The sequence below is a fragment of the Euleptes europaea genome, chromosome 2, assembly GCF_029931775.1.
Source record: "Euleptes europaea isolate rEulEur1 chromosome 2, rEulEur1.hap1, whole genome shotgun sequence".
Taxonomy (NCBI): Eukaryota; Metazoa; Chordata; class Lepidosauria; order Squamata; family Sphaerodactylidae; genus Euleptes; species Euleptes europaea.
In genome coordinates this window covers 63,419,958-63,532,235 of record NC_079313.1, presented here as the reverse complement: position 1 = coordinate 63,532,235, position 112,278 = coordinate 63,419,958, and the positions used below count along the sequence as shown (strand labels likewise).

Below are 112,278 nucleotides of genomic sequence, written 5' to 3'. Positions count from 1 at the left end.
TATCAAGGTAAACATAACAATGAAAACATTGTTTAAAAATTGTCAGACACATTATAGTATATTAATTACTGCCAGAATTATTTGTATTTAAACAACATTCTTAAAATATGTTATATGTTAACATTATACATAGTAATTATCATTCTCTGATACTGTATATTGTCTTTCATTTAAAAAATTATGTACATTTTAGTGATTAAAACCTTGCCTTGAATCCAGGCTTTCCACAGGTGAGTGCTCTTGGCTGACAGCACCAGACATTAAGTTAGTAAGTGCATATGCTGTCTGCTGTTGCATGTGAGGATCTTTGGGCTATAGCAGACATTCTGAATTGCAGTATCTTACAAGTAGGGACCAAACTGGAGTGACATGCGTTTCTGTTTTTAAATAGAATTGCATCAAAAGGCAGATTGAAATACATAGTCGTTGCAGGTTTCATGGCTGCCTTATGCTGGGTATTTATTTAGCTCATTTTGCTAAAGTGCTGATATAACTGTTCTGTAATAAGCTTTCATTCATGGCAGTAGTGCAGAATCATTTTAACGACACAATTTGTAAAGTATTCAGAGTGTTAACATTTTAAATCACTTGGGGCTTACAGCTATGCAAAGTATGGACAGACTTTTTTTTAAAAGGCAGCGTTACCCAGATTTATTAGTAATAATCTTCTAGTTGCTATTCTTGATCCTTGGGTGCAAATTCCCATTTTCTCCCTTGCACCCAAGGTTCAAGAATAGCAACTAGAAGATTATTACTTATCAATCTGACCTAATCATACCTTTAAAAAAATGATTTTATCCTACCCTTTTGGGTTGAGTACATGGTTCTCTCCCCCTCTCATTTTACCCTTGGAATGGTCCTGTCAAGTATGTTAGACTGAAACATTGTGACTGGCCCAAAGTCACCCACTAAGTTCATCGTTAAGGGAGAACTGGCACCTTGGTCCCTGTAGTCCTAGTCTGACCTACTAACATCCCCAGTGTACTAGATCCAAATGCCTTTCACAAACTCTTGGGTTCACTCATCTTTCAAACTTGAACACTATACTTAAAATTGGTTCTAATTATGACAGGTGAAAAGTTAACTTGCTTTGAAAATATTGCTACGCTTGGAAGGAACAGAACAGAAACTTGGCTTTGCTGTTAGTTTCAGTGTTGTGAGAACCAATTTTTTTCCCTCACATGCTACACACTACAGCATTGGATCGTTTCAAGTTGGTTGATAATGCTAGGGTTATTAGGATTATTTTTTCTAGCAAATACCAAACCACTGTTTCACTCTTTAAAGTGGAAGTATGTTTCACATCAACCTGAATGGCATGTGGTATGTTTTAATAAACAGATATATTATTAATTTTGTAAAATTTGAAAGAGTCAGATGTTGTTCAACTCACAACTAGTCATTCTGCCACCAGCTATGAGCAGCCATGTACATGCAGTGGTTTTCATAATAAGGCTATAAACTTACTTGGAAGTGCCTTTACCTTAAAGTTGTTGTGGTTTGGAGAAAGCTTGTGCATATACTTCTACAATCTGGTTTTTAAAGGCTTTGTATCCTCTTTGTTTACTAGCTTTTTATATGTTCCAGAGTGTATATAGCAACTTGTAATAACTTTTGTAAACAATATTCATTGAAGTGTTTACTGAAATCACTTAATTTTACAGTTTGTAAATGAAAACATGGTTTTGTTTTTTTTCAAGTTCTCTATTAAAATTATACTTTGAAGTTTTTCTATTGCATATTATAAATTAGTCCTTTACCATTTTATCACAAATGAAATAAAGGATATGGATTACACTGACCTTATACACAGTCCTCAACAGTTAAAAAACCATTGTGTTACAGATATAGACAGTAATTGTTGCTTACTAAAACTCCTAAATTCTGTTTAAGGGAGTTGTGTTTTCCTTATAAGCTGGACCCTTTCAGTTCTGGCAAGAGAAATGTTTTTAAAATATTTAAAATTGTGTTTAAACTGATTTTAATATATTTTTAGTGGAGTGCTTATTGGCAGGAGCTCAGCTGTTTGCCTAGGAAAGTTTATTCCTGGGGTCAAAGGATCTGTGTGGTCTAACAGCCATACTGGGGGGGTAGGGGCTGCCATGAGGAGCCCTCCCCTTCCACAAGCACAACTTTGCTGTTGGAAAAGGGAATGGGGTGATTTTACCTCTTTGCCTCCTCTCAAGACAGTCCCCAGTTTATATGGGACTGCAGCTCCAGAAATCTTTCCGAAGACCAGAAGGGATTGCTGAGTGAGTGAGGTGAATGCAGCAAAGATCTCTTTATCTGCCAGCACCTTCTGCTGACAGATAAATGGATCGAACCCAAGCAAACTTCATAGTCATGGGATAAGAGGACAAGTCCTCTTATTGATTGAGAGCTGGCTGAAAAATGGGAAGAAGAGAGTAGGGATCAGTGGTTAGTTCTCACAATGGAGAGATGTGAGCAGTGGGGTCCCTCGGATCTGTGTTGGGACTGGTGTTTTTCAACCTGTTCATCAATGACCTGGAGTTGGGGGTGAACTACGAGGTGGCCGAGTTTGCAAATGAGATTCAATGTGAGCAAGTGTAAAGTGATGCATATTGGGGCAAAAAATCCCAACTTCACATATGCACTGATGGGATCTGTGCTGGCAGCGTCAGACCAAGAAAGGGATTTTGGGGTGGTAGTGGATAGCTCAATGAAGATGTCAACCCAGTGTGCGGCTGCTGTGAAAAAGGCAAATTCCATGCTGGCCACAATTAGACAAGGAATAGAGAATAAAACTGCTATAATACTGTCCTTGTACAAATCTATGGTGAGACCACACTTGGAATACTGTGTACAATTCTGGTCACCACACCCAAAAAGGATATTTCAGAGCTTGAGAAGGTGCAGAAAATAGCAACCAAAATGATTAGGGGACTAGAGCAACTGCCCTATGAGGAACAGTTAAATAGAAATGCATGTTACTGCATCTGTGAATATGAGACAACGGTGTGTGTATGTGAGAATAAGTGTAGAGAATAAGTGAACTCTTGTGTATGTGTGTGGTACATGTGGGCAGGATAGGGGGACAAGAAATATTTCTCTATTCTTACCTTCTACCCCTCAGGTACGTGGACAGTAGTCCTTCCCTCAAGATGGATGGAATGTTAGGGCACAGGAAGGGATATAAAGTTTCCCTCCATCTGAGTCATCCTATCCAATGTGAATGATCACAGATTATTGATAAATCTATGAGCAAAGATTTGATTTGATTGATCACCATTTGGCATCACTATGTTTCACTTAAGATCTTCTGTGCCTCTGCACAACCATATAGTAAGAAAAAAAGAGGGAAATGCAAAGTACTGCTCAGACTTCTTTGGAGTGTCTAATACCATTTATTCTCTGTTATTGAGTTACATTCTGTACTCTCTTAAATTGTCCAGCATCTAGTTCATCTCAGGATCTACAGTTTTTTTTTTACCAGCAAAGCTAAAGCATGAGTAATTTTTCTTATTATGCATGAAAAACTGCATCCTTATTTGTTCCATAGCCCTCTTCCATTTTTCTTTGCAAGCATATCTTTCTATTCAGCACGTAATACATCGTATTAAGTGTCAAGCATGTTTTGTGAACAAAATGGACATCCTGAAGTGGCTTTTAAAAATCAAAGTAACATGAGCTTTAATGTTGTGGCGTATGACCTGCAATTCTGGGACCACAAGAAATAATACCTCTTCATAACAGCACAGAAGTTTCTTTGTTATAGCTTCAGCACAAGTTGGGGAAATAGTTGAAGGCCAGACTAAGTGTGTCATGAATGATGATCAGCAAGTAGGGTTGCCAACCTCCAGGTACTGCAACGGAGTCTTCAGTACAAAAGTAGCAAGAAATCTTATTGGTGCTTACACATATGACATCAACAATACAAGAGTGAAAGATACATATAAGAACAGTCAAAGTTATATACAGTATGTACAATCTAAATAGGGTGCAGTCTCAGTGCACCAATTGCCATGTTCTTTCAAGTAAATGTATTTTCTTCAAAAAGTCCAATAGTAGGTACTATCCCAAAAGCACACTTTTTGGGAAAAGGTGGGGGACGGCCTTTTCAAATCTTTTCTTCAGCCCCAAACCTAAATTAAATAAAGCATACAGTGTTGCATCTAGTATACATCTCAAAAGTAAGCTGTTTATATATCAATACACTATGCAATACTTACAGTAAACATATCCAAATCGTACCCAATAGTCAAATCTTTCACTCTGTTCTCAGTTCCCTGAGGGATACTCTAAAGTGAAGCCAAGTACAAGGTTTTGCCACTAAGCATGCAGTTTAAAACAGGTGTTGAAAAGTCAGCTCGCCTCCGTGGAGGTTACCGTATAACATGTAGTATTGGAGCCCCACTGGTGTTTGCCTTTTCAAATATAACATGAGAAATCATTATCCACATTCATCCCTTTTGGTTTCATCGTATCAAAGAGATGTATGAAATAAGTCTCTTTTTGCCTTAGAATTCTTTCTGTATCCCTCCTATCAAACTTTTTACCCTTCAAGTTCCATATGACAAAAAAACGAAGATCATTCTCAGAGTGCCGGGCTTCAAGGAAATGATCTACGACCGGCGCACTGGAAATCCTTGCACGTATATGAGTTCTGTGTTCTAATATCCTGGCTTTCACTGGTCTAGTACTGGAACCAATGTACAAAAGCCAATAGAGATCCATTCATCTGGAGAAAATGGCTGTTTTGGCAATAGGACTCTATGGTATTGAAGTCCTTCCCCAAACCCTGCCCTCCTCAGGCTCCGCCCCAAAAACCTCCTGCCGGTGGTGAAGAGGGACCTGGCAACCCTATTAGCAAAGGAGGGTTTTTTTTGCTCATTATGATGAACAGCTTGGACAGAACCTGACTCCCAGAAAAAAAATTGTGGAGAGCTCAGTGGGCTGCAGCAGCAAGTGGGAAAGTATAAGCTTTACCACATGCACAGCGATTTAGATCCAACCTCTGATGTTTTAGTTGTCCTTCAATAACTCAGGTAATATGCTAATATACCCATAATCCCCTTAATGGCACTGTGAAATGGACACATAAATAAATCTGCACCAATCTGCATGGTGTAGTGGTTAAGGTGTTGGACTAGGACCTGGGAAATCCAAGTTTGAATCCCTACTTGCGCCTTGGAAGCTTAAGCCAGTTACATACTCTAAGCCCTGACACTGGATGGGAGACCTCCTAGGAATACCAGGGCGTCATGTGGAGGTAGGCAATGGCAAACTACCTCAATGTCTCTTGCCTTGAAAACCCTATGGGGTCACCATGAGTCAGCTGTGACTTTTCGACAAAAAATAGGCTTGGATCCTAAATACCCTTTTAGCCTGCAGTAGGCACTTCCATCTATGGAAGATGGGGAGGGAGATTTTTTGCAGAGGTCCCTATCTCACTACTAGGGTTGCCAACCTCCAGGTACTAGCTGGAGATCTCCTGCTATTACAACTGATCTCCAGCCTATAGAGATCATTTCACCTGGAGAAAATGGCAGCTTTAGGAATTTGACTCTATGGGATTGAAGTCCCTCCCCAAACCCCAACCTCCTCAGGCTCCACCCCCAAGACTTCCCACCACTGGCAAAGAGGGACCTGGCAACCTTACTCACTACAGTCCCCACTTTGACCCCTATGATGTTCTTGGGGGTACAGCGACCAAAAGGGGACACAGTTTCAAGGGTCAAAGAAGACAGCAGCAGGGGTGGTGGGGAAACAAGAAAATTATTATGCAGCACAGCTCCATTTGTGCTTTTTATGATTCAAACCATAGCCCTTCTGGTTATGAGAAATGAAGGTTAAGAGTTAACTCTGACAAAGTGGAATAGAAAACCCAGCAGGCAATAGGTGGACAGTCTACACATCTTCCAGCAAATCCCTCCAGATATACAGTTTGACCCTCCTGGGGCAAAAGAAGGAATGGTACTCAAATTTCAGTTTGTGGTAAAGAACAGTAGAAATGATATTCATATTAATTTCTATCCAGAAAAAATATCAAAACTCCATCATTGCGAAGCCATATGGGTGAGAGACTGAGTGGGAGTAAGTGCCTGTATTTACTAGGTTGTGATTTCCATTCCTGCAACTGCAGAAGTTCTGATATAAAGGGCTTGAAGTAATGGTGGGTTCATTTAATTGAGCAACTAGTAGTCAACACTGCGGTGTTGATATAAACAAAGCCAGAAAAATGAATCTTTCATTCTGTCATTTTGAAACTATTGTTATTTCTTTTCCTAGAAATAATAACCTGTCCCTTTTCCCCACCCTCAAAACAATTATTTATTTAACATTATTAGCATGATACCAAATGTACATTAACTGATAATCTGATAAACCATGGGGGGATGTCTATTTATTGGGAAGCTGAGTTCTTTATAACACTGAAAAAATACAAAGGTTCACATGTCAGACTGGCTTTCTGTATTAGTGGCAACATGAGTGCAAGCTGTGATGCAAATGTTACTATAGAAACTGTTCTTACTTCCAACTCAGTAAACAAGCCTGTCCAATACACATATGTTGCAGATTCTTAAGGTGCTCTTGCCTCGCTTAACATTTTTATGCATAGTATGGATGTCTTCTTTCAGTGTACTTGCCACCTACAGCTTTTCTTGGTTATTATTTTCAGTGTTATATTGCAACTAATTAGGCAAGATTCTTCTGAAAGGACAGTGGAGAAAACAGCAATATTTGAGTTGGTTTATTATTACCCTTTAGCTCAAGAATGTGCCCTCAATTTATCTCCCAGGTGTGAACATAAATAGTTTTCTTCTCTTTTTAATTTGGCAGATGTTCAAATATAGAAATGTAAAGGAAAGCATATTCACTGTTAGAAATGCTTCCCTATGCGACCACCTCGCTGGATCTTTAGGGAAGCAGACTGTTACTTCTAGGAAAGAAGTTTATTTTTGCCTTTCTACAGAATGACTGCAAAGTACTCTATACTTGAAAAGCTGGAGAAGTGGGATTTATTTGTTTCAGGCAAGAAAGTAACTTTTAAAATTTCATATATTTAGTGCTGGGAATTGTATTCTCAGGCACACAGTGAGCTGATTAGGAGAGGGATCGCGGTGTGCAGGCACAGGGCGCTTAGGCCTTCTCCCCTTGCCATTTTCCTGATCTGAAATGTCCACACTATTTGATCAATTGGGGAAACTTTTCTGTAACACATCAGTATACATGGAAAACCCAAAGGGGCAAATAACACCCTTCCGGGCCATTTCAGGTATTTTTCCAGTTCACCCAACGTGTTGAGTTGCTCTTCAAGGCATACCTCTGTTTGAACCCCTGCTGCAGCCACTGTGATGTGTGTGTGTTAAGTGCCATCAAGTCGCTTCTGACTCATGGCGACCCTATGAATGAAAGTCCTCCAAAATGTCCTATCTTTGACAGCCTTGCTCAGATCTTTCAAATTGAGGGCTGTGGCTTCCTTTATTGAGTCAGTCCATCTCTTGTTGGGTCTTCCTCTTTTCCTGCCCTCAACTTTTCCTAGCATGACTGTCTTTTCCAGTGACTCTTGTCATCTCATGATGTGACCAAAATACGATAGTCTTGGTTTAGTAATTTTAGTTCAGGCGTGATTTGATCTATAACCCACTGATTTTTTTTTTTTTGGCAGTCCACGGTATCCGTAACACTCCTCTAACACCCCATTTCAAAGGAATCTATGTTCTTCCTGTCAGCTTTCTTCACTGTCCAGCTTTCACACCCATACATTGTAATAGGGAATACGATGGCATGAATTAATCTAGTCTGCAGCCACTATCTATATAAAATTAAATCATGCCCCCTCCCAAGCCAGTGAGACAGCACTGTTATTGGTATAAACAATACTGGCTAGGGACAGCACCATTCTCTTTGGTGTGTAAGTCTGCTGGCTGGTAAATGTCCTGTCAATAGTATATCTTCTGAGTCAAATTCTCCCAGTGCCCTCTGACTAGAACAGTGGCCAGAGTTTAATGGTTTCAATATTGCAGGCTCCTGTTAATTTTTCAGTTTGGATTCATTATAATGGAAGCTATGGATGGAAGTTGGCACAAGGGAACTGAAAACAGAAATAGGCATGCCTTCAGGGAACAGGACAATGCATGTGGTTTCAAAAAGGGGCACTTGAAGTTGCCTTAACAGAAGGTACGAGGTTGTAAGGGATTTAATGAAGATCCAAATAATTAAATGAACAGATTTCAGGGATCACTCAGGCTCCATTCCAAGGCCTTGAGGAGTATGCCTTCCTATGCAGTAAATTTCAGAGTCTCTAAATTTATATCTATTACCATATCTAAAGTAACAAAAATATGGTTTTGTTTTTGTCACGGGTTTTAAAGATTATTTTGTTCATATAGAAAACAAAAACATCTACACGTATTGATTTATACTTAAAGAATGAACTACATCTGATTATAAACATCAAAGCACTCAAAATTTATGTGTGGCTTGACCAGGTTTATACACACTATTACAACAACAGCGGGTACTGCTGGTATTCCTGTTCAGATTGCGGTCAGGAATTTGTTCTTTGTGTATGGACACACCTCCTTTTCCAGAGGAACTGGGATCCGTTATATACTTCCTATATTCAGAAAAGGAAGACTGGGTGTCTTCCACATTTTAACCACTCACCATGTAAAGAATTATTTCCTTCTGTCTATCCTGAAGCTATTGCCCATCACCTTAATTGGATGCCCTCAAGTTCTGGTATAATGGAAGAGGGAAAAAAATCTGTTTGTCAACTCTCTATCCCATGCATAATTTTATAAGCCTCTATCGTGTCCCTCCTTAGTCATTTCTTTTTGAGCCTTTCCTCAAAAAGAAGGTGTTCCAACCCCATAATCATCTTGGTTGCCATCTTCTGTACTTTTTACAGCTCTGCAGTATCCTTTTGGAGATACGATGATCGGAACTGCGCACAGTATTCCAAATTGGGCTGCACCATATAGCTATACAGGGACATTTTAACAGTGGCTGTTTTATTTTCAATCCTTTTCCTAATAATGCCCAACATAGGGTTTGCCTTTTTCACTGCTGCAGCACACTTGCTTCATGCTTTCATTGAGCTATCTATTATGACCCCAAGATCTTCTTCCCTCAGTGGTCATTTATGCATGGGTACTTGGACTCACGTTCGCCCCCTGTCTGACTCGGTTGTTCCTTGGAGTTCTGCATGAGTTTTCTGTCCATTAAAAATGACCTCCCTGCCAGCCCTTGCAATGTCCAGGTCTTCCCATTCCTCTGTTAACTTGACTCTTCCCTCTCCCCTGAGCTCAGACCGGCTGAAATCTCCGTGCAGAAGGCAAAGCACGAGCCACAGGAACCTGGCTTTCTCTCACAGCCAACCATAAATCAGCGTGTAAAAAGTCGGGGATTCAAATGCTTCCTGCTTCCTTGGAGCTCTTTCTGAGCACAAGAAAGGCTTTTTAAAACCGAGGCTTGGATTCCTCCCCCCCCTTCTTTCCAGTTGCTCCATTTTTTGGTTTTTGTTCTTTAAATGCTTTTTTATGCGGCAAATGGGTTCTTTGGGGGGGATTTTCTCTCACACTAAGACTACGAGTAAGCCAATTACAAAGCAGCATTTTAAAAGGCAGGACTTGATTTGAGCTTGGAGGCTGCTGATGCAGAGATTGACCACCAGAAAGTGTGGGTCCAGCAAGCAACGAACCTCAGGTAAAACTCCCATACATAAATGACCTCAGTCTCAGCACGGTCAGACCCCATTACCTGAAGGTGAAATTATTCCCCCCAATACGCTTAACCTTACACTAATCAACACTGAACATTACTTTTCTCTACAGAGTTGCTTATTAGAATCCTAGTTTCCTAAAGTACAAAATGTTACTTGAAGAAATCACAAACCAGGTCAATGCTCACTGATTTAAACAAAAAGCATAATGCTCACATTGGAAGATACTGTGATTAATGAATCAACTTCTTTGTGCTTGAGTCACATATGATTGTCTCATTCTCTGTTAGCCTTGGAAATTCCTAAATGCTTTTATATCCCTTCTGTGTGACTCTTTGAGTGAACTCATTTTGTAAATGCATTTTACAGTATTTTCATACTGTTCAGCAACCATGGCTTGTATTATATTTTGTATTTTGTGTACACACCCAGACCTCTGGACTATTTTTGGTTACTGCCCTATTGAGAGCAATGTGTTTGGTTGTTCACAATCCTGCCCAGTAACATCAAGTTCACTGTTGGTCCTGATGGTTCATAAGTGTCCTGGGGTCATTTCTTATCCACCATGCCAGACGTTATATATCCCTTGTTGTTTTCCATCTGGTTTCCATTAGCACGTTGCCAGATAAATCTATTGAAACATCACCTCTCACTGTGTTAGTGGTCAGATCCAATACTGAATGATAATTCAGACTTAGGACTTTCGATGGAGCTAAGAATATGGATGCCAGTTTCTAAAACAGTAATGAGAAGTTGCCCAAAGAAAAAGGTGCCGATTAAAGTTCAAAGCAGAAGCTCAACAGAGACCAGAGTAGGCCTAAAGGTGACATTTTTAAAGAGTTCTTTTATAGTGTTAAGAAGGGGTGGTGGTCTGTGAACTCATTTTTGACAGCTTTTGCTTCCTTGTTTTTCTAGCTATATTCACATGTATGTTCTAGTGTTGAGTAGGCCCACGGAACTTGTAACCTGCTAAGAGAACCATCCTGTGGACTCAGAATCCCACTCAGGTCTATTCAATGGGGCATACTCCCAGGTCAATGCACACTGTAAGACACAACTTACTTGTGTGCGGTGGCTTACTAGGTGCTTGATAAACTTGCCTGTTTTTCCTATTACAGGCAGTCCTCAATATTTATCAGAAAGGCTATAACTTTGCTTGGAGGCTTCATAGGCAGTGCAGACCTTCATTAGGTATTGTCATTAGAGCTGCCACCCTCCAGGTGGTGGCTGGAGAGCTCCCGCTATTGCAACTGATCTCCAGGCGACAGAGATTAGTTCCCCTGGAGAAAATGGCCGCTTTGGCAATTGGTTTCTATGGAATTGAAGTCCCTCCCCTCTCCAAATCCTGCCCTCCTCAGGCTCCACCCCCAAAACCTCCAGGTATTTCCCAACCTGGAGCTGGCAACCCTAATTGTCATAATCTTCTGAAAATCAAAGTGATGATGCTGTAGTGCTAAATGAGGACTGGCTACTCCTAAAGAACAGGCTAAACTAGAATTTTACATGTCCAAATAGCTCTAACTGGTTAGTTCATATAAAATACACAACAATGCTATGAAAATTCAATGTATATGAAGGAAAGATAATATTTAGCAGAATCAATCCAAAGGCAAAAGGGCCAGCTAGCATAGGAGGATTAATCTGAAGGGAGAAAACGTCTAGTGCCATCAGTCAAAGGGTGAAAACGCATGGTCGCTTTAGCCTCCTTTATTGCCTGTTTCAGCCAGGATTCAGCCAGGATCGAACACACATTCGGCGAAACGCATGCGTTCGATCATGGCTGAATCCTGGCTGAAACAGGCAATAAGGGAGGCTAAAGCGACCATGCTTTTTCACCCAATGTAACTTAGAAGAAAGTTTATTTTATTTTATTTTAAATATAATTATTCTGTTTTCCATATAAAATCTCCAAAGGTCTTCTGAGTAAAAATATAACACCCAAAAGAAATCTATACAGATAATAACTCAAATTTACAAAAGAAAGTATACAAAATAACAGTAAATGGAGCAGTAAATCAGTCAACAATCAGTCAAATAACAGCAGAAGTGAACATCAATTGACAAAAGCCTTGGAAAATAGGAAAATTCCTTTTGCCCTCACGCCCTGGAATGAAGACATGAGACATAAGCACTTAGGTTAGTCTTAATGCAGGTTAAGAACTGATCTGCACCATAACTTAACTTGGTAACCTAAAATGGTCCAGAAACGGTATATCATAAAAATATGTGATCACTCACATCACCCTGAGAAAAAAGCAATGTCTGTCTGTCTACGGAACCTTTAAACAGTTGAAATTTAGCATATGTTAATTTAATTCTTGGCTTCAATGTCTCATATGAAGCTTAGATACTTTCCAGACCTGTCACTGTTGTGATTCTGTGTTATATTATCAACACTTTGTTTTTTTGTTTTTGCTTATTATATGTATACTGTAATCCATGTCTTACAATTTCTTTGAACCTTTGTTACTACTATTTTGTATAATTTTGGAGTAACCACAAGGTGCTAGATAACCTCTGTTGCTTTGCACATTTTTTCTGACTTCTATCAGAGGTTTCTCCTTTTTTTAAAAATTTAGCATAAGCCTACTCCATTTGATATCCTACTTTTCTTTTCTTTTTCTGTTTTAAAAATACAATAAAAGTCAACATTTTTAAATTTAAGGTTGCTAACCTCCAGGTGGGGCATGGAGATTTACTGGTATCACAAATTATTACCAGATGATAGAGACCAGTTCCCCCTGGAGAAAATGGCTTCTTTGGAGCGTGGACTCTATGGTATCATACCCCTCTGAGGTCCCAGCTTGAGTTCTAACCCAGGAGCAAACATCAAGAAGTAAAAATATTCTATGAAAATATCTGAAATCACTGCAATGATAGTGGCCTGTTTCTTGCAACTAGTTGAAAAGCAAATTTATTTGCAGTGGCTTAAAAATTACCCATTCTGGTGATCATAACTGCTTATCAATGTTTCTATGTCTGAATGTGATTAACTTTTGAAGAACTTCAGTCTGCTTCCACTATTGCTGTTAACTGTGATTCATTTCCCTCTAACTCAGAGTGAATCACTGTCAACAAAGGCTACTTGGTTGACAGTGGGTGATTCTGTCCTAGACAGCAAACAACTGTGCACTTAGATACCAGAAATTATGTAGAGATTTCAAAGTGACCTTTTTGAAATCCTTCCCTGATTATGACTCAGTATGGAGTTCTTGAGATTTGGTAGAGAACATTCATGCTCTGATTCAAAAGGTAAATGTACTGATTAAACGCACTGTTGACGTTGGAACTATTAAAATGATTAACTTGGGTTCACTGGTGGCATTCCAAAGAGCCAGATAGTGACTTCAGATTTAGTCGGGGAGTTTTGGAGTCCCTCCTCTCCAAAAAACATTCTCAAGCACCTTCTGGAAAGCAACCTTGAAACTTGTAGTTTCAAAATGAGTTTAAGAGTAACTGCATTGAATATGTGTGTGTTTGTGGTGATGATGGGAAATGTACATTTGCAGTGGTAGAAGTACACTCTGGTTCATAGCTAGTAAAAAAGAAACTAAAGATCAAAACTATTGTCTAAAATAAGCTAAACTAATGGTTTTAAAAGTTGGTTTCCTACCAAAAAAGACAAGGCCAGCTTTGAAAAATACATTACTGCGTTCTGACCAAAATATGAGAAATGTCACAGGGAAAAGACACTCCTGAATGACCCGAAGAAAAGCATGGGGAGAAACTAGGAGAATCAGATGATCTCCTGCTATGGATGCAGCCCTGTGAAACTATTTTTAAAATGTGAATGTACTAAGAAAGGAAGGGCTTTGGTTAGGTTTGACAAGATCCAGTAATTAAAAATATATCTCATGAAGATTTCTTTTAGAGAGGTAATCTTACTTATTACTTAGAGAATGATGGCTGTTGTACAAAACATTTTAAATGTAGTGTAGTTTAGTTACAACTAGCTAGTAATAATAATAAAATTCCAATCTCTAAGTTTTGAGGAGAAAGCACCTTCTTCACTTAGCCTTTGGGAGGGTAGAAGTTCTGTGGCAGGTTAGATAAATTTGGATTAATATTTTTTTTCCCAAATTTGTAAAACTGTGTGAAGAGATGTTTTCCATTAGGAAAGCCAAAATCTTTTGCCACACTTTTAATCATATTTCTGGGACTCAGTGCCCCATGTGAAGTTTATTGAAAATCCATTGAATAACAGCAATATTTAGAAATGTGTTTTGAAGGAATCATTTCATCTCCCTCAAAAGTAACAAAATATTAATTTAGACTTCCAGGTTTGTTTGTTTTTCAATATGAGTTGTAAACACCCCCCCAATAATTTTGCCCTTCCAACTTGTCTGGAAAATTATCATAATTTAGATACCTTATTTTTCTCTTTAAGAAGCAGATCTTTATAGACTGTGCCAATATTCTTGCTTCTTTCAGTTGCTGAGATTTGTTTTGTTAGGGTCAGATGTTTTCAGTATATTTTAGCATTTTTGTATTCAGTCGCAAAGAGGCCGGTGACATTTTAACAAGTCGGCTGTCCCAAGTTTTAGGAAATCAAGCATACCCACAATTTTCAGCTTATAATATATTAATTTAATAAGGTTATTTGGTATCCCACCTTCCTATTATTTTTACATTTATAAAGTGGGCTGGATCAACCTGGGGTTGTAAAGAGTTTTTAGACTATAATAACCGTGAAGTCTATTGAAGCCTTGTAAAATGCTTCGCACCAGTACTTAGAATCTGTTAATATCTCATGATCCTGCTAGTTATGACTGGTCACAGCAGTGCTTGAGCTGAACAACCTTGAGTTCTTACAAGAGAACAAGATCATGACTTAATGTTGAGGAAACGATCACAATGAAGATCTCAGAAAGGAATTGTTTAACTTCCTGAGGACTATTCTGCTATAGAACTATACAGAAAACTATTCTGCAATGTATCAAGTCCTTTTTAAGGTGATATTTAAAGCCATATTATATATTTAGGTTTGGTGGAAACAGTATATCTTTCACCCCTTTGTCTTTGCCACTCCTTTCTCACAGCCATTGTAAAAAAAGTTGCAGGGCCAGCACAAGGGCTTTTGACGCCCTAGTAGAGTTGACAACCTCCAGGTGGTCACAACCCACAATAATTACTTAGCTGTACTAGAATATGTTATTCAAAAAAACACAGCTGTATGGCTTATATTTTCTTTCTCAAACTTACTACTATTAAAGAGCTTCTTGTTATGTTACTCAAAATAAGGTGTTGGCTATAATTTAATTTTCTTATGCAAACACCTTATTTTGGGAAACATAACAAGTAACTCTTTAATAGTAGTAAGTTTGAGAAAGCTGTGTTTTTTTGAATAACAACCTCCAGGTGGTGGCTGGAGATCTCCCGCTAGTACAACTGATCTCCAGGCGACAGGGATCAGTTTCCCTGGAGAAAATGGCCACTTTGGCAATTGGACGCTATGGCATTGAAGTCCCTCCCCTGTCCAAACCCCGCCCTCCTCAGGCTCCACCCGAAAAACCTCCCACTGGTGGTGAAGAGGGACCTGGCAACCCTATGCCCTAAGCAAATGGCTTTGCTGTTCCTTGTGCTACAGGGAAGCTGCTGCCACCCTCCCACACAGACTACAGGGAAACTACCACCACCCTCCTCTTCCCTCTCTGCACTGCAAGGAAGTCATTCCCACTCATGCAACCCTCACTGAGGTTGGTGCTGTGTCTTGTCGCAGTGTCACACCTCTCAACAGGGGTGGATTGGTAGGCAAACCGCACTGGAAAATGACCTCCCTAGTCCATGCACCGCCATGACACTTGATAGAGGGGGAGGAAGGGGGAGGGAGGGAGGAAGAGGGCCCACCTCAACAAGAGGGAGGGAAGGGAGGAAGAGACTCACAGCAGGCCACTGGGAGCACTGCCCAGGGCTGCTGCTTGCTGTGGAAGATCCTGATGCTGCAAATAGGCAGGGACAGTACTTGGCTTGGGTATCCTTCCGCCTGTAGTGCCCTAGGTGCACCTAATGAACAGGACATCTCTGCTTAGTTGTATTTTTACAGCCATTGCATCACTGATAAAATGAAAATATGCTAGTGAGGAACTGGATGATGGAAATACTGGTAAGGAAATTAAGGATGTTTCCTATTTTCAAAGATAATGGGAAAGATTATTAGACATGGAATTCCTAATACGAACCTGCATGTCCAAAAGAGCTATCAAATTTGTTATTTATTTTAAAATATTTATTTAAAATATTCATATGCCTGCCTTTTTCCTGAGCATCTCAGGACCCAAGGCAGCTTAGATATTTCATTTTCTCTATGACAAAGTATGAATAACGCAGCAGCACAGAGACAAAAGGACATGGAATGTTGCACTTTGTGATAAAAGGGTGAAAAGTGCTTTGATCAAAGGCTATCCTGTGAGCCTCAGCTTGAGATAGGGAGGCATTTCCAGTATCCTCAGAATGGCAGAATTTTGTAACTGGTTGGGGAATAGTTGGGGAGTTTGGTATCCATGTTCGTTATACCAAGGTAAAGAGCAGTGTATGCAATAAGATTCGATTAAAGTAAAGGAAGTAATTTATCTCCAATTATTAATTAGATATCTGCAATGAGATGCTTGAACATCCACCAGTTTGGCTTACACTCTACTTGCCAGCTGTGAGTAGGGAGCTAGTTGTTTAGTAGGCAGTTTGGGTTGCTTGCAAGCAGCTCAAGCCTGTTTGCCGGGTTACTTTGAACATACATAAACAGTCACACACAGTGCACATTAACTATGCCACCTTTAAATGAAGAAAAACAGTCATGTCTAAACATTGTATAATTAAAAAACAAGTCTTACCATTTGGCTTTGTCTGATAAGACCAGCATTAATTGATTAGTGTAGATCTGTAGCAGTCTGTGCATGCACAGTATCCCTGTTCAAAAGTTGCAGTGTACACTTGATTGTTCTTTGTATGGGCACTGATTAACTCTCATGATGTATATATTCAATGCCTGTTCTGATGAACATGTGACACAAACCCCATATTTATCCACATACTGCTCCCCCGTTTCATAAAGTGAATGTGTGTTGGTTCTTTCATGCAAGTATATATGTGCATGTATTTACTGTGCATGTATTTACTGTAACAAGGCTATTTGAACAAGGCTATTGTCACCGAATCCCTTGGAAGCTGTAATTTTCCATCCCTCAGGCATCATTTAATTACATAACCCAACACTGACTCTGGGTAAGGGTCTTGGAGAACTCCAGGCCCCACTTGGAGGATGGCAATCTTACTTTGCGGGGGGGGGGGAGGATTTAACCTACTATGCAGGTGCAAAAGTGGCCACAAAATTCTGGAGGTTTGAGAATGGTGCCTGGGGAGGACAGAGTTTGGGGAAGGAAGGGAGGTCAGCAGGGATGTGATGCCACAGAGCCTGCTCTCCGAAGTTGCCATTTCCTCCAGTATAGAGATTGGTTGTAATTCCAGGAGAACGGCAGACCCCACCCTCTTGGGGATGGTAACCCATTCATGCTTTCATAACTTCAACGCTCTGAGACTGGAATTTGCAGAATGTGGAGCTGCCCTCAAGAACAGTTTGCAATCATCAGGAGATGCAGAATACAAGGTGGGTTTATGTAGAAACATCAGGCCTGAATGTAACACCCCATCATATCTGTCAAATCAACATACTTACCTCTGACTAATGCTAATAATGGGATTGCGCTTATCTTCAGCCCTGTTGCTTAGTTCCTCATATGTGGATATGATTGTGGTTACTTAAACCCAGTTGACATACTACTATAGTGCCAGGGGGTACTGTGGCTTCTTTCCACACTATCCCTATAAAAACCACCACGAGCATGGGACAAATAACATACTTTCTTCCCATATGAACATTGCCTAGAAGTCACAGAGAATCAGGTCCTGCTGATGCAGTAATATGTGAACTATGTTTAGGCAACTGCAGTCTATGCCCACAGATTTGAAATTAAGGGCAGCTGGTATAAATTCTAAATTCTAGGCATCACTTTTTAGAAGTAGACATCCAGTGATGCAGGGTGACTTTTACCATACACCTTCAACGTGATAAAAACCTACTTTGCAGTAAGAACACTTTCCTAGTATTAAAATCCACTGTATAGTCTTGAATAGCATTCTGAGAAGACCTGTTTAGGATTGTTCTCTTGCTTATTTGAAGGGGCTCACCTCTAGGTCCATATCCTTTAGTATCAGCAGAGGTAACAAACTGCACTTTCCTCCCATTACATTTTAAAGATACTTCTCTAACAGAGCAATCCAAAGGACCCCTCCTCTGGAGGCGGTATGACCCCTGTGCCAGCGTAGATGCCACTTACGCCATCTAAAGTGGCACCTAACCCAGCACTGGGCCACTTACGACAGCAGCAGGGAGTGGCATGGCAGTGCCTTGCCTGAGCACCACCGTAGCCACCACAGGAGCGTAGCTCCGGTACTGGGGCTTGCGCCAAAGGGGGCATTGCCAGGGGTGCACCTGACTTTAGTCAGCTTCCTAAGCCATTTTGCTCCGGGAATGTCCCCCGTTGCAGGTGCCAACTTGCGCCTGGAAAGTTGGTGCTTCAGCCTCGTTAAACCCTATGGGGCGGTTTCACAATTTTAAAAAAATATATATATATAGTTTTTTTGGCTTGCTGTGCCCAGCAGCAAGCTGTTCAGGAGGCGGCATGGCTGCACTGTCCCTAAGCCCGCTGCAACTACCCCCACACACACACTCACTCAGGCTTGCGCTGTAAATGCTTTTCCAGTAAGTGTCCTGTTGAAACAAATGAAACTTGCACCGGAACAGTTCCTGTGGACTGCTCTTTTTCACAAGTGTAATAAATATGTCTTTACTAGTTGGATATAAAAATCCATATAATTTCTATTTGCCTCCTTTTCATAATATAAAAGCATAAAATATATCAGTGTGTTGCCAGAGAAGTATAGATAGTAATCAAATCATGACCATAAGTAGTTTTGAATGTGACAGAGGTGATTTCTTAATTCTTTAGATTTAGGAATGTTAGGTATTCAGGAATGTTACACTGTAAGCTGTAACCTAAAATACTCGAACAAAATACCATCTTAATTCTTAACAAGCATTGCTATGGATTTAAACTATGTTTATTGTTCCACTAGACGGATTTCTTCTGAAAATGAAAAAAAAATCCAAAATGTATTCACAAGAGAGAAAAAAAGTGTAGTTACATTTTCTGCCATGTTGCTCTGCAAAATCCACATAGATTTTAGAAAAGATAGTATTTTGACTGCTGATGAGTTCTGCAGGAATTCTTCAAATAAAAAATGTAAATAAAAACAAGTTCATTAATTTTCTTGTTTGAATATTCTTTTAAAAAATTATGTAGTGAGTTTTTTGAAATAAAAATAATTTCAAAACAGAGTATCTAAGTGTTGTGAAATCTAATTTCCCATTACTAAGCATTTAAGCTTCCCATTGTTCAAATAAATTCAGAACAGAAATACCATGTGACTTAACAGAGTTGCCACATTTATAATATTGAATAATTTCTAATATTTTCTGTGAACAGTTAAGTTTGCCCCTGAAGGAAGAGGCAAATAAAATTACTTTATTTTATTGTAATATGAGTGTAGACTAATTTACTCAGGGCTCTTAAGTCTCTGATAAATTAATCATCTTAAATAATAACCTTCACTAATAATAGTTATTGGTATTAAAAAGCTGAGGCAAAGTACTCTCCACCATTACCGATAAATATATAATTATTATGTACATCATCTTCTTTCTCTTACCAGAACTGATAATATGCATCGTCTGGAATTATTTTTATAGGATTGAGGTTAGAGTTGCTGTTTGGGGAGAAATAAGACTGAATCTGTGTTGGGTGTGCACAAATATTTTCCAGATACCTGAACTGCTAAGCCTGTAGTTACTGCTTCTGGTCCTATCTTTGGTCAATATGATGAACTCTTATTCTCCTTTTTTTAAGCAAGTGAAACTTGTCAATATATATATCGTCTTAATTCTTGCTTTCAGCTGAGTTTATAGTTTTTCCAGCCTTCACCTCATGTGATTTGCATTTATTCTTTATACAGCCTCAGATGTTAGATGTCTTCTGTTAACATACTTATTGAACTATGGTGCACAGAAAAAAATGAATAATTTAAGTTACAGAAAACTAGCAGCTTTAAAAATGGCAATTAAGAAATAAAGGAAACCAGAAGCTTCTGAAACTGTTAGTTCTGTAAAATTAGACAGTGATCTGCCTGAGAGAGTTGTGGAATGCACGACTGTGTTAAGCTAAAAGTACTACTGAATAAATATGTGTTTCTCATGAGCTGTTTCAGTCACACAGGGTTTTTTTCCCCAGCCCTAACAAATCTTTAATGCATCAGGGACTCCTATCAGAGTCACAATATTGGATAGCATGTGGATTTGCTTCTTTTGGGATAACTCATGTCAGGTACTATTGGTCACCAAATTAGGACCATAAAAACAACGTTCTTCCAGATCAGATTGTATATGGTATGATTAGCTGTACCTGTAGCACGTAGCTTGGTTTGCTCATTTTATTTATGTGGGCATTTCTTTCAAACTTTGCACCTGATTTCTCTCCATATAGTCCACCTTTCTCACAGGGTCTCAAGATGGATTACACATAGTAAGTCAGTACAATCAACACAATGGGACAGTCAGTAACCAATGCATTAGGATTTTAGAAGTCTGGAACCATCATAAAAACTGAAGCACAGCATAAGTATTAACATGACACATAAAGTAGTACATAAATTACATAATAGGATCCTACTTACAATAAGCTATCTGCAGAAGCATAGACAATCATTTATCCAAGTAAGTTTGTGAACCATTTTGTACAGTGAAACCTTATTAAAGGTAAAGGTAGTCCCCTGTGCAAGCACAGGGTCATTATTGACCCATGGGGTGACGTCACATCCCGACGTTTACTAGGCAGACTATGTTTATGGGGTGGCTTGCCATTGCCTTTCCCAGTCATCTACACTTTACCCCCAGCAAGCTGCGTACTCATTTTACCGACCTCGGAAGGATGGAAGGCTGAATCAACCTTGAGCCGGCTACCTGAAACCGACTTCCGTTGGGCTTGAACTCAGGTTGTGAGCAGAGCTTTTGAGAGCAGTACTGCAGTTTACCACTCTGTGCCATGGGGCGAGCAGAAAAGCCATCTTGAATAGTTCAGTATTGCATAGTTTGTAGAAGGCCAGGAGAATGGAAATCAATATTTTTTGTTGTTGACAATGTACCTGCGGTTCAGATCGAATAGGCTCTATTGACCATATAATTTTAGATTGTCCTGTATCATCAGATTTAAGATCAAAGCTAATTCTCCAATTAACTTGGAGCTGTTTCTGATTTGGAGGATGAGAAAAGTTTTTGGTTATTAAGAGATGTAGAAAACTGTTACTGTACATGTGGCCCAATATTCGGTGGTGGTTATAACACAGCTTTTTAAAAGAGCCACCTGCCTGGTTTCCTTTACTTGACTGTGTGCTCCTGTTCATGACAATGGTCAAAGGAACAGTACTTGGATTGGACTGGAAGCAGCATCTAGATACAAAAATAAAACCAGAATTTTCTTGCATCAGAATTTAGATCAACTGAGCTTGGTAGCAAATGGGCAGCTGATGGAGCATCTGCAGAATGGGAGTGATATGCATGCTCTGTCTCGCTCCTACTAATACTTAGCCATGGCATTCTGGATCAGAACTATAGTCTAGTCTAGATGTTACTGTGGTGTGGATTCAGGTGGCCAGGTCAGGCATATGAAGGTACAGGGCCATCTTATGGGCTAGGCTGAATTGGTAGAAAGTTTTTTTTTACAGCTGCATTAACTTGTTTCTCAAGTAATAAAGCTGGATCCAGTATAACCCCAAGGCTTTTAACTCTGTCAGCAAGGATCAGTTGAACATCAAAAGTGGGGAGAACAACGCCCTTCAAGACCTCCTGTTTCCCAACCAGAATTACCTCTGTCTTTTTAGGGATTCGTTTCAGTTTGTTCACGCTTAGCCAGTTAACCACCTCTACAGCATCACCAGATTTTGATAAAAATATAGAGAGCTGAGTATTGTCAGTATATTGATGACAACCAATCCCAAAACTATTATTTGTCCTAAGGGCTTTACAGAGAGATTTAAAAGCATGGAGGATAGACTTATGCCCTGTGGAATGCCACAAGATAGGTCCCACACTGATGACAACTGGTTTCCAAAGCAACCCTCCAAGTCCAATCCATGAGTAATGATTTGAACTAGTGCAACAGTCATCCCCTGCTACCGACTTCTGCCTCCAACAAGATAGCATGATCTACTGCATCAAAGGCATCCAATAAGAGCAACAGAGAGGCTTGACTTGTATACATGTAGATAGAGGTCATCAACTAAAGCTAGAAGAGCCATCTCTGTCCCATAGCGTGGCCTGAAACTACACTGAAAAGAGTCTAGAGCAGATGAGTTATCCAAGAAGACTTGGTGTTGGAGTTGCTTTTATTAGATTTATCTGCAGCCTTTGATACAGTAGATCATGCCATCTTGCTGAGGCACCATTCAGAAAAATACAATTTAACAATCAATGTCAAAAATCACATCCTGGGCTGATCCTGACTAATGCAAGCCCAAGTCTGTGAGCCATTTGCTCTTGCCCTTTGGCTCATACCTGTGGCCCCACCCAGTCTAAGTATCTGCAAACAGAAAAGAAACCTCAGCCCAGATCCGAGGCTAACAAGCTAGCAAGATCATCCCCTTTCTCCCCTCCTGCTTGAATTATTTGCTATACACGAATCTTTCTGTGGTGCACCAAACTCTCTGCAGAATACGGTGGTCTAGGTTTTCTGGGTTGGTCTACAGCGAGTTGGTGTGAGCGGTTCAGCCTTTTGACGGATTGTAAATGGAGACCTTTTTAGTTCTTTCCAATTCTTTTAATTTATATGGCCATTTCACTCACTGAGTTGGAGTTCAAGATGCTCTTGTGTGCAAACGGAACACGCTGCAACTCATGCAAGAGAGATGTGAATTTTTTTATAGATATTCCACTCAAGTGCTGCCCCCACAGTACTGTAACACTGTTTCCAAGGATCCCCAGACTCTCAACAGCAGTTTTTCTTTTGACAGTACATGAGGCTGCAGAAGATAAGGAGAGGCACGATCTATGTTTTAATGGTGTAACCACACAGATCCCACCCTGACCTGGACAGCTCAAACTAGCCTGATCTCGTCAGATCTTGGAAGCTTAGCAGGGTCAGCCATCAAGGAATACCAGGGTTGCTATGCAGAGGAAGGCGATGGCAAAACCACCTCTGAACATCTCTTGCCTTGAAAACCCTACAGGGTCGGCATAAGTCAACTGTGACTTGATGGCAAAAAAGGGGGGGATCCCACAGACAAGCCTTTGCTATCGTTACCAGGGTAGCTGTACAGTTTTGAAACACCACCCACATTACATTCTTATTCTTTGTGCTCTGGCTCCATCATTCCAGCAGCTGCTGGCAGAAGGAGATATGGGGATGATGGGGCACGAAATATCATATTGATGTCAGTATAAAAGAGAATAGCTTGAAATTATAGAAATTATAAATGGTATTACATTCCAGATAGGGGGTCAAATCCAGTGGAAGGAACTTCCATCTCACTGTAGCACAAAGAGCTCCCCATTATGCTGCCCTTGGGGGACAAGGAATATCCAGGCATAAGGTGAAGCTGCAGTAGAAGGACAGAATCAGAACAAACATATTATTGAAAATCTACCACTGGATCTGACCCAGAATCTTTAAAATGACGGGCAGCCCATTCCTGAAGGGTGTGTGTGGTTGCATGACGGCCAGGAATGGTGCAGCCATGGTGCCTCCTCAGAGGCTTCCCGGCCACTGTGTGGAAAATAAAAACAATTTAAATTGAAAAATGGGGGCAATGCCCCCATAGAAAACAACAAGGCTACGCCACCAAAATAAGGTGGCATAGCAATGCTGCAACTCAAGGGAGTGTTCCCGAGGCGAAAGGGGTTAGGATGATGCCTACAGGCAGCTCCCCCCTCCCCCGCAACGCCCTGGGAATGCCTCCCAGGATGCCAGCGTGGGGACTTGTGCGCTGGAATGTTGCTAGGAGGCAGCACTGATGGCAGAGCCCCACATAGCGGTATGGCATCCTGGGGCCGAAGTGAATGCCCCTCGTGCCACTGTTAGTGTCCCTTATCCAGGGATAAATGGGCACTTACATTGGCACGGGGACATGCTGGATCCTATGCCAATTCAGCCCCACCTTCAGAATTGCGCTCAAAAAGTGTTACCAGTTGATATTGGCACTACTTGCAAGCAAAAGGGACATGTTCACTGGGATTGCCTGGATGTGAGAAAATACTGGTGATATATGTAGAATAACTAGTGAAACTGTGGAATGTAAGATGCCATGCAGTCTGATGCTGATTCTTTTAGAACAGATGGGGGAAAAAAAGAATAAGGGTATAGTATAATGGAATGATTCATGAAGATGCTTTTTATAAAGGGAACGGGATTGTAGTCTGTTCCACTGTTTATTATATATTATTATCATGCTCTTACTGCATTGACATCTGGATTGTTTAAGATATGTCTGATTTTTTGCTTTGTTTTTAATTTTTGTAATCCTAGTCCTATTGTTTATTGACTGTCTCATGCTATTTCATTGATATTTATTTATTTAACTTCATTTATACCTCCAACTTTCTCATTGGGGACCCAAGATGGCTTATATAACTCTCCTACATTTTATCCTCACAACAACAACCCTGTGATGTAGGTTAGGCTAAGAGTGTGTGAAAAGCCTAAAGTCACTGTTATGTATGTATGGATGTATGGATGTGAATCAGTGTGGGTAAGCAGGGGAAACCCGGCTGAGCTTGGGATTCTCCAAGGCTCCTAAACCTGTGTGTACCCATTGGTTACTGGGGTTTGTTCCCCCCCAATCACGGTCCGGGGGGGAGTGGCCGCAGGTGGCCAGGGGGGCATATAAGCAGGTCTGCCCACTGTAGTTCAGTTCTGTTCTCGTTCTCAATAAAGCTGGAATTGTTGGAACTCTGTCTCTGACCTCGTGTGTCCTCCCCCACGTGGACTTAACAGTCACCCAACAAGCTTCCATGGCAGAGAGGAGGGATTCGAACCTGGTTCTCCCAGATCCTAGTCTGACACTCTAACCACTACACCACACTGATTGTCAATATTCTCTCTATCTCTTCAATCTATATGCAGAATACATCATAAAGAAAGCTGTATTTAGATGAAGGTGGAGTGAAAATTGGGGGAACATTAACAGTTTGAGATATGCCGATGATACCACCTTACTGGCAGAAAACAGCAAAGACTTGAAATTATTGCTGATGAAAGGTGAAGAAGGAAGTGCCAAAGCTGAAAAAGTGCTACAGCTGAAATCAAGAAGACAGAAATAATGAGTACTGGGGAATTATTCAACTTTATGGTTTGACAATGAGGAAATAGAAATTGTTCAAGACTTTCTATTCCTTGGCTCCATCATAAACCAAAAGGGAGACTGCAATCAAGAAATCAGATTGAGACTGAGACAGCCATTCTTAACTGTAAGGATGTGTCACTGGCAACCACGATCAAGTTAATCCATGTTACAGTATTCCCTATTACTATATATGGGTGTGAAAGTTGGACAATGAAGAAAGGAGGAAAAGATTCCTTTGAAATGTGGTGTTGGAGGCGAGTTTTACGGATACTGTGGACTGCCAGAAAGACAAATAAGTGGCTTCTAGATCAAATCAAGCCTGAACTGTCCCTAGAAGCTAAAATGACTTAACTGAGGCTATCGTACTTTGGTCACATTATGAGAAGACTAGAGCTACTGGAAAAGATAATAATGCTAGGAAAAGTTGAACGCAGCAGGAAAAGGGGAAGACCCAACATGAGATGGATTGACTCTATAAAGGAAGCCATGGCTCTCAGTTTGGAGGCTGTTAATGATAGGATGTTTTGGAGGACATTGATTCATAGGGTTGCCATGAGTCAGAAGTGACTTGATTGCTCTTCCCACACACACACACAAGTTTTCTAATTCCTGTTGTTTTGTTACTGGCCAAGTTTATTTTCTGAAACTCTTTCCATTTTCCCCAGAGACAAATGTGAAGATGTGATCTAGTTGCCAAATCTGAAGATGTGATCTAGTTGCCCGGAGGAGAGCAACCAATCACAAAAGATAAATGCCTCATGTGGATTATAACATCCAACAGGGGGATTGCCCAGACAGATTAAGGAAGCAGTGAACGCTTCCCTACATGTGTTAGTGCATTGAAGGACTTTGTTGTGAACATCCTATTGAAGAAGGCTTCCATGGATCTAAGTTATTGGAACAAGTGTTGCCCAATAGAAAATATCTCTGTTGGGGCAACGTGCTATGTAATTCCTGGCTTCCTTGGGTGATATAGATTGCCTGGACCTATTCCAGTCCAGCTCTCACCTTTGTTTCAGGGCTGGAACTGTCTTTGTTTCCTTAACCGATGTATTCCCAGGAGATATAGATAAATGCAACCTTGTTGATATTCCTGGACCTCTCAGCAGTTTTTGGTATCATTGTTCATAACATCCTTCTTCAGTATATTGAGGACTACGATCTGATGATTCCCTCTCTTATTTTGCTGACCTATACCAGAAGGTAGTGCTGGGGCAGTTGCTCAATTCTGTGGCATTTGGTCTTGCAAGATTCTATCTAGTACTCATGCTATTTAACACCTACACAAAACCACTGGGAGAGGTTGTCCTAAGAGTTCAAGTGAAGTCTTATCAGTATTGGTTCTTGTAGGTTATCCGGGCTGTGTAACCGTGGTCTTGGAATTTTCTTTCCTGACGTTTCGCCAGCAACTGTGGCAGGCATCTTCAGAGTAGTAATACTGAAGGACAGTGTCTCTCAGTGTCAAGGGTGTAGGAAGAGTAATATATAGTCAGAAAGGGGTTGGGTTTGAGCTGAGTATTGTCCTGCAAAAGTATTGTCCTGTAAGTATCAAGATAATGTGCTAATGAGGGTATGGTATGTTAATATGGAACCATTGTATCCTGAAGTGATCTGTTAATGTGTGTAATCCAAAGCTAATCTGTATGGCTATTGTTGAATGTTGTCTTTGTCTGGAGGTTTTTCAGGGCAGGAAGCCAAGCCTTATTCATTCTTAAACTCTCCTCTTTTCTGTTAAAGTTGTGCTGATGTTTATGAATTTCAATGGCTTCTCTGTGCAATCTGACAAAATAGTTGGTAGAATTGTCCAGTCTTTCAGTGTCTTGGAATAAGACCCTGTGTCCTGTTTGTGTCAGTCCATGTTCAGCCACTGCTGATTTCTCAGGTTGGCCAAGTCTGCAGTATCTTTCATGTTCTTTTATCCTTGTTTGTATGCTGCGTTTTGTGGTCCCGATGTAAACTTCTCCACAGCTGCAAGGTATACGATATACTCCTGCAGAGGTGAGGGGGTCTCTTTTGTCTTTTGCTGATCGTAGCATTTGTTGTATTTTCTTGGTGGGTTTAAACACTGTTTGTAGGTTATGTTTTTTCAAAAGTTTCTCCATCCTATCAGTGACTCCTTTAATAAATGGCAAGAATACCTTTCCTATGGGAGACTGTTTTTCTTGAGTTTTCTGATTTTTGTTTGGTTTAATGGCCCTTCTGATTTCATTCTTGGAGTAGCCGTTTGCTAGCAGTGCGTGATTTAGATGATTAGTTTCTTCCTTGAGAAACTGTGGTTCACAGATCCGTCTTGCACGGTCCATTAATGTTTTGATTATTCCTCTTTTCTGTCGGGGGTGGTGGTTGGAGTTTTTGTGTAAGTAGCGATCTGTGTGAGTTGGTTTACGGTAGACCTTGTGACCTAACTGAAGGTTTGATTTACGGATGACAAGGGTATCAAGAAATGGGAGTTTACCCTCAATTTCCTTTTCCATGGTAAACTGAATGTTTGGATGGATATTATTAAGATGGTTTAGAAAGTCCATTAATTTTTCTTCACCATGGCTCCAAATGGTAAATGTATCATCTACGAACCTGAACCAGACTGTAGGTTTGTAAGGTGCTGATTCTAATGCTGTCTTTTCAAAATATTCCATGTAAAAGTTTGCTATTACTGGACTGAGTGGACTTCCCATAGCTACTCCATCAATCTGTTCATAAAATTCTTGATCCCATAGGAAATAACTTGTTGTCAAACAATGGTGAAATAAGGCTGTTATATCTTCTGGAAAAATCTGGTTAATCAATGAGATTGTGTCTTTTACTGGAACCTTGGTAAAGAGGGATACAACATCAAAACTGATTAATATATCCTTTGGATTGAGTCTTAACGGACTGATTTTGTTGATGAAGTGAGTTGAATCTTTGATGTAAGAAGTGGTTTTTCCAATGTGGTCCTGTAGGAGGGTGGTCAAATATTTAGCTAATTCATATGTTGGGGAACCAATGGCACTCACGATGGGTCGGAGTGGAACGGAATCCTTATGAATTTTAGGTAGTCCATATAATCGTGGTGGTTGTGCTTCAGTCTTGCATAGTTTTCTGTGTGTGTCGGGATGAAGAGTGGAATTCTTGATCAGAATGCTAGTTTTCCTGGTAATTTTGCAAGTTGGATCTCGTTTTAGTTTTTTGTATGTGGCAGGGTCCAGAAGTTCCTCAATCTTCTTTTTGTATTCTTCTGTTTTCATGATCACTGTGGCATTGCCTTTGTCAGCTGGTAGAATAATGATTTCTGGATCTGCATTGAGGGTCTTGATGGCGTTTCTCTCCTTGCGTGTTATATTGCTAGCAGGGGGCTTTGCTTTTCGTAGAATTCTTGCTGTCTCTCCTCTTATTTCCTCAGCATCTTCTTCAGGTAGATTACGAATGGCAGATTCTACATTTGCAATGATGTCTTCCACTGGAATTTGGGTGGGAGTGACTGCAAAGTTTCCTCCCTTAGCTAAGATGGAAGTTTCTTCAGGTGAGAGTTGTCGGTCTGTCAGATTGAAGATAATCCGTTTGTTGTCAAGTTTTGGACTGTTCTGTCTTCTTTCCTGTAATTTGTTAAACTTTTGCTTCTGTCTGGAAGTATGGCTGGTAAACCCCTGTTCCATTTTTCTGTAGGTGAGATTATCAATCTTGTCCCAATCATGGCTTCTCATTTTGTGGCTAGTATTGATATGTAAGGAAAACAACTCCTTGTCTGTGGCAGCAAGTTCTCTGCGGGTAGTGTGAATTCTCTCTCGTAAGAGAGCCCGTTCTAGATGGTCATAAATGCGGTTAGCTCGTGAAGTTTTAAAGATTCTTTTACTTGTGAGAAAAGATGGAATGGTTCCAGTGTCTCTGCATCGCAGTAGAAAAGTTAAAGAACAAAGTAGATGTGCTTTCTTGTTCCGAAGTGTTTCCAATCTCCGGGTCTGTTGAAATATTTCCTCCCCGTAGAGGCGTTCAAAATATTGTCGAAGGCTTTCACGGTCAGAGTTCATTGGTTCTTGTAGGTTATCCGGGCTGTGTAACCGTGGTCTTGGAATTTTCTTTCCTGACGTTTCGCCAGCAACTGTGGCAGGCATCTTCAGAGTAGTAATACTGAAGGACAGTGTCTCTCAGTGACACTGAGAGACACTGTCCTTCAGTATTACTACTCTGAAGATGCCTGCCACAGTTGCTGGCGAAACGTCAGGAAAGAAAATTCCAAGACCACGGTTACACAGCCCGGATAACCTACAAGAACCAATGAACTCTGACCGTGAAAGCCTTCGACAATATTTCTTATCAGTATGTAAACAACCTAACAACTTTACTCCCATTCAGCTAAACCAGATGAGACGTTTTATGTCCTGAATGAGTCTGAAGGTAGTAGCAGGCTGGACGAGGGCTAATAAACTAGACAAGACTAGAGTGTTGTAGGATGATCATGTAGCCAATCAAGGATTAAAGAATCAACCTGTTGTTCTCCCCATGAAGGAGCAGGCTCATAGTTTGTGGAATGTTATTATATCTACAGCTGGAGGTTCAAGTCTGATCAGTAATATATAGCACCTTTAATCAGCTTTGGTTGATTAATCAGCCATGACTTTTCCTGATCTGGCCGCCATTATCCATAGTCTTAGCACATCCAGATTAGAATATTGCAATGTGCTTTGAAGACTGCTTGAAAGTTTCAGTTGATACAAAATGTGACAATGTGACAATAAGATGGCTAATTGGTATATATTATAAGGAATACATCATGTCAGTATTGAAACATGTACACTGGTTACCATTTCCCCCCAGGCACAATTCAAAATGCCGGTCATTATCTTTACGGCCACAATCAGTTAAAAGGTAAAGGTCCCCTGTGCAAGCACCGGGTCATTACTAACCCATGGGGTGACGTCACATCTCAACATTTACTAGGCAGACTTTGTTTATGGGGTGGTTTGCCAGTGCCCACAATCAGTTAGCAGGAGGCTATTTATAGGTTTTCTTGTCCCATATAACCTTGCCCAGCTATGAAGGTCTTCCTTATGTAAAAAGGTGGGGAATAATTTTGTAAAAAAAAAAAAAAAATCCCTCCAGGCTTCTCTCTGGATATTTGTACTTTCTGAGATGACAGTTAAATACCAGAAGTAGGGCCTTTTCAGTTCCTGCTTCTGGGATGTCTTCTCTACAGCTGTTCACCCAGCAAAGTCTGCTCATTTTAGGCACCAGATGAAAGCTTAATTTTCTTCCTGGCTTTCTTTTTATTTTCTTTTTCTCTTTTTTCAGCTAACATGGATTTGTATTACTTTATTGCTTTCTACTGGCTTTGAAAAAATATTTTAATGTTTGACCCCTTTTTTGTGTTTATGATTGCTGATCAATTATTTTACCACTGATTATTTTATGAGAAGTTTAGCATTTTTGTTATTAATTCTGTTAGAAATTTGGAAGCTGCCTCAGGAGCCTTTTTGTGCTGGGAGATGCTGGGTATACATGGTTGAAATAACATTCAACGACTTTTCTGAATGTGACAGTACAAAAATTAAGTGTTTTATATTTTTTCAAGGTTAACTTTATAAAAACATGTCCATGCAATGTACTTTGGGATCCTTGCAGTTGCAACTCCATCTGAAATGATATATCAATTTGTTAGCATTGAACAGGCAACTACTATTATTTCTTGTGTCTTGGAAAACACCCAAAACATCCAAGGACTTCTGTGCTCACAGCATCACATTAATTACTTTTCATCCTGTTATTAACAATTATAACTCCTGAACCATTGACTAAATTGCCACTACCTAATTAGTTATATTTTCCCCCTTATATTTGCCCATTTGGTTACTCTTTCTGATATATAAGACTTAAGTCGTTATAAGACTTTACACATCTTCTGGTTTTGTTTGATTTTTTGCCACCATTTTATTGAGTATGTTAGCGTATAATCTGGAGTGTTTGCATTTGCTTCCTTGTTTTGTGCGAATCTGTGAATTTGGTTAAGTGCTTTACATCCTCTTCCTCATTTGTACAGGGGGTTGGCCTAGATGACCCTTGAGGTCCCTTCCAGCTCTATGTTTCCATGTTTAATCCTTTATTTTTTTTGTCCATTACTAGTTTTCTCATGGTCCTAGGGTTGCCAGGTCACCCTTCACCACTAGTGGGAGATTTTTTGGGCGGAGCCTGAGGGAGGCAGGGTTCAGAGAGGGGAGGGACTTCAATGCCAGAATCCAATTGCCCAAGCGGCCATTTTCTCCAGGTGAACTGATCTCTATTGCCTGGAGTTCTCCAGCTAGTACCTGGAGGTTGGCAACCCTACATGGTGCTATCACATTGGGCAGGGGAGGGGGGGAGGCATGTTTTGTCTTGATATATCTAGGGATATGTCTTTCCCCACGAAACCACAAAACATTGTTTTAAGATTATTTCCAAAGGTATATTATCCTGATTGAAGAGTAGTACATACTTTGGGCTAGGGTCTCCCTAAGATTTTGTTCTTATGACAGCTACATCTGTGGTTTGAAAGTAGAGCAGTCACCCTCTCTTCTGACCCCATGGCTATTCTTGTTGTAAGAGCAATTTAAGAAGGAGCTGCCATCGCAGGCAAAACACATCTTCAAATTTTGCATGGTTACAAACGACTTGTGTCCTCTTCCTATATTCCTCGCAGTTACTAGGGTTGCCAGGTCCCTCTTCACCACCAGCGGGAGGTTTTTGGGGTGGAGTCTGAGGAGGGCGGGGTTTGAGGAGGGAGGGACTTCAATGCCATAGAGTCCAATTGCCATTTTCTCCAGGTGAACTGATCTCTGTCGGCCTGAGATCAGTTGTAATAGCGGGAGATCTCCAGCTAGTACCTGGAGGCTGGCAACCCTAGCAGTTACTCTTGGATAACTTTTCAGGGAGAACCTCACAAGTTCTGTAGGCAAATGGACGAATTCTAAGAACAATGATGCCAGAGCTCCAGTCGGCCCAAAGGAACTTTCCACATGCTCAGAAGCGTTACAACTTGGAGAGAGAAATTATGGATGTATATGAGGATGGCCAAATTAAAGGAATCCCTACATGGAAAAGATATGGAAGAATTAAAAAAAAACTTGGGCAAAGGCCGTCACAAATTGGGATAAACTGGCAAAAATGGATTTTACTACTTTAATTAGTGAGTTACAGAAACTAGTTTTAATTTTTTTATATTTTACTGTTAATAGATATTTTCAAAACTGTTTAGACACTTCTTCGGAAGTCGGGTGAAGAGTCACTTTTTTGTGGTGGGTCGAAGGGGCATCTTTTTGAACCTTGTAATCGTGTAACCACGAATGTACTAATAAGTATATATAGATACTCTTTTGTATTTTCTTTTTTTAATTTTTTAAATATTATTATTATTATTGTATTTGTTTGTTTTGTTTTATGTTATAACAATTAATAAAAATTTATAAAAAGAAAAAAAGAAGCGTTACCACTTGGCGCGCGGTTGCGCGAATTAAGGCTCGGTGGCGAGAAGGACCAGCGGACGTCGCTGCGCCTCCGTGTCTGGGGCTGGGGGGAGTGTAAGCGCCCGGGTTCCTGGCCTTGGCCGCCCGCTCCAGCGTCCCAATCACGGAATAGCCGGGGGAGGGTCGCCGCTAAGAGCCTCAAGCGCCACGTGATGCCCCCGCCAGTCTGTGGTCAGCTTCCCGCGCCCCCGGCCCAGCTGCAGCCCCGCAGGTAGGCAGGGCAAGAGCCGCCGCGCTCCCCGCCCGCGCGCCCTCGCCAGCGCCGCGCGCCAGCCCAGCTCAAGGCTCTCTGCAGACAGCGGCGACGCCGAGGAAGGCCGAAGAGCGCAGTGGGCGGGGGGAGCGATGGTTCCACCGCCAGCCGGGTGACCACATGGGGATTTAAGGGGAAAGGACGGGCCACACAGCGGCGGCGGCAGCAGGAGGAGGGGTCATTTCCCTCTCCGTCCCCTCGCCATCCCCGGAGCCCGAGCGATTACCACAGCCGCGGGACGTCTTCTCTCCCACTCGGCTCCCTTCGGCCTGCAGCAGTGAGTCCCGGCCGGTTGACTGGCGCAGGTCTTGTGGCAGGGGTCGGGTTGGGGAGCGGATGCATTTGAGGGTGTGTGCGCCACGCACAGGAGCGCCGGCTGGCTGGCTGGCCGGCCGGCTGGCTGACGGGCTTCTTTTGGCCGGGTGGGCGGACTACTTTTTAGCTAACTTTTGCGCTAATTCACAGTGGGTAGCCGTGTTACTCTGTCTGCAGTAGTAGCAAAGGGCAAGAGTCCAGGAGCACCTTAAAGACTAACAAAAATATTTTCTGGTAGGGTAGGAGCTTTCGAAAGCTCCTACCCTACCAGAAAATATTTTTGTTAGTCTTTAAGGTGCTCCTGGACTCTTGCCCATTTCTACTTTTGCGCCAACTTAAAGGATTATTGCGGGGGGGGGGCGCGCGACGACGACGCTTGAACCTGCTTGAAGTTCTGCGCCTGCAGAGGCGCATGAGTGGAAAGGAGTTCGAGTGGGTCGTGGCGGTTGCGGCGGGATGGGATGGGAGTCAGAGGAAATGTGTGCGTGTGCGTGTGCGTGTGCGAGAGAATGCAGGAATGATCTAATTGCCTTCACCACACAGAGAGAGAAACGTCCCCGGTCATTCTCATCCATCAAATGGAACGTGCGGCGGTTTAGGACACGCACCGAGAAGAACTTGCTCCCAGGGGCATTTGCGCTTGCAAGTATAATCGAGGTAGCGCTTCCCTAAATTATGCTTTGTACATCTCTTCAGTGTGCGTTAGATAAGTTCCTTTTGTTGTTCTGAAGAGAGTGGGGACGTTTCTTTCAGGCGCCGCATAGGGTATCTGAAATGACTACTTATTATAAAAAGTTTTGATGGTAATGACGGCAAAGTGGATAATGGAAAAAATGAATTGGAGACTCTGCGGCAACCAACGCTAGCAAGTCTCTCTCTTTTGTTAGTGTGGGGATATTATCAGGGGTGTAAAACACAACTCTCCTGACCTAGCTAGTGATGGGGAATTTATGGCATTTTAAACACATGAGGCTTGGTTTACCTTAACATTTCTTTCAGTTATAATGCTGATGGCAGACCTATTTAGGCTGTTCACTTGTCTGCCTGTCTTTTGTCTTTCTAACATGCAATCATCCTTCATCTAATAAGGATTATAAAGAAGGGGATTGAAAATGAGACAACCAATATTGTAATCTTCTTGTATAGATCTGTTGTTTGACCTCATTTGGAATACAGCATACAGTTGCCATATCTCAAAAAGTATATTGTTGAGCTGGAAAAAAATATAGAAAATGGCAGCCAAGGCAATTAAGGTGTTGGAGTGCCTTACCTATGAGGAAAGGCTAAAAAGTCGGAGACTTTCGGAGACTTTTCAGATTAGAAAAAAGGCAACTAAAGGGAAATGTAGTAAACATGATAAAGAGCCCCATAGCGCAGAATGGTAAGCTGCAGTACTGCAGTCAAAAGCTCTGCTCATGACCTGAGTTTGAGCCCGATGGAAGTCGGGTTCAGGTAGCCGACTCAAGGTTGACTTAGCCATCCATCCTTCCAAGGTCGGTAAAATGAGTACCCAGCTTGCTGGGGGTAAAGTGTAGATGACTGGGGAAGGCAATGGTAAACCACCCCAAAAACATAGTCTGCCTAGTAAACGTCGGGATGTGATGTCACCCCATGGGTCAGGAATAACACTGTGCTTGCACAGGGGACTACCTTTACCTTTAATAAAGATGTGTAAAATTATGCCTGGGATGAAAAAAGTGAATGGAGAGACCTTTTTATCTCTCTCCCATAATTACAACTCAGGGCACTCAATGAAGTTGATAGGCAATGGATTCTGGACTGTTAAAAGGAAGTTCTTCTTTATTCAATAAGTAATTGTTATTAGCGTAATGAATAGAGCATAAATGTCTTTAGACAGATTCATGGAAGATAAGACCATCTTTAGCTAACTGCCATAGTGACTAAAGAGAACCTCCCTGTTCAGAGGCAGTTCCCCTCTAGGACAGCTGGTTGGCTACTGTGTGAAACAGGATGCTGGACTAGTTGGTTGACTGGTCTGATCCAGTAGTGATCTTCTTAGGATTGCTTGGTGTACCATAGGAGAGGTTGACCCAATTTTATCATTAGGACAACCTTGTTATAGTAGGTGAGATGTAGAATGATTTGCCCATCTCTGTCTCAGCTTCATGGCTGGGTATGATTTGAACCCAAGAATATCTTGACTGAGTCCACAACTCTCTTCGCTAAATGCTACATTGGCTTTGACTGGAATGCACATACAATGTCTATCTGTCATATAACCTTAACAATATTCACGTGCAGACACAAAGTGTGTGTGAAAGATGTTGTACATAACTTTAAGTGCTTCATATGGCAGTGCTCTTAAGCTGTTTTACTCAGATTGAGCAAGTACTTGAGCTCAAATGATATATGGATTGAACATTGTGTTTTCGGTTTGTAAGTGAAGTGTGCCTCAAATAATTCTCACATACTTCAGTGGTTGAATAGTCTTTAAAGAGAGATTTTATGTCTTTGTGTATAACTTTTCATGAGATAATGTATGGGAAGCATGGGCTTTTGGGGGGGAGGGTCCTTTCCTCCTTTGCCCTTTTCTAAATAGAAAGATGTTTAAAGGCATGAGAGAGGAGTCTAAAAGCAAACCTTTCCAGGGGTGAAGGTGCCTCTAGTTTTGCATCAGAAAAGCAGGATCAGTTATCAGAAACAAATGTTCTTGTATTTCTTAGAAATATTGAATGTGGGACTTGTGCAACAATGTTATTAAGGGTACATTCTGTGCTCAATTAAAGTCTTTGACAAAATTCATATTGACTTTCAAATTAGTGTAAAGAATAGCTCTCCAGATAGTTTTTCTCTGGTTCCGGATAGCAAGAAAGAACAAATACCAGTGTTTTATCTCAAAAATGTTTTACTTTTATGTTTAAGAAATAATAAGATCAATCAAGGTAATGTGTAGCAATAAGAAAGACTGATATATCAATATTCGATTTACTGTGGTGTTTGTGTGATGGTGACAAGGTTTCTTTAGCTAAGTGGTATACAGGTCTTTCTATTCCAGCCACTAGACAGTCTCTCTAATTCATTTTTGATAGTTTTGTGAAGGAAATAGCAGCAAACCATTTTGGTGCATGAGGTGGGGTACAACAGTGCATGGAAGAAATTCACCAAGAAATAATGTATTTAAACCAATTGGAATCAGTCCCTGAAACAAGAGGAGTGTTAAACAGTGGTGAAAAAAAGGTTAAAGAAATGTATATTAATTTAGGCTGCATCTACTCTGTGAGGATTATCTGTTTTGTATACATGCAGGCGTTAGAGCTTCCACACAGGAACTTTCTGTGCACTCTCCTCTGTCAGCTGCCATTTCTCTGCTTTTCCCCCACTGTGTCACTTGAGGACTTTTTGAAGTTGGTAATTGCTATAGCAATGAAGCCTTATACTGCTATAACAAATACCAGTTTTTTTCTAAACTCTCAGAAAGCCTTCTGGTGGTGCACTGGGGAAAATGGGGGACCATGAAGGAAAGCGGTACTGATGTGTGCAGGACTGATCTGTCCAAATGGCGTGATAATGAGTTTGGGCTGCATGGGACCAAAACAAGGTTGGGAAAGAGTTAACTGAGGATGGAGAAAGGACAATTGGAACCCAATTAGACCATGAACTCATGTGGATGCTTTAGAAACACAGCGGTTTAGAAGCAAAAGCAGACAAAAACCACTATATGGAACCAGCCTGAGTCATTTAAGTGAAACATTTTCCTACCTGTATATTTTTCCTGGTTGTGATTCTGAAGATGACTAATGCTGGTCCCAACATTAACTTTTCATTGTCTTGTAAAGATGCAACAGCTTTTAATTTCAAAGTACTATGATTAAAAAAGGATTTGGAAATGGAACTAATTTGGACAAGTGTTTATTAGCATTTGTTTGTTCGCAGAGTAATAATGTTCCATTTATCTTTAAACCAGGGTAAAGAGTCACTTTATAGAGTTCTTCAGTTGTTTACATAGTAAGCAAACTACATTGCAAAGTATTCTTAAGTCTTACATCTGACTGTCAATACAATCCTAAACAGAGTTACACCTTTTTAAATCATTGCATTTAAAAGGATGTAACTGTTTAGGACTGCATTGTTTGTCAGGTAGTCACTTTGTATATGGCAATTTATGCTTGGTAATTAGCAGCGGATTCCAGGCTGAAGTGCTCCGCATATTTTTTTTGAGTTTTGCATGATAAACCATCATTCAGGAAGTGACTGCGAAGCCGGCACATACCTACTTCGCATTTCTTAAGAGCCCCTTTAACGGACCTTTTCTGTTTGCTCCACCCCCACACCAAAGAACCTCCTGAAGAAACCATGCAAAATGACAGTCGCGCGTTAGCTATGCAAACGGCGGTTGGCTAATGGAAGGAACAAAGGAGCAGGCGAGTGTGGGGGGTGGAATTTCTCCTTTTGCCTCGGGACCGTGAATAGGCATTTTCAAGGTCACATTTAAAAAAAGAGCTTTGAGCGAGCATCAGAATTGACCCTGCATAAATAGCCTATATGTTTGTATGTAATATAAGGAAGAGTTTGTTTTTGAAGTCTGCCTATTTAAAAATTATTTACAATTCATGCAGAGTGAGGTTCAAATAACTTTCTCTAGCCTACAGGATTCTTTTTACTTTTAATGAACGGATGCCCCCATGTGATACTGCATGAGTTGGATCTTAAGGTACCCTTGTGCAAAAGCAAGATACTTCAGCAAGAAGGGATCTGTAAATGTGTATTTCTCACTCAGAATGTACCCCTGCCCATACCACTGCTTGCACTGTTTCTGACCCCTCCTTCCAGTCCTTATTGACATTGGGGCCTGAGCAAGATGGGAGGAGGTGGGAAGTTTCTGTTCTGCAACTGGAATTCTGCTCATGGTTCTTTTGAAAGTTTTCTCATTTCAAAAGCAATTTGCCATGAGGATGGAGGGGAGAGGCTGCTGTTTGAGAAAGCTAGTAAAGCCCTCTTTTATTTGTAGCACAGCTCTTTGGATCTACAAGATTATACAAGGCTACAAATGATTTCTCTTGCAGATGTTTACAGTCTAGCAGGCAGAGGACACATAGAACACATAGAACACATAGAGGACACATAGAAGAGGGTTAGTGCTTCCCGAAACATGAGTTAATTTGACAACACTTGAAAAAAAAATAATTTTACTAGAAAGAGATCTAAGGCAAAAAGGGGGTATTATGAGAGAAGAACCAAGAACGTGGACCACAACCAGGAGATATGGGCAGGGATTCAAAGGCTAACATCACCAGTTCTTCACATCTAAGGAGGCTTTGAGCTTGTGTTACTTAAACAGCATCCCTCTAGCATCCCTATGGCAAATCACTTTTGAAGTTGAATGAAATTTCAGAAGTATCTTGTAATAGAGCACTGGAGTTGAGGATCTGCCTCTCAAAAGGGAAAAGTTTCATGAGGTACATATAAGCTCTTGGAGTCAGTTATATCTTTTTAGATTGTGGCTTTGAGCCAGAAGAATTAATAAAATAAAACAGAATATAAGATATAAAGAAGGGAGATAAAGTGGATAAAATACTGCACATATTTTCATATAGCTAAAAATCCATATTTCTTGAGGGTGGGGGTGTTTGCTACATTTAAGTGGTTGAAAATTGAGGATGCACTCTGAAAAATTCTTTAAATATAGTGTATCTCATATGTAAGCATTCAAATGTAAACTCTTTAAAAAGTAAATCTGTACTCTGTACTCTTTCTGATTCATTGTTTCAGAATGGTAATGTAGTCATGAGAGGAAGTATGTGTGTAGTAAAGTAGTGAAGTTTTGTTTAATCTCTGCTCAGCTAGAAAAGATGCTTCTAAAGGAGTAAATGACCTGAAGGAGTTTTTCACAGTTCTTCTTAAATCATACCAAAATGGAACCTTTGCATGTACCACTGAGTCGTTCCCCAAGAAACTCAAATACGTATGAGAATAGTCAGCCAGTCTGTTATTTTTTCAGTCTGCTGAATTTCATAAACCATTTCCCCCCCAAAGGATTTATGTTTCACAGCCATTTCAGATGACCCAGGATGTCTGTCTGGTACATTTTAATTTTACCATTCTTCCAAGGATCTCCGAGTTTATGGGTGGTTTTCCCTGTGTCACACTAAGGGTGTTTTTGTGTGTGTGTATGCTGACTACCCACTCAAAAATATTCTATTCAAAAATTTTACACAGACTGCTACTCTGTCTTTATGAAAGGGGCATTATTCTCAAGGTGATTTAAATAAGTCATTCCAAAGTTATTTGAATAACCAAGGGGAAAAAGACCTATTAAAATCACATATTTTAATCTAATTTTCCATTTTTAAATTCATAGATTTTCTGAATATTGTTTGTGTTGATGTAGCAATGAAAACACATTTGTTTGAAACTAAACAGAGTCTTTATACAACTTAGAACATAATCCAAAATCTTTAGCCATATGATCTACATTCACTGCAGAATAATATATGCTTAAATTGGTTCCTTCATGTACAAATATCCTAAACAAGATTACTTACATGAAGTATTTAGAACTTTCTGTAAGCAAAGGATGTAAGGTTCCAGGTGAAATATTGTCATCAGTAATAGTAATTTTATGTAGGTATGTTTTTGCTTCAGTGATTGCAACATCAGTGATATCATCTATTCCGTACTCTGACTTGCACACAGGCATTTTGCAGTCAACAGCCGTGAATGTGTGAACTTGCCTTCCAATAAAATCCGTATGATCCTTTCACACATCATAGTTGTTTTCATTTGTCATATGAAAACAGCTGACTGTTGTGACTATGCAAACAGATATGGGTGAAACATCCAGGAAAGCAGGTATGTTTACTCCAATACAAGTGGTGCAATCCTTCCATGTTTCATTCATCTTTCAGTGCTCTCCAACATAGGACAGATATTGTGACATGTCCCTGGTGCTGGATCAATATATCTAAGGTTTTATTTATGTAGTAAATATATACCCTGCCTGCTTGCCATCATTAGGGCCACCAAGGCGGCTAACAGATTACAAACAAACATAATAAAAATATTGTCGAAGGCTTTCACGGTCAGAGTTCATTGGTTCTTGTAGGTTATCCGGGCTGTGTAACCGTGGTCTTGGAATTTTCTTTCCTGACGTTTCGCCAGCAACTGTGGCAGGCATCTTCAGAGTAGTAACACTGAAGAGAGACACTGTCCTTCAGTGTTACTACTCTGAAGATGCCTGCCACAGTTGCTGGCGAAACGTCAGGAAAGAAAATTCCAAGACCACGGTTACACAGCCCGGATAACCTACAAGAACCAATAATAAAAATAAATCTCAAAAGCCATTAAAACCAAAGAAAAATACAGCATTAAAACTATTAAATCCAAGTTTAAATACACATACAATAAAATACACATAACATAAAAACAACATTTAAAACATACGATAGGAAGGAAAGATCACTGAGAAAACACCAGTCAAACTAAGAAGTCTTTACCCACTGGCAGAAGATGGCAATGGAAGGGGACAGGAGAGTCTCTCTGGGGAGAGTTCCAGAGTTTTGGTGGATTGACCAAGAAGGCCCTCTCCTGGGGTGCCACCCACCTAATTTCAGAAGGCAGGGGCACCCGAAGCACGGCCTTTGAAGATGATCATAGTGGTCAGGTAGGTTTGTAAGGGAGTAGACAATCCTTCAGGTATGCTGGTCCCAAGCCACAAATGGCTTTAAAGGTCGACACCAGGACCTTGACTTGTGCCTGGAAACAGATTTGGAGCCAGTGTAGATGGGCCAAGACTGGAATGATATGGTCCCTACAACCCACTCTAGTCAACAGCCTGGCTGCAGCATTCTGAACCAATTGAAGTTTCTGAGCACTTCTCGAGGGCAGCCTCATGTAGAGCATATTGCAGTAATCTAATCTAGATGTAACCAGGGCATGTACCCTAGTGACCAGAACTGTTGTGCCCAGAGAAGACTGCAGCTGACTAACCAGTTACAGCTGGTAAAAGGAACTCCTGGCCACTGCTGCCACCTGCTTATACAGCAGTAGGCCTGGGTCCAAGATCACCCCCAGACTAAGGACCTGTTCCTTCAAGGTGAGGGCAGAATGGATGACACCTTACATCTCAGGTCAGACCTTTCATCCACCAGTAACACTTCTGTTTTGTTGGGACTAAGCTTCAGTTTATTAGCCTGTATCCTCTCCAAAACTGCCTCCAGGCACTGGTTTAGGGTTTCTACAAACTCCCTGGGATCAGCTGGAAGCATGAAGTTGAATTGCTTTTCACTTCCAGAAACAGTGTTGCTTGTGATGATACTTGCTCTCTTTCATCCTAGTACTGAGGAACTGAAAATGGAGGAATTAAAAGATTTTAGTTTTAAATGGCTATGACAATAGCTGTAGCCATATTTACCTATTCGTGGGCTCCACTGAACGCTAAGGACTCGGAAATAAGAATGCATAGATTCAAGTTGCATAACTGTTAAGAGCAGAAGATTTGCTATTTTTACAAGATCTTTCATTCATTCAGAACATTTCTTGTAATGTTCTTCTGCGTATGAAAGGTTGAAAAGCAGAAAATGCTAACAGCCTAATTCATGAAAGTTTGGAGTTACTCCCAGTTCCCAAAGAAATCAACGGGAGCTGCATGTAGTTAGCAGTTATGAAAATCAGGACACATTTCTGCTTTATCCATATGCATCACTGGAAGGGTATTATGCTTCAGAGCTATCTTTTTAATATTCAAAAACAGCTGTGGCATATTTATTTTTTAAAAAACAAAGTCTGTGTGATAACTGTACTAGGTCCCTATTTCATTTTAACTAACAGCTGTTGATGTTTTTATTTCATAAGGTTTTATTTCGTAAGGCTACAATCCTAAAACCACTTTCCTGGAAGTAAATCTTATTGAATAAAATAGGACTTAGGTTTGAGTAACCTTATTTAGATTGCTATTGTAGACTACTGCCAAAGGTCCACTTCTAGTTTAATACTGCTCCCCCAGAGGTAGTTCTGAAGTACAATGTAACATTTCTATCTCCTTGGTAGAAAGAGTTGGACAGAAGGAAGTAATTATGAATGAGGGAACTGGAAATAGGAAATTGAAAGCATAAGCACTTAAATTGTTTGTATAGTCACCAACTGTGGTTTAGTATAATGTATGGTCAATCTTTCTTCCCACTTCCTTAAATTACAAATTTAATTTTATATTAAAACAAGATTGTCCTTTTTAAGGCAGTTGAAAAGGGGTAGGGAGATCTTGATGATGAAAAAATAGTATTTCTGAAAGCTACAAAATATTGTCTGTATTCTTTTTGCTGCCTGCAACTGGCAACTGGTCCAGAAAGGCGGCATACATTTTTTTTCTAAATAAAGGATCGCCTTGTGTACCCTCCCTTTTTTCACTGTAGCTGAAGAGCCTGCTATTTCATGCCTGTTGAGAGCCACTGAGCTGTGAAATAAAACCATTTAAAGTTGAGCCACAGGATCAGTTTCATTACTTTCCTTTCTTTCTTTCCTTTAAAAGTTCTTTCCTTGTTGCTATTAATCCATTTGGCTCACATAGCGAACCATTCTACCCATCTTTCACAGAACTTGTATATTGCAGAAGATTCTAGGGTGTGTTCTAGGTTGTTCTTTCTGTCTATTGTTTTTATCCAGTCCTTCCTCCAAAGAAGCTGAGGGCAGCTTTCTTATACTGGGCTATTTTAGTGTCTTTATTTGGCTCCAATTGAAAAGTGAGCCATATTGATGCAGGTGCAAGTTTACAGCACACAAGGTAATAGATGGGGTTTTCAGACAGTAATTTTCTTTAACTTAAAATTAGCAGTTGGGCTGAAAACAAGGGTGTGGTTGGTTTGAAGAAGGCTGGAGGGAGTGCTTTGGGATGCTGCTGGTGTGAGCTCTCGTTCTGCTCATTCTCAAGTGCTCTTTCTTAGGCACAGCAATGACTTAAACCATGGTTTGAGTATGCAGACATAACACTAAGCTACAGTTTAATGGCATAGTGGCTTGCAAAACTTTTTCAAACCATGGTTGGACCGTATTGTGCTTTGAAAGCTATAGGTTGTGGTTGTGCCTGAACCATGCCAACACTGTCTGCTTTTTGATGCCCCAGATATTTTATTTCTCGATATAATCTTTCACAGTGTCACAGGAAGAAACTTATGAAATCTGTTACTTTGTGTCAAACCAGAATAAATACACAATACAACATCTGCAAAGACAAACAGAACTAATTTAGTATATTCTGGTGCAGTCTCCTGTGCTCCAGACCATATACGATCATTTAAGATTTTGTGAAAAAGTTCATGGTGTATTAGTTATTCTGAGACAATCTTTAAAGCAAATAAATTGAAATTGCATGAAAACTCTTGAACTATAATATTGGAGTAAGAAGTTCTCGTTTGTTTGCACAGTACTTAAGAAATGTCCTGCTGATTAAAGATAAAAGAGAGCTGGATCCGTATACACGGCCTCAAAGAAAAAGTGGAGGGAAAGGATTAAAAAAATTATTTGAAAGGGCTGTTGGCTGTTTTTCTTTCGGAAGATGAAGCGATTGTTGAAGGAATGATTATAACAGCCTACAGAGTCAACTCTGCATACGCAACCAAATACAAAGTTCCAAGGGACTGTTTGGTGCAACTTTTTTCTAGAAGTCACTGGGACCTAATTTTGAACAAGCATTATCAGAACCCACTCACTATAGAAGGTACACCGATGAGATTGATGAAGGAGATTCCTGGAAGACTGCTGAGAAAAAGAAAAGATTTTGCAGAGATTGTAGAAAGACTCAGATTTAATGGAATTCAACATAGATGGGAGTATCCGCAGGGCATTTCGTTTCTCTTCAAAGCCAAAAGATTCAGGATTACAGATACTGTCAAAGCTGATCAATTTCTGAGAAGATACGGAGGAGATCTACGTAAGCCACCACAACAAACATCGAAAGAACTATCGGGAAAGGATCTTCTTGAGGAAGAAAAGGCAGCAGAAGCAAGTGGGGGGGCAAAACCGTCATCGTCTGAGGAGGAAGAAAATGGCTGAACTATGTAAAAGGGAAATTAACGGGGGGGAGGGGGGAAGGAGACTGGATTGGAATAAAAATAAAGTATGAGGTTTGATTGAATACTGAAATGCTACAAATATTGTCCTTTCCTTTTATCCCTTAGAAGCTCCTTGATCAATTGATCTTGAGCAGCATATATCTAGTGATGGAGGGATATAAGGACTGAAACAAATCTTGCCACTGACAATGTAGCCTTGGGGTCCCTGTCGCTTAGTAAAAAAGGCATTATGTCAGTCACAGAGGCATTGGATTTGTATATTAAAAGGGGGGAACAAATATTGTCATGGAATGTTAATGGTTTGAACTCTCCTAACAAGAGGAATTTTTTTTTATCATTTACAAAAGTCAAAAGCTAATATTTTTTGTTTACAGGAAACTCATATTTTACCAAAGGATATTGTAAGATTGGAACAAGTAAAACTGGGTAAATTATTTACATCATGTAATGAGAAGAAAAAAAATGGTATAGCTATGTATATTCCCTTAATATTGGAACCCAAGGTGTTATACTCTGATAAAGAAGGGAGGATCCTTTTGGTAAAAATTGTTTCTGGTTTCCAAAATTTTTTGTTAGTTGGTATTTATGCACCAAATATTAATCAAAAAATATTCTATAACAACTTAGCATTGATATTAGCAGAATATGTGAATGAAAAAATGGTATGGATGGGAGATTTTAACGGTGTTATGGATCCTAGGTTGGATAGATCTTCAAAGAAGAAAAAGGGTAAATGTGAGGGTAAATTACCAGGTATTTTTAACCATCTTACAGATCAATGGGAAATGTTTGATATATGGAGACTGGTAAATGGTAAGAAAAAGGGATATACTTTTTATTCATCCAGGCATTCTTCTCATTCAAGAATAGATATGTTTTGGCTTTCTAAATGTATTACAGGATTGTCGGAAACTCCTGAAATTTTACCCAAAGTATTATCTGATCATAACGCGATTTTAATTAGAATTGATTTGGGAGATAGAAGAAATAAACTGTGGTCTATAAATGAATATTTACTGAAAAATAAGAAAATAGTGGATAAACTAACAGTAGATATACAGAATTATTTTTTAGAAAATGTAGATAAAGGAGTATCAGATGAAATTGTATGGGATGCTAGTAAATCAGTAATTAGAGGACTTTTGATACAACAAAACTCAAGATGGTTTAAAGAGAAGGAGAGGCAAAAGAAAAAGATCTTAGAGGAAATTAAACGAGAGAGGCAGCTTAGAAAACTGCAAGATAAATTACTTTAAAAAGATCAGATGGAAAGGTTAAAAAAATTACAATATCAATATGAATTTTTATTAACTTCAGAAATAGAAAAAAAATAATGTTTAACAGACAGAAATTTTTTGAACACGCCAATAAACCGGGAAACTATTAGCGTGGCAAATTAAATGTAAAGAAAGGAAATTACCAATATTAAAAATAAAGAGGGATGGTAAAATAATAACAGATAAACAAAAAATTATGGAAACATTTAGAGATTATTAAAACTTATATAGACAAAATGTTGATTTAGAAAGGGAAATGGATGTTTATTTAAATAAATTTGGGATCGAATTTCACAAGAACATAAAGATTTACTGGACTACTATAACTATGGAGGAATTAAAAATGGTTATTGGAAAAAACAAATTAAATAAATTTCCAGGCAAAGATGGTTTTACAGCAATTTATTATAAAACTTTTATGGAACAATTATCTCCACACTTAGTAAAAGTGATGAATCAGTGTTTGCAGAACAAACCTGGAAACAAGCAAATATAGTGTTAATTCCAAAATCAAACTCGGATTTATTGGATGTAAAAAACTATAGGCCAATTTCATTATTGAATAATGATTATAAACTTTTTGTAGCTATTTTAGCAAATAGATTGAAAATTGTATTGAATCAGGTTATATATGAAGATCAGGCTGGCTTTCTCCCAGGTAGACAGATTAGTCATAATGTTGGATCTTATAGAATATGCAGAATCCACTACTGTACCTATTGCAATGATATTTTTGGATGCAGAAAAAGCCTTTGATAATGTAAATTGGAAATTTATGAAAAAAGTAATAGAATATATGGGTTTTGGAAAAAAATTTCAATTAGCTATTGGTAAAATTTATACTCATCAAACAGCTAGATTGTTAATCAATGGTAGTATGACATCACAATTTGAAATTCAAAAAGGTACAAGACAAGGTTGTCCTCTTTCACCCTTATTGTTTATATTAATATTAGAAGTTTTAATGAGAAAGATTAGAAATAACACAGAATTGATAGGTTGTAAAGTTGGGAGAAATCATTTTAAGGTTAAAGCATATGCTGATGATTTAGTTTGTTTTTTATCTAATCCTAATAATCAAATTGAAGAGTGGAATAAAACAATAGAGGTTTATGGAAAGCTTGCAGGTTTTAAAATAAACAAAAATAAAAGAAAAATATTGGCTAAGAAGTTGACATTATCGCAGCAGCAAGAATTATCACAACGCTCAGGCTTCTCAATTGAACAGAAAATAAAATATTTGGGTATGTGGTTAACCTCTAGTAATCTTAATTTATTTAAAAATAATTATATTAAGATATGGCAACAAATTAATATAGATTTAGAAAATTGGCAAAAAATACCCTTAACATTATTGGGTAGAATTGCTGTAGTTAAAATTATGGTTTTACCCAAAATGCTTTTTTTATTTCAAAATTTACCAATTATAAAGGGGGTTAAAATATTTAAATTTGGAGAAGAGATATTTTAAATTTTCTATGGGGGAAAGAAAAGCGTAGGATAGCATATAATAATTGAATTAAAAGAAACAGGAGGATTAGGGTTACCAGACTTAAGAATGTATTATGAGGCAGCCTGTTTTACCTGGTTAAAGACCTGGATATTGTTAGAGAATACTAAACTTTTAGAATTAGAAGGCTTTAATTTACGTTTTGGATGGCATGCATATTTATGGTACAAAAAGGAAAAGGTAAATAAAGAATTTAATATACATAGTATTAGAGTTGGATTATTTCAAATTTGGAAAAAATATAAAAGGATTTTGGAAAATAAGACTCCAGGATGGATTAATCCAGTTGAAGCATATATGAAGAGAGGAACCCATTTAAATTTAGATACGGAAAGATATAGAGAAATTATAGAATTTAAAGAGGGAGAATGGGTTTTAAAAAGTAAGAAAACTTAATATTAAAGATTGGTTTGTGTATTATAAACTAAAAGATATATTTAATAAAGATAATCAGCAGGGATTTAACAAAACTAAATCCAAATTGGAAAAATATTAATGAAGGGAAATAAAGGCTTGATTGGAAGAATATATAAATTATTAATTGAAACCAACTTAGAACAGGAAAGAATTAAACCAGTAATGGTGAAATGGATGAGAGAATTAGGATTTAATATAGATTTGGATATTTGGGAAAACTTATGGAAGAGAGAGTTTAAATTTACAATTACGAATGAAATTAGGAAAAATTTATACAGAATGTTTTATAGATGGTATATAACACCAGTGATGATATCTAAAATGAAAAAAGGGGAGACGGGTTTATGTTGGAAATGTGGAAAGGAAAATGGTACTTTTATGCATGCATGGTGGACATGTAAAAAAATTAAAAGCTTTTGGAAAAAAGTTCTCAGGGAAACTAATAATTTGATTAATACTAGAGTAAAAAGAAAGCCAGCATTTTGTTTACTGGGAATTCCACAAGGAAATCTGAATAATAATGATAGAGTTATTTGTCAATATAGTTTTGCTGCTGCAAGAATTGTAATTGCAAAAATTTGGAAGCAAGTGAATAAACCTCTAATCAATGACTGGAGAGAAATTATGGACTTATATGAGGATGGCCAAATTAACAGAATTCCTACATGGAAAAGATATGGAAGAATTTAAAAATATGTGGATAAAGGCCACCACATATTGGGATAAACTGGCAAAAATGGATTTTACTAAGTTAGTTAGTGAGTTATAGAAATTAGTTTTTTTGTTTAATATCTTTACATTTTATTAGTAACAAATATGTTCAAAACTGTCAAGACACTTCTGCAGAAGTCAGGTGAAGGGTCACATTTGGTGGTGGGTGGTGGGTAAGGGGGTATCTTATGAGATTTTATAATTGTATAATTAAGAATGTATCAATGAGTATATATAGATACTCCTGGGTATTTTTGTTTATTCTTTTTTTGTATTTTTGATTATTTTTTTATTATTATTATTACTATTGTTGTAATTGTTTTCTTTTATGTTTTTAAAAAAGAAATGTCCTGCTGCATTTTCTGGGTACTTTAAATGTCTATTTTTGCTGAAATGGTCGCCTGTTCTTTTTCTTTGATTGTAGCATGAAATTAGCAGAAATGGAGACATATCTCCTTTATCAGTTCGAAGAGAGATACTTTCTACTTGGTTGTATTACATTTAATATTGTGCAGATTTTGCAGTCTACATTTTTCTTTCCTACTGAGTACTACAACAGGAAAATATTCCAAATTTTGCACATGCCAGATATACCGACAACATGTTTGGGTATAGTTATGTGATGTGCCATCTAGGATTCCAAGGGAAACTGTACATGTTGTATTTCTAGATCAGGGTGATTAGGCCTCTACATCTCTACACCTGTTTTCTAATTGCACAACTCATCCTATAAAATGCTTTCAGTGAATCTATCTCTGTGTGTGTTAAGTGCTGTCAAGTCACTTCCGACTCATGGTGACCCTATGAATGAAAGTCCTCCAAAATGTCCTATCTTTGACTCTATCTTTGAATCTATCTACCTTAAAGCAACAAAGAACTCTGAAATTGGTTCAGTAAGCAAACAGTGTTCTTTGTATTCAGAAAACCCCCAGAACACTCACCCCTTTGGCTTATGTCTTCACTTCCTGATGGATTCCTTGATTTAAAAAAAAAAGTCTTCAATATGTCAGTGACCGCATGATTGATGAAACATTTGTGAAACTCCAGAGAGTTGAGACAAACTCGTTTGCTCTTTAAAAGTTTTATTATTTCAAGGATTCTTTCTGCAGTAGAGAGGGCATGTTATTATTTTTCAAGCTTATCTGTAGAAAATACGCATATTCATAAAGAATTTGACGCTGTTTTTCAAATTAAAGTGTTGGACAGTCATTCTGAGGCTGCATCAAATTTACCCCGATTTTCTTCATAAATTAAATTGTAGACATCTAAGCTTACTCACTTTCATCAGCTCAACCTGATTTTAGGACTGACCTCCTCTCCCCAGATTTGGAATATGAGCACATTTTACATTCACCATGGAATATGCTGCTGAAAATGGAATTAGAGTTGTGAATTCTAGACAATCCCTACTATAACAGTAGCTCTTATCTTGTGGAAGGCTGCCATCCACTGTGGGTATCCCTGTTCTCACCCCCAGTGCCGGGGATATGAAATAAGGATGAGGGTGCCTTCCAAAAGGTGAGAACCCCTAAATATTACATCGGGATGGGTGTGGAATACTGCAAATTGAGCTTTTGAAAATTACCGTCACTATAATTTGCCTGTGTAGAAACTTCATGGCTTTTGAGTATTTTGACAATTGACAGGAACAAAAATCACAAAGTGGGATGTCTGTGTACCATGTTAGACATGGTGGCGGTACACTCATCGTTCAATTGCCTGTGTTTCATTAAATAGTGTGGGATGAGGTTGAATTAGTCCCATATCCATAGCGCTATCCATAGCATAGCGGGAAAACTTTTAATTCTTACTATCTGTGTCCATTTCTCTATTTTGCCATCTACTAGTGCTGTATGATGATCTCTTGCGGGGTTGAATGAAGTTCAGAGGGGATTTTAATCCAGAAAATGACATCCGTGAAAGAATTAAAAAGTCAAATCACAGATTTCCTGCAATCACTTCAAATTTGGGCTGTGGGTTCTAATTTTAATGGCATGGACTGGAAAGCATATTGAATTATGCATGTGTACTTGAAAGTCACACTAGAATACCCAATAACCTATTAGGTGTACATAACTCAATTTCCATAAACATTTGAGAGACCAAACTGGATAGTCAGGTAGCATAAAATCAATCATACTGGGTCAGGCTGAAGATTTATCCAGTTCTGCATTCTGTTTTCAATAGTGACCAGCCAGATGCTTCTGGGAAGCCCACAAGTATGGCTTGGAGCTAATGGCCCTTCCTATAGTCTTCCCCTTTCTCCATAAATTATAGAATGTCACTGCATATCAATCTGTCATCTGGTTGATCCATTTATCATGACATATGCCCACTGAAATGCCAATCACTGTAACTTTAATCTGCTTCTAAAGCTATCCAGCTAGTGTGTCACAACCATATTTTATGAATCCCATAAAATTATGTGTTGTGTAATACTCATCCACAAAACACATAATTCATCTGTTCTGAATCTATTGCCAATCAAGTTCCTTGGGTGACCTCTAGTTCTTGCATCATAGGAGAGGTAGAAGGTAATTCTTCCTGTTTTCCCCCACCAGTTATAATTGTAAAGTTTTATGCTAAGTAAAAGAGTTCAGTAGGCCAAACTATTAAATTACTTCTCCAGGTCCTGGTGGCATGTTATGCCAAAGAAATTATGAAATATTAAATTCATAATAAATCCTTTTCACCAATCTAAGAAGCAAATGTTTACTGTTTTACTGTTATACAAAATCTGCCAAAGTAGTAAAATTTTCAGAAATGTCAGCATCCTGTCCAGTTGTGAGATAATTTGCCAAGTAATATAGTTGTGCCTGCCAGACAAATAGGTCTCTCCATTGTTTGCTGCATGTTCAGTTAATATGAATAGTGTTTTATAAAATGGTGGAATTGCCACCATCTTTTGCGGGGGAATTAAACGTTTCCTTTGAATCTTAGGTAGCCAGATTACTAACATCCTTGAAAGCATATTTTCTAGGATTGACATGTGTGACATCTTATTCCATGATCAAGGCTTAGATTGTAAGCGTTATGAGTAGAGTTATGCTTGAGCAGAAGAGGGCAGAAGATCACTTTGTGAGAGACCAATCCCTCTCCAAGCCATTAAAAGTAGCTCTCTGCCCTTCTTCCATTGCTGCTGTAATTGCTTTCTGCTGCAGCAGTTTCTCTCTTCTTTTGTGGGGAGGAGGAGATGGCACATGCATACATGCACCTTACTCTGGATGAAAAAACAACAGCACCAGCACCCTTTCCCATCTGCTTTCTCCTTCACTCACATATGCACACACACACACCCTTGCCCTGGACAGGAAAGGAGCGTTCCACTGACTTGCCCCCTGGAGTCAAAGCTGCTTTTTGCCTCTTCCAGGGAAATCATATAGGTAACTTTTCCCATATTGGGCTGTGGAGCAAATTGGGGGCAGAAAGTACTTTTAAAGGTGAGTCCTTGGTCACATGTCTGACATAAATTGGGTTGGGGTTTTCCCCAACCCTATTGGAATCCAGTGTCTTATGTAATGAGATCCTTAGTGAATTTTTGGGAACAGCATGGGGGAAGTTTGCAGTTGGAGGTGGGAAAGCACAGAAATCACTCTCTGCTCCTCCACCAATGGAAAGACTTCTTCCATTGTGGAACTGTTAAGGCAACTTAGGATACAACCCTGTGGTTTTCTAATCATGAGAGATAACCAAGAGACAGCCCATAAGTTATTCTTGCTGGCTTTGGTTGTTGGGTAGCACAGCATCAGCTGCAAACAGCAGCTGTATAATCCTGGTCTGTTTTTCTGGCCTCTTTTTTAAGCCTGTGGAAATGTTTGCATTCATTACATGATCCAGGCAATAGAAGAAAATGATACTGTGCCTTTTATAAAGAGGTTGGGAATTTATTCAGGTATAACAGGAACTACATGTTACTTGTAGTTCTATGATTTTTTAAAAATAACAACAACAACAACAACGTTGTTTTATTTTGTACCATGCAGCTACTGGAGATGAGATTTAAAGGAGCAAAATGGTATCGGGCAAGTATTTAATCCTCAGTCTGTTTACCCCTGGAAAGCACTGCTGTCTCTAGACCCCTTTGGGTGATGCTGGTGAAATGTTATATCTGTCAGTTTTTCCCAGAAGCTTGGGAAAGTGGGTTTTCTGAAGAAAAGCAGGAGGTTCAACTACTCTGTATGCAACAGGCATATCAACTCGTGAATCCTGAAATGGCGTTCCTGCGTACAATGTCACTTGCTTCAGTGGAATGAGCAGATTTATGTCAGTGAAATAATGTATGCACAGATCTACTCCGTTAAGTTAAATTGTGGGGGCAGGTATCCTTGTTTGGCACCAGAATTCTTAGTGCATTGGAGTGCCCATACCTATAAAAATTGCTTGTTACACTGATTGTATGTAAAACCTTAGACGTTCTTGTCCGTGTTGTTCTTTCATTATTGTCGGTATGTTATCACCACCACTATTTTGTACTTTGGGATTGCTTATGTACAACAGTGATTATTGCCACTACTATTAGTTGCTGCAGTGCTTGGCCATGGAAACATTTTTGAGAAGAATTAACTTATTCGAAGAAATGTTCTAGCAGTATTCTAAATATAATATATGTGTTTCAAAAACTTTGTCAAAATACCTGTAAATACAAAATGGATTTGCTTATTTTTTTCCAAAAATATGTGTGATTTTAAGAGCTGTAATTTTTATAAGGAAAATAATACATTTTGGAACTTTATTCTTCTGTACATTTCAGTACAATCTCAATCTTTATCACTGTTTTTTGTCTCAGATCTGCTGTTCAGACCAAGATGAGCTGGCATAATATTTTCATTAGATTTCTACAATTGAGTAAGTTATCTGTGATTTTTTTTTAAAGAAGTTGTAGATTAAATTTCCAGATCTGGAAACCAATGACTGTCTCCATTTTGGTGCAATTGCTTTTTGTTCAGTATTATAGAATGTCTTTATATTTAGTGCAGATATTGATAGATTTTTATTAAAATGTAGATGACAAACACCTTTCTGATAACAGAAGTGCGTTCGTAACTATGGCAGCATAGTCGCATTGATCCTTGTGCATGGGGTAGGTCAGAAGATGTAATTGACCACAAATATCAGCAGATATCCAGAAAAGGGGGGAAATTGTGGTTGGAGAATTACAAGAATCACATATGTTACAATAAATGTCAAACACAGTGACAGTTGACATTTACTTAAAATGTTGACAAATTTAGGAAGGCTGTGCAGATGTTCAAAAACTCATATCACGGACAAATATGTGGATTGCAGCTGCAATCCTTGTAAAATATTGCAAAACGTTGTAAGAACTTTAATAGACAGGGAAAATAAATTATATATTCTGTACATATAATTGAACTAAACATTCAGAAGTCTAAAATATTGATATAAAAATCAAATGATGGTAGTAAGATAAGATGTAGGTTTTGCACAACACTCCCAAGATTTTGTATAGTTTTTCGTGATAATTTGATCTCATGGTCCTAGCTTCTATATATAAAACATATTGTTTTCAAATTAGACATCCATGTGTGTATAAAACCAAGAGGAATTATCATTTAATACTATGAGACGGATACAATGTGCTTGCATATAGTCATACTGATTATTTATTTGCTTTGATTAGATGCTAACATTTTGTTTAGTCAACAGGATCCACTGCATGGAATTACTTTCGGCTAATGAATCTTAAGCATAACATGGCACTGCGTCTGCCTTGTTAAAGAACAGTGAAATGTTCAACTGGTAGACTGCAGAAGTGTTCCAGATATTTTTTGGTGGAGTCTGCATGTTGAGTTCTTTGTTAATTTCCCCTTCTTCTCAATGGATATGAGATTAAATAATGGGGGTATTCTGGAGAAGCCACATGTAGTTTTCTCCTAATTGTCCATTGTTTAGGTCTCCCCCCATCCTCATTTTGATGTTATCTTTACCAACCTCATTTGATATGACACAGTCTTTTTGGAAAGATTGCAGTCAAAGTACCTTTGCAAGCTGTGCGGATGTGAAAGTGCACATTTTGAAGTGTGGCATGCAATGACACTATTTCCCCCCTCAATCCCACAGCTGTCATTTACCCTCTGCAACCAGAAGACTTTCTTTGGACTTAAAAAAAAATGAAATGGCCAGATTTCTGTAGTATAATGTTATCATGATCTATTGCACCAATCTACTAGTGCATCTAGCCATCACAAAAAGCTAGAGACCTACTTTATTTTTTAATGAAAGCTGGGAATTTAAGAAAACCACATGGATGCTCTGTTGCCACTGCAAGTGATTTTGCATTTGCATCAATAGCAAGAGCTACACAGAGAACTGTTGCTGTGTAGAAGCAGTGGTTGTTCTCTCTTTAAGCTAATGCAGCATTGTCTGTTTAGTTTATAGTGTTAGGTGCACTGAATCAACATCCCACAATCCTCAATATGGAAGCACCCTTAGATAAGAAGCAAAATTCAAGGCTTCAAGTAGCCATTGGTGTCTAAAAATTGGGACTGCCAATAATAATAATTACAGTGACTTAGACATTCCATAATCACTGTGGAGACACAGTCTAGAAGATAGACATATAAGTCAGAGGCTGTAACATTCAGATAATATTGAACTCTGGGATCTGTCAGTTAAGTACCATGTGAAAGAAAGACAGTGTGCTCATGGGGAGCAAAGTAGAATTCTCCAAGGGAAAACTGTATTACAAGGGAATATTAATATGATAAACAGTAATACATGCTTTACATGTACTCCTTTTCAATGAAGGACAATGCTATTACATAATATTTCTGATGGAAATAGTAATTCATATCCATGGGCTGGATATAAATCCATGGTCCCAGGGAAGGTTTCTGTGGGTGGAAGGAGAGGTTCTTTTAACCAATTCTGCGCTCCTTCTGCAGACACCTAACTGTTCTTGGGGTCTCCTTTCCCTCAGGCACAGCTTTTCATAGGGACTTTCTATGTTGCAGCAGGAGGAAAGAGTTGGGGATGCTCTGTTCCATGGACAGAAATCCAAATTCTAGTTGATTCATGCAATTGTCTGAATATTTACCAGCTTTTATTTCTGTGTGAATCAAAGTCTTCAAGTTTCAGTCTCAGACCAGTAAGTGAATTACAAAACAAAACTAGAAGTGAGATAGAAGTGGAGGCCAAAGGCCTCTACAGAAGCATTTTTATGATTTTACACATATACTTGGAAATGTTTGTTCCTTGCCTGGAATTTATCTTCTGATAATAAATTTTCCCTCCAAAATGAAGTTTTCAACTTGAATCCTTTCTTTTTCTGCCTCTAGATTTTCTTCAAGTGGTAATTGCCCATTGCATGGTATATCGAATTCTTCCACACAGCATTCAGTTACCATGTGAACCAACTGGGAAGAATTCTGGCTTTCCTTTGCCTGTTGGAATTGCAGAAAATGGTCTTAGTTCAAATGAGAAACATGATCAAACTAAAGCAAATGCCACAGCATTGGTGGCTGAAGATTACTTTTTGTGTTGTGACTGGACTGACACATACGTTAATTGCTTTGTATACACAGCGCAGATGGAAACTCAACAAATAGGTATGCTTGTAGAAGGTATTTTCAAATAGTCTCTGAATCATAATACAAAGCAGCTCAACTGGAGAGGTAGGGACCATCTGAGCTAATTTGAGAAATGTAAGAGCCCCTGCTACCTATTAGGTGCTTGATGTCAAGCCTGTGTAAAGTCAAGACTGCCTCAATCAATAACAAAAAAATCTAAAAGTCTGGGCTTGGATCCAAATTAGTATGAGTAGAGCTCAGTGAGAAAACCAGGATTTTCCTTCCTTCCTTTTCACACTGCTGTCTGAAGGATCAAGGAACGATGATATTTTATGGGGGGCTGCAATGGGAGGAGGGAGTCAGTGAAAATAGCCTCTCCTTCTCCACTACTGAAAGTACCTTTCACCCAACAGAAAACATGGTTTGAGCCCAAGCCAAGGTCTTACCTTCTAGCCACAGTTGTCCTCCACAGAAGCTAGAGCTGGAGCATAGCTTGGTTAGGAAGACCACAGGAAACAGGAGCAGGACAGGAACAAAGTAAAGAAAACATGTTTTAGTACTGGATTGGGTCAATTGATAAAATTTGTGGGAACCATATAATCATTCAGAGAAGGGAACTGATCATAGCCAGCTGGAAGACAGAAAATATGGGAACAGTTTGCCAGATAAGCTTCTGTTACAAGCCAGTGTATTCATCTAAAACCATGGTAGCTATTAACAACATTAGGAATAACTTTTGAAACCCATTGGCTATTGATATTCATTTGCTATTGTAGAATTTGGGTAGTAGGAATGGAATATCAAAACCTGATCAGTGCTGAGTTCAATGTGTGGCTTCACATTAATAGCTTTCCACAAGCTAGAGATGGTATTGGTTGACTTTTTTCTATCATTTGTCTAGTGGTTGTGTGATTTAGCTCTGAGCCACCATGGGTGCTAATTCAAGACAGATGGTGTCACTGTTGCTGATTTTCTTGAATATAAAATGTGGGGCAGCTGCATAAGCTTATGTGGTCTGGTGGTAGGAAGCAGCCTATGTGTGTTTTATCAAACTTTAACAGTTTCTGGGTTGAGAAAACAGATCATCTTAAAGTTTTATCCTGCTCAGGTTGAAAGACCAGAGACAGGCAGAAGTCCACACAAGCCACAGTCAAGACAGAAAGGGATCACAAGCACTATCAGAACTATTGAGGCTATTTATAGTTCTGGCAGCTGTAACAGTGGCCCAAAGTTTGCAGGCGCTTACAGTAGGACCATGTCCAGCATCCTGCAAAGCCTCACAGTAGATCTGGGTCTTCTGATGCCTTGTGGGCAGAGAAGGTGGCCAGACTCCACTGTCTGAGCTTCTACCCATGCCTTCCATCTTTTCCACTCCTGGGTTCTGGGTTGACTTTGGGATCCCTGGCAATAGGTGGGTTCTGGGTTGACTTTGGGATCCCTGGCAATAGGTGGCCCTCATCAGTGGGTTGGATTGCAGCTCTACTCTCTGACTTTGTCTTCTGTTTATGGGCCATCTGAGCTTCTAGCCCAGCAGCCACTCATGGCTGCTTGTTTTTCGATGGATCCTGGAAGTGAGAGGACCTAGGGTCTGCCAGGAGTTGGACCTTCATGGAGTTAGGCACCATGACATCCTCATCCTCTAAGGAAGACTCATCAGACCCAAACCTGACAATTTCAGCCTAAAAATAGAAGTGGATTATTTACTGGTTGTTATGCTGCTGCTAAGATTAATATGATACATAATGTAAGAGCATGGCTATTTATTTGGATATATAAAATGTCTATTAGTTTATTTGAAAATATATTTTGCTGTATTATTATTATTATTATTGGTGTTGGTGGTATTTCAGTGGCCATAGTTTATAAGAAGATCTTGAATAATGTTTAACTTCCTATTTAGATTCAATATGGAATCTACAATTTTGGACTACAATAAACTCAGAGGAGTTGTTTTGTGTTGTGGGATTATCTAGTAAATCATCTTATCGGACTGAAGACTTTACAGTTAATCTCTTATATTCATTGTAAGTATAATGTATGCCAAGTTTGAAATTTCCAGAAACAAGTTGTTTCCATTCTGTAACTCTAAGTTTGCATTATGTTTTATAGTTTAAGGTTTTTTCTCTGTGTTTGTCAATTATGGATGGAAACGATGGAAGAATTAAGAGTTAGACCAATATTTCACACTTTAAAAGAAAATGGTTAACACAGGACATATCACCTTTGGTATATCTCTTTTTCCTTTGTGAAATTGCACATTTTATTTTAGGCAGGTCAAAGGTCTCTTCTGTCATTACGCTGCTTGTGCAACCATTCACTTTGAGGCCTTTCAATGTCAACTTAGCCTGCATCATCATATTGACATCTGGCACTTTACATTCCTTCAGTTATTATTCACGTGTTTGAACTGGTACCCTTTATGCAGCCCTGTTGGAGACATTTAAATTTTTTATTGCAGATCCATATTTTCTGAAGAATATAATGTTTGTCTTTGTTGAATGCAAAATTCTGCAGTAAAAGTATATATTTGGTTAGTTTTGATGATGACTTTGATGTCTTCCTGTTGCTTTTTATCTGAATGGTGCATATCCCTTATACACTTTTGAGGTGTTTTGTTTTGCCACCTGAAAGTGCTGAACTATTAATGCGTATAAAAAAACATGTTCTATACATCTAAAAGCATCAGAAGGTCTTTTGCTTCTTAGTCCGGCATTCTCCAGGAGGGAGGGGATACAGGAATGCTTCTCTAGTTGCCTTATGATACTAGTGAGGGTCTGCAAGGACATTTTGTAATGGCCTATGGCTAAACAAATAAACAAATACATGACATACTAGTGAGGGTCATTTTTTTGCTGTCAAGTCACTGCTGACTTATGACAACCCTGTAGGGTTTTCAAGATAGGAGTCATTCAGATGTGGTTTCCCATTACCTACTTCCATGTCATGACCCTGGTATTCCTTGGAGGTCTCCCATCCAAATACTAGCCAGGGTCAGGGCTGAGAGTGTATGACTGGCCCAAGGTCACCCAACAAGCTTCCATTGCAGGAGTGAGGATTTGAACCTGGATTTCCCAGGTCCTTGTCTGGCACCTTAACCACTGCACCACGCTGGCTCTTAGAAAGTATAGGTCCTTAGCCCTGGTTAATGTACAAATGTAAAATATTTAAGTAGAGAAAGAGAGTAAAAAGTCGACCTGGTGCATAAATCTGTTGTGTTGAAGACATGACAAAGCTATAAAAGATGATCTGGCACTTTTTAAATTCTCCCATGACCATACAAATTTGTCTGCACAAACAATGACCATATAATAAATAACTTGTACGGCCTTGTGCTTTCAATTAGATGGTGATTTAGTGATTTCATATCACTGAGGGCTGCTATCCTACATGTGTGTGTGTGTAAAGTGTCGTCAGGTTGCAGCCGACTTATGGTGACCCCTTATGGGGTTTTCAGGGCAAGAGACTAACAGAGGTGGTTTGCCAGTGCCTTCCTCTGCATAGCAACCCTGGTATTCCTTGATGGTCTCTCATCCAAATACTAACCAGGGCTAACCCTGCTTAGCTTCTGAGATCTGACGAGATCGGGCTATACCATGCTGCCTTTACACTCAATGGTACAAATATGTAGTCCTGATGCAGCATTTGTGGTGCTTACCAATGAGTGTCTAACCTTTTATTGAACAGTTGAGGTTCTGGTTAGCTGTAGACTTGCTTAGAGCAAGAGAGAAAATATTCATTTAATTATTAAAGCATAATGCTCTAAATCAGTTTTAAACCAAAGGAACACAAGGAATTTAGATTGGGATTTGAGGATGGTATGAAGCTGCACACCAGCTAAAGGGCTCTAAAACCATTTGGTACTCACAACAGTGTGAAAATATGTCCAGTGTTTGGCCCTGTGTTGGAATGTGACTTCAATTGGGCAGAGGTTTGGATTCACTGTGTTCCAGGGACTCAACAACTGTTCCTAATTTCTCCTGCCTGCCCTCAGATTATTCAGAAGAAGCTGTAAATGCCTAAGATGTGACCTAAGGTATCCACAGCAACCAAATATGTATTATTCTTTTTCTAATAATTTGTATTTTTTCCACTGATATTGGTTCATATTTTTTTATAAAACTCCAAAAGGAAAAAAAGATAGATAATAGTGAGATGGTATTCATTACTACATGGTATAATTCAAACAAACAAACAAATAATGGCCAATGAATACCACAGCTGGTTTTTCTTAGTTGGAAAAAAGGGAAAGTGGCAATTGGAGCAATGTACTATTTCTGCTTGCCAACAGAAGAGTGCAGGTTGAAGCCAAACTGCTGAGTTAGATATTTTAAAAATTCTGTTTATCCAAAATCATCCAAGGAAACATGAATTTTACAACTTTATTAAAGTTCAGCAGTTTCATGCCTATTCCAGGATCTAATATTTGTCCATGCAAAACAAAGTGAAGTGTCTGTTACTGCTATGGCAATGCCATTACTTGGGCTTAGTTCTTAATATTTTATAAGTAGGGGACCCTCAAGTAATTGTGGGGGGCATCTTATTTTCTCCGTTCCCAGTATTACCTCTTTTACCTTCCCTGAAAACCTTCTTAGCCTCATCCTCCCCCCTGCTTCCTTCTTTCCTTCACACCCACCAGCCAGCCTACCTTTGTCTGGCTCCTTGTCATCAGCTTTACTTTTTTCCCTCCTCTGGCAGCTTCCACCCAAGAAAACTGTGACCCAGTTGTGTGATGCCAGCTGGGCCCAGTTGCACAATGGAGAACCTGCAAGGACTTGAGTTGGGCACTTCACTTTCTCCTGTATCTCCCTCACCATTTCCTCTTTCCCTCTTGCTGGCAGCCCTCATATCCTCTCCCATTTCCTTCCTTCCTTCCTTCCTTCCTTCCTTCCTTCCTTCCTTCCTTCCTTCCTTCCTTCCTTCCTTCCTTCCTTCCTTCCTTCCCACCCACCTACTTTTTATCTGCCCGCCATCTTCAGCTATATTTATTAATTCTTTACTTAATTTATCCCTGCCTTTCTCCACAATGGGAACCCAAAGCAGCTTATATCACTCTCCTTTCCTCCCCTTAATCCTCACAACAACCCTATGAGGTAGATTAGGTGGAGGTAAAGTGACTGGCCCAGGGTCACCCAGTGAACTTCCATGGAAGAGTGGAGATTGGAGCCTGTGTCTCCAAGATTTTACTGTGAAAATGTAATCACCGCACCACACTAACTGCTGTTGAACATTATCAAGCAGCTGGGCCTGGATGAGTCATGCAAATTGTGTGGTAACAAGTCGCTCAGTGGTTGCTGCTGGCCATGGGCCTGATGAGTTTTCCCTCAGAAGCCAAAACAGCGCTGGAAAGAGCCCTCCCCCTTCTTCCTGCCTTTTACTGACAGAAACCAAGGCTTGAAGAGAGAAAATGGGGGTGGAGCCAAAGCAGCCCCAAATAATGCTGAAAAAAAATTGGCATTATTCAGGATCCGCTTTTTCGACTCCCTTTAATTGCCGCCATTATTTTTTTTTACTGAATGCACGCCCCTAGTTGCTAATACTTCTGGCACTCTGTGATTGTTTCAGTGCTCAAGACAAGCTGTCACATAGGCCATGCTGCCTCAATTGTACATCGTACATCTAGTGTATAACTGATCATAGCACGGCTGATGGATGTGACTGGCACATTGTGCTATTGCACAAAATCCTTATTCTTAAAAGATTTGTTTATTCAATGAAAGGTAGCTTTTCCATCATAAATTCTGCACTAAAACCAAAACAGAATGGAGAGAACCCTGGTCTTTAAATGACGCCTTTGTAGGGGTTTGTTTTTTTGTTTTTTGTAGTTAGGAGAAACTTTATACAGAAGCAAGTTTAGGGTTTCTCAAACTAGCTATACTGGCTATGCAGGTAAAACATGGCCTTGAGAACACTCATGTATCAGACCAAATGGCTTGCATATGATACTCTATTGCTGAAATACTTCAGCAATAACAAAGGTGTTTTGATTGATTCACCCACCCACATGTATTTTTCTGTTCAGGGCTGCAGCACTATAGAAAAACCAGCTTGAAAATGGCTCATGCTGTGCTTATAGACTGTTATGCATGTCCTATTTTCACTGGATTTATTACTGTATGAGATAATTACTTTTTAATTAATTTCAATCCATTGGTTCTGGTCTGGCCTTCTGGGGCAACAGAAAACAACTTGGCACCATCCTCTATATGACAGCCCTTCAAGTACTTGAAGATGGTTATCATATCCCCTCTCGGTCTTCTGCTCTTCAGGCTAAATATACCCAGCTTCTTCAACCTTTCCTCATAGGACTTGGTCTACAGACCCCTCACCATCTTTGTTGTCCTCCTCTGGACACATTCCAGCTTGTCTACATCTTTCTTAAATTGCGGTGCCCAAAACTGAACACAACTGAATACTCTAGGTGAGGTCTAACCAGAGCAGAGTAAAGTGATACCATCACTTTGCATGATCTGGATGTTATACTTCTGTTCTCTCCTCCCCACATACAAAATGCTAGCACACCAATTTTTCCCCTTATGTAGTACATTAGTATTGATATGTTGGTTTGCCATACCGAAAAATTCGGGTCCATTATAGTCTATGGGGATATTTTCGAAGCTTCTGTGGGGGGCATTTTTGGAGGTAGAGTACCCACATTTTCAGGGTAGCTTCAAGGGACTCTCCTTGCATGAACCCCGAAGTTTGGTGAAGATTGGGTCAGGGGATCCTATTTTATGTAATCTTTATGTAAGGCATTGTAAACTTTACCATACTTCTCTATGGAGGAGGAAGCGACACCTTCCAGACCCCATAAAATTGGACCCCTGACCCAATCTTCACCAAATGTTGGGGTTCATGCAAGGAGAGTCCCTTGAAGCTACCCTGACAATTTGGGAACTCTATGTCCAAAAAGGCCTTCTCAAGAGCTCATTTAAAAATTCCCAAAATGGCTAATTTCAGGTTTATTTTTGGTTCGGGTTTATCGATATGAATAACCCTAGCTGCAAGTGTTGCCTATCCTACAGTAGGGGGAGATTGTGGATTCCAAAGGGATGCTTTCATGTCCTTCTTTTCTCCTTGCTTATCCCCTTCCCTTCACAGAAGCAGTTTAAATCCCTCTCGTGAGGTGCTGTGCTTTTATCTTATTTTATTAGAACACATGTGCAAAAAATAAAAAAAGGTGGGTTGGGTTTCTGATGCCGTCCATGACTTGTGTGCTGACATACACGGCAAGGAAGATTGGCCTCCTGAATGCCAGAATCTATGCAGAACAGAGGAAAAACTGAGCCTACTTCAGGGTAAACTGAGAGGTGAGGGTGGATCACCGCAAAGCCGATCTTTAGGCTTGTGGCTCAACTCTGCACAAAATCAGGACAAGGGCAGCATGCAGAACAGACCTTAGAGAGCAAATGTGAAAAGGAAGGACCTTTAATCGACTGTGAAAGTGTATGTAGCACTAGAATCCAACACTGATAACAAGAGAAACCTGCCAAGATTAAAAACAACAATTATGTCTCCCCATGGAGGAATTTTCTTATAAGAGAAAACTATTGTGTAAAACTATTTTGTTAAAATAGTTTTGTTAGATATGGAAATCTAATGATACAAAACACAAGCCTGTGGCCAGCCTATATTGTTTTATAGCTAATGAGATCCTTTGTATTATGGAAATGTGTTAAAAGACATAAAGGCTGTACTGGATTTTACTTCTGTTTCAGGATGCCTTGTTAAGTAACAAGGATTGTGCAAGATCTTATTCATAAATTACATAAAGACATTCTGTCTTTAATGACAGGTTTATCAGGATGATTTTGCTATTCATAGATTTAGGCTGAAAGTGAGTGTGAAAAACATTTCACACCCATTTCAATATTCACCTATTCTGTTTGAATTAAGTTTGTTTGAACTAAGTCTGCTACTAATTTTGTAACTGATTTACAGCGCAATCCTAAGGGAAGGGGGTGAAGGGGCAGAGTATTTGGCAGATACACTGGCATAAGGGCCATTTACATCAGTCCAGAGCCCCAGCGCTGCTGTGCTGGTTTTGCACGCCAGCACAGCTGTGCACCAGTACATCTGCAATGCAGGGTGTTGAGCCCTCATAAAAAGGGGCAGCTCAAGGGGCGGGGACAAACTTGGTCTGCTCCCTGTGCCATTCCGGCCAAGGAACACCCCCTTTTCCCAACACAAAGTTGCACCATAAAATGGTGGTGCAAGCCATTGGTGGCCATTTTAAGATTTTTTTTTTTATATAAATTTTATTGGGTTTTATGATAGAAATTTTCCATTGCATTAAACAACATCTATAACAATATCGAATTTCAATTCTAACCTAAAGTTGTTATAATTCCATATCATATAATAAAAAAGAGAAAAGAAAAAGGAAAAAAAAGAAATGGAAAATTTTTTGACTTCCCCATCACCTCTATCTGCCTCTTAATAAAAAGTTCCTCCCGTCATAGGTAATCTAATCTTGATAAAATATCAATACCATATATAAAAAACCATAATCTGTTAGTAAATATAATTATGCTTATTCAATATAAAAAAAAATCAAAAATAATCCTCTGGATCAGATTAGAAAATATTCTTCCATTCTTCCCAATTTTAACTCATATTCACAATAATGCATCCACGCCATTTTAAGATTTTTAATGCCCCACCACCACTGTGGCCACACCCACATGTATCTCAACTGCTTAGGATGCCAACTAAGTGTGTGACCAATGGGATGCCTCCTCTGTCCAGAAACCAATAGTGGCTCCCAGCCCTTTAAACACCCCGGCCAGGACACAGCCCACCTCAGTTGGTAGGGTACGTGGCATAGGATGCTGTCAGACAGCTACCTGCAGTAAGCAAAGTGAGCAGCGCGACACTATGGAGGCAGGAAAATCACAGATAGAACACTTAGTATAACAGGGCAAACACTTTCATAAACACCCAGCCTGGAGAGTAAAGACCACACACCCTCTGGCTCACCTTTTTCAGTTCAGAACCCTTACAGGTACCCCATCTTCTCTGGCAGCACTGGACAGGGCAGACACATGCTAGCAGGTAAGCTGGGGACTGATTCCCCGATCTTCTTCCTCCCCTTCCCTTCCCGTGTGGCTGGAAGCCACCCTGGCCACGCCGCCTCTCTCACCCATGCCCGGCAGCTGGCAGGAGCCCCTGAACAACTCCCCAGACAAGGGGGTTTGCTGTATGGGGGTGGGTGCAGAACAGCTGCTGGGTGGGTGGCCTAGTAACCAGCTCTGCACTGGTCTGGTAGCTCTGACAGTTGCCGGACACCCCCTTGGCTTGGTTTGGGGGGGGGGTCTTGACAGCCACGCCATGCGCAGTGCAGTGGGTGACACAGGCACCCCTTGCCACATCCACTTGCAGGAGAAAAACTCCCCCTTGGAGCGGATGCAGAGGAGGACCCATTATTTACTGTTGGTGTGGACAAGAGCGACAGACAGGTCAGGGTGCTGTGGACTGCGCAAGCCTGTTGCTGAGGGGAGGGCTGTGGTGCTGACGCCACAGACTCTCCCAAGGAGTGGACTCTGTGGCGACCCCCCAAGGACCCCTCTGTGCCCACTAACAAGTCCTCGGCCCCTTGTTGTGGCTGTGCTTGTGTTTTTGCCTGCTGCAGGTGGAGATCCAACAAGGACAGCTCCCTCCCCAACTGCTGACCCCCCCGTGTCACCCAGAGCCTTGCCTGAAGAATAAGTCTGTCCTTGGAAGGCATCCAGGGTATGCAGATGGCTGAGCCTGTTGGTCATCCGCCTTATTGGAAAGCTGCACTGGGAGAATGAAGCCTGTTATCACAGGGGTGATGCAGAGATGGAGTCGTAGGCGTACAGCTCGTTGCCCCTACAGCCCCCCAATAAACTGTGTTCAAAGACCACACTGTGTTTTTTGACTCTGTGCCAGGGGTGTTGCTGGAGCGGAAAGATTTCTACTAAAGTTTTAAGATACAGACTTAGATCAATCAAATAATACTTTTATAGAACAGAGATTTGACTCCGTGTATTCTCATTTGGTTTGGGGGCAATGTGGCTGCAGTCCACAGTGCCCACAACGTTGAGGAAGCTGATGACTCAGTAACCCCACCCTTATGGGTTCCAGCTCTGCCTCTTCTCTGGGGAAGTGCACATGCTGTGTAGGCTGGCTAGCATGGCATCCAGAAAGCTTGCAGATGGCAGCTCGCTGAGGACTGGGACACCTCCAGGATCTCAGTCACAACCCCCTGAAAGGATCCAGTGGCCATAAACCTGAGGGATAGGAAGACCTTCTGTAGAACAGGGATGGCATGGAGGATGGGAGCTTGGCCCAGAAGAGGTGGCCTGAGCTTCTCAGACAGGCTTGGATGGCCACCCTGTCTAGGTGGAATTGATTCAGGCGAGTGCTGTCTGACAGGAGGAGGGTGCTGATTCATGACCGGTATTGGCGAGCCCAGTGTCTTCTGTGCTTCCTCAATGCCACACACACAGAGAGCTGGCAGGAGGTGCATATGTTGAATGGACAGCTGGAATGGAAGTGGCAGAAGGGGGCACCGTGACAGGGTGGGCTGCCCAGGGCTTATGGAAAGGAGAAACTTTGTTTGAAGGATGTAAAGATGCTGGGGCCCTTCTGGGCCAGGTGGATGCTGGAACCCTGACACCATACCCTGCATGGCCGTGACTGATGGCCACTGCCAGCCTAACTGGACCAACCCTGAGAAGGCACTGCTGTACAGGTTAGTGGTAGAACATGCCAGTGGTGCCCTTGCAACCGCCAGGAGCTGCTCTTCCACTGCACGCTGCCACACCTTCTGGTGCATGGTGGCAGAGCTGGTCTTTTCCCTGGGCCATGCCACTTATTCAGAGTTGTCCACCCTGAAGAGCTGGAATGACTCCCTTGGCCCTGCTCGGAAACAAGTGTCTGCCCTCGTGGGCCGGAGTGTCCCTTATGAATGGGCAGTGGAAGAAGGTTTGCCTGGCCATCATGCAGTCAGTGATATCACCCTTGGCTTTGGTTGGAAATGGCATTGAGGTGCTGAGAGGTGACGAGGGTTCTGCAGCCACCTGGCCCATGCATGGCCCCCTGCCCTCACCCTCCCTGCACTCCCTGTAATGTCAGACTCCTTCTCTTCCCCCTGCAGGCAACTCTCAGAGTGGCAATGCCATCATAGGGCCGTCTTCACAGGTGACCAAAGAGGAAGTCATGGCAACCGCAAGCCAGGGCAGCCTGGTACCAACCCCGGGGCCCAGGGAAGAGGGGTAGTCCACCAGTGTGGAGCCCCCTCCCCCCTGCCAGGCTATTCATACAAGACCCCCGGGGGTCAGTGCCCAGGCCAACATTCCCTTGTGGCGAACCAAGAGAAGATGTAGCTGAGCAATGGGGAAGAAAACCACAGTGGTGAGGCAGCAGGGGCAGGCGGAGCCAGAGGTGAGAGGACCACTAGGGTGGCTGGTGGTACAACAACAGGACTGACTGGTTGCCCATTGGGCCTGACAATTTGCTCTCTGCTCCCCAACCACCTCCCTGCCCTCACCCCTATGAGACGCACAGGCCTTCCACTGCCCCCACACCACAGTGGAGTACTGCTGTGCTGCTGCTCTACGTCGGCATGATTGTGGCCATGAAAAAAAGACTGCCAAGCCCTCCATTTTCATGCTGGCCACCGCAGAAATCTCCCCACTGGGAGTGGACCAGTGGCGCTGTTGTTGCGTCACAGCCTGTCATGGCGGCCCACCCAGGCCTCAGAATTGTGCTGCCCCAGTATTCTTTTATTGTTGAAGAGACTTTACATAAATATTGCCTTGTGCAACAGAGATTCATGTTCAAAGGATCAAATATCAAGACAGTAGTCAGTCTTCAGACTGTTCAGTCGTGAGTCAGCCTGCCAATAAATGCTGATGCTATTATTAATAGCTGTATTAATATGTAGACTTGCTAACTGTTGAAACAGGCTCAGGCAGAGAGTTGGAGTGGGTTTCTGAATAGCAGTGAGACCATGTAGGGATGCAGGAAAATCTTGCATTTTAAAAAAAGAGATCCTCAGTTGCTGAAATTTCTTTCACAGGCAGAGGAGAAGGGTTGTACCTGCATGCTACCCCAAAACATTGGCAGGAGACAGCACTACACAGGGGGAAGCCTTCAGCTTCCAGATTTATGAGTAAAGTTGTGAGCTTCGGAGACATTCTCTGAAAATACTTAATCCCTCTAATATTTATCGTAAACCTCAGCAATGCATGACTGAGGTCTGAAGGGGGAGAGCGCAAGAGTTCTACTTGGAACCGTAGTGGAGGTTTCAGGCCTGTTGCCAGAAATGTTATGGTGAAGGGCGTTAGAGTACACTGAGGATTACTAACTCTCCAGCATCCCTACCTCAAACCCTGAGAGTCATGGATGGGGCCTGATGTTGTCATAGGGGTATTCTTCACGGAGATTTGCTGCTGTTTCGACGCTGATTTGCGTCGGAGTCAAATTTTGGTTATTCACTGGAGATCCGTATTTTCCCCCACTGAGCAAAATAAGCCACATTAAAAGAGAGGCAATCCAAACCACTTTTGAGACGATCTTTCCTGTGGACGCGTGTTTTGTTGCTCGGATGCCCATGAAAAAATGTTTGCTTCACTTCCCGGGACGTCTCCTTTCTCCTCCCCCAAGAACGGTGATTGGCTGGGGGAGTTTCGCGCTCGGACAAGAATACCGCCCCTTTTGCTGCCTGCCTGCCTGCCTAGAATCCTGGCACTTCTCTCCCTCCGTCCCCGCACACCTTCCCCGCCCCTTGCCCGGGATGGGCCTTGGAGCTGGGCCCACACCTTCAAGCCCAGGGGGATGTCGGACGGATGGCTCCAGGGGGAGACCGGCGGGGCCACACCATGTGCTCCTCGCGGGCTGGGGGTGGTGGTGGTGGCAGCTCAGTCTAGGGCAGCTGGACCCGTGGGGGGATGTTCAAGGGAAGGGGCTGTTGGCCCCTCTACCCCAGCGGGGAGGGGGGATTTTTGAGAATTCGGATGGGAAAAATGTGCATCCTGAGAGCGGAAAACCCAAAGCAAAACTCCCTCCCATCACTCTTCTGAAGAGTGGCGGCCAGCCTGCTCTTATCTCTCAATGCACTGTGGCCGGATCATGGCCGGCGCGCAATCCAGGGGCCTTCTTTCCTCCCCCCCCCGCCATGCACACTGGCTGGATCGGGGCTGGTGCGCAAGCTAGGAGCCCTCCTGTCTCTCACGATGCATTGTGGCCGGATCATGGCCGGTGCGCAATCCAGGGGCCTTCTTTCCTCCCCCCCCCCCGCCATTCCCACTTTCAGCTAAACACTTCTCTGGGAACATGGATTCCCTGCCCCCCCCCAATCCTGTCTATCATTAAAGGGCAATGGGTTCCACACCTATAGAAAATAGAGGGAAGCTTTGAGGAAAGTGCTGCCTTGCCCCCACCCCCAATTTGGAATCTGGCTGTTCCAAAAGCAGAACAGAGCGAGGGTGGAAGAAAAATGGAGGAGACCAGAGGGACTGGTGCTTGTTTTTTGCGCTGGGACTGGTGAACCGCCCGAGGTAATCTGCTGGGCGGAGTTGGGGCGGAGCTGGGGGCAGGCATAAACAATGAGCCTGTTGGAAGGGGAGGCCTCCTGCAAAAGGGACAGACCAAACCGTTGTCAAATACAGCGTACTTTGTTCCCATGAAAAACCAAAACTACAGATAATTGACAGGGATAAATCGCGGCCATGAAAAAAACATTTAAATCGTGTTTTTTTTTTAGTCCGTGGCAAAACAGAAGCAAAATCTACCGTAAAAAATGCCCCATAGCGTGGGACTTGGTGTTGTCACACTAGACAGCAGTGCACTTTCAAAACCACTAAGTGTACCTAGAAATGTAAAAATGCAGGAAATTTTGAAGCCACAGGGAAAAACATTTTTTTCCATTTTGTTCTCTAGAAAAACATTGAAATTTGGGGGGAAATTGAAATATATGCAATTCTTACTGTCCTCTCAAGCTTAAACTAAGTTTACTGCTTTAACAACATAAAAATGCATCATTTATAACTTCCTTAGCATATAAAATTGCAATGTTTGATGCATTCATGGGATTCAAAAGTTATAAATGCCTTAGTTTTGTACAAGCAAAATTGCAAATATATCAAATATATCAATACTTTAGAGAAAACTGCAAGGTAATGCACCCTATGCTATCTTAGCATATGTTCCTTAATTTTCCTATCTGGTTAGAGAGAGCTCAATTCTCAATAAAACTCAATTCTCAATAAATTCTCAGAGTTGTCCTCTGAGGCTTTGGTGCAGTTTCTGCCCCGCCTTCTTCTGATCTTTCCCCCCCTCCAGCATGTAGTTAGGGAAATATGCTAATTTTTACCCGTTCTGCGGGTATATGTGGTTTGAGAGAGAGGTAAAAAGGTCAACCACAAGGTCAACCACAAGGTGGATCAAAAAGACACAGATGGTATGCAGCAGTGGAAAGCAATGAAAGCCCTGCATGCTCCCCTCATGAAGGTTAGGTATCCTAGGTGCAGAAATGCATTTTGAATTTAAGAGCTGCATGTGTTTACAGCATGCCCAGCTTATCTTTAACAGCATTCCATTCAGTCTAAAACAGGAAATATTTCATGGGAGTTTTTTTCAGTACTCCCCTAAATTTCAAATTTTTCCAAAAAGGTCTTTGGGAAAAAAAAGTGTTTCTCCGTAAAAAATCTTTAGTTGTATTACATGGTATCTGAGATTGAGTAAAAAAAAGGTGGCTGGATTATAGGGTTGCCAACCTCCAGGTAGTAGCAGGAGATCTCCTGCTATTACAACTGATCTCCAGCCAATAGAGATCAGTTCCCCTGGAGAAAGTGGCCACTTTGCCAATTGGACTCTATGGCATTGAAGTCCCTCCCCTCCCCAAACCCTGCCCTCATCAAGCTCCACCCCAAAAACCTCCCACCGGATTCAAAGAGGGACCTGGCAACCCTAATTATCATGTTTGGTAAAGAGTTAGATAAAAGTGTAGTAGCAACTTAGAGACCAACAACATTTTTGGGATATAAACTTTCAAGAGTCCAAACTCTCTTTGTCGGAAACATGTTTTGCTAAAGATTTCTTATTTGTTTGTAAATTCTTTAAAAAGATAGTATTTGTACAGGACTATGGAGCAGTGAAGTCACAGAGAATGCAAACTTTTAAAGCCTTCAATATAAAAACATGCTTTTTGGATTTGTGAAGTCATCTGTGGTATGGCATCAACAATCCACGGAGAAGTGGTTGGTATTTAATTGTATTATGAGTTTTTTGTTGATGTAATTTATGCACCTATGTTGTTTTCGGAAGAGATGGAGCAGGCATAAATCTTTGGGTTAAGATTCAGAACTACGTTGCACAAATCTGGAGCGGGGGAATGGTCATTAATCAGAGTTTTACAGTGGAATCCTAAGCAAAGTCATACCCTGTTAAATCCATAGAAGTCAATTTGTAGTCTTGGCATTCAATACAGGGATTATTTTTGGATCAAATTTATTTTAAAGCCCCCCCTTTACCTTAGTTTTCTGTAGTAAAAGATGGTGAGGCTCAAGACAGCCTGGATGTTTTGCCCTTTCGTTCTTTGATGTTCTGTAGAAAAGTACTTTTTTAAAAAATAAAGTGAATGGTGCTGGAATTTAAACATGCCTGAGCATTACATCTCTTCAGTTCTTTAGCCCCTCTCCTAGCTTTTGGGTGAGGTGAGTACTGCAAGGGCCCCAGGCAGAAAAAAGGTGACAGAACAGTAAAGATGAGAGTGAATTTGATCAGTAAGGGGTTAACCGATTCAGTTCTGGCTGATGTGTGTGGAAACTTTAAAAAATAGGTTGCCTCCAGAAGCAAAGAAGGTTTAAAGAGCTAGTATGAAAAGGATCTTGGATGCACATTTGTATTGACAGCAATGCATTGCAGAGATACCTGCAGGTGGAGGCACATTTAATGTACATTTAATGAAAGAATGAATGTATTCTAAAAGAACATCTAGTAGAGTGCTCTGGATATGATACTTAAAAAAAACCCTGATGGATTTCATTTTCTTTTCCAATTTAGAACAGATGTATCATTGGAAAGCAACTCTACAAATTCACTAAAGAACAATTTCACAGTTACTCATTGTATTGCCATAAAACACGAAAAATATGAATGTCAGATTCCTTCAGTGAAACTCAACCACACTTACATTATGTGGCTCAAGATCACACATGGAATGGCATTGTTCCGGTCACCATTAATGTTGGTCATGCCATTAGATATCGGTAAGTTTCATTCCATTGGTTACAGCATAGAATCACAGTACAGACTGAAGGAGGCACCCAGCTTTGTGAGTCCAGTTGTTTGTAATGTAGCAATACTAAACTTTAGGCAACAGCAAAAGGAAGTTCTTAGTGTGTGTCTGACAGCATTTCTGCACTTGCAGCATTGTGTAACACGGTGGTCATCCAGAAGAGACAGACTGGTTTCCATTTCAGGTAGTTTTTGCAGCACTCCAGAGTGTGCTAAACATCAAATGTATTTGTTGTGATGTTCTCACAATAGTAGTGGATTCTTATGATGAAACCTAGGGCCAAATTAGATGTTCTGTTTTTTAATGATTTCCCTCCCCTAAAACAATCCCGAGGGTGTTATTTCCCCCTAAAGGGGGCCATGTTCCCTTTAACATAGAAAATACTGTTCCTGGGTAGGGTTGCCAACTCTGGTTTGGGAAATTTTGGGTGTGGAGGGGAGGGATTTCAATGGGGTATAATGCCATAGAGTCCACCTTCCAAAGTGACCTTTTTCTCCAGGAGAACTGATCTCGGTCACCTGAAGATCAGTTGTAATAATGGGAAATCTCCAGCCACCACCTGGAGGTTGGCAACCCTGCCCCTGGGAGCTGGTTTGGTTCACAGTGCAGTGGTAAGGCTGATATCCTTTCTCCCTCCACATTATAGTCCCAGTCTGAATCAGGGCTCTGCAGTGCTTGGGAAATTAGTTCCCAGCAGCTGCCTGAGTGGAATAAGAATTGAGTTGGTAGAACCCAACTCAACATTAAATATATAGGTTGACCTTATATGAATAGGGGGTATCTTTATCCCATAGCCTCCTTTAGGGATGTGTATTGGGAGCAGGGGTATGCAGGAAAGGTCTTCAGCCTTTGCATCCATGGAGAGACTACTATAGCTAACATAGAAGCTGATGATTTAAGACCTTGCCTTGCGAAATGGAGGTGATTAAAGCCTTTTCATAGGAATCTGGGTACTTTTGAAGGGAATGCTAATCATCCCTTTTTGTCTATATCCTTGACATCTAGAATCCATTCCATGTTGAGGAAGGCATGATCCAGCAGAGTTAAGAATTTTTAAGACTCATTGATTTAAAGGGATATGTAAACAACATATGTAAACAAACATGAGAGCCAGCATGGTGTAGTGGTTAAGAGTGGTGGACTCTACTCTGGAGAGCTGGGTTCAATTCCCCACGCCTCCACATGAAGCCCGCTGGGTGACCTTGGGCCAGTTACAGTTCTCTCAGAACTCTCTCAGCCCATGCAGAGGCCAGCAATGCCAAACCTCCTCTGAACATCGCTTGCCTTGAAAACTCCAAGAGGTCACCATAAGTCAGCTGTGACTTGATGGCACACACACAAACATCTGACCTGGATAGCCCCAGGCTAGCCTGATCTCGTCAGATGTCAGAAGCTAAGTAGGGTCGGCCCTGGTTAGTATTTCGATGGGCAACCTCCAAGGAATACCAGGGTCATGACGCGGAGGCAGGCAATGGCAAACCACCTCTGAATGTCTCTTGCCTTGAAAAACCCTACATGGTCACCATAAGTCAGCTGTGACTTGATGGCACCAAAAACCCCACATTTCCAAAGAGAATAATATAGGGGAAATACCTTCACCTTAGTCATTACAGACTGATGATACTCATTTTGCATATTAATCTTATCAGTTATACATAAACGTGGACAAACACACAGGGGACAATCTGGCCAAAGGTAACCAATTTTTTTTTTTTTTTTTAGAAAGCCCACTTAGGTAACATCTCTCCCTTTAAAGTCAATGGGCCTTCAGATGTTTAACTGTTCTGGGTAATACAGTGTGTTAAGCATTTGTGTACAGTATTTGGATTTTTCAGCTGTTATATCCAAACATTTGTGTGTGAAAAGCCAAAAATGTGAAGTCAATATAATCAACTGTCTTAATTTACAGAAAAATCCCTTTCAAAAAGTACTTCTTTTGAAAGGTACTTCCCACTCCCAGCACCAGCACGATTCTAGTCTCCAACACTCAACATAAACAAAAATGTTTGGCAATGTGTCCAAATACTGAGTATCTTTGGACAGTTCTAAAAATCACTTATAATCTCCTTTGTTCGTATGACAATTGTTCCATTAAAGTTAGTATTTTAGCATTTAAAAAGGTGAACGTTTTACTCCCGCTATTTAATCAATCAGATGACAAATTCATTTTGGTACTTTCAAGATGCATAAGTAACTGTATATAAACATTTGGCCGATTTATTGGCTATTTAGTATTTTAAAATCCTTGCCATAATAAAAAGAGCATCTCAGTTATCTCTCAGTTATTTTTCTTAATTTATTTTTTTTTATAAATAAATTGAAACTTTTTAGAGTGAATCTTTCATGTTAGTTGTAGATTAAGTTAATGCTTTTGAAAGATTATGGGATTGTAGCAATACTGGCATCCTGATTCTAAATTACATCTCCAAGCAGTCTTCTCTTTTAAACCTGGAACATCTAGCTAGTAGAATTGAAAATGGCATTGAGTCATATATTCTAAGTACACTGCAAAGTTTAGAAGCTTTTTTTCAGAAATGTTGGGTAGGATTCAGACAGTCCCATTCACAAACATAGAGTACTTCCACTCACAAGGGAGGAGTTGCTAATTGTCCTTTCTGATTGTAATCCTTGCATCATTTCGAATCATTCTTATGAAAGTCCCTGACTTTTAGTAGTATATTTTCAGGAACATGCAGTGAAGAGCTACAGGGGCAAAAGGGGACTGGGGCTATGCGCAGAATACCTCAGGCAACTATTTGAATCTCACCTCACTGCATAGGGTACATGTGCAGAGCACCTCATGCCACTATTTGAATCTTGTTCGTGGTTTAAATAATGTGCCCTTTAATTAGTAACCTACATAAAAAGAGCCATTTGATGCCGAGTGTTATGTAAAAGATTAGTGTTAACTGGAGCGGAACTGTTGTATTTGAACTAAATCATAGCAACGGTACACATGGCAACAGAAGAAGACATTGTCAGACCCTGTAGGCCACAATTAAAACTAAGATGTTCTCTCTTGCTTTTTTTAAAGTGGCAAGCAGAACTGTAATAAGCAGAACTTCTGTGCTAACACAAATATTGTATCTAAAAATGTGTCATGTCATGAAGGTTCTAGGATAGTTTCTGATTTCCTTGTCTTGGACTTTAAGAAGCTGTGTGACAAACCACTGCTTGTGCATCTCTGTATACAGCAGTACAGACCGTTGCCCACACAGTTTTGCAGCATCATGCATGTAGAGTAGGGTTGCCAGGTCCCTCTTCACCACCGGTGGGAGGTTTTTGGGGTGGAGCCTGAGGAGGGTGGGGTTTGGGGAGGGGAGGGACGTCAATGCCATAGAGCCCAATGGCCAAAGTGGCCATTTTCTCCAGGTGAACTGACCTCTATCTGCTGGAGATCAGTTGTAATAGCAGGAGATCTCCAGCTAGTACCTGGAGGTTAGGAAGCAGTACAGGTTAATATATATAAACAAAGTGCAGGTTTTATGAGCTACTGTGGTGAAACGAGGACCAAATACATGACACATACAAAGCACAAATATATACAATATATACATTCCGCACAAAGCAGAAATGATTCCAAAGGTCTCAACCGAGTACCAGGTAAGTAACAGTATTGTAATCTTTGTGTATAGAGTCCATATAGAGCCACAATCATGATTGTGGCTCTATATGGACTCTATACACAAAGATTATAGATCTCCGATAGATTATAGATCTCCGATAGAGATCAGTTCACCTGGAGAAAATGGCCACTTTGGAAGGTGAGTTCAGTGGCATTATATCTCACTGAAGTCCCTCCCCTCGCCAACCCTCTCCCTCCTTAGGCTCCACAACCCAAATCTCCAGATAGTTCCCAACCTGGAGCTGACAACCTTATGTGAAACTGTGTTGGGATACAGTTCATTTTTGCTCAGTTTTTTGGTTCTGTCTTGTTTTTGTTCTTCTGACAGATATCTGGCTTGCCTGAGGGTTTCTCAGGATTATGGCCATTAACTATATACATCAAGTTGATCAAAGGTAGACTTGGGTTAAGACTTTAGGTGCTCATACCTTAGAAAACCCTGCTTTTTTAATCAAGGCCCGTGGGGAATTTTGCTTTTTAGGTAAGACTGACCAAGAAATCAGTATGTGTTGAGCTTCAAGATATAGATAAGCTTTTCACTAAATAGAAAATGGCAAGTTCTAAATAGAACTGGTAAATATTGCCTATAAGAGTGGCCAAAACAATTATTTTTAATCTACATTTTGTGTGTTGTCGTTTTTTTTCGGGGGAGGGGGGGCGGACGGACTAATATTATGTGCAGAATTTAGAATATAGGGCATCTCAAAATAATTGAAATTGCAAAAAGATATACACTCCAACAACTAGTGTTTCCATACCAGCACCCTTACGAGCCAGTTAATCAGCATTGAAACCTGACATGCTTGGTAGCCAGGGAGGACAAAGAAATAAGGTCGTAGCAAGTGCACATGGCATTCCTCAGAGGAGTCCGATCAGTTACATTACTTCTTTGACTTGGTCTATCCCTGTTTTAAAACTAATGACAAAGAAGTCCTTGTAATTAGTAAAGCAGATGGTAGCTCCACTTAGCATTACCCCATTGGCTCCATTTTTGTAAACTATCCGAATTAATAAATTTAATTAGTCTAGCAGTATGTAATCTGTTCCTGGTAGGTCAGTTATCATTCTCCTTAACCCCAACTTGTTGATAACATTGAGTTAACTGAACATGGATCCATAGGTCTGAGTATATATGCTTTGTGTACAGAAAAAACATTGAATCATTTTAATTGTGTTTAAACTAAGATAATTCAGTAATGTTTGATGATTAATTATGGCTCAGTGGGTAGTATATTAAACTGGGATATTTGTAGGGTTGCCAGCTCTGGGTTGGGAAATACCTGGAGATTTTGGGGGCGGAACCTGAGCAGGGCGGAGTTGGGGGAGGGGAGGGACTTTAATAGGGGTATAATGCCATAGAGCCCCGGGGTGCAGAGTGGTAAGCTGCAGTACTGAAGTTAAAGTTCTGCTCATAACCTGAGTTCAGTCCTGATGGAAATCAGTTTCAGGTAGCTAGCTCCAGGTTGACTCAGCCTTCCATCCTTCTTAGGGTTGCCAGGTCGCTTGGATTGGCAGGCATCCATCTGCCGGCTCAGGAGCGGGGATTGCTAGCATTTGGGGGGGGGGTTGAGTGGTAGCGGCCAGTCATGATTTTGGCCTTCCAGGTGTGAACCGGAAATGATGTAATTGCATTGCATGCAACCCCCACCTCAGCTCTGCCCCAAAAACCACTCACCAGAGGAGAGGGGGCACCTGGCAACCCCAATCCTTCTGAGGTTGGTAAAATGAGTACCCAGTTTTCTGGGGGTAAAGGGTAGATGACTGGGGAAGGCAATGACAAACCACCTAGTAAATATCATGATGTGGCGTCACCCCATGGGTCAGTAATGGCCCGTGGTTTGCACAGGGGACTACCTTTACCTAATGCCAAAGGCCATTTATGCCTGGGAGGTTTTGCGATTTTGGACCTGGTGTGATCTCATACTATGATTTCCCCTGTTTACAGTTAGAATTAGTAGAGAATTGTACAGCAAGTGAAAATAAGGAAATACTGTTGTTATCCCCTGAGATTTAGAGTTGGGAGGTATTATATAGAGCTATAGCTATACATTCTGTTCAATCATCCATTTTCTGTGTAATTTTCATCTCTAAAAAACTGCCTTAATAATACAGCCCTGATCTGAGGCCCCATTTCATTACTACATTTCAACTGTGGATCACATTCTCATCCAAGCCTTCAAGTATTGAATTATGGTCTTTTGTCCACCTTTGGAAACAGAGCAAGCTGCCTCTACAACTGTTCCAGACCACAGCCACACTTCAGCAAAGCATTTAAGAATATGTTGAAATTCTTCTGCTGTATTGGGACATGAAGAAGTAGGGAAACTCTTTGTAGTTCAAGGCCAAATAGGATGACAGGGGTGATCTAGTCACTGTCATTTTCAGTGTTTTTTTGTCTCTCTGTGTTGTTGTGTATAAAATAAACAATGTATAAAATCAAGATAATATAATTATGTATTAATTATGGTTACTAGCAAGTACAATTTTGTTTTTGCAGTAAAGCCAGAACCTCCATTACATATGAAAATAGAAATGACAGATAAAGGACAGTTAAAGATCTCTTGGTCTAACCCATCACCAAAATCGTATTCACTTCAGTATGAAGTAAAATATTTTGCAAATGCAACTAGATATGTTTATCAGGTGAATGTTTTCTTTCTCTTACGGTATTTTAATTAAATGGAGTAATTCTAAGACGTGTCTTATGTTCTAACTGATACTCATTTAACATCAAATGATCTTCAACATTTTATTTATTAGAAATTCTGAAAAAATCTATAATGCAATACAATAGTGATGGACTTAACAGAATAACATTATTATGGTTGCTGATGTTTTTATTTTGTATCTTACAGTCTGTTTCTGGCAACCAAAATTTACTTCCATTGACTGGGGAGGGGAGAGGGATTTCTGCTGATTCCCCTTCCTACTTTGCCCCTGTGCTGTTCATAAGAACCTCTTGGCCCCCAAGAACAGGATTTCAGATGGCCAAGTAGACTACTGTAATATGGGGTAGGGGGAAGAGATGGGAAAATCCTGTTTTGCCAGTTCCACTCTGCCAGCAGATCTCAGATATAAGTCACTGTTATTATTTATTTTCTTCATCATCCCATCCTTCTGAGGAGCTCAGAGCTGCATGGAAAATTCCTTTTCATCTCTTACATAAACCTTCTAAAGTAGGTTAGATTAAGAGATAACAGCTGGCCCAGAGTCATCAGTGAGCGTCCTAGCCAGTTCAGGTTCAGTAATCACCCACTGCACAGCAATGTCTCTCCATATTTTCACATAGCCATAGTTCCTTGGCACAATCTATTGAAAGTTTGTGTTGAAACCAATGGGATTGAGCTGCCATTTCAGCAGGACTAATTCATTGCTGTTCCACTGGTTCACACTATAGTAACGTTTAACCAAAAGAATATTTTTGAAAAGGTGAGATTCTGGAATAAAAGGTGATGGCTTACTTTACGTGCGGCCATATATCATTGGCCTAAACTGCCTAGAGAAATCCATTCTCTAAATACATTTTCCAACCATGCACTAATCAAGCCTGACTATGGCCAGAATCCAGACAGGCCTTTTGGTGAGCAGAAACTATTAATAGGATTTCTTTTGTCTCTAATCCTCAGTCATTTGGGGAAGGTGCAAGAGGTTTACAGAGGACCCAGAAAAGACTTTATATGCATATTTGGATCCAGGCCATACTTTATACCATTTCTAAACCAGGTGTTTAAAAAACAGAAGGAAGTTCTGACTAGTGTTAATGTAAAACAATTGTTAATGTTAATTGGCCACTCTTCTTGCTTTTTCCACTAAATGGTAGAAGACAAGGATTAACATGTTCGTTTTTTTAAAAAAATAATGTAAATAGGCAGTTGAAATTACCACGGAAACCTCATTGATCCTAAGCAATACCCTACTTGATTCTTCATATGTAGTTCAAGTTCGATGCAAGAGACTTTCTGGATCTGGTCTCTGGAGTGATTGGAGCTCACCTTTTAACTTGAATCTACAAGGTATGTCTTAACAAAATTCTCATTAGTCAGTGCTACAATGTCACAGAATTTTATTTATTTGCTGAGAAAAAGATATATTTATAATGTGTGACAGAATTCATATGTGATCAAATATAAATCTATACATAATACTGTAACATGATAGATGTTGTTCTGAATAATTCCAAATGGTATTGCAATACATTAAATTATCTGTCTAAAACTTTATGGTTTCATGATTTTGCTTAGCCTTCCCCTTCCAGACAGGTAGATTCTGGGATGTGGAGCAAACTGCAGAGCCCTCTCAGGAGTCCAGGCTTTATCCCAGAAGCCCCGGGGAAAGATGATGATGCAAGTCTGCCTGTGCTGGAAACTGATGACTCAGTTTTCTATAAGAATACTATAAATATGATAATTAACTTTTAATGGTGATATTTTTTTCTAGAAAGGGGAAAGTTTTGTGCTGATCCCAAAAAGAAGCAATTCTAAAATTTTATGTTGAGCTTGTACATGGGTAACAAAAAGCTGGCTGGAAAATTCCGTGTGTCATCTGTGGAAATGTCTATGGCGAATGTGATCACACATTGTCTCCCAGGAATCTAGAGCCCAGTATCCACTTCTGGAAGAGTTGTTCCTCTGGGTTGAGAGACAGGGACATCTTCTGATTTCACCAAGGTGAGGGACTAGCTACATCCAGGATACTAAGAAGTGGAGAAAGTTGGCCTGTAAGAGAAAGAGGTACCACAAATTCAAGTCATGATATTGCAGCGGCTCCTGAGACTGCTCCGGGTGCAGGGAAACTCAGGCATGTTTTTCCCCTCTAGCGTTTAGTTCTTCCTCCAGTTGTCCAAAGATAGGCAGGGGGCTGTAGGTTGGAAGAAAAATAGAGTCCTCCAAGAAATTTATTTTGGAAAGACAGGAATTGTTCATCTCTCCAGACAGCTGTCCCACATTTTTAGATTTTTCTGGGGAGATCTTCTTAGAGGAAGAGGACAAAGTTTTGTAGATGAAGTAATCCCAGGTTGGTTTAGTCCAGCAGAATCTGTTGCCTTCGGAGTACTTTCTAAGGCTCTTATCCAAAGTTATTCACACTTTAGAACGTACTCCAAAGGTACAGCTTAGTAAAAGCACTACAGTGACCAGTACAATTTCTCCACAGGCACAACTCATTCTCTTTGCCTAGATTTCTTTGCCAAAATGCCAAAATGAATGTTACTTCCCCTCCCCCAACCCAACAGGCACACAGCATTTGTGAGGAACTAATTGTCCAAGCACCATGGGGGTCCAATTGGAATAGGCTTAAGCCTTTCCCCCCACATCATTTTCCTAACCTGGAATAATACTGCGGGGGGGGGGGGCATTATTTCCCCACGGGGGGGCTGTATGTGGACAGGAATGTGGTGACTCACTAAGAAAAGTAACTTCACATTTTAAATGTGACAGCTGTGTCAGGGTGAAGGTTAGCCATCAAATGCTATAGTATACACAGCTGTAGTATCACAGGCAGAAACTCCCATTCATCAGTTGTCATTCCAGCAGAAGGCGAGAACTCTTTTAAAGATGCACATGACAAGAGATAAAAGTTGCCCTGAGACAGTTTTGATGCTCCATGGCCATAGTAAGAACCTCCACTAGTAATTCTCTGTTTGCAAGGCCAATGGAGCTAAAGCCAGAGGACTTAGCCTCTGCAGATCCTAATGTATCTAAGTCCCTAAAGGAGAGGCTGAAATTTTCCATTTTTGTGGCCTTGACAACAGACTCATCTGTGGATGTTGTTCAGCTGTTTATTGGTGATTTGCTCTCCAGCATAGTGAGGATAGCTGTTGATCCTGGATCCCAGCTTCAGCAAATTCACCCTTTTCAGATTGCAGATGCTTTGGAGCATCATGTGATGTGGAGATGATGGCGAGCAAGAGAAATACCTTCTCTGCTATCAAGAAGATAGAAAAGTAAGCCAAACAATTCTTGTGTTTCTCAAACTCTGAACCCGTGGAAGATTCAAAAGTAGGTGGAATATAGCTACGCTTACTAGGCAGGGATTTTCTGTAGCTACTTTTGCAGGCCACAACCATCCCATCCCAGGGAAGACAAAGTCATGAAACCATTCTCTGCTTTAAGCCAGAAAGGTGATATTAGTCAGCACTTTTTAAATATGTGATGAATGTCCACAGTAGATTCTTGGGTGCTTTAGGCAGTGCTTGAGCAATCGTTCCTGGAACTATACCAGTTGCCCCTGACAATTATCCTTCATCTCTGCCTTAATAAGGTCACTATCCAAACATCAGGAAGAGACAGATGTACAAAAGAAGATCAACTATCCGGAAGATTCACAGCACCATCCCTAATATGGTCAAGAATCTGACCCATCTAGCACAGCTCTGATCTTTGCACAGCTAAACATTATGTTGGGGAACCAAAGTTTCTAAGAACAATGGGACCCACGTTGGCTTGTGATTGTGGCACAGGGGAAGGTGAGACTTCAGCCTTCCTCCTTGCACCAGCCTGAGGGACCCTATCTGGCCTGCTCTAGGCTCCATAAGCAGTATTCCATGAGCATGATGGATTCCTGCAACAAGGAAAATAGGGCCCCTCAAGGATGTTTTGGCTCAGGAAAACCGTGTGTGGAAAGGAGGCAGAAGTCCTTCTCCCTGCACCGTGGTCCTGAACATTATTGGGCCTCTGCACGTTTGGGAACTTTGCTTCCTTGACATTATGTTTAGCTATGCAAAGATCAGAGTAGAATTGGGGAACCCTGATTCAACTCATGCTAGAGGTAATGTCTACTTGGACTTCATTACATCTGCAGCATTCTCTTGAGAGTATTTACATTGTGCAGTGGTCTCACTCACATATATGTAGTTCCTTGAAAGTGTAGTATTAAAGAAACCTCCTCAAGTATTATTTATTTATCAAAACATTTATATCCCACCTTTCCTCTTGGTTCAAATATACAGCTTTGTTACATGGAACTGAATTTGAGTTTCTCCAAGATTTTAATTGGGACTTCTTCTGAGCCAATGTTGAAGGTTTCACTAAAGCAAATTGTGCTCAAAAATGAATTTATGTATCATTTTACAACGGAAAAGATTTTTTCAGTTCACAAAAACCTATACATTTTCCACAGATATTAGATAGTCTTAAGAGCAAATGCCTAGAGTCTTTTTATTGTTTATACATTACGGCAATTAGTTCTCCCCTTGTTTTCTCCTAGTCCACCTAAAGGAAAAGGATTGGCACAAGCTGGATATCAGGTGGGTGTTGAGATTTTACCTGGATAGCATTCAGGATCAGAAGCAGCCAAAAATGCTTTTGGTTTAAACTGGGCTCACTAGAAAGGACTGTTTCTAAGGCAACCATATCCAGAATGCTCAGACACAGAATTATTTCAGCAAGCAAACGTTCCCTTCAAGTTATATCACACAGTTAGGGTAAGCAGCCTCAATGGCTTTTGCGACAGGTCTTTCTTGGAAGAGAGTTGTTTGGCCACCACCTAGGCATCAGTTCACTCATTCACTAAATATTGCTTAACAGATTTCCTGTTATCAACAGATTTGGCTTTGGATACAGAATATCATGCTGGCTGCTAGCTCCCTTATGCGTGGCCTATATTAGTCTCACTTGATATTAAAGTGGAGATTGCACTCTGTTTACCTTGGAGCAAAAAGGATTTTTTTTTTTTTACTGTAAACTGCCATTTTTCAATATCCCTGCAGGCAGTTTACCAGAATCCTGATCAAGGTCCCCTTGGTCACCTGTAGTGTATCCCTTAGGCTCAGAGTCTCAAGAAGAGAAGGACACCCCCCTTCATTTCAATTGTTTCTTGTGAGTGCCATCTGCTTGTTACAGGATGTTAGGTTTACAGTGGGCCAAGTCATATTTTTACTAACCTTAGATAGCGATGACTGATGGGCTTCTGTTTTTCTTTGTTCTTGTTTGTGGAAGCAAGAGAGCCCTTCTTCCTGGTAGTCAGAAGATGACTGTGTCTTTTGGCCAGGATGAGGTGCTCTTCCAGTAGTGAACTTTGTCCCCTAGGTGCCTGATAAAGTTAGAAATAGTCCCTTTATGACCTGAATAGTTTGTCCAAAATAGCATCTGGATTGCAAAGCAGAGTACAGTTTTCCTTCTTTAAGTAATAAGCGTATAACTTTCCCCCCTCCTATCAGTTCTATACTTGAATTTGCTTTCTTTTAGTAGTAATAGTTTAAAAGGAAAATGATTCCAGAATAATTCCAGAAAACTTTGCATGCAAAAATGGAGTTCTAAATTTTTTAAAGTTAGTAGTTAATTAGATAATTACATCAGTAATTTCAGATCTGCAGATTGCATATTTTGGTTAATTTTCAAATAATTGAATTATGCTCAGGGGAAAAATCTGGGAGGGGAAGAAGAATTTAATTACTTCTTTAGAAATACCAGTGTACAGTCTACCAGAGGTTAACAGAGGCATTTGGTTAGATATTTTTTGTTGACTTGAAGTGACGGGTTGCCTGCTCTGGTTGTCATTTTCCTACTAAAATTAAATTATTTTCTTGTAAGCCTATTTGCAGTTAATAATATATTACTGGAATTGTGTCCTGGCAGCAAACAACTTGCATATAGTACTGTAGGGAGGTGTGTTGTTGTTTTTGGTGAGGCAAGTTGGTAGGTCTGTTGTTTGTGAAGAAGTGTCCCAGTGTACACCTATAGACCTAGTTCCAGTATTCATTTCTGCTCTACCTAGGGTCTATCACATGACCAAGAAACAGAACCTGTGTATGGCTTATTTTTTGCTATTAATTCCTATAGGGAAAGTAGATCTTTGGTATCACATTGCAGAGGGGCAGAACCTAACTGTAACGACAGGGATTAGTCAGGCTTCCAGTAATAAGGACAACAGTGGTTGAGAGTAATGTTATTTCCTTCCCTTCTGCAAGCAACTTCAGATGTTGTGTAAGACTGGAAAATAGCTTTTGAATTCTTATGTCTCCTCCAGTCAGGAGGCAGGAGGAGAAAATGTACCTCCTGTATTGAGAGTAGACCATGTTTAGTTTGAGAAACAGGGGTCTGGACCAGGTTTTGAAACTCAGGCTCTACCCATAGCAATTGCTTTTTTCTCCCCCCATATCTTTCAGGCTCAGTGAGTCTTTTGCCTAGTAGAATAACTTAACAGTTTCTGGCTGCACAAGTAGGGTCAGACCCTGTCATCTCTCAACAGAAGGGCGCTGATGGTCACAGATGGTTACAGTTCCAACCCACATTCCCTCCCTCCCTCCAGTCCTTTCTGACCCCAGGAATTATGGAGTAATTGTCATGGGTTGGGACAGCTGCAGTGAGGTGAGGAAGGGGGCGACACAAAATCACTCTTTGGGTGTCTTTAGGTGTCATTAGAGCTGGAATTTTGGAAGAGGGGAGATGGAGGGAGTATTTTTGCCCATTTCCCCTCTCCTCAGTGCAGCCTATGTGGCTATTAGGAATCAACTTTCCTGTGGTCAGAAAGGAGTGCTTGGGGAAGAGGAATGTGAGAAGGATCATTGTGCTCACAAACCTTGGGTTCTAATCCAGACAATCCATTGGAAAGTGTGTATGCAGTTCCTGATAGCTGTTTCTCTGATGAATGATATGAAATATTAGTAGTCAGTAAACATATGTTTTACTAGTCAAATACCATGTTGTGATGAGCATGACAACAGCTTTAGGGAAGATAATTTTCTCCCTGCAGGGGACTCAAATTCACTTATTCTCTCAATGGCTCATGTTTAATGTTACACCAATAGAAGAACAGTAAAAACAAAGAGACTGGGTTGCATTCACCTAAGTACATTAACACCAGAAGTACAAAATGCTTAAACCAAACCATTATATTTTATGCATTTAATTAGTATTATGTTCAGACCAGTGTTTAACCAGGAAGTTCATACTTAGAGAACATTAATAGATCTGTATTCTCATTTAGAAGAGAACCTGTTTTGTGGGAAATCCCTTAGCTATACAGGAAGTCTGTTTTATTTGTTAAAGATTTGCCGCATACTATACAGCATATTAGCTCTTTATAGTAAAATTCTTCATTGCAGGTTTGAGGCCTTTAATGTGTTCAATTAGGGATCAAACTAGGGATCAAACTGATGACTGGGCTTTCACAGCCACTTATGATTTAATGTAAATGAGTTCTATGTGGCATTATAATTATTTAAGTACTTTCTTAGAATGTCATACTCACATTACCATTTTACCAGTTTATTCCAAAGATTGCAATGTGTCACTGGAATATTCTGTAGCTGTTCTGATTCTTGCTCCTTCCTCCTGTCTCTACAGGATAAGATAAAGTAGACCTTGAGTTTATGTGTTCACTCCACTCAATAACAGACAGTCCAGGGAACTCTCATTTTTTCTAGGGTTTATGCAGTGGGAGGGAATGGGCAGCTGGTGTTGGGAACAGGTAGGAAGGAACATTAACACTGCAATCCTAAACTGAATTATACCCTTCTGAGCCTTCTAATATGTGTAACTATGGATAGGACTTCACTGCTTCTCATCTCACCATATATAGGGCGGGGGATAAGATCTAAACTTTGAGCAATGGCTGTTCCACTGGAGGACAAGCTACTTAAGTTGGAAGAAGGCTTCAAATTTTTCTGAACAGTAAATGGGCTGATCCTTCTATTATGCTTTGGTATGATGTAAATATGATGGCTAAAAGAGGCTTCACTTCTTAGATTTCTGTTGTGCTAAATTATGGGTTTGGTGGATTTTTTATGGTGCATTTAGTGGCATCAAGTCGCTTCTTATGGCGACCCTATGAATTAATGACCTCCAAGACATCCTATCGTTAACAGCCTTACTTAGGTCTTGCAAACTGAGGGCTGTAGCTTTCTTTATTGAGTCATTGTCATTGTCTTTCTTTCTTTGGCTGGGGGGATTTGCTTTAATCACTTCATATTAAGCGGACACATCTCGCAAAGTTTGAAAAATTACTGACTTAACAAAGCATTGATTAGTGGATGCACACAGCGTATCTTGGCTAGAACCATTTTCTTCTGGAATAAAATTCTACCAGCTTCAGGCATTCCAAATTCAGATTTAAAAGCTGTCCACATTGCTTCATTTGGGCAAGTTTGTAACATATAATTTAATCAGCAGGTAAACTGGAACAGCTGTACTGGACCCGACTCTGAGTCCTGGTAGTAGTGTCTGGTACTTCAGATTTAGAAACCTAAGAATGATAATGATCCTTACCTAATTTTCATGGATCTGAGTGGGGCACTTAATTCAAGAGATCTGTAAAAGCTACAGGAGATACTATATCGTTTCATGCCTTAAATACAAAGCTAGTGTTCAGTTTCCTCTTGCAGTGTTTAACTCTTGGCACATGAATACCAGTGCTCATTTGCTCATTATTGGCAATGCTCATTTGCTCATTCTTGGCACATGAATGCCAACACTCATTTGCTATTCTCTGTATTTTTCCTCATTGATCGTACCACAATGTAATCTGTAATCATTTTATTTAATTTAATTTAAAATGTGACTTGGGGGACCCAAACAACACAACTCTCTCCTACAGTTATCTATTTATTTATTAGATATTTATTCACCCTCTTTATTGTGTGTAAATATTGTTCTTCTAAAGTATAATTATTATTCTTGCCTTCTTATTCACTAAATACATTTACAGAATGGACACCTGTTGATGCATTTTTTTTGTTTGTGTTCAAGATATAGTTGCACACTGAGAATTCATACGATATTCATAGTCATACAATCCAGATATGACACTGGGTTGAATCCAGCAATCCATGAGTGGAAGATACTGATGGATTCAGATCTTTCCTTTTTTCCGCTCCCCCCAGCAGTTCTGTCCAACGATGAGGAAAATTGATTCTTGGGCTGCAAGGCCCATGTGGACTAAGCACTCTGAGTTGGTAGTGTGGAGGGGAAAAGGGATTAAATTGTCCAGCAAAGCTGCACTGATAAAAGAGGGCGTAGAGGGCGATTATACTGTCTTCCCTCTCTTTAGCACAGCCTCCACGAAATGGGAATGGAATAACGGAAAGATCCATGATCCTTGGGTTAAGGTGGTGTGATTTGGTGTAAGTGATGGTTAGCATAAATAAGAAACTTAAAGAATGGATACTGGTTACACATTAAATGTTTCCTGGTTATATATTGTTATCATCATATAAAGTAAGTGTGTATGTTAAAAGTGTATTGCATTGCACACATTTTCTTGGAATTTATGATTGCTGTTTCTGTTGTCTGTTTTGTGACAGATGTCATGTACTTCCCTCCGAAGATTCTAGCAAGCGTTGGAACTAACGTTTCCTTTTATTGTATTTACAAAAACAAGAACAAAATAATCTCATCCAAGAAGATAGTTTGGTGGTTAAATTTAGCAAAAGAAGTTCCGAGAAGTCAATATACACTTGTGAATGACTTTGTTGGAAAAGTTACACTTATTAATTTAGAAGCAATGAAACCCGGTGGGAATTTCCTCTTTAATGCCTTGTACTGTTGTAATGAAAACAAAGAATGTAATCATCGCTATGCGGAATTATATATAATAGGTAAGATACCTGTTCTTTTAAAATAATTATCTGTAATTGCTGGTAAATGCTTTAATCTTAGTATATCAATTAATAAAATATGTTTCAAATAGATGTTAATATCAACATCACATGTGAAACGTATGGGAACTTACAAAAAATGACATGCAGATGGTCCACCAACACCGACCTCCTGCTTTCTGAAAGCACTTTGTTGTTAAGATACTACAGGTATGTATTACGATGATATTTTAATAAAGGCTCCTACAGTGGTTTCAAAACAGAGATAGATAAATTGACAACAGGGTCATACATTTAAGTCAATGACTTCAACTGACTTAGGTTCCATTCTAAGTGAGGGTACCAAACTTTAAAGTCTAATTGTTTTGGGCCCATGGCTGAAATACCTCCTCCATACAGTCCCCCTCATGTCTTGAAATTGTTAGAGGAGGCTTCCTCTGGGAAGAATCATTCGCTGTAGGGGATTTGCTGCTGCCCCTGCTATGCATTCAAGTAAATTTTTGAAACTGTTTTATTTACTTGAAGCTGTAAAATGTTAACATATCTGTATCCTGCTTTCTTATTAGTGCTGTAGTAAGGGAAGATGACTGGGGAAGGCACTGGCAAACCACCCCGCAAACAAAGTCTGCCCAGTAAACGTCGGGATGTGATGTCACCGCATGGGTCAGGAATGACCCGGTGCTTGCACAGGGGACCTTTACCGTTTTTTTTACCATACTTTGTTTTAAAATGATTTTTGTATTTAATCTAGATGTGTAAAAACAAATGGTGGCCATGGACTCACCCGGAGCTGCTTTGCAGGCGCAGGGCATGGACTGGGATAGGAACAGGCTGCTCCACGTCAGCCGTAGCAACAGAAAGGATTCTTGCTGTGGCAGCAGGGAGCCTTCTGGGCATGGCTCAGCAACCTTTTCAGCAAGCAAGCCAGTCACTGGCCACCTGGAACTTGTCTGGGGCTGGGGGCTGGAGCGGACCACAGAAGCACAGTTTTTGTTCTGGTCCACTCCTCTTCTTCTTCCTACTATGGTCTTTTATGCAGGGACGTTTCCCCTCAGTCACCCCCGCCGACTGCTTGGGACTTCCTTCTGATTATGTGTGCCTTTTCCGCCCATATGAGGTCGCCTTGCTCTCCCCGCGCATTTTGCCCATGTTTTCTGGATGCTGTTTTAGCCAAAATCTGGAAAACAAGGGCAAAACATGGGGGGAGAGCAAGGCGACCTCTGACAGGTGGATAAGGCATGCATAATCAGAAGGAAACCCCAAAGCAGTTGGCGGGGATGACCATGGGGAAACATCCCTGTATAGAAGGCCTATGCTGCCTGGGTCCAGCTGCTCAGCCAGGCTCCAGACATCCCTCCTCTTGGTGGAATTCTGTTTTACACGGTTTGTTCTTGTTCCTTTATTTCTTGTCACAGCTTTTGGGCAGTTTCTGGCATTGGGCCGGATCCATTTGCAGGGGAGGCTGCGCCTGCATATCTGCCTCCCCCAGGTGGGGACCCCTCTAAGGGGTCTTGGGGGTCAAGCCCTTCAGCAACATACCCTACTTGGAGTCTGTTGCCTGGCTCCACTCCCAAGTAGCAAGGGAACCATGTAATAGCTTGCGCCTATGGGGATCCACTAGGGTTGCCAACCTCCAGGTGGTAGCTGGAGATTTCCTGCTGTTACAACTGATCTCCAGGTGGCAGTGATCAGTTCACTTGGATAAAATGGCCGCTTTGGAAGATACTCGGTGACATTATAACCTATTGAAGTCCCTCCCCTCCCCAAACCCCACCCTCCTCAGACTCTACCCCCCAAATTTCTAAGTATTTCCCAACTTGGAGCTGGCCACCCTAGGGTCCACAGGCTTGCCATTCCAGGTTTACCCCTAGAATGTGGGTTGGGGAAGGTTCCATCAGCCTACAAATGGGTTGCCCGATGCCTGGATCTGTGCCCAATGCTACGCAAGTACTCCGTCAGCTGTAATCCATAAAAAAGCTGTGGCCTGTTTCACTCCACCTAGATCTCAGTGTGCTTTTGTGTCCCCTTTTCCCCGTCTGGCCACCTCCGCCTGCCCTTAGGACTGCAAGCTAAATATGCAGTGTCTGTGGGGCACATGTAAAGGCTTCTTTTTTGCCCTCTTCCTTGTTGAGATTTTGTGTTAAAAAACATACCTGAAAAAATTCTTAAAATAAAATAATGAATACTGATGCCCATAATCTTATACTTCTAACACTACAAAACTAAAAAGCAACACTAATACAGATCATATGCATTATTAGCTAAAAGTCTGCAACCTAAATTCCACAATGCATATTCAACATTGAAATATTTCTTTCTTTCTTGACTAGACATTGATTTTTCTCTTGAGACTAGAAGTAGAAAGTTTTTTTTGGGGGGGGGGTTAATTTTGTGTGCGTGTGTGTTTTTTTAAAGACCATCTAATAAAAACACAGTATATGGCATAGGTCATTAGAGAAAATTGCACTGATTTAATTGCATTTATTTCTCTGACATTAGCTGGTGAGATACCACTAAATGTGCCCCTCAGGAGCCATTATCTTTCTGACTGCCTGCTTGAAAATTTTGTGGTCCAGAGATATGAATGGCCATTCTTATTTTTTTAAAGGGTCTTTCCAATGTATGCCTTTTGTGAATCAGTCAACCACTAAAATCCAACAAGACTCATTCACACATGGTATTCCTGTAGTGCCCTACCTGATCAAGCAACCCCAACGTCCATTTTTACTGCACTTGTACAGGTATAGATTAATTGGTGGACTAGGTGCTCAGGGGGAAAAAAATTCAAGAGTGCACAATTCCATAGGTCCTTTTGTAGCGCCCCAGATCATATTCTTTGATGGTTGCAAGGACAAGTTTATAGCAGACTGGCTGCTGATGCTTAAAGGGCATGGGAAAACAACAATAGTTTTATAGTAGCAAGAACCAATATAAAGCTTATTATTGGAGAAGCTTCACCAGACCATAATCATGATACAGAGATGTATGTGCACGCAAAACAATTCTGTATGCTTTGAAGTGGGTGGGCAATCACATTGAGTTATGTGCTATTCTGCTTGGGCCCTGGCCTTTGGGAGGCATTTGATAGGGTACAGGGAGTTATTGCTGAATGGAAGGGGTTGAAATCCCTCAGTTTGCCTCAAATACCATGTGTGGTATTGTGAATCCTGAAACCTTCAGGATTTTCAAACGGAGATTGCTGTGTCTTTCAGTTCTTAGTCAGAATTTACTTGATGGTCCACTGAGTAGAGAAATCACAGGATAAGGCTGACAATCAAAGTTCAAACCTGGCAATGTTGACATCTTTGGCAGAATATAAATCTGGGAACTGAGAGTTGTCAGATGTGAATATGTTTATTTCCAGACTTGAATTTATTTTATTTCCAGAATTGCTGTTTTTATGTTTTGTATGCATTTTAATTCTGTTTTTTAATTGTTTTAATGATGAGGTTTTGGGAGGTTGATTTTAATGGTTTTAAAATGTGACTTCATCATGTATTATTTTAAATTATTAGCCACCTTTGTGGGGCTTGTAAGGGCAGAAAGGCAGGATACAATTTTTATGAATAAATCAATACTAAATATATATCGCAAAATAGAGAGCAAGATGTTGATCACTTAAAAATGACATGTGAAAGCTAGTATTTGTCATCTTTTTTAACATTATACATCATTGATCATAATGTATTATGGTGTCAACATCTGGATGCACATACTCTCATTACTAAACTGAAAATAATATTTTCATGTTTTTAAAGGAGTGATGTGTATTGTTCTGAGTCTTCTAGTATGCCTTCAGATTCAGAGGTAAAAGAATGCCATTCTCAGCGGAATAATTCTTATGAGTGCATCTTTCAGCCTTTTTACCTTTTATCTGGATACACAATGTGGATAGAAATAAAGCACCCATTGGGGACACTGACGTCTCAACCAGTGTGTATTCTTCCAAAAGAAGTAGGTAAGTAGAAACTCTTTGTAGCACTTTTCATTGTCTGATTAGAGAGTTTTATACAGGTCTTTCAATGACCTGCTAGTATACACTAATATTTAAAGGTGTAGATATTTAGAAAGAAAAACAAAAATAGAGCAAAGGCAATGGAAAAGTATTTTTGTCTTCTCTAAAAGCTAGTGTTTTTGCACCTGTATACTTACGCTTCTAATAAAAAGGTAAAGGTCCCCTGTGCAAGCACCAGGTCATTCCTGACCCATGGGGTGATGTCACATCCCGACGTTTCCAAGGCAGACTTTGTTTGCGGGGTGGTTTGCCAGTCCCTTTACCCCCAGCAAGCTGGGTACGCTTCTAATAGCTTGATGAAATTACATTGCTAAGATTGCATGCTTTGAAAAATGGCTTTTTCAAGCTCATTCTATATAAAAAGATATATTTTATAAGGCAAATGAATTCTTTTCCCCTCCACTCACTTCAAAGAATGCAATGAATCCCAACTCCTCCACCCATTTTTCTTTTCAGATTGCTTCTGTAATTCAGACATTCATTTGAAGTTTTCAAATTATACAAATATCAATTGCCCCTGCAGCTCTCCTGGCCAGTTGGTGGTTGCCTGGGTTGTTCCTGGGGATGGAGCTGAGCTGGTGGACCTCAGGTGGCCAGTTTTCATTCTGGTCCATCCGCTTGGCTCAACTTGCTGCCCTCACAGGTCCCAGGCTGCATTCTGCCTCACCAGTTTTCCAACCCAAGCCTCCCTTGCCTCAGTTGCATGTTTTTTTTTTTGAGGGTTCTAATTTGTGCAGTTCCATGGTTTATGCTGTAGTTGTTTGTTGTTCTGTTCCTTTAATTTACTACTGTCATAACTTGCTAGGTGGTTTTGGCATTGGGCTGGATCCTGGTTGTGGGCGCCATTAAGGGGCATTGATTAAGGAGGCATGACCAGCTTGGGGGCTGCTGGTGTCTCCTCGCCCCAGGTGGTAGGGAGATCATACAATAGCCTGCACCCAGGTGTTTCCATATAGCTGTCATCCCAGGAGTTTTTTCTTCAGCAGACAGACTGAGGGATGGGTTTTGTCCATAGGGCGGCAGGGGGGTTGCTCGATGCCATGGATCCATTGCCCTATGCCAAGCCAAACCTTTGCAGTTGTAATCGATAAAGTTGTGGCCTGTAACATCCAGTCAAGGTATAGTCTCAGTTATTAGCCAAGTACCTGACCACCCATTCACTGCTGGGGCCACAATCCTTATGTTGCACAACTGAGAAGTTTTGTGTGGAAGCTTCTACTTTTTGTCATTTAATGATTTTCTTGTTCTAGTGGTTTAATAGTTGTCAGTTTTCTGACAGCTGATTTTAGGGCCACACAGGAGGAGTCCAAGCTGTGCTATCTCAGAACTCTTACGTTTTTCTTTTAAATCCTGGTGACATTGGAGCTGCTATGATTCCCACATTATAAGACTTCAGCTAAAACAGCTTCTTGGTGGAAAGACAGGATGCAAATATATAGGGTTGCCAACTGCTGTATGATGATGAGATCTCGGTCATGGAACCTTAAGAGACAGGAGGTTTTTGGGGGAAAAGCATCAACACCCCCCAAGAATTCTACAGTTGATAATAGAGAGAGAGACCATTAGAAACTGAGAGTTGATAACTGACTGGTGAAGCTGATAGTTGAGGCTAGCAGCTGGAGAGGAAGCCAGTGGTTTAGGATCAAGAAGGATCCTGTGTGTGAAGGAAGTAAATTGAGTGTCCTTCCCTAAGGGAAATAGCTCCTAAGTAAAGGGGGTGATCCCTAACAAGTTTTAAGGAAAAAAACTGGGAAATTGTATGTTTTGTTCCTGACACCATCAAGATTTGAAATATTGTTTCAAGAAGCTTAAGACAGTTCAACTAAACAGTGAATGCCAAGGGTTCTCTATCAATACCTGTCTATTAAATACATCTTGATTACAAATCTATTGTTTACAAATATCTTGAATTTCCTCATTCCTGTTGTTGTTTAATCTGCCAGGTTTATTTTTCTAAGCCTCCCTGCAAACCTGACTATTCCATTTCCCTAAAAGAGACAAATAAAACAGATTTGATTGTTTATTTCATTAAGCCTCTCTTGTGCCATATTCTAACTTATATAAAGAACAAATTATCAGCGGATCCCTCATCCCTCTTAAGTGTGGGACAAACAAACAACAAGAGACAAGACATAAAGTCTCTGGAGTGATAGGGGTGGTTGGTGAGGGAAAAATAATTAAAACAAAAGGAGATCCATCATACCAACCCTCCAGGTGGGGCCTGGAGATCTCTTTGCTATTATAGTTGATCTCCAGATGACAGAGATCACTTCCCCTGGAGAAAATGGCTGCTATGGAGAGTGGCACTGTACCTTGCTGAGGTTCCTTTCCTCATCAAACCCCACCCACCCCATATCCCACCCCCAAAATTTCCAGCTATTTCTCCTCCCTGTTGTATTTATTTATTTATTTATTTATTTGATTTTTATTTTGACTTTTTCTGACTAAAGTCCAGCTCAAGGCGGCTAACAACATTTAAAATACAAAGTTAAAAATAGATACTCTATACAGCATATAGACTAACATTAAAATCCTGACCAAATATGAAGTACAAGACAGCACCCCCATAAAACTAATACCAATAATAGGGAGAACAATCAGGAAAGGGATGAAAAGAGAAGAAAAGGGGACGAGGAAAAGGAGGGGGAGGAAAAATGAGGAAAAGAAGGAAAGGTGGTGGAGAAGGGAAGGGACAAGAAGAGGGAGGCCAGATAGAATGCAACCATTGCTGTCCTCAACTATAGGCCTGGTGGATAGGGTTCCCAACTTCCACGTGGTGGCTGGAGATCTCCCGCTATTACAACTGATCTCCAGGTGACAGAGATCAGTTCCCCTGGAGAAAATGGCCGTTTTGGCAATTGGACTCTATGGCATTGAAGTCCCTCCCCTCTCCAAACCCTGCTCTCCTCAGGTGTTATACTCCCCTGAGGTCCCTTCCCTCCCAAACTCTGCCATCCCTAGGCTCCACTCTCAAAATCTCCAGTTATTTCCCAACCTGAAGCTGGCAACACTACTGTTGGATCATCTCAGTCCCTGCAGAACTGAGTGGGTCCCTCTCAGGCCCTGCAGAACTGAGCTGAGCCCCTCATGGTCTGGTTCTCATTTGATAGACTTCCATCAGGCCAGAGCTGAAAAGGCTCTGGGCAAGGACAGCCAGACACTTTTAATATAGGTTATAGGTTAGTTGAGAAGAAATGAAACATAGTTCTATTGCATTCAATTAGAAGTTTCATAGTCAATAAAATGCCTTTTGTTTAACTTTCTAGTGAAGCCATTTCCTCCCTTCAATGTTAAAGCAGAAATCACAAGGGAAGTGGGAATGCTGAATGTGAGCTGGAATAATCCAGAACTTCCCAAGAGTGATCTTCAGTTTCAGATCCGATATGCTCTCAATGGAACAGAAATAACCTGGGAGGTACGCACAGACTTAATCCATGATAGCCCATGCTTTGTAGGCTACTTGCAATGGTATTCTGTGGCCAGTTGATTAAAACTTGTGATTGAATGGTGTATAAGCAATTCCTTTAATTTTTTTTAACATTCTGTTTGTTTTGCAAAAGAAACACTTGTGGAGAGTCCTTTTCCCTGGATTTATTTAGTGGGAGCACACAGTCTGTTCAAAATTTAAGATCTTAAGCTGTCACTCAGAAATGATGACATTTGTCATAGGCCTTGTTGCTTTTTAAATTTACAGATGTATGAAGTTTCTGCTGTATCAGGAAGCTGTGTCAGTATAGAAGTTCAGGATCCCTGTGCAGTTTACATTGTTCAAGTGCGCTGCAGTGTCCTTGATGGAATTGGCTACTGGAGTGATTGGAGTAGACTTGTATATACAGTTGTTAAGGATATCAAAGGTAAATTTAACACCATATGCTTTTGGCTATTTTTTTCCTTTTAACTCAAATGCACATAAACAGGTGGTTCTTTTTACTTCTCAAATACAATTTTTTCAGCTCCATTGAGAGGGCCTGAATTCTGGAGAATTGTTAATGAAGATCCAGTAAGGAAGCAGAAAAACGTTACTCTACTTTGGAAGGTAAATCAATGATGTCAGGGTTGATGAGGTGGGAGAATGAAATATTACAAACCCAAATCACTTTTTTGTTTTCTTTTATTATAAATGTTTATTTTAAAAATAAAATAAAAGGATAAACATAAAAGAGAAGGATAGGAGGGGAGGGGGGTTCACAAATCTTATTTTACAGTTCAATTATATCGACAAAAGTATGCATGTCTACCCTGGGTTTGGGTATCCCTTGTATCCCGATACTTTCTAAAGTATACTTTTTTGTGTTAAGATTATCATGTTGTGTCCCATAATATGACTGCAGTAGATTTGGGAGGGTGGAAGTATACATGATCCAAAACATAGGCAGGTAATTATTGTTAGCAAAACCAGTAAAACTCACAGCGCATTCCTGAGCTCCTCGGCTGAAAGAGCTCAGGAGGAAAAAAGGGGCTGTGCCGGTATAAGTGGGACCACCACCAGCGGCCATCCCATTTACGCCATGCAGAGTGGCCCAGACGCTGGCAGGAAGGCCTAGACGCTGGTCTCCCGGAGCTGCTGTGGCCAGTGCCACCCAGGGAAGCCGCTGGGCCTTTCGCTGGCAACTCACCAGTGTCAAGGCCTGCGCCGGTGTTCCGGTGTGTGTGCCAGTGTCCTGTGGGCGTTCCCAGGGCGTCCCGGGGGCGGGGCTGCATGTAGGCAGCCTCCTGTCCCTTTTTGCCCCAGGTATGCCAATGGGACAAACAGCGTTGCTGTTTTATCTGCTTTTTATCAGGCGCAGCCTCGCTGTTTTCAATGGGGCGAAAAGCCCAATTTAAAAAACAAAAAGGCTTTTAAAGGCTTTTTTCGAGCTTTCAGCGGCTGGGAAATGGGTTAGGAGGCGCCGTGGTGGCACCTCCTCCCCGCTGTCCCCGGCCTCTGACAGCTCAGGAATGGGCTGTCAGATTTGTAGTAATCTTAAGTTTTGTGAATGCCTGCTGGGGAAAAAAATCAATTTAAAATTAAATCTTGCACTGCAAATTGATGTTTAAAATATTTTTTAATGTTTATTAGATTTATTAGGAGATAGAAGTAGTAGAATTATAAGGCCATTGAGGTTATGAAAACAGTTATAGAAACATAATTTCATTATCAAATATAGTTTGCATCTTACTGATAAAATGAGATAAACTTTAAAAGTTTTAGTCTGTTCAACCCACCCCCATCCCAAAAGAAATTGTCTAATATACATTGATTCTTTTTTTGCAGCCCTTGGTGACTAATTTTGCCTTGTGCAGTGTGCTTGATTATGTGATAGAACATACTACTTCAGAAAACATTACTTGGTCTGATTATGTAGAAAATGATACTACCTTTACATTTTTATGGACAGAGGATGTTCACACCATTAAAGTTATTGCTGTCAACTCAATTGGGGCTTCTTCTGTGAATTTCATTATAACCCTTTCACAACAAATGAATGCAGGTAAGAGCAACATATATGTATGCCTCACAGGCTTAACATTATTGCTGTTAGCACTTCTATGACTTTATTTTGCTTTCTGCCTTGGAACCATGGAGCCACTGTCTTTTGTTTAGAGCTGGAGAGTGGTTTGACCGACTGCTATCTTTCATGTTCACAAGGGGGGTAATACAGAGTTTTTTCACTATCATTTGTCACAGCAACAACATGGTGCAACCTACAAACCCATTTTGCTTCCCACATCGTCTAACCTAACCTGGTTTCCATTTTAAGACCACAACTGCAAACTTTGGGATTCTCTATACTACCTGTTTTTTTTCATTTCTTATAATTTTAAATTATTGATTATATCCCACTGTTGATAGTTTTAAGGATTTTCAGGATATTGTTGTTGGTTGTGATATGCTTTTATTTATTTTACTTTAATATTTTTATAAATTGTATCACTTTCAGTAGGTCCAGAAATAGTTAATAATACCCCCAAAATTTGGTGGGGGAGAGGGGGTTACAGGTATAAAAAAGGCGACAATAAAGGGAGCCAAATAAGCCAAATAATGTTTCAACAACATAAGAGTCCTTAACAGGAATAAATTTGAAAATCTCCACAGAAATGCAAGTGATGTGATTAGTTCTCTGTAGGAGCTGATGCCTCTGATACAAACTTAATAATTTCTTTTTGTTTTTGTCAGTAAATATTGTGAAGTCTGTTAGTGCCTATCCAATAAACAGCAGTTGTGTAATTGTGTCCTGGATGCTTTCACCTGCAATATACGTTGTTACATCTTTTGTAATTGAATGGACCAACCTAAATGAAGACGAACAAATGAAATGGATAATGGTTCCTTCATATGTTAGGAAATGTCATATTTATGGTGAGTTTCTCTATGGCTGTTTTTCTATGTTCTGATGTGTTCTGATGTGTTTCAGCAGTACTTAACACTGTAATTATCAATCCCTCAAGAACTGCTAGACCATTGACAAAACTGAAACGATAGTTTCTGAACAAGGCAGAGTCAGGCAAATGAACAGGGATATACAATGATTTACTAAACAATTGTGAAAAATAAGAACAAAATAGTCATACTTTTTATTAAAAGTTGTTTATTCCTCAAGTATCCAAAATGAGCTTAGAATGGTAACAGTGGCTGGTTTTACATTGGGTAGTGCCCTGAGCAACAGATTCTGGGATCCTTTGTAATTTTTTATTCATCTTCTTCATGTGATACATGAAGTAAAGATCTCTCTTGAACACATAAACACATGAAGCTGCTGTATACTGAATCAGACCCTTGGTCCATCAGAGTCAGTATTGTCTACGCATACTGGCAGCGTCTCTCCAGGGTCTCAGGCAGAGGTCTTTCTCATCACCTACCACCTGGTCCTTTTAACTGGAGATGCCGGGGATTGAACCTGGGTCCTTCTGTATGCAAAGCAGAGGCTCTTACACTGAGCCAAAGCCACAGCCCTTCTGAGCCCCATTGAATTTTGGATGGTGAGTTCCCTGATCATAAGTGTGACTGCAGGTTGGGTCAGGGATCCAACTCACATCACATGTATCATGTATTTTGGCCCTGGGAGGCACAAAACTCCCACTGTATGTCTAATGCAAAGATTCTCAGCTCCAACCTTTCTCTTCTCCTACAAAAAAGTGAAAATATGCTGTTTTTCAATTCCAGATAATTTCATTCTAATTGAGAAATACCGCTTTAGTGTGTACCCAGTAATTCCTGAAGGAGTTGCAAAGCCCACAGTGACAGAAGGATTTTCCAAAGGTAGCCTATTCAGGGCATTTTTAATATATTGCTTGATTAATTGAAATATAATTTCCTTATTACAGTGAAGAATCCATCCAACTTAATTATTTTTTCCAAAATATTTAGAAAATGTACCCATCCTGCAACTGTGAAGAAAATCATGTTTATATTACTCATCTTTCCAATATCGGTAACATACCAGTGGGCACCTATGAGATTCACAGGGAGGGGGATTGTCACTTGCTTGCCTGCCCTCTCACCCACTTTGTCTGCTGTCCTGCCTCCCTGCCCACAATTTCCCCCATATGTCCCCTTCCCTGCCACTATGCCCACCTCCCCTTCCACCCAATGCTTTCCCCACTCTGCCTACCCATCTATACTTTGTTCACTGGGCCCCCTACTCACCATTCTGCCGCCCCTCTCTCTGCTGCTACTGCTTTGTCTGCTGGTCCTCCTCCCTACCAGCTTGAAAGATAGCAGTAGCAGGGATGCCTTGTGTGTGTCCTGGGGTGGCTCCTCATTCATTGCTCTGCCCATGTTCAGACAGCATTCCTGTATTTTGGTGGGGAATTAATCCCCATCCCTCCATTGGTTGTCCTTTAAATTTTTCAGATTTTTCTGCAGACTTGGGGGGTCCCCTGTATTTGAAGAAATATCTGTTTTCTGTTAATATGGCCCCAATACACAGATTTAAGTATCTGCAGGGTGGGCTATATTGACTATTAGATATAATAATTAAACCTTGTTTTGTTTTGTCTTCCATGGTGCATAATACTGTATTTTATTCTTTTGTAATGATTTTCTGTTAACTATTTATAGCGATGTATGTTTCCATTTATCATTTAAATTGTTTTTAATATCTTTTCCCATTTCTAAACCGAACAGTATTCCACTAAAACTGAACCATATTGTAATGAAGTGTACATTTAATTTTTTTAAAAAAATGGGTCAACTGTGGATAATTTTTGTCTTTTTTCTTGTATCAATATTAGTTCTGAATTTTTATCAAGTTTCATCCTTTCAAGTATTTAAAGAAATATATCGCACAATTTATTCTTTGTCAGAGATAATTTAAATGCTTGAATGTGTCCAGCATTTTAATGTCTCTAATCTATATTGTCGGAACTTCCGGGTCGGCTGACCCCCCCCGCTGCAAGCGCGGAGACGCGCTCCTGCCGTTCGCTGCCTAGGGGCGCAAAAATCGGCCCCGAAACGAAAGGCAAGCGGCACCCCTCGGACAAAGAGGGGGTGCAGGATTGGGTGCCGGTGGCGGACCCGTCATTAGAGCAGAGATCGCTGAGAAAACGGCGACTCTCGCTCTGACGGGATCCACTGAAGAGCCGGCGCCATCTTATATGACAGCAGGAGAGAGCGAGGTGGAAGCCGATTTACAAGCAAGTTTTTGAACCAACTTTATTTTATGCTTTTAATTATTTTAACTGGGGTGTGTGGCAGTGGATCTTTAATAAACTAACTCTGAACAATCTATAATTTTGTTTTGTTCTGGTTTAAAAAAGTTTGGCTTTTTGCCAGCTGACTGACGCACTTTCTTTTTACACTGAAAGACTGGAAAAGCAAACAAGATCTGTTGGAAAGCAATCAAGTGACATGGAAAAAGTTTGCTGAGATGTCATGGTGATTGTTTTTTCTCTATAATGAATTGCTACATTTGAAATCTTTTTACAACATGAACTAGAAAAGTTTTCTGCCCCCCCCCCCATCTCCTGTATCTGGATTACAATTGTTGGTTACTTTTTAGCCTCTCAATGGGTGAGAAGGAGAAGCATACTAAGGATATTCTTAAAGACACAAAATTGGTGGTACAGATTCCTCAAAGAAGAGCTTCAGCATCACAAATTACACCTAAACAGTCTCCAGTGGCAACAACATCTGTAACTGCAAAGATGTCTTCAAAAACCAAGCCTGAAGTGACACTGAATGCTTTATATGATCTCCTATCAAAGACTCATCAAGATGTTGCAGAAATGAAGCAGGAGCTATCTCAGAATACAATGACTACATCTCAGAATTCGGTTGCTATAGCTGCTTTGCAAGATACAATCTCATCCCTGACTGTCAGACAAGATAGGGTGGAAACCAAGCTGAAAAAGACAACACAAGAAACTAAAGAAATTAAGAAGAAGGTGGATACCCTTGAGATGTCACTAACAGCAGTAACTGAGAGAGAAGAAATTCAACAAGACCAAATGGCGATGATGGAATATAAGATTAAAGAATCTTCCCTGCGCATACGCGGATTGAGAGAAAAAATTGAAGACCGGGATTTGCGTAGATATCTGACAGTACTCTTAGCAGATTTTTTACAGGAATCTGAAGAAGTTATAGCAGGAATGATTGTAACAGCTTACAGAATAAACTCTGCATATGCAACCAGAAATAAAGTTCCAAGGGATTGCCTACTTCAACTATTTTCAAGGAGTCATCGTGATTTGATACTCAACACTCACTACAAGACACCGCTTAAAGTTGGAGATGAGTCCCTGCGACTGATGAAAGAAATACCTGCTAGATTGCTGAGGAAGAGGAAAGATTTCATGGAGATTGTTCAACGCTTGAGATTTAATGGAATACAATTCAGATGGGAATATCCAAAATGCATTTCTTTCATTTTCAAGGAAAAAAGATTCAAGTACACAGAATTGGACAAGGCTGAACAGTTCTTGAGGAGATATGATGCTGAATTGGCTAAACCAAGTAAGCCAACTAAACAAGTTAAAACTAGAGAATCTCCAGAAGAAGAAAAGGCAGATGAAGCATCTGGAGGAGGAGAATTGCCAATAGATTCATCAGAAGAGTCACCAATTGAAGATACTGGTTGAACAAAAAACTGGGGATGGGAAAAGGGGGCAGGATAGGAGTTAAAGTTTGATAATTTTGATGCATAATGGATCTAATTGAATTTTGATATGTTACAGGTTTTATCTTGGAATATTAATGGATTGAATTCTCCCAACAAAAGAAGCAAAATATACCATCACTTACAAAAAACTAAGGCTAATATTATTTGTTTACAGGAAACACATATACTCCCAAAGGATATATTTAGATTAGAAAATTCTAGGTTGGGTACACTCTTTACGACATGTAATGGTACAAAAAAAATTAATGGTATAGCGATGTATTTACCTTCATTATTTGAACGAAAACTAATATATCAGGACATAGAGGGTAGAATTTTAATGGTGGAAATAATATGTGATTTTCAGAAGATTCTACTTGTGGGAATATATGCTCCTAACGCCAATCAAAAATTATTCTATGATAAACTGGCAAGGATAATGGCGGAATATGCTACAGATAAAATGATATGGATGGGGGATTTTAATGGAGTAATGGTACCTAAGTTAGATAGATCTGGTAAGAAGAAAAAAGCAAATAATGAGGGTAAATTACCGGCTAATTTTGAAGCTCTTATAGACCAATGGGATATGTTTGATGTCTGGAGAATGACAAATGGCAATAAGAAAGGATATACTTTTTTTTCACAGAGACATCTCTCATATTCTAGGATAGATATGTTATGGCTCTCGAAAAGTTTGATAATTAATTCAGAAGATTCAGAGATACTGCCTAGGATATTATCTGATCATAATGCTGTAACAGTAAAGATTAAAATAGGGGAAAGGAGGTACAAACCCTGGAGAATTAATTATTTTCTTTTAAAAAATACTAAAATAGTGGATAAAGTGAAGATGGAGATATTGAATTATTTTAAGGAAAATATAGGAAAGGGCACCCGAGAAGATATTATTTGGGATGCTGGTAAGGCAGTAATTAGAGGAATATTAATTCAGCAAAATATAAGATGGTATAGGGAAAAGGAGAAAAAGAAAAAGGAGATGTTAGAAAAAATAAAACAAGGAGAAAGGCATCTTAGCAGAATACATGAAAAAACAGCTAAACAAATTCAGCAGGCTCTGATAAGAAAATATCAGCATCAATATGAATTTTTAATCACGGAGGAAATTGAACGGAAAATTATGTATAACAAACAAAGATTCTTTGAACATGTTAACAAACCGGGTAAAATGTTAGCATGGCAACTGAAGCAAAAATATAAAAAAGTATTAATAACTCAAATAAAAAGGAAAGGTAAGATAACAAGAGAAAAGGATGAGATAATAGATACATTCGTGGAGTTTTATATGAATTTATATAAAAAAAATAAGGTGTCAGAAATAGAAATAGATTTATATCTTAACAAATTGGATCTGGGGAAAATTTCCCAGGAAGATAAAGAAAGTTTAGATTTACCAATAACTAAGGAGGAATTAGATGATGTAATAAATAAGAGTAAATTAAATAAATCTCCAGGACCGGATGGCTTTACTGCAAATTATTACAAAGTATTTAAAGATCAATTATCTCCTCACTTAATAGAAGTGATGAATATAACATTAATAAAGGGTATTATTCCTCAAACATGGAAACAAGCAAATATAGCACTGATACCAAAACCAAATTCAGATTTATTAGAAGTTAAAAATTACAGACCGATTTCATTATTAAATACAGATTATAAATTATTTGTTGCAATTTTAGCTCTGAGATTAAAAAAGGTATTGAATCAATTAATACATGAAGATCAGGCAGGATTTTTACCAGGAAGACTACTTAGTCAAAATGTAAGGATGGTGATAGATATTTTGGAATATGCAGAACAAGATACAACACCTTTAGCTTTGATATTTTTGGATGCGGAAAAAGCGTTTGATAATGTTAACTGGCAGTTTATGAGTAGAGTGTTAGAATTTATGGATTTTGGGGATAATTTCAAAACTGCTATAAGAAGTGTATATACTCAACAAACAGCTAATTTGATAATAAATGGAACATTATCACCGAATATTGAAATCCAAAGGGGAACGAGACAGGGATGTCCTCTTTCTCCTTTGTTGTTCATATTAGTATTAGAAATGTTATTGAATACTCTTAGAAAAACGGATGAAATAACTGGAGTGCGAATAGGGAGAAATCAATATAAATTGAGAGCTTATGCAGATGATTTAGTTTGTATTTTGAGTGATCCGATTGAACAAATTGATAGATGGAATAAAATATTGGAGGTTTATGGAAAGCTTTCAGGATTTAAAATTAATAAAATGAAAACTAAAATATTGGTTAAAAATATGACTCTTTCACAACAACAAATATTAATCCAAAAGACAGGTTTCACTATTGAACATAAAATTAAGTATTTGGGTATATGGTTATCGAATAATAATCTTAACTTATTTCAATTTAACTATGTAAATCAATGGCAACAGATTAAGAAAGATTTGATAAGTTGGGAAAAAATTCCATTATCACTATGGGGAAGAATTTCAGTAATAAAAATGATGTTGTTACCTAAAATGCTTTTCTTGTTTCAAAATTTGCCAATCTTGAAAGGAACACGGATATTTGAAGACTGGAAGAAGGATATTATGAGATTTATCTGGGGTAAAGAAAGACACAGAATTGCATATAATAATTTAATAGAGTTAAAGGAAACAGGAGGTTTGGGATTACCTGATTTGAAAATGTATTATCATGCAGCTTGCTTTACTTGGATTAAAGATTGGATCCTCCTAGAGAATCTGAAACTGTTAGAATTAGAAGGGTTTAAATTAAGGTTTGGGTGGCATGCATATTTATGGTATGATAAAAAGAAAGTGAATAAAGATTTCAATTCCCATATTATACGGAAAAACTTAATATTAATTTGGAAGAAATATAAGGACTATTTAGAAAATAAAACACCTGGATGGATTAATCCCATAGAAGCATTTTTGAGAAGAGGTTCACATTTAAATTTAGATTGTAATAATTATAGAGAGTTGATAGAATTTAAAGATGGGTTATAGATAATGAGATCACGAGAAGAACTTCAGATTAAAGATTGGTTTATGTATTATAAATTAAAAGATATATTTAATAAAGATATTAAAGTGGGCTTTAATCATTCTAAATCTATTTTTGAGATAATATTATATAAAGGCAATAAAGGAATGATAGGAAGGATTTATAAATTATTAATAGAGATGAATTTAGAACAGGAAAGGATCAAATTGGTGATGGTAAAATGGATGAGGGACCTTGGATATAATATAGATTTGGAGATATGGGAAAACTTATGGAAAAAGGAATTTAAATTTACTATTTCGAATGAAATAAAAGAAAATTTATACAAAATGTTTTATAGATGGTACATAACTCCAGTGTTATTGAGTAAGATGAAAAAAGAAGAAAAAGCGTTATGCTGGAAATGTGGTAAAGACACTGGAACTTTTATGCATGTATGGTGGTCTTGTAAAAAAATTAAAAAATTTTGGTGTTTAGTTTTGAATGAAACAAATAATCTGATTAATGCAAAAATTAAAAAAGACCCTGCTTTTTGTCTATTAGGAATCCCAAAAAAAGGTTTAGATAAAGCTGATAGAGTCATATGCCAATATAGTTTTGCTGCAGCAAGAATTACTATTGGTAAAAAATGGAAGCAAACAAATAAACCTTCAATTAAAGAATGGAGGGAAAAATTATGGTTTTATATGCGGATGGCAAAGATTACAGATTTTTTACATGGTAAAGGTTTGGAAGAATTCAAACATACTTGGTTAAAGGCCGCCGCATATTGGGATAAACTGGCAAAAACGGATTTTAAAGCTATATTTAACGAATTATAGTTTAATGTGATGTTTAATTAAGAAGTGGAATAACAGGTTGTTTTTATTTACTGTCACAACACTTCGCCGGAAGTCCAATGGTGAAGGGCACTTTGGTGGGTGGTAGGTTATGACACATTATAGACCACTGATTTTTTTTTTTAAAGAATAGATAGCAATTATTAATGTATTAGCATAGGTCTTAATACTGCGTTGTATATTTTTTTCTTTTTGGATATGTTTGTATTATTTTGTTTTTTCTTTTATTATTTGTACTATATGGATATATTATAATCTTTTTTTTTTCTTGTCCTTTTTTTGTATTCTTTATTAAAAATTCAATAAAAAAATATTATAAAAAATAATAATCTATATTGTCATTTTCCCCCATTTTTACGTAAGTATTTTAGTATATTAGAATATGAAAATGATACCATAGGATATTCCTGGATTACTTTTATTACAGCTGTTCAAAATGCACATTTCTATGTTGGTGTTACTTGAGGGAATTCTGTGTAATTTCTCCAGCCCATTGAAGCCATTTCAAGAAGAATTCAGATGTTCCAGAACACATCAAGCTTTGCTCTGTTCTGGATTTAGTCTTATTCCATGCCCTAAATAGAATATTATTTAAAAGATTTTCAGATTCCCATCCTTGAGTTTCATCCTTTGGATGGGATGGGATCATGACTTGCAACAGCGGGAAGCTGACTTCAGTAGTACTTTTACTTGCTTGTTAGCCTTGGTATAGCAGCTGCCCAGGTTAGTAAGATCAAAGCATAACCATGACCATCATTTTTGATGTGATGTCATGTGGTGTGAACTGTTGTCCCAGTTAAAGCTGGAAACATGTTCATGCTTATTTATGAATACATCCTATTGAACTCTGATACTTTCTTGTAAGTAAATGCAGGATCATACTACATGGCTGATTTCACAAATGAGCTAAACATGTGCTCTTGCTGGATATACAACTCTTTTTAATTTGGGGGGATAGCAGCTCAAGATCTGGCAGATCAGTTGTGGCAAAGTGAGGTGACAGTGATATCCCAGGCTGCATTCCTTACTTGAGAGTAAAACCTATTAAACTCAGTGGAACATTCGTTTCAGATAAATCTTCCTAAAATTATACTGCATATATTTAACATCTTTAGATTTTCTGTGCTAGGATATTTGCCGGGCTGGTTGCAACTATTTTAAACAGTTGACTCTTATTTTCAGGTGGGATTGAGAAGCAGAATTATGTGAACTTCTATGTGATACTTCCCCTAGTAATTTTGTGCTTAGTTTTCCTGCTTGGAGCTCTTCTGATCTTGCACCAAAGGTAATGCTTTCCTAGATGTGTTCCCAAGTAGATAAAGCTTTTGAACTTAAATATAAACATCTATAGGATCATTCTTATAAGTGTGTCCCTAGCAAGTCTGCCACTGAATTGGACTGAGAGAGCTCTGCATGTAGCACTTCTCAGAGCAGGGAGATGAATAGGCAGCATAGAGGTAACCAAAATAAATAAATAAATAAATCCAGTTTCCTGTAAAATCATAAGTCAGCAACTACCTAGACATTGCAAAAGTAATTTTGTACTTTTTCTGTACTCTATATTTACATAACACTCTGTGTGGTAGATTGTAGAACAAATGCATTTATTTATTTACAGTAGAAGATTCATATTTGAGTTCTCAACCTTGTTTTTTTTTTTAAAAGTGCATGCACTCCTGATTCAGGGTAGTGCCATGGACCAAGGTGAGAGAAAATTTACAGTGAGGAGAGTTACACTCTTCTCCCCTTTCTAACGGAGATGGTTGTAATGATTCTGAAGCCCCGGACAAAAGTCAAGAATGGCTCCCTCCACCTCTTTACCTACTGATTTATGTATTTACTTCATTTATATCTCATCTTTCTTCCCAGGGAGGACCCAAAGTGGCTTACATTGTTCTTCTCTCCTCCATTTTGTCCCCACAACAACTCTGAGAGGTAGGTTAGGCTGACAGTCCATGGCTGGCTGAAGCAAGCTTCCACAGCAGAGGAAGGATTCAAACCTGGCTCCTAGTCTGACACTTTAACACTTTTCCTTAGGGTTGTTATGAGGATAAAAATGGAAAAGGAAAGTTGTAAGTCACTCTGGGTCCCAATTGGGGAACCGCGAAGCTGATTGTTGGCCCCAGTCGATGAGTGTGGTACTTAATTCTGAATCGTTCCTGCAAAACATCTTAACAGTTTTGGACTGAAAACGGAAACAGGATCTAAGAAAATCCTTTATACCCAGCCAAGATGTACCGTATTTCCAATTGGGGGTGGGGTAGAGTGTTCTATTTTCCTGTAGGCCCTTTAACAACCTTGCTGGAGTAATGGCAGGGGAGCTTCATATTTAGCAGGAAAACAGGATCCCTTCCCCTGGCACTTGCTCCTTAACCCCCCAGCAGACTATATTTAGCTTCACCCAACTTCGGAGACAAATGCAGATCTACCAGTTCTTGGAACAAAATCTTTGTAGCCAGTCAGGTAATAGTTACAAGTATAGTGCCAACTCCAGCTGTTTCTCCCTCTTCCATACCCGCGGCTTGCTCTATTACAACATTATACTCTGCCCAGTGTTTTAAGAGTATGCAGATGGGAGAAGTTTCTGTTCTTTTTTTCCCTAAAAGGGGGAGGAGAGAAACCTCCCCCATGATCTCGCTCTTTTTTCCTTTCTAAAATCTATCCCAGAAAACAAACAGCCCTAAAGCATCTGCAAATAAATAGGATGCTAAAGTAGAAAAACAAGAAGCATCATGAAGAATAGTCAACAGTCTTGAAGTAATTGACTACGGATACTGTATAAATTGCAAGAGGCTGTTAGAATAGTCTTAAAATATTATTACAGAAGAGCGTTTCCAGGAACTTTCCATTTATTTATTTAGTTGGTTCTTTTCTCAACTGCCTCTCCAGGAATTGCTCAAGGGCTCAGTTGGACTTGGATAATAACCTGTAATTTTACTTGCTATGAAAATTCTATTATGCTAAAGATGAATTATCTCACTGTTTCTCTGGGAACTTTGTCAGGATTGTGTGTGAAGTGCCTGTGAATGTGAAGGATCTATTTAAGGGTTTACATGACTCCTCTTAACCTACTTAAAGTACAATCCTAAACTGAGTTACACCCTTCAGAGACCATTGCGTTCAATGGATTTAAAGGTAAAAGGTAAAGGTCCTCTGTGCAAACACCGGGTCATTCCTGACCCATGGGGTGACGTCACATCCCGACGTTTCCAAGGCAGACTTTGTTTGTGGGGTGGTTTGCCAGTGCCTTCCCCAGTCATCCTCCCTTTAACCCCAGCAAGCTGGGTACTCATTTGACCGACCTCGGAAGGATGGAAGGCTGAGTCAACCTTGAGCCGGCTACCTGAAACCGACTTCCGTCGGGGTCGAACTCAGGTCGTGAGCAGAGCTTTTGGCTGCAGCACTGCAGCTTAACACTCTGCGCCACGGGGCTCTTAATGGATTTAGAAGGATGTAATTCTGTTTAGGAAGGCACTGTTAATGCTCAATTCTTAGAGTTTACTTGTTTTTTGCTTCCTTAAATACTAGCTAAGATTCGTGACACCTATTTAATTCAAGACAACATATACAGCATGCTGATATAAATGTTATGAAAGAAATTCCAGAAAGAATTAATTATCTATGAAGGATTTTCATTATATTTGTCTGTCTACACAGCAGAAGTGTATTATGTTGAATTATGAAAATTTCAGTAGCAATCAAATCCTGTAGAAGTCAGAAAGCAGCTGTGATGAACTTTTACACAACTTATTCAAATTCAGCATTGTATGAGGGCTTTTAAAATGTAGCTATGGATGTAGTTGATCCTATGGCTGTAGCTTGCCACAAAAAATGAAGAGTAATAATATCCACTAGTGTGACAAATATAAACACTTTATTTGACATTTCAGAATGAAGACACTATTCTGGGATGATGTCCCAAACCCCAAAAATTGTTCCTGGGCACAGTCAGTAAATTTCCAGAAGGTATGGATTTCCATCTTGATGTATTATTTTTATAATTTCAATGCTTTATGTCTAAATTCAATTTGCCAACTAGAAAAAAACTATAATGAACTGTTATTAATAACTATAAAGCATTGATATTTTGTCATGGGCCTGAGACTTTATGCAAGTTCTTATAAATAAAGGGGGAATTGGGAATCTGTGATGCTCTATAAAGCCAGTGGGTTGGATCCAGCAATGCACAAACTGGAAAATAAATCTACTTAGCAAAGTTCCACTTGCAGAAAGGATTGTACAATATCTTGAGGAATATCTCTCACTTCCATCCTAGTTTGCTCATATACACAATGACATACACATGCACAATCTTGTACAGTAATTTCCACCTCCCCCTACTGTACCTCAGGGAGCCATTTTGGAAATGAAGAAGCAGCTAGGTTCACTTTCTGAAAGCCCAGGACTGGCTGTATAATATCCTGTGTGTCTAAAGTGCCATCAAGTCGCAGCTGGCTTATGGCAAACCCACCAAGAGGCTTTCAAGGCAACTGAGACGCGGAAGTGGTTTGCCATTGCCATAGGGTTGCCAGGTTCCTCTTCTCAACCAGTGGGAGATTTTGGGGGCGGAGCCTGAAGAGGGTGGGGTTTGGGGAGGGGAGGGACTTCAATGCCATAGAGTTCAATTGCCAAAGCCGCCATTTTTCTCCAGGTGATCTGATCTCTATCGGCTGGAGCAGTTGAATTAGCAGGAGATCTCCTTCAACTACCTGGCAGTTGGCAACCCTATCTGCAGAGCCTTCCTTGGTAGTCTCCATTCCAAGTACTGACCCTGCTTAGCTTCCAAGATCTAATGAGATCAGGCTATACCACACCACCTTCCCTCCCCCACAATATCTGACACAAGAAGAAACACAAGTGTGTATATAATGAGCTTGACTTAGCACAAGCAGCTCCTGTCGGCTTTTTCTTGCATTTACACTTGTGCAAGCACAAGTAGAAATTTTGTGCTGGATTCCAATATCCATTACTATATGGGTGGGATCATGCCATGGGCTGTACAGATTCACATACAAGACAAATCCCCAGTCCCAGGTAATTTGTGGGAAGTTCCAGTGAACACAGAGGTCTTCTTCAACAAGGACCTCTTTGCTTTATTGGAATAGCCATCTTCACATGCTCTCAGTTATTCGTACTTAGGGTTTCCCCCTGCTCTCATTTTAATAGAAAAGATCACAAGGGTGCCCTGGAATATGCTCAGGAATATAGATCTTGGTGAATGCATTTTATCTTCCAGACCTTGTTTTATTTCAATAGGACTTTGGCACAGTTTTTGATTAATTGTCGTTCGATCTTTGGATACCACAAACTCATGTTGTTGCTGCAGCTTAAATTAAGCTTTCCTGATTTTTACAGTGTGTACAATTAGGTAACTTGGCCTTAGCTATCACAAATACCAAGTTATAGGTTGGATTATTTGCACAAGAAGGATACTAAATATTGGAAGAATGCTTGTTTAATATATCTTTAGAAAATATTTAAACACTTTTCTTAGTTTAGATTCCCAGTGAATCTTTATTTTCTCATCTTTTTAATTTTATTTCATTTCATTTAAACAGAGAGTGGACATTCTGTGAAGTCTGATCATGCTCACTGCCCACTGAACCATTGTGACAGCACCCAGACTTCCTATACAAAGTTGTTAGAAGAATTATGTATTTGTATTCAGAAGAGAGGAATTATTTACATATCATTTATCTGTTATCTTTGTTCATACATGATAGTGCTGGAAATAATTTTGTCCAAAAATTATATAAAGGTATACAATTTTGAGAGCATTCCCCATATTTCAGAGAAGATAGGATTTGCTATTTGTAAGAGGACATGGGGTGGAAGTACAGAAGGTAGAGTTTGCCATCATTCATTCAGCTGCACTCTGAAATCTCATTTTGAAAACCTGTTTTTAATTAATTTTAGCTGAAATGTCTTGCATTAATAGGACAGGGCAGGCCACAAGTGGTCCAGGAATGGGTCCACTGATAATGAGTGTCATCTAGGAAAAACACTTAAGAAAGAAGCAGCCCTGTTTAAAAACTTGATCTTGTTATATATTTTTCCAGTGTGATTTTAAAAACTTCAGGGTATTTAACTGCACCTGTTGTTTCTATTTTTAATTGCACCTACACAGTGTTGCAATTTGCATTTTTATGGCATCTTTAGTCTAGTCCTGCAAACACTAACACACACCAGTTTCCCAGTAAGGTAAATGAAAATTTGAAGGATATTGTTTCAGTCTCCATTACCTAACATATAGGGGTGCAAATTAAATTTTACATAACA

General features: G+C 40.0%; 1 protein-coding gene across 1 annotated transcript; it reads left to right on the top strand.

Moving 5' to 3' along the window:
* The first annotated feature begins 52,896 nt into the window (after positions 1-52,896).
* Positions 52,897-111,716, top strand: LEPR (leptin receptor). The gene is made up of 18 exons (XM_056844380.1): positions 52,897-52,953; positions 55,407-55,676; positions 57,538-57,661; positions 71,667-71,872; positions 78,024-78,169; positions 79,395-79,539; positions 87,765-88,058; positions 88,151-88,268; positions 91,817-92,016; positions 95,340-95,488; positions 95,768-95,927; positions 96,027-96,109; positions 97,328-97,544; positions 98,231-98,413; positions 99,218-99,313; positions 107,182-107,284; positions 109,890-109,965; positions 111,558-111,716. The coding sequence occupies exons 1-18, from the start codon at positions 52,914-52,916 to the stop codon at positions 111,573-111,575; spliced, it is 2,628 nt and encodes an 875-aa protein (XP_056700358.1). The 5' UTR covers positions 52,897-52,913; the 3' UTR covers positions 111,576-111,716.
* The last annotated feature ends 562 nt before the right edge of the window (positions 111,717-112,278 follow it).

Bases quoted from the DNA above. Each gene is read 5' to 3' on its own strand.
- LEPR (XM_056844380.1), top strand. From the start codon at position 52,914: ATGAGCTGGCATAATATTTTCATTAGATTTCTACAATTGA. The intron at 52,954-55,406 runs GTAAGTTATCTG...TTCTGCCTCTAG, and splicing joins CATTAGATTTCTACAATTGA to ATTTTCTTCAAGTGGTAATT. The intron at 55,677-57,537 runs GTATGCTTGTAG...CTTCCTATTTAG, and splicing joins GATGGAAACTCAACAAATAG to ATTCAATATGGAATCTACAA.